Raw genomic sequence first — 144,179 nt, forward strand, 5'->3', positions numbered from 1 at the left:
TATCCTAGTTTATTGAGATGTAGATCTGTTAGGAGATAAACAGATTTCCCAATGATATCTAAAATCTAATCTAGTCCTAATTATTTTTGTTTGGTACAGAAGAATGACTAACAGTTGGATGTCTCACTGAAAATAAGAACAAAATTAAATGTGGCAAATTGGCCCTTACAGTACATCATGCATGCACATGCTTATTTTCTCTTATTTAATAAATCGTAAAATCAAGTCTTAAATCAACAAGACTGACTTATCAGTCTTGTTGATTTAAGACTTGATTTTACGATTTACATTACACAGATGGAGAGGGACATCTAGTGTAAAAAATAGGAGGCACATTCAAAGCAAAGCAGAAAAATGAGTACCAAGGCTTCTGTAGCTCACCTTGTTCTTCTTGTTTGCAAGGTTTATCTGCAGCTTGCCCATTCCTTGCAGAACAATCTTCATAGAGGTCAGAAGGTTATCCAACACTGCAGGCTTTGAAAACATTGTTCATTTAATGTATCTTTATTCTAATGTGCTGCTACAGAAACGACTAGTATAGAGTTGTAAGGTTAGGTATTGTTTTGAGTGTTTGCTACCTTGAAACTGAGGAGTTCCTGTTTGGAGAAGCCAAAGCTGTGTATTATCTTGATCTGTCTGATTATTGTGCTCTTTCCACTCTCTGCAACTCCTGCCATGCACACCGAATAGATAATTTCAGGACCAATAACAAGTATTTGAGAGCAACTAAAGGATGCAACATAAACACACCAAGCATGAGGATTTTGATTACATCCCTTTCAGCCCTGGCATGTTCACAAAGGTCCTGTTCGATTACACAGCTCTTTATTTTGGCTTTCTTACTCTCCTTTGATATATCCTTCTGGAAGCACATTCCCATGCAGATCTAAGGGAAACATCAACATTTCATTTAAGTAACTGATGTTTTAAGTAACCTAAAAATGGCATATTTGTGCATCAGTAGCAAAACAATTAAAAATAGTCTCCACAGAAATGTTGCCAATCAGTACTTCATTAGTGCTTAGCTGAATAGAAAAATACAAATTAAAAATGGCATTTTAAAACTGGTTTTTTTAAATAAAATACGTCTGTGAGTAACTACAAGTGGTTCAGCATGTAGGGAAGTGTTTGGGAAAGCTAAAATAATTTCCTGGTTTCAAACTTTAGACAAAACGTTCTGAAGTAATTTAATAAACACATTTTGCTGCGTACCTTCAGAGACAGACGGAGCCTTTTTAAACAGCAAAACATCTCCTTGTTGTTGCTCTTCGTTTCCTTGCAGATTTGTTGTTATTTTTGTGATACTGTTCTTGGAGTCAAGCAAGCAGAAAACCGAGGCGGTAATTTGCTAATTAAAAACACGCTCGCATCGCATTCTGTCAAAATAAAAGCCCATGACACCGGAAAAAGAGAGTCCCTACAAAATAATATTAAAACTTTGTTTTACCAGCTTATTACGTTCACGTGTCAGACGTTTAACGCAGCCATCATTATTTACTATGACAATTTACCATATTGAAAATTTTGCTTTTAACCTATAACTCCCCATCTATAAAAAGACACAAAAAACATCAATTTTCGTCACACATAAAAACATGAAAGGTGAGACTTGCTTTGTATTCAGCCATTAAGTCAATACATTGTACCACCGTCTTCACAGTTGCATGTCTAAAGACTGACAATTTTGCTCAGATTTCTTTCTGTTGTACGAAATTCTGTTCCCCCGAAATATTCTGTTCCCCCCTGTGTCGGGAGCGCGCACTGCAGCCAGAGAGGCGGATCCGACCGTCTTCACAGCTTTGCTGATCGATTGTCGGTAAAACGACGAAACGTATTCATGTCAATGTGTTTACTTATTTTTAATCAACAGCTCCTAGAAAAAGAAATTAATAAATACAAATTGAACCTGGTCTTGTGAGGTTTGTTTTTTTGCACCAGATTTCGTGGTTGTTCGCCGAAAGAATCCATGTCTTTTCCAACTTGTGTCATGTTCACTTTAACCTGACGGACATGAGTCAGCCACTCTGTTTCCCAACACATCGTGTTTATTTATACTTTTTTTATTACTGATATAAAACAATTAATGCTCGCTCTGTTGGCTTCCTGAATAGATGAGAGTGTAGCTTATTTTTCTGGTAAATTGCGTTCTAATGTAAAATATGACAAAATACTGGATTTGGATGGTCTGAGCAGAGTGATGTGCAGTGTCTGTTTTGTGGCGAACTGCAAGTGGGACTTATGGCTTTCTTTTTAAAAATGGCTTTCGTCTAACCACTTTCCCATAAAGGGAAATAAACATCTTGATCCCGGACCTGTCTGCTGTGTTCACTGGTTTTAATGTTTTCTAACAAACGTCGGAGGCCTTCACAGAAAGCTTGTTTTAATACAGAGATTTATTTACTTATTAGGTGACTTCTGAAGCTAATAATGTCTAAATCTAAATCTATCCAAATCTACATTACATATTAGTTCATACAAATATAATGCGGATTTAATTATACTATTATAATATATTATATATAATAATATAATATATATATATATAATATATTATATTATTAATAGGTTCAGTTCAAAAACCAGCTCGCATCTCCTCTCCTGCTCCACAGCCAAACAGACATTCCATCTTCCTTTGACCCACAGGACCCACAGCTGTCCAGTAACACCTCACATTTTTTATCTTCCACCTCAGCCCTAGACCCTTCTACATGTTTGCCAATCAACCATATCAGAAGATGCTGATGCTTCCTGCTTCCTTTGCTTCCCCCTTCCACCCGTGGTCTCAAGAAGTCAGGTGAAAGAGACAACTGGAGAGACTGAATAGGAATAAGGCTGCGGTCCAGGATCATGTCAGCCCTAGAGTCCTGAAGGCCTGTGCAGAGCAGCTCTGTGGATTCTGCTAGCACCTCTTCACCTTAGCCTGGCCCAGAAAGAAGGTTCCAGTGTTGTGGAAGACCTCCTGTCTTGTTTCCGGGTACCACAGAAAACTCACCCATCAGTCCTTCAATGACTATAGACTGTTGCCGACATCTCACATCATGAAGGTCCTAGAGAGACTCCTGTTGGCCCACCTGAGTAAGCAAACAGTAAACCATCAAGACCCCCTTCAGTTTGCTTATCGCTGTGGAGTTGGAGTTGAAGATGCCGTCATACACCTGCTTCAACAAACCCACTGTCATCTGACAAAGCCAGCAGCACTGTGAGGATCATGTTCTTTGATTTCTCCAGTGCATTTAATACAATCCAACCTGATTTGCTTTGTCAGAAACTCCAGAAGACTCAGGTGGAGGCCTCAACAATCTCCCGGATTAAAGACTACCTGACAACAGACCACAGTTTGTGAGACTGGAGGGTTGTGAGTCTAACCAGGTAGTCAGCAGCACAGGAGCACCACAGGGAACTGTACTCTCACCATTCCTTTTCACTCTGTACACCTCAGACGTCCAGTACAAGACAGACTCCTGTCATCTGCAGAGATACTCGGATGATTCTGCAGTCGTGGGGTGGATCAGAGATGGACAAGAAGCAGAGTACAGGAAGGTGGTGGACCGCTTTGTGGCATGGTGTGGAAACAATCATCTTATTTTGAACGTGACTAAAACAAAGGAGATGATTGTAGATTTTAAGAGAAACAGGAATAAGTCAAAAACTATTCTATCATGGGAGAGAAGTGGAGGAGTATAAATACCTCGGTGTTCACCTGGACAACCGACTAGAGTGGAGATGCAACTGTGAAGCCATCTACAAGAAGGGACAGAGCAGACTGTACTTCTTGAGGAAGCTTAGGTCCTTTGGTGTTTGCAGCAAGATGCTGCATATCTTCTATAAGTCTGTTGTGGATAGTGTGATCTCTTCTACCATCATCTGCTGGGGAAGCAGCATCAGAGCCAGGGACTTAAAAAAGCTCAACAAGCTGATAAAGAAGGCTGGCTCTGTTCTGGGGACTCCTCTGGAACCTCTGGAGATCATTGTGGAAAGACGGATTCTTCATAAAATGAAGAACATTATGAAGAACCCTGAGCATCTTCTTCATGAGACTGTCCTACAACAACAGAGTGTCTTCAGTCAGAGGCTTCTCAGATCTGCTGTAAGACGGAGCGCTACAGGAGATCATTTCCTGCCCACAGCCATCAGCAATCTACAACGGCTCTTTGAGGAAACCTTCATATATGAGCTACAACAACATTTAATTTCCCTTTGTGATTAATAAAGTATTTTGCAATTGAATTGAATTTGAATACTGATGAGAAAGGAAGCAAAATGTAAAACAGTCTTACAGAATGTATTTTTTATTAGCAATAATACACTCTAAATCCAGTCCATTTCTATATTATACAGTATGTCCTTTGGAAGTGGTCAATAACACAGATCATAGGCAACACTAAAATTTTAGCTTGACAAGAAGACACAGTATGCTTTAAAACATTACGCTACGATCTTTACAGCAGCTAATGGAGTGGAGTAAAACTATACTTCTACAAAAAATATATTATTTGATCTCATTTGATATCCTCAGATGTTAGACTTCTCGGGATTTAGGAGAAGTATAAAATCTTGTTGTGTTCAAGTCAACACTTTATCATTGATCTCCACTAAGGCAATGAAAACCAAAGTTAAAGCAGACAGTTCTATCTTTTCAGAAATTGCAGTGGTTTAGGTTTAAAAAAATTCCCCTCAAAAGGCAAGACTTTCAGGTCTCAATAGTGTGTTGAGTTTGTGATTAAAGAACAACAAAACTCAGTTATTAAAACAGAACAGGTCCGAAGATTTCTGAGCCGTCAGTGCAGAGTGGATAACGTGAGGTTCCAACTGTTTAAGCAGTTTAACTCAACAGGAACACAGGGGTGGGTGTCCCATGATTTCTGCTATAAATTAGAATCCCTACACACTTTATTACAATATATACACATTTTGATTAGTTATGGTTAGGAGTATTGCTGTGCAAAAAGCAGCAACAGCCAAGTGGTGACAATTCCAGTCACTTGTTAGATAAATAAATGTTTCATCCACATCTCCAACCTGCACTCCAAATGTGCCAAAATCCAAAAACAACTTCAACATTATTTTTCATTGTTAAAAGGCAAAATAATTACAAAAGTTTAAAATATCCAAAGGCATATATTCGACTTTTGGAGATACAGGTACAGTACATATTCATTGTTCTGGCTTATAATTTATCGTACTACACACAAACACCTAATGATCCCACCGCAGGTTTGATATCCTTCAAATGTAAAGACTGCTTATATTATCGAGGGTTGCTATAACACGTATGGAGAGTTAATTTTGCTTTACAGCAGTTTATATTAATGTAGCTTGTCACTGTTAAGTCAAAGCCACAGGTGGTGGTGCGTGTCTACAGCAGAGCTTGTGCTCTTCCTTTAGTCTTTTCCTCCTCTTGTCGCGTCATGGCCTGGATCACAGCGATCTCTTTAGCTTCTTTCTTCTTGTTCCTTGCCTCAAATAGCAACCTACTTAAACAAAGGGAAACACAAATAATAATGAAAAAAGAATAAATCTGTATGCTCCTTTCATGGATTTTTGATCAGTGATGCAATATTCAGTTCAACTCAATTCAATTCATTCATCTTTTATACCGCTATTCAATTCAAAGTACTCTATGCAGTGAATGAACACTGCACAACACCGTGAACATACACCTTGTGAACAATTGTGTTGGCAGCATTATGCTGTGGGGATGCTTTCAAGAGGGACATGGAGGCTGACCAGAGTTGATGGAAAGATGGATGGAGCTAAATACAGAGTAATAATGGAAGAAAGCCCATTAGAGGCTGCACCAGACTTGGGACAGGGGTGGAGGTCATCATCAAGCAGAACATGCAGCCCTAAACATACAGCCTGGCCTAAAATAAATTGGCTTAAATCAAGCCTGGTAAACTCCAGTTCCTAAAAATCAAGGTCCTTAATGTTCTACATGAGCCGTTCCCCAAACCAGCTGAAACAATGGCTTAATTATTTCCTCAGTATGTCATCAAGTTCTACTCAGGCGGGATAGTGAGCCTTTTTATTTGATTCAAACTTGTTGAACCGGGGAAACATCTAACACATGCAGGACACCAACACTTGAAGACAGGAGTTGACCACACTTGGTTTAGATCAAAGCATAATACTGGTGAAAGTGGCCCAGTCAAAGTCCAGACCTCAATTCAATTGAGGATCTGTGGCAACTCAATTCAGTTAAATTCAAAATACTTTATTAATCCCAAACGGAAATGAAATGTTGTTGTAGCTCATATTATACAGGTTTCTTCAAAGAGCTGTTGTAGATGCTGATGGTGTGGGAAGGAAGGATCTCCTGTAGTGGTCTGTCTTACAGCAAATCTGAAGAAGCCTCTCTTTAAGAGGAGGCTCAGGGTTCTCCATAATTTTTTTCCATTGTATGAAAAATCCTTCTTTGAACAATGTTCTCCCGAGGTTCCAGAGCTTTTTTATGTCCCTGGCTCTGATGCTGCTACCCCAGCAGATGATGGCAGAAGAGATCACAGTCTCCACAACAGACTTATAGAAGAGATGGAGCATATCGCTGCAAACACTAAATGACCTAAGCTTCCTCAAGAAGTACAGTCTCCTCTGTTCCTTCTTGTAGATGGCTTCACAGTTGCATCTCCAATCCAGTCTGTTGTCCAGGTGAACACCAACGTATTTAAACTCCTCCACCACCTCCACTTCTTCTCCCATAGTGGAAATAGTGTTTGACCTATTCCTGTTTCTCTTAAAATATACAATTATCATTATTTACATTCAAGATGAGTGGATTGTTTCCACACCATGCTACAAAGCGGTCCACCAGCTCCCTGTAGCTTCTTGTCCATCTCTGATCCACCCCACGACTGCAGAATCATCTGAGTATTTCTGTAGATGACTGGAGTCTTTCTTGTACTGGAAGTCTGAGGTGTACAGAGTGAAAATGAATGGTGAGAGTACAGTCCCCTGTGGTGCTCCTGTGCTGCTGACTACCTGTTTAGACACACAACCCTTCAGTCTGACAAACTGTGGTCTGTTTGTCAGGTAGTCTTTGATCCAGGAGATTGTTGAGGCCTCCACCTGAGTGTTCTAAGGCTTCTGACATAACAGATCAGGTTAAATTGTGTTAAATGCACTGGATAAATCAAATAACATGATCCTCACAGTGCTGCTGGCTTTGTCTAGATGACAGTGGTGTTGTTGAAGCAGGTGTATGATGGCATCTTCAACTCCAACTCCACAGCAATAAGCAAACTGAAGGGGGTCCTGATTGTATTGTTTTATTGTTTGTTTATTTATTGTTGGCAAAGGGAGCAACAGCATCTTCTGAATTGGTTGAAGACAAACATGTAGAAGCACAAGGGTCCATGGCTGAGGTGGAAGAAAACATTTCAGGTGTGACAGGAAAGCTGTGGTTCAAAGGAAGGTAGAATGTCTGTTTGGCTGTGAGCAGGAGAGGAGGATGCTGAGCTTGTCTCTGAACTGAACCTATTGAAGAATGTATTTAATTCATAGGCTCTGTCCATACATACATTGATCCGATTGTCCTTCTGCTTGGGATTTTCTTCATCCCTGACCACACATCTCTGATATTGTTTTGCTGGATCTTGCTTCACAGCTTCTTCCTGTAGACCTCCTTGCTGTCTTTTATCTTGACTCCAAGTTGCTTCTGTATACTCTTCAATAATTCCCTGTCTCTCTCTCTGAAGGCTTTTTTTTCTTGTTAAGCAGGTCCTTCAGGTCACTGGTGATCCAGAGTTTGTTATTGGGGAAGCATCTCATCATTCTGGTGGGGATCGTGTTTATATAGACGGTTACACATTTAGTCATGGCATTGAGGTCCTCTTCAGTGGCTAGCACAGTCGTCCCAGTCTGTAGCCTCAAAACAACCTCGCAGGGCTTCTTCGGGTTCCTGTGACCTCCTTCTCACAGTTCTCTTTATTACAGATTGCCTCTGAACGAGGGGATTATATTTCAAGCAGAGAAAAACAAAATTGTGATATGATTTGCCTGGAGGATGTCTTGCTTTAGAGAGTCCTCAAAATTTGCATTAACAAAATCCAACGTTATGTTTTCTCTGGTAGAGCAGTTGACAAACTGTTCAAATGTTGGAAGTGAAGCAGAGCGTGAAACATGGTGAACAGTGGTGAACTCTCTGGGTGAATAATATGGACAAAAATTACTGCTAAATGTTTAATATCTGGACCACTGAGACGACACTTCACAGTAACATGTCATGATTGCACCATCTGTTGTTTACAAGTACTGCTAGTCCACCTCCTTTGCGTTTGCCGCTCCTCTTTAAATCTCTGTCTGCTCGTATGGTCAGAATGCCTGGCAGAGAGACGCTGGAGTCGGGGATATGATCCTGCAGCCATGTCTCAGTGAAACACATAATACTGCATTCCCAGTACTCTGGCTCTGTCCTTTGTAGGGCTTGGAGTTCATCCAACTTGTTTCCCAACAATCTCACGTTGCCCATCATAATCGATGGAAGAGATGGTTTGAACTTCCTCCTTCTCTCTCTTCTCTTTGCTCCTGCCCTGCAACCACGGCACCTCCTTTTCAACTCATCAGGGATTTGGGATTGTAGTTGAAGTATTATTTGAGCTTTTGAGATGTTAATCAGCTGGTGATGTTGTGAAAAACTCCTTTTTGCTATGGTTATGCATCATAACAAAATGTACAAAAGTAAAAATGTATCAGCAAAAATCCTTCCAGCTGCACTCCTAATGTGCCAAAATCCAAAAATAATCCAAAAAAAAAAAAACAGTACCAAAAATACATTATTGTTAAAGATGATCATTTAACTTTCAAGTGCTCTTCAGTCAGCAAACTACGATTAGGAAACTACTAATATAATATAAAAACTAAACAAATCACCACATTCTGTGCAAGGCGTGTTTATATAGATATTCAGCGTAATAATGTAAAATAAAATGAGATTTGGAATCCGAAAATGACAGAACATGAGACAATTGAACAGCAAAGAGGATGCATATATATTTTGTGTATTATGTCCAATCCTGACACCCTAACCTGTTATAGATAAACCTGGTCTGAGTCTTGCAGAATAACTCTATGAGACCAATTCATGCTTTTTTTTTCTTCTTTTCAGCTGTTTTAAGAGAGTGCATGGTATCACATTTAAGATTTGCCCAAATGTTCTAAATGTAAACATATTTACATTGTAAACAATCATTTCCTATTTCTTATAAACAAAGCCTCTAACAAAGTAACAAGAATTTGCATTTAATTAAAAGTGGCATTTACAAAATATAGCTTGGATAATAGATACTTTTTATGTAATAAAAATAAAAATATTGTAACCTATTTTTGATTATCCTTTGCACAATAGCATCTGTAGTAAGGCTATTCCCACTGTCCACAGTTCGTAGTATGCCTCTTTTTCTTGGCTCCTGTCAAGAAAGCAAAAATGATGAGAAGAACTATCACAAATCATTGCTGCAGACTAATGAAGTGTGGCATGTGCCTGAAACCGTACAGCATGAGGGTCAGATCCATCCTTGTCAGGGTAGATTTCCGTCTTACCATGGCAAACAAGATCAACCTGGAGACACAAAGGCACAAGGATTTCCAGAATACATTACCTAACAGCAAGAAATCTTTGCAATTTTTTGTACTTGCCTTGAAATGATCCAGCAGATCTTTTGTGACAGCAAAGGGAGCGCCAATCACCACTTCTGATACATACTGTAAAACCACATACAAATCAACAAATAAACTAATACAGAAACAGAATATGCATTTGATGCAGAGTAAATTGCTGATTGACAAAGGAAAATAACCTACTCTGCATGCCAGCACGCTGAGGGTTCTCTCATGGACATTCATGATGGGATAATTTTTCCCCTTGTAACGATTCACCTCCTGCAACACAAGAAAATGTGTCAGACATGCCATTTATCTTTAAATATAGTATCACTCACATAGATGTTCACCTGATCAAAGTGCAGCCCCACTATGATGTACGGCTTTTCAGCAAGCTTATGGACCGCTTCCAGGAAGTCAACATGGCCAATGTCTGACAGGAGTACCGTCAAGGATATTGCTGGTTTTCATAAAAGAAGCTAATGTCATCATCTAGGACTGTACTCACATATTGTTAAATATTATTACAACAAAGTTAATAATAATAATAATAACTACAAAAATGTAAAGCAGAAGCAAAGCATAAATCAAAGTTAACCAAGAAAGCAAAATAACTTTTTTGTATTTTCTCTTTCATTGCTGATTGCATTTTCTGACATGATCATTTATCTTCACTATTCTTTTTTAAATTTTTCCTGTTGCTCTTTCATGGAATTTTATCAAATTGAATTGTGTTTATCTCTGGTTTCATTATTTTATTAAGTATGTTTTAACACCATAAGAAGTTTTTTCCTGTTTCAGATGTCTTCTTGGTTTTTGCTGTGTAATTTAATACAACATTTAGAAATTACATGTATTTTAGAGACTGGAAAGAGTGAGCATGAAAAGATATATAAACAGTATCAAGTGCAGTTTATGAAAAGATACGAAAGAGGTCGAAGGCTCCTGCGACGTAGATAATTGTGTCTCCGGGTTGAGGCTCCTGGCCTGTAGCGAACTGAATTATCTTCTGAGATGTCTGCAGCAACTGAGACACTCCCGTCCATGGGCTGTGGCCCTTAAGACCATGTGACCAAACAATAAAGAAATTAAAACATACAAAATGAGTACTTGAATTAGGGAGCAGAATTAAAACAGGTAAACGTCCGAAATACAGTGATATTCAAAAAATTTGAAAAGCCGTTCTGATGAGGTTCATCGGTGAGATTAAAAGTACCTTCGGAAAACAACAACCTTAAAGCAGGCATTAAACATACTTTTCCTTAAGTCCAATATTACATCAAACCAATAAACCTTATTTTTATTGGTCTGATGTAATATTCTTATCTTAAATGCCTTAGTTTTCTTAGCTGTAGGCGGATAATCATCGTAACTCACAGAAATAAAGGCTTGAAGTCTGTGTGTAATTAATCTATATAATGTATTTCACTTAGTGACCTGAGTTACTGAAATGAATAAATGTCAGTCAGTCAGTCAGTTTTAATAATATTCCAATTCATTGAATATGACTGTGTATTTTCATACACTGAAAAAAGGCACATATGTTTTTTTTGTCACTGTCTGATATTAAGTATGACTAAACGTTATCCTGTTTTAGGTCATTTAGAATTACTAAAATTATTTTCCTTTGATAAATGCCAGAATAAAGACAGAGTGAACATTTCCTTATTTGCTTCAAAGTCAGAATATAACTTTGATTTTTAACCATTTGGAAAAAGCTCAGATGATGTATAAATATTAATATCCATTCTGTCCTTTGGAAAGGAGACTGGTTCTGTGTCCGAGAGGTGAACCTGTTTTGATGCCAATGTGTGCATCAACCCCAGCACAAAAGCAAAGATCTTGTCTAGATGCTGGCTGTAGCTGGTAAGAGTTTTATCATCCACAGTGAAATGCGTCCTGTACCAAGATGAGCAGAAATCCACACAGCAAGAAAGAAGCCATTACTGCAAAAGCAACATAAAAAGCCAGGAATGCACACAGGGACAAAGATCCTAGCCTTTGGAAACATGTTCTGAGGTCTGATGAAACTAAAATTGAAATGTTGGGGAATTATGATCATTGTTGCATTTGGAGGAAAAAGGAGGACGTTTGCAAGCCTGAGAACAACATCCCAACTATGAAGTATGTGAGTGGCAGCACACCTGTGAACATTATGTTCAAATATTGATGCAGCTTTGAATTTTGAGTTCTAAAAATTCCCTATCAAGTTTATCTCCCTTTACTCTGGCATTCAGCAAATATAAATACATATTGGAAGTCTAACTGGTCTAAAACAAACTAAAAAGTTTAGCACAATTTAATGCATCTGCTTTTCCAGAGCTGTCATAATCTTTGTGCAACATCACTGCCACCTAGTGGGTAGAGCAGTAAAGTAACCAGTAAAACGTCTGAAGGTAACAAACGAATTCAAAACTGGGCAACATTTCTAGAATAAATTTATTCAACACTTGCCAAATAAACAGCATTAGTCGTCCAGTCAAGAGATCCTTAACTGTTTGTGACTAAAAGCTTGTTGGTTTTTAGTTGCTCTGTCATCCAGCAACAGAAGTGCTTTTCACTGTTTGCTGGCAGGGCCTACTAAATGATTACTAAGTAGGTCTAAAACAAAGCCCTTTGTTTAATATCAGCTGACAACTGGCCCAAACAGCTACTACTTTCTACCTAAATGACAAAAAAGAAGAAAATGTGCAAGGAACATCATTACCTTTCCAAAGTTATCTGTGTGCTGCTGATAGTCTGAGCTGTCCTGAAAAGACAAAAAAAAACAAAACTGAATATTTGGCTAAATCGCTCAGGTTAGGACCTTAAACTAGAATTTGGTAAAACCCACAATGTTGCTGTGATGTGCTTTGGTCATCAGAAGCATCCTGCCAACAAGGTCTGTAGTGGAAACTCCCTGCGTCCTCTTACACTCTCTGCAGCAACGCAACATGTCATGTAAGTTAATAAAACACACATAAAAGCCAACCCTGACTCTACATCTTTTGCGTGTTTGATAGGAAAAAGCTCACCTATAGCGTCCTGACTTCTTCACCTCTTCATAGGTATCTTTCCCATCCACAGTTAGAGTTATGTCATCTGAAACAACATGACACAGTCAGGATTATAACACTGTTACTCATAGCTTTGATTGCCTTTGTGTGTTTGAACAGGGTGTTTAGTACCTCCGTGCACACAGAAGTCGCTGTTGTACTTGTCGAGAGTCCCGAGGGTTGTGACGTAAGGGGCTCCTTCCACCACTTCGTCCACCCACTTTATGGCCCGCACCATCTTGTACCTTTCGTCCTGAGTGAAGACCGGCGGACCCTTGTGCTTTGAAATCTCACCTTCAAACGATAAAGTGAGAAAATAAAACAGAAAACCAGCAAATAGAACTTGGCTAAATGAACATAGAAACAGAAATCTCAGTTTCAAGTTGCTAACTCAGTTCACTAAGTGAAACACATATAAATTAATTGCACAGAGACTGATGTTTTCAAGCCTTCATTTGTGTCTTTTTATTTAGATTTTCTGCTTACAGCTAATAAAAACACAACTCATTTATGATTAGAAAATAACAACAGACCAATCGAAAAAATATCTTGGCGAGGTGCTGATGGTGTAGGGGTTAAGCACGCAGCCATATGCAGGGGCTGCAGCCCTCAATGCAGCTGTCCCGGGTTCGGGTCCCGGACCCGGCGGCATTTACCGAGTGTATCTTTAAAACAGAACTGTGGGCTCAATGAAAAGTATGCTTAGTACCTGCTTAAGGGTGTTTTACAGTATATGTAAACAATATGAAAGAATTCATAGTATATGGTATTTTCACAAAGGTTTAAAACAAATTGTGCAACATGATCTGATAGCTTTATTGAACAATGAAACGCATGAGTCATTCCTACTCCTGCTTAAAAAATATAGCATATTGATAATTATACTTAGAATATTGCTAAATCTAACAGTTTTAAATGCACATTGTGCAGAATATTAGACGCACGAGTGTCTAAGCGTTACTCGTCAAGCTGAAGGTCGCTGGTTATTTCACTAGTTGACCTACATGGGTAAGCTCTTGGTCAGTTGGCTCCTTCAGTAATTTGTAACCACATGGTCCCCTCACATTGCAGTTTGATTTCCACCCACTCCCATTTCACTAACCCATGTGATGGGTTGATAAAATAGATTGCACTTCTGTTTTTTTTTTTTTTTTTGGCCTCTTGACTCTTATAAATATGTAAGCATGAGATAAGCTTTGATCAAACTAAAATAACCCTCACTGATAGTCATTATTTACTGGATTCATAAAACCAGATAAACTATTATTGTAGATCATTATAGTAGTAGATTATATAATATCAGTTGTTGTCAAAGTACAAAACATCCCCAAGGTGGGTATCAACTCATGGATTGTCGGTAACAGAATTTTGTACCAGAAATATTAAGGTAAAAAGAAATTGCTAAAAGGCAAAAAAGAGGAAAAATGACTACCACCCACTAAGGTAGCCGGCCTGTAATCTGCAACTCAACTCACACCAATTACTTGCTAAATGCACTTTAAAATACCATTACCTTAATATGATTGATAAGTTGACCTTCATAAGTTTTTACACCACATCGTCCTGGATTTTTCACCACCAAAAATATTTCCAAAGAGCTAAATTGGTCTTTCTTGTAAGCAAGGGAAAGTGTAATAGCCTTCTTCCGGCCAGAGAAAACTTTCTCAATCAAACAGTATATCACAAACTAATTATGTGGTCACTGTTTTTTTTATTGATAAGATTAAGTTAATCATTTGAAGGAAATACTACCAGGATGTCCAGGACTAGTCATAAAGAGCTGGCGTCCTGCATGTTTTAGATGTGTCTCTACTCCAACAAAGCTGAATTGCTAATTAACCTATCATTTGATTCAGATCTGCTGAAACAATGGAACATTTAAAACATGCAGGACATCGGCTCTTAAAGCTTAGAGCTGTCCAAACCTGCAATAGTTGATTAAAATGGACCCAAGTTGTGCTCTGCATTGAGTTTCTACTTTTCTAGTTAAACGGCAACTTGGGTCAACTTGGGTCATACATCTCTTCCTGTGTTTAAACAGGCGGATGAAAGGACCTTTACAGCTCATCAAGAAAATTGACTTACTTTATCCTCCTTGTTCTAGTAAAGGCCATGACCCAGAGGATGAAAGCTTAAAACAAAGGTTAAAAAACTGTCAAAGGGAGGCAAATTTTGCAAATACCATGATGGGAATTATTGAAAACTTTGGGAAACTATTCTGCTTATTTCTTGGATATTGAGTTCGACATCCAGTAAACTGATCAAATACTGAATTATCCTGAACTATTCCTTTAATTGCTTTCTTTGTCGTAAATCTGAGGTTTCAGAAAAAACAACACCAAATTGTACCCTGAGTTCATCACTAATTTTGTGTCATTTGATGACATAATTTTTTTTTGTGAGAGGAACTGGTTGTTATATTTTGGACCAACATGCATGGCCAATTGCCACAACTCAGAACACACAAAAGTAGGGGCCTTGTGCTTAAGCAGTATATCAATGTAGCTTCATTCAAATTTAAGTATCCGTTTAAGCCTTACTGTTTGTGTGCACTCCAACGATGAGGTAATCTCCCATAGCTTTGGCCTGTCGCAGCTGGTTCGAGTGGCCATAATGCATCATGTCGTAGCTATGGTGCAAAAAAACAAGAATAAAGGACTTATTTTAGTGAGTCATATAGTAGGATTGTAATTAAAATTGTTCACAGAATCACAGAAAAAACGGAGTTTCTACTGAATTTGTATTATTTGTGAAAATAAATTAAGTCACAGCAGCTAGCATGCATACAACTTATTTGCTCTTTTCTACTCCTTAAGTAAAACTTTTTTTTACCTTTGACTGGACTTAAATATATGCATCAGACCAAAACACAGTTTATAAATATGTTTGCAGTTATATCTCAAAAGCTTGGTTTATTTCAGTAATTTGATTTAGATAGTGATATACATACATATATATATACAGTGTATATATATATATATATATATATATTTAGTACAAAGTGGTATATTCAAGCTATTTATTTCTGTTAATTGTGATCATTATGGCTTGCAGAGAAGGAAAACCCAAATTATTTATTTCTCAAAAAAAAGAATGTTAAAATATTTTAATGTCAAAGTCAGCCTACTGAAAAGAATGTCAATTTACTGTACAGTATTTACACCCAACAGCTGGTTAGGAATAATTTTGCATAATATTGGGGCGACAGTAGTGATGATGGTAGGGGTTCGTCTTCTAACCGGTGAGTTGCCGGTTCAAAACCCCACTCTGTCTGTCTCAGTCGTTGTGTCCTTGGGCATGACACTTCACCTGCTTTGCTTGCTGATGATGGTTAGAGGGTCAGGTGGCATCAATTGTATGAGAGCCTCACTTCTGTCAGCCCCAAGGCAGCTGTGGCTACAATATATCCTACCACTGTCAGTGTATGAAAGGGTGAATGACTGATTGTAGTGTAAAGCTCTTTGGGGTTCTCGGACTCGATAAAGCTCTATACAAGTACAGGCCATTTACCATTTTTACCATGTATACAGACAGCATCAGTGCAGGATAACATTGGTGTAATCAGCTTGTGGCTCTACTAAGTTGCTAACTAAGCCAAGGTAACTTTAACTGTGGTATTACATTGTCTCTGATTTGGGAGTGGCTTAAAACAAGGAACTGGATAGTTGCAGCCCATGTCCTGGATATATCCGTATGGCTGCTCTTGAAGCACTGACTCCAGCTGCAGTCCACACCTTGTGAATCTCCTTTAAAACTTGAATGGGCCTTTCTTCACAATCCTCTCAAAGCCAAGGCCATCCGTGCTGCTTGAGCCCTTTCCACCACACATCTTCTTTCCACTCAACCTCTGAGAGGTTGAGTGGAAAGAAGATGCTGCATCCAATGCTGCATCCAAGCATTTTACTGGAAAGTTGAGTGGAAGAACAGCTCTGACAGAAAAGAAAATACATAGTCTTCCTCAGGACTGTGTAGACCATAACATCATCCTAACATTACATTTATGTGTTTAAAAATATCATTTGTATTGCTCTTATTTAACAATTTTGCTTTATGGGAATTGAATTTAAGCTTCAGTAGCTGAAACCCATAACCATACAAATGAACAGAAATACATGCTTAAAATATGTCACTGTGTAGTCATGATTATATATCATATGTGACCTTTGGGGTTTGACTCAAACTACTAAAATAAATTAGTTTTTTACTGATATTATAATTTATTGAGATGCATCTGTCTCTACAGTGTTTTGTTATTAACCCATCAATATTATGTCCACACTTTGCCAGAGTAGGAAAACTGCAAAATTGATGTGTCTAAACATGCAAGTGAATGATGAAGAGTTTTTCTTCCATCCTGCTTGTCTACCCTCAGCTTTAATAATGTCTGTAGTTGATTAGATTAGCACAGATAAGAGACACAGGGTGTAGCACAGTAATCTCACAAAGAAACAGAACAGATGGGTGTTAGCCTCCCATCTGAAGCTCTATAATGCTTGCTGCCAACATGACACTGATATTTACTTTGTCTCTTCTCTTTAGATTCGGATCCGTGTAGTGGGAAAAAACAGCTAGATAATTGCACATATCCCATTCCTCTATATTTATTTCAGTATGCTATAAATAGCACACTCATAAAAATCAGTAAGAAAACAACACTATTATTATTAGATTACAAACATGGCACAGACAGTTAGAGAGCCTAGTGCTGCAGTCCTGCTGCAAACAGACTCAACTTTGCACCAGAGCTTTAAAATAGCAATAACTACACTTGGAATGCAGTTATAAATCGTAACTTTTGGAGAAAATCGACTTGTTACCCAGAGTAACCATGATGAGTAATGCGCCATGTGTTGTCAAACCATTGAAACGACATTCAGGAGCTCTAAGGTGACTGAGCAAGCCAAGAGGAATGTAATGAGCAGTGTTCGGAGGTGACTGAATGAAAGACCCTGAGTTGCATAAGATCTTTCTGTTTGTGGGATTTCAAGTGGCCTTATTCCTCCTGTATTTTTTAGCAGGGAAGCATCATGAGCGTATCACTGTGGGAATGATGAAATTTTAATTAGAGAAGCCTGTTAACAGACACCCAAGTGGCGCCTAAGCTTCTCGAGGGCAATGGCTTTGCAGATATGTGTGCACATGGTGAGGGACTGTTTGGGCATGTGTAGGAAACAGCAGACGGCAGAATTTTATTCGATTAGCTCTAATGTCTCTGATGATCAAAGATAATAAGCTATGAATCAATAAGCAAAACGCATCTCATTGGCTGAGTCTTTACAGTCTTGTGTGTGTAGAGCACCACAGCGGATTATAAATTTGGACTTTGGTTGATGATGCCTCTCTGACAACAGACCTTTAACCCCACCACTCTCCTGACTAATAGAAACAGAATCAAAACTACTACTTCCTTGGAAATTTCCATTCAAACCACAGACAAAGAGATGAGGGATACCAGTAAGAGTGATCCAGAAAGGGGAAAATGTGCTTGAAGTCCTTCGCAGGTGTTCGCCAGAGGGGTTGGAGGGGAAAATGACATGAGCTCTGTTGACATTGGCTTTCTTTGCATGCTCACCCCACCGGTTAATATTCCGGCATCCCAAATATTCCGCTGCATGCCGTCAAAGCATAGATACACAGCCACAGAAACGGCAGGAATTCTGCGAGAGAAAGCCACCATAATCCTGGTCTTCATACGTACACTCCAAAACATCTGTTCAGTCGCTGCAGGGAGTGTCCATCATGGATTGGGTCATTTAAGTTATTAGTTAATTTGCAGATTAGAAAATCAGGTGATTTTTTTTCTTTTAACACCTATAAATAGTTTATGCTGGAATACAGTATTTATCTGGTTTGCTTTATTTAAATAGCTTTTGTTTCCTCAGAAGCCATTGTAAAGGCAGAAGAACTGGGTTGATACCGGAACAAACAGGATAACTAGTCTAGCAGCTTAATATTAAAGCAAGCGTAAAAGAAAGCAAGTGACTTGAATCAAACGGGAGTATCAATTTGCACAAAAACAAAAATGTGGAGTACAAATTAAACCAGGTCAGATCAAAATGTAATAAACCTGTTCATTAAAAATAGTCTTGACCTGTACAGCAATGTGATAATGGGTGTTTTCTGACCAGTTAAAACATGAGCTACAAATAGACTCCAATATTTATACTAAACTGCTGAGTTGATTTAATGCAGCAGTCTGTTGTGGCGTATGTGAGGTTAAACCAGCCAAAACACACCACAATCTTTCCGTTAAGAAAAATGGGTGAGTGTATGTTCAGTTATTAAGCCATGGTTTTGACCATATCATTATTTTAATACATTTTCCAAGCTGTATAAACTGGAATGCTTTTTGGATTTAAGGAAATCAGGTGATGTAGATTTGTGTAACGAGACAGGGCGTGGCCTAAAGGAAGCAACACCCTATAGTTGGAACCAAGTTTCTGCATTCACTTAGCCATTTTGTCCCTCACTGTCTGCATTAAATGAGACCAGAATTTTCCTGTTTTAGGTCAGTTAGGATTACAATTTTTTTTCTATTTGCTAAATGGTTAAATAAGCAGAAATCTTTTTAAATGTTTACATTTATGTCCTTAGTATTTGGCATATTCCTCCTGATAGAATTGGCGTTATTATATCAGGTTTGTAGGCCACAAATTTTTAATATCAAAATTTTCCGTGGGACGCATGCTGCGTTCCATTAACCTCAGAAGTCGGAACTGGGAAGTTGGAGTTTACGTCATCTCCAAGTTGTAGCATTCCAGTTTCGCTCTTGCTCTTGCTTTTGTTTGTACTGCTAGCAACTGTAACAGCAGTCTTACAAAAATAAAAATGACAATAAACATTGTTCTAAGCTTTATTTCGGGCATATAAACAACGTTGAAACATCTCATCTTATAAACACTGAAAAGTAGTATGCATATTACAGACTACATGTTACATAAATAAGGAACTGCAAAAACAATAAGTATGAACGTTTTACTACTATTGATGAAAGCAGCAACCATCTTGAATGCGGAAGTCTGGTATGATCATGTTGGCCCAACTTTCCAACTTGTAATTCCGACTTTCGAGGGCATATTCCAGTTGACCTTTAACTCAGAGATTGGAAGTTCCGACTTCAAATGGAACCCCCTATGAGATCAGGGTTGTGTTGCATAAATTTTTTTGTCCTTAAACCATTTTGTAACTAATTTGGCAGTACGATGGACAATGACCCATCATTGTCCATTTGGAGGACCCATTTGTACCCAAGCCTCAACTTTCTGGCTGGTGTCTTGAGATGTTGCTTCAATATTTCCACAAAATGTTCTTTCCTCATGACGACATCTCATTTGAAAACTGCACCAGTACAGCAAAAAATCCCACAATATGACGCTGCCACAATTGCACTTTAAAGTTGGAATAGTGATCTCAGGCTTGGGTGTTTCTCACTTTTCCCTCCAAATGTAATGACGCTCATTATGACCAAGCAGGTTGATTTTAGTTTCATCACACAACAGGACATGTGTCCATAAATTCAAATTCTTGTGTGCATTTGCAAACTGTAATCTGGCTTTTTGTGTTGCTTTGTATTAATGGCTTCTTCCTGTTCAGTGGCCTTTCAGTCTATGATGGTAGAGGACTTGTTTCACTCTGAATAAATCTCATTTACCAGCTTCAGCCAACATCTTCACAAGATGTTTAATTTGTGTTCTGGGCCAAATTTCACACCAAACACCCCTGGGACACAGACCAATTCCCTTTCTTGTACGGCATGATGGCTGGACATTCACATGCTGTTAATACTTTCACATAACTGTGGCCAACAAAATCTTTCATAGTCTGGCCCAGCTGGAGATCACAAAATATATGCTATATAAATATATAACATTATCTGGTGTATAGAAAGACAGCGTTGGAGAGTTTTGCACTTAAAAGATCATGGTATGCCTTTAAAACGCAAAGCAGATATGCAATAATATGACAGAGTTATGATATTAAAGAACACTTCTGTGATTGTTTGTTATCCTGTTTTGTTATGCTGGAAGAAGATATTTAGTGTGGTGGATGTGTGTTTGCAGTTACGCCCATTTCCCTCAACACTATCTATTTTAAGATAAGCCATGTCAAAGTTAATGTTGCAATCTCATTACTATTTACAGGTTGTCTGTGATGTACGTTAAAAAACGCAGATTTCAAAAGAGAGAGTAATTTAAGAAATCTGATTAAACAATTGCTTGTACAGATGTAGATACAGACACTGGGCAGCATGTCCATAAAAAGTCAAGGGAAATAGAACAATCATCGTCCTAATTACCTCCTGTCCAATCAAAAAATGACCAGATGTAACTGATGACTAGTGTGAGTTTTTGAATATCAGATGCTTATTTCTACAGCTGTTTGCAAGAACATCTGTTTAATTTGGTCAAATGACCATTTTCCTTTGTATTTGTGTCTGGTTCTGCTTTTTTGAGTAGACTATAACTGCACCTTTTTCCCCAGCTGGACTAACTGAGAATTTTTAAGCCACATTCATACATACAGGTTATCCAAACTAAATCTAAATAATATGTCTTTTGTCTTTCTTGATAGAGACGTAAAAAGGGAAGTAAGCATTTGATGCAAGCTGGGAAATTACAAAGAAATTTTAGACTTATCTCCATTTTATAAGTACTGTGTTAACAGAGAACTAAATAAATAACTACATTCTGCTTCCTATATGCATTATGTCAAAAGCTATAGCATGAATCATCATTCAGATGTGATTTCTGTTTTATTCTTGAATGCTGATTTGTGTGTTGTATCAGTCTAGAAAGGTCTTAGCAGATGAAATGCAGAAACTCTGATGGTTTTCACTTTTAAAACCTATGTAACAGGCAAATAATAAACACCTAAAAAGGGGAGTTTGTATATTTACAAGAGGTTTCATGTGAAGCTTTTTAAAAAAATTCTACAGAAGTAAAGCAGGTCCAGTTGATGGTGCTATTATGGCATAATACTTTATCAATTCAACACAACACTCAGTTATGAACAATAAATTGATACTACCGATATGTTATTATATAAAAGCATGTTTACTAAAAACGAAACGCCAGACGAATAATTGTAAGGCAAAGTAAAAAACGGGTGAAATGTCAATTGATTTGCATTATAACACACTGGTTCTGCATAAGGCGATTATCCCACTCATAATAGGCTATCTGCTGCTGAATGTTGCATTCAAAGTTTTGCCTGAGCTGAACTGATAAGGTGTCAAGCAACCTCCTGCAGCCTGCATGGAGCAGGCCTGTCCTGATGAGACAACTTCATTCAAACACGAAGGGCTGGGGGACATCTCTGTGGGATGTTCATCACACCAATCCAATCAGCAACTCACCAGCCGTCGCACCACACACTGATCCTTCGCCTCCTCTTCTCCGGACTGCGCGCTGCAGGGGCGTGGGTCGTCACTGCGTCTTTCCCCGCAGCTGCGCTCACTTGGTGGCGCTGGTGGTGACCGTTCTTGATCATTCTGAGGCTGCTCTGTTTTTTTTGTTGTTTTTTTTCCCCTTTTTTTGGGGGGGGGGGGGGGGGGGGGTTGGGGGGGGGTCCTCTGTAAAACCTTACTGCCGAGGGTCTGTTTATTTTACAACAGCCTGGCAGGTGTGAGCCCCCCTCTCTGTACAGGACGGCCGGTTTTAAGAGCAAGCAGCAGCAGCAGCATCAGAAGCAGGAGAAGCGGCAGTGGGGCGATGCGCCAACGCCTCTTCCACCGGCCACGCAAAGACGCACGGTGCGTCAAGCTGATGGAGCAACGCAGAGGACACATAGAGGAAGCGCACAAGGGGCTAAAAACGACACCCTTCACAATGTTGATCGAGGATTTTATTTTGAAAAATATGAGACGTGCCTCCCTGTTTTTACTTGATGGAACTTAAAGAGCAAAGTTGTTGCGTAAGACGTTTTCCTCCGTCAGGTGACCATATCTATTAAGCTTCAGCTCTGTTAAATGCCAGAATATTGAGGGGAAATTACTTTTAGGTATTTTTTAAACTCTGTAATACACGAGTTTGCATGCATTTCCTCAGTATTTGGTATATTTACCTTTTAAATTCTGCGATGGACTGGCGACCTGTCCAGGGTGTACCCTGCCTCTTGCCCATAGACTGCTGGAGATAGACACCAGCTCCCCCGCGACCCACTATGGAATAAGCGGTAGAAAATGACTGACAGACTGACTTTTTAAATTGTAAGACTCCAGTCAAATGTTTTGGGTGTTTAGTGAAGTGCACCAGATACATACACATAAATGATGCTGCCAGGGCTGCACGCCAACAGTTGGGAAGGGGGTGTCTGGCTCGGAAACTTCCCATTTTTACCTTCCAATGTAATGAGGCTCATACCGAGAAAATTCCTTTTTAGTTTCATCAGGACATGTCTTAAAAAACAAAAACAAAAAACAAAAAAAACACAAGTCTTTGTTCATGAGCAACTTTGCAAACCACAATCTGCCTGTATGTTGCTTTTGGATTATTGGCTCTTGCAAAAGACCAGGCATTAAAGTGATCTTTCCTCATGTAAAAACGAAAACATGTTATTTTATGTGTATTTGTTAGTATTGGGATGAAAACAGCCAATATTAGCTATCTTATAATACCAATAAGACCTGTCTGGGCAGTTAAATATTGTTTAACTCTGATGAAACTCTATTCTGGCTGATTACTTTTCTTATTGACACATTTTTTCCAAACATCTTGTAGGAAAAAATTAAAAATTAAAAATTGCATGTTTTTCATTCTTTTTGGAAAAATTGATTCAAAATGGATACAAAACCAATCTGTCTTCTGTTGTACCTTGCCTGACCTTTTTGACATATTGAATTTGTTTGAGGGATGTAGGCTACTCTTTTAATTTCATTATACTTTCAGTTAAATTGAGACCCAGCTGTTTGTTGGCCATGTCATTGAGCTGATCTACATTTGCAGAAGGAAAGTGTCATAGTCCATTTAATAGTTTTGACCCACATGCAGAGAGGCAGGAGAAAAGTAAATTTTTTTTAATAGTTAATGGAACCGGGGCTTGAGACTCCAAACTGTACGAGAGAAATGAAAGGGGTAAATAACTTTGAAGTGCGGTTGGGAAGCAATTGAAAATGACTAAGTTCTTGCTTACTGGAGATGAAGATGAGTTTAGATGAGGGAGAATGATGTGGAGCCTAGTAGAACGGTAATGCAGTTGCTGAGTCTGCGAGTCAGTCCAAGGAGGTGGTGAGTTCAAGGGAAAGTTCAGCTGAGGTCTTGACAGTTTGATTTTTATGTGTGTTACCTGGTGAGGTTTTCAGAAGCTGCATGTGAAGGTAATAGTTGGAGGGTGAGCAGGGTTTGCTTATTGAAGGAGGTAGGCTTGAGCTGTCAGGTAGTACTTGAGGCAGGTAAGTTTCTTGAAGGATTTGAAGCTCTGATTGAGGCAGGATTCAAATCTGAGACTTTGAGCCAAGGCCGAAGGTTGCAGGAGCTTTGAGGCTTGGATTTGGAAGTCACCTAGAAAGGAGCACACAAAGAGGTAAACAACTATGAACTTTGGCATGAACACAGAACTTCGAGCTTGGCCAGATGACGTTACCACAAAGGCTAACACTCAGGCACTGGAGTGCTGACAGCTCCACCTTCTTGTACTCCTCCAGATGGATGAAGATGAGGAACACCTGCTACTCTCCACACCGGAGGATCCTGGCGGCATCTAGTGGTGAGTAAGTGTAAGCAGCAGGCAACAACAAAAAAAAAAACACAAGACAAAAACTCCCAGACTCCAAAAAAAAAAAAAATATCTACAAATACATTGTCACAGTTCCTACTGAGATTTAGGAAATGAGAAAAGTGGGTAAAATTTTAATATCCATTTCTGTGACAACCAACTGTACTGGAGTCTGACAAGCATCAGAATTCATAATTAAATGCAAATTAGGGTAGAGATATAGATTTTATAAACACTAAAAGTATTAAAATAATGCAGCATCAAAATAATGAAAAAAATCAGCCTTAAGCACATTAAAAAATAAGCTTTATTTATTATTATTTTTTATAGCAACCAAGGGAGTGTGCCATTTTGAATTCTGCAGGAATTCAAATCGCTGCAAATTCAAAGTCCCCTCATAGTTTAGACAGATCTGAGAACAACAAAAGGTTTTATTAAGACAATCTTAGGAGTCTGGAAGGCGTAGGAGCCCTACTGATATTTTACAAATAGAGTTTGTGTACTTATTTTTGGCTTCAGAAACTGAAGTAAAGGCATAAGAGCTTGACTTTTATAAAACCAAACAGGGTATGCAGTCTAGCTACTGAATGTTGAAGTAACTGTAAGTGGAAAACAGAGACTTGGATTTAAGAGAGTTGTAGACTTGCACTAATTTGCATATGAAGATACAAAATGTATAGTATAGTTCTTAACTGCTGAACAGGGCATAGTGGGTGGTATATACCACATTTTAAAAATTATTGATGTGTTTTCAATTTCTGCCGGAATTGTATTAATGCATTAAAAAGTAAAACAGTTTTGCCCTGCAGAGCAATGTAATAATGGGTGCTATCTGACCTGTGAGGCAGATGCCACCCCACAGCATCACACAGCCTCCTCCAAAAGCTGTTTGGCAATGGCCGAGAGGATTTGGCAATTTTGGCTCGAACCACAAAAGCATTTTCCAAACAAATCTGGCACCATTTAAAGGGAAATAAACAAGCTTTCCAAAGACAAATGTTCTTACTTTTGAAGCTTAGTTGTTTTGTTTTTTTTCCAGCAGAGGGAAACCTAAACCTACGCAAACCCGAAGCCTCTTCCTACCAATCAGTGAAACTGAATATCCTGATCTCTTTTGTCTTGTCTTTTTGTTTTGCATCCTTTTATTAGTACAGGGACACAGATTGTGGAGCACAAACTCTTTCAACAAATCATATTTATAGGAATATCCCTTAATGATTTAAAGCCAGATTTAAGTAAACTATAACTGCGGGAGTTGACAGAAACCTTAAATCAGAAGTTAAATAAACCTTTTATTACTTTCACTAACAATCATAGGCATATTCTGCAATCAGCAGCATGCCGAAGTTCAGCAGGGCATGTGTAGTAAGTGTTTACTCCTGCTGATGGAGATGGCAACATTAATTGTACGGCAGGTTGTGGTCTGAGAACTGGGGCAGGCACCTGCTGCAGAAGTGGGTGAAGATGAAGAATGCTGTCCTACATAGCCCAACGGCTCACCTTAACCCAACCTGTCAAGTTAATCAACTCTTCAGAGGCCGTGTGCTCGTCTGGGGCAGCCGTCCAAGGGGAGAAGCAGAGCCCGTTTTAAGACACAGGTCACACAGATGTGTAGAAGCATTTAGGAGAAGTGAATGGTAAATGGTAAATGGACTGAACTTATATAGCGCTTTTCCAGTCATACAGACCGCTCAAAGCGCTTTACACTAGCGCCACATTCACTCAATCGCACTCACTAACACTCACACATTCATACACCGATACGCAGATCGGTAGGCAACTTGAGGTTAAGTGCCTTGCCCAGGGGCACATTGACATATGGCAGGAGGAAGCTGGAATCAAACCCACAACCTTCTGATTGCAAGACGACTACTCTTCCTACTGAGCCACAGTCGCCTCAAGAACAATATTGCTCTAAAATTACGCCTGGCGTAGCTGGGGTTTGGAGTTGCCCTCAAGGATGAAGCAGTACGATGTAGCCTGTCTGAAGCCATCTGTCTCTTTGTCTGAGCAACTTTTCCCATGAGATGTGTTTTGGTTGAAACACTGCTGAGGAGCTTGATGTTTGATGAGGAGGGGGGAGGTTGGTTCAGGAGCTCCACAGAGAGCTGAGATGACTAACTCACAACTCCTCCTAATCTAGGACAAGCACACCTAGACATCCTTCATGACTCTAATGTTTTACTCGTGTCGGGCCAAAAATACGCCCGCTGAGGTTAGCCAAAGTGGGTCGCCCAACAGCTTTTTTTGGATTGCAGAAAAAAAAAAAAGAAAAAAAAAAGAAATGTGCCATCTAAATGATCGCTGTCTTCTGAAACCCACCCTGGACAGCAAAAAGCCTTCCCAGCCAGTTTATTTTTATGAGCATCAAACTGGGTCAATGACGCCACAGAATATTGCAAAACCTAATTTCAAGAAATTCAAATGACAGCAACGACGGATGAAGTCCTTTTCCAAAACATTTTATTGGTCTTATAGAAAATAAAGTAAGCTGTATCAACAAACATACAATATATACATCAATAACTTAGACACCTCAGAGAATCACATTTAAATCCACAGTTGTTACTGTTTATGAATACATAGTACTTATCTACAGATTGCAAAAATTACAATAATTTAATTTATAAATAGTTACAATTAACTATCATCTGTTTTCATACAAAGTACTGCAATATTTTATTACAACCCATACAGAAAAATAACAAAACAGAATACTAACTTTGTATTATTCCACTTATATTCCCTTTGAAGCACAAACCCACTCCACAGAGCAAGAGAAAAAAAACCTGCACAGTCAACCGTTTACAAATTCCACTTTTTAAAAAAATCCAGACGTCTTGAGAGCTACTAAGTTCAACTGGCACACAAATGTTGTTATTATCCTCTCTAACACATTGCTTACAAAGAAGAAGAAAAAAACAATGAACAATTATAAAATTACATCAGCAGAATAAATTACAGTGTTGGGATCAATTAGAAATACGCCACATAATGAGAGCAGAAAATGCTGTGGAGGATGGGACAGAAAACGAGGAGCATTAACGACTGGTGTAGCAGCAGAGGTGGACGGACACACACACGCATACACACACACACACTCACAAATACAACAATAAAACAAAACAAATAGACTTCGCATGAGGCCCTTGGGACAGAGCTATAGTTGCATCCACATTACAAACATTTGTAACTCTTGTGTGTCTTTAAATCAGTCAGTGTTGAATTTGGGAATCTGCAAACTCAATAAGGCTGGATATTTTATGGATTCCAGGGTTGCCACACATTTTCCATTTTAGAATTCCAGAAAAATTTTTTAAATAAAAACTAAACTTGGACGTTGGTTGAATTTTATCTTCCTGAAATGTGAGCTGTGCCCATGAAAAACTTGCCAAGTCTTTTCTGCTAATGCCAAAGAGCTTTCGGTGGAGGCAGTATGATAGTGTGGGGTGGCAGATTCCTCATTGGAAGAACAAATATTCTATAGAAGTTACTGCTCGGCCCCACGACCTTGGGTTGTCAGAGGTACTTCCAGAATTCCCGTGCCGTTTGTGCCAGCATGAAAAACAAAACAAAAATGTTTGGCTTTGATAAATCCCAGTTGAAGAGTGGACCACCGTCCTAATCCCACATCAGTGTGTGCTGTTCTCCAACACACCAATAAGGCCCCTCTTCTTCCAACTTCAATCATCCAGTTTAATAAATGACACCAAACAAGAGTCAATAGCAGAGTAAGCAGTTTGGCACTGAGAGCGAAGAGCTGGCAAGTTTTTCATGGGTGCGGACCACAAACTCAATCCTTTTTCTGCTACGTTTATTTGGATTTTTATTGGTTATTTCTACAAATCATGAAACCTGACGCTGGGTTTAACTTCTGAGTCGGCAATGTGGTAAAGGTTGTTGTTTTTTTTTAAATCTGCTCAACTTTGAATTCTACAACAGGTTTGACAAATCTGGACAGAAATATCCTACAATAAATACAGCTTCTTTAAAGCACAGTTTGTAGATTTTTTTATACATTTAACTAACTTGATTACGTTAAAAACGTAGGACTTTCAATGACTTGTTTAAACCAGAACCAGTTTTAGATTATTATTCATTTCATTTTGGCTTGTTTTTCTGAGGGGTTTCACTAAAACCAAACCAAAAAATTTATTAAAAGTTGTGATGCGGCAAATCGAAGACAAAGTATGTAAGTTAAATATAAATCAATTTAAGAATCACTTATTTTTTTAGAATCTTGTGCATAACAGAATAGGAAATAAAAACTGAAAACTTAAACAATTTTCCACACTCAGTCCCCCCCCCCACACTTAGCATATCTGGAAAGTGCTAAAAGTTAATTCCAAGACAGCGCAGGAACCCTGGGATCCTTTAGGTAACAAAGGGCCAAATGCTTTCATACTTCTGGATGCAAAACCTCAGGAAAGCACAAACTCTGCAACAACAAAAAAAATGTATCCCAAAACTAAGCAGCAAGAACATTTAAACAACAGACTAACTCTGACAATATTAAATAACCTTACACATCTCTCTCACATCTTTCCACTGAGTTGCATATTAAGGGTCACTTTTTTTACAACGATCATCAGTACCTACTGCAGCTACATACTATACACCAGTATGCGTGATGAAGACTCGTCGCCTTCCAGAGATTCAAAGACTGCTCAATAGTGCCACTTGAACACCTTTTAAAGACACTTGACACGAAAAAAAAAACTCCACAAGACGGCCACGGCAATAAGGACGCCAACATCAATACTGGGCTATGTCAAGAGTCACAAGTATATTTTCCCATAGTTAACCTGTCACCGCAGAGAGCTAAGCATGTTGACAAAGAGAGAATAGGATGACGCACACGCAGACAGTTTAACCACCACCTAGATCTCTGACGTAGAGTTTTGCTGAGGTTTGTGTTTTGAGAGCGACGGTAGATTAACACCTCAGTGAGAGCGACCCCTGGATGAAGTGCTTTCTGTTAATGTCGTTACACAACTGGGTTCACCTTGAGGTGTACAGCTGCTTAGGCGGTACGACACTTGGCAGGGGAGGAGGGGGGGTAGCTGCTCTTGATTGCAACTCTACATGTTCGTGCCCTGTCTCTTTCTACGTGTGAATTGAAGCCCTTTATGAGAACTAAAGAGTAGAAAGGGGGAGAAAATCAGAGCTGCTATCCCTACTCATCCAGAGCTGTTTTATTTTTAGTGGCCTGTTTTGGTGTGAGCAAAACAAGCAGGAGCTTAGTGCATTCGTACAAACCCTCAGCGGAACCCTGCCACTTTTAATCTCAAGACTATCGGATAAAATTACGGAAGAGATGGCGTTGTATTTGGTGGATAATCCAGATACAGGCTTAGGAAACTGCATATTTTAAGTACAATTCATTCATTACTGCCATCGACAGTTCGACTTATACATTTGCTTGAAGGACAATAATGGCATATCAATTCTGAGCTTTAAATGGTGTATCTAAACAATCTTATTCCAGGGTAATTATGCAGCACAAATAAGAATCAGGTGCTAAAATCTGAATTTATTGTGAATTTTTTAATCCACACACGGAACACCTGTGTTACTGTCCACATTGAAACAAGTTTAACATCATCAGGGATTAAGATTACTGAGACAAAATTGAGCTATTTGGCCACAATAACGAGGTGAAGGAGTCGAGGTGAGGCTTTCAAACCCAAGAACTTTGTATCAACTGTCAAACATAGTGGTGGCAGTATCATGCTGTGGGGCTGTTTTGATTCTGTTAGTACTGGTCCAAAGGGGGAGTAATGAAGATGAAATATTGCCTACCTTCAAAATCAAACCTATCAAATCAGCAGCTTAGCTGAAACTTTGCACAATGAGGTCTTCCAACAGGATTATGACCTTGAAAACGAAAGAAAATAGTTCCCAAACAATTTACTGACTATGCTTAAGATGCTTTTTAGATTAACTCCATGATTTCTACAGAGAATAGTTCCAAAATATCCAGCCAGAATGATGCTAGCAGGCTGCGAAGGGACATCTGAACAAATAGAACCCTGTGGTGTGTGTGTGTATGTGTGTGTATATTTGGCCAGTAAATAGAATCTTGATCCGGTGGTCATTACCGAAAATACTACCGGTAAATAAATTCAGCTAAGGAATTATTGAAGTTGTATGCTGTACTGTCAGTCCACCCTGGGGAAAGATTAATATTATTATTACTTCATATAATAAGGAAAAGCCTCAAATTAATATGGCCATCCTGTCAAAGATGAGTTTTTATAAACGTAGTCAGAATTAAATCTTCCCAATACTGAGGTTCTTTAATTTCAGGACACAGAGGCTGCATTTTGAAGGTATCCAACATCACCTGCAGCATATTTGTTGTTTCAGTTTAAGCTAAATTTAAGTTCACCGTCTATTTCACTGATATCTGCCTTACAATGCTCGCTGATGTAAACTGTTAAGGACGATATGATTTGTAACTAACACCGAGAAAGCGGAGGATATCACAGATGCCAATACGCACACAGACAACCGACCTTGTTCACGCCACCTAGTTTAGCTCTACAGATTAGGTGTTTTTTTGTTTTTTGTTTTTAATAGCACAGCGTTGACATCTATACAGTGAACAACACCGCCAACTTGCCACTTACACGTCACGTTACGCGCTACCCCACTGTACGCGCCTAGTCACTAGAAAAAAGCTATCAGACTTCAATAATAAGCCACTTTCGGTACAATTGCAAAAGAGAAGTCACAGGATTTATTTTTTTTTAATGAGTTTTCTTTTTCTGTATTTCTATAAACAATGGAGTTTAATCTACCAAGTAATAAAAACCCAAGAACTCTGTGATAGACAAAGTTTCCTACACTTTAAACGAGTCAAACAGTAAAGCTTGTGTAAAGACTTTCTTTTGGAAATATCTGACGTGTTAAGAAGTAAATACAATGTAATACATATATATATATATATATATATATATATATATATATATAAGCTTTTTTAAAGAAAATGACATATTTTGACAATGACCAAAACGAGTGTGCTTACAAATCGTGAGGGTATTTCTGTACTAACATTCAGGTTTACGGATGTTGTAGTGGAATCCTGTCATAATGGAATGGCACTCGGCTCTGGAACGATATCGCTAAGATAAATACGCAAGATCTCTTTGTTTCCATGTGTGTTTTCAGTGCATACATATATTATTGCATCTACCAGTCATGTCGATAATGACAACTTCACTGAAGCCTTTCATGGATGCATAAACGGAAATGAAAGCTAGGTTTGTCAGCATTGTTTTATGTCCATATCACTGAGAGACACCTAACACCAAAACAAAACAAACAGAAATACCATGATTTGGACTTAAATTGCTTGTTTTGGGTTAGTTAAGTTGTTTTGAAGACTTCTGTAGCATTAAGACCAAGAGTGTGACCTTTTATTATTGATCCCCATTCAAGTCAGTGCAGAGTAACAAGCAATAGGTCCTTAAATTATAAGATTGGACTGATATAAAATTAGAGAGAAATAAAGATGATGGTTTCATTTTACAGGCAGGGACCACCTGCGAGACTTTCTCTGACTTAAAGAAAGGAGAAGACTGCTGAGTTGCATTGCTAAGAGTGATTTAGGAAGCATTTTATGAGAGTTAAAATACAACTAAAAACACAGGAGACCCTGCACTATGTTAAAATGCACTGACTAGTTTAGAAGTGAAAATCTTCTCTCTGCCTGTTCTGCTACTACGACCTGGCCTCCGTTTTGGATTTGACGATGGTGATGACGCTGGTGGCAGCTACTTTACCAGGGATGAGGGGCCCTATCACAGAGGCCATGGGCCCCCTTCCTGTAGTGACGGGGCTGCGGGCCACAGTCCTGGCAAAGCTCTGGAGGGCTTCATACTTTGAGCGCAGAGCGTCCAGCTCCATCTTCATGCTGGCATTCTCCGTCACCAGCTTGTCTACTTCCTGTTGCAGCTGGGCCTTTTGCTTTTCCAGCTCCTCCTTCTGGGTGACTCGCTTCACCCGGCAGCTAGCAGCATAGCCACGGTTCTTCAGGGTGCGCCGCCGCTGCTTTAGCTGCAGGATCTCCTCTTTAGAGAGCCCCCGTAAATGCTGGTTCAGTTCACGCACTGACATGGTGACCAGCTCATCGTCCGTTAGACTGGTGCCATTTTCCCCCGGCTCCCGTTTCACCTGCAGAGGTAAATCAATTAGAAATGGTTTGATATCTAAATTGGTTTATTAACGTCTTCATAAGAACTAGGGGTGGGCTATGTAACAATAATAGATCGTGGAGGGTGGGCAATTATTTGTAGTCGTCAACGTCCGGATCATTAGCTGAATACAACTTTTCCAAGTATATATTTAGGAATAAACAGAAAATAAACATTTTATTATTATCTCCTGGGAACAGTAGACATTGCAACTGAACAATAAAATGTGACCCACCATCCTGAGAACTGAAACGTTATACTTGTAACCCTTGGGAGTCCCTTCATTTTGTGCTCCACCTGTGTCCGTTGGACACAAAAAATACTCTTTTAAAGTTTGACATAGAAATGTTTAACAGTGAGCATGTATCAACATATTTTTGCCATTTAAAAATTTTTTTTTTATTTAATTCAGTCTTCATTATGTATAAGATATATTTATCAGTTTTCTAAAATTGTAATCTTTTTCCAGGTTTAGGCATCCTTTGCAATTCTCATTTTAGAAAAAATAAAAAATACTAAAATTTGATTTTTTTTCCCATCGAATATATACAAACTGTAATTTTGGAGGGGAGTGTAATCCAATCCTGGCAATTTTAAAAATGGCAGCAACCTTGAGTCTCACCATTTTAAAGTTTTTGTGCCAAGTCAATAAAAAGATGTAAAAAAAATTAGTAAAATTGTATACTATCCCATATATAAATCGATGGATTTCCAGTACATGAAAAAATACTCATCAAAAAATAACAAAACATGAAATTTTAAACATCAGGGAATTAGTAAAAAGAAATTAGAAATCAGATTGCAGAGCTGGGGTATTAAAAATGCATTTTGTCAATGGCACAAAAGTCTGAAGGATTTGAAATCTGACAAGGATTTAGTTAAAAAGGCATGGGATATGAAGTAAAAGCAATATGGAAAATTAAAATTAAACACCCCCACCAAAAAAGAAAAAAATAAATTATTTATTTCTGCCATAATGGACAATCCTAATAAAAACTATTTGTATCAGTTTTTACCTTTAAGGCCTTGTTTCCTTTGTTTATGGTATTCATGCCACAGGAGCAGCGTCCACCTCTACTGCTGGTTGTTCTGTGAAAGTCAATCATAAAAATAATTAGCTGTCAAAAGAAAGGATTCATTTCAATTCAAAATATTATATATCTGGCAAATAGGCTGCAGCATGAGTTTGACCCAAAAATATAAAGTAGGTCAAGGACTTCTCGGTGGTCGCAACAGTGTTGAATGAGTTCACTCCTTCTGCTTCGGTCGGAGCAAACAAATCATTTGATGGCATTTCTGCCTCCAGCATAGGTCAGGTTGAATTTAAACGGGACATGCAACTTAGAAGATGGTACATGAAGCTTCCTTCTCTCGGGTACACAGGGCAGCAAGCTACCCGGTCTAGACAGTCGCACCTGTCACGGAATCAGCTAGGCTATAATCCCACAAATCAATAAAGAGATGTAACTGGTGCGGAGCCCAGAATAACCAGGCTGCAATGCAGTTTAATTCTGTTGTGTCAGGACAGAGGGAACATCCAGGGAAGCTGTGTGAATGAGAAATTTAACCAAGGTGTGTGAAGACAGAGGGTCAAATGCCGTCCATCAGGTGAGCGCCATCACAGGACAAGACAAAAAACGCACAGAGTTTTGCGCTGAATGCAATAAATGCTGTGTCAGCGACACCCACGGCATCCGCCCACCCAGCACATTGCCTCTGTAAGCTGATTTACACAGCTGGCAGTGTGTTACTACAGAGTACATAAACAAACACATGCTGGATATCATTTCTTTTTTTACAGACAGCATCATACCAAACAAAGAATTGTACAAAGAGCTACAGCTACTGTGTGCATGTGTGTGTATGTTTATGGCCTCTAAGCACATTAAGCCAGTCACGTATGATGTGTGGAGAAAGCTCGGTGAGGTAAGACAAGGAAAAAACAGATGAGTCGCAGCTCTGGAGTGCACTAGAAGACTGCCAGGATATTACCATGGCAACAAAAGGGGAGCTACAGGTGGACCGGTCACCTGAGCCAAACAGGGAGAGACAGATGCTTGTTAAAAATGACCTAAATACGACACGATTGCACAGGCTGGGGACATAACACGGGGTCAGATTGTGACTGGAATTTTTTGACGCTTTTCACTCCAAAGAAAGAGTCCTCTGGCTCCTCATAAAAACAGCAGGGTTACACTGTGATGTGGGTGTAGATTTAAAAAGCATGCCTCCCCACCCTGCCTTCAGTGGACTTTTTAAATGTGGCGTTTTTATCCCTGATGGGCTGGCTATTAATAGTCATCTGATAGTAACACCTAGTTATTATTTTTTTTTTTTTTACAGGCCTTTGTGGTGACTCATTTCCAGTAAGCATTTGGACCACAGATGCAAAACATAATGGGATAATGGTCTGCCTCATGATGCACAGATAATGGACAAATAGACAGGAGAGCACAGGGCTAATAGCTATTGGAATAAAAGCGAGAAAAAAGAGCTGCAGATGCACTGATCAGGCTTTTCCCGACTGATCCCGATTTCCTTTTTGTTTGCCGATTTCAACTTTGACCAATTCCATTTATGCATCAGAGTACATGTCCCAACCACTTACCGGATTTTTAATCAACAAAAAAAAAGGGCAGCAAAATACATGGTGTAGGTTGATTCATTTATAGACTAAAAATTGTAGAAGATCTTACAGCATGTATGTATAATAGCTAAATGCAAGGTAATTAATAAATAGCAAAATCACCAATCAGAGTCAATCAAGGGAAATTTGGCTGCTTGCAAGGTCTGGCAGCTAGGTTTCAACACCGCTAAGATTTTCCATCATAACTTTCCTACAATTGAAAGTCATTTTAAAGAGAGGCCAGAGAAAGTGCTGGAACGAAGAGAACTTTCTTCAGCCATTCGAGTAACACTGCACTGCCCCTCCCCTACCTGTTGCCTCACACTGCCAGTCAAGACTTTTCCCGCACTTAAAAATAAAGAGAAATGTTTGTTTGAAAAGATCTTTGGTCACAATAAACACCTACAGTCATGATGTGAAAACTAAAGAAGTGCCACCCATCACTCTTACTAAAGTTGCATTGTTTAAAACTATAGTTAGCACGTAGGGCCCTGTGTAATCCATTTACAAAACAACAAAATGGATTTCTGGATTTCACAGAGTAATACACAGCGAGACATCTCAATTCAAAGACTGATTGCTGGTTGGCTACTTGAGCGGATAAATTTAACAAGCAAACATCAGCTTGTTCAGCTTCCAGCAATATGCATTTAAAAACCATCATTTAAGCTGCAAGTATGAAGAGATTTTAAAACAGTTATAACATTACTATAACTGTTTTAATCAATATTTTATACGTTTGTAGTGACAGCGAGTGCACAAGTTACCAGAGTTGTCTGATAAACAACATTATAATAAACAACATTGTTGAAGTTATAATAATCAACATGTTATTTTAGCAGAACAAATAAATATAACTTTCTGTGTTACAGAAAAACAACTGGATTATGTGAAACATTTTCTTTTTTAATTTTGATCAAAATACTGTGATAGTCAAATCTTGGTATTTTTACCCAGGTTATCACAAACTGGGGGATTTCATATTGGGCCATGCCTATTAAAGATACACGTTCTGTCACACAGCTGTGTGAAGACATTGCTTGGCATTCTGATAGCTCACCATATGACACCGAGGAAAGATTGCGCCCAGGCTGCAAGCCTCCAGCACAGGCTGCTGCCAACAGACGGCTAGCAATGACAGGGCATGGCAGAACAACACAGACAAGGTCCAATGCACAGCTGCTCCCTTCCACGTCATTCCTCACAGAGACAAAGAGGCATCCACACAAATAGATAGGCCGGGGAGAGGAAAACGCACCTACAATTTTCTGCAGAAATGACAAGATGTCAGAGGTGTTCCAGTGAGTTATTTGATTGTGACAGGATGACTTTAGGTTCAATAACTCAAACAAAAACAAAAGGTCCTGCAGCAAATTGCCTTGCCTTAATAATTCCAGGCCTTTAGCGAGCGTCTAGCCATAGGTGAGATCTGTAGCTCAGAGCGCAGGGGGCACTGCAGATAGGGGTGCAGACGCCTTTTGTGGATGCTTGCTGAATTTTTATGAATTGCCTGGAAGAACGCTGACAAATCACGGCTGATTGCTTGTGGAGGAGAGACATCCCACCCACAGGAAATAGAAAAATGCTGAGTGTGGTCACCCACAGAAAAGGAATGGTGAGAGAGAGACAGAGAGGGAGAGAGAGAGAGGAAAAGAGAAGACGAGATGAAAAGAAAGACGAAAAAGCCTTGTGTAAAATGTGTGGTCGGCACATTTAGAGGTGCCTGAGCAGCGCAGGTTGAGTTAAAAAAAACAAAACACTGATCTCAGCAAGGACCAAAAACCAAGGTGCCAATTAGAAGTTGTAAAGTTGAGCCAACACAATAAGAGCAGGCCAGTCAACCATCAGCAGCTGTCTTTGTTCATCCAAATCTACAAAGGTAAGCTAAGGTTCATACTCCAGAATGATAATATAAAATTAAATAAGAAAATCTGCTCTTTTAATGGCTGATGTTACATGATGTGTTTGGCCTTCAGCCAGCGGCCTGCCTTAAAGATCTCGTCCCCTTCATAGGATCTCTCCGGGGGGATGCCAAGGATGAACACCATTGGCTGGGGGACTTTTTGTTGATGAGGATCTGGAGCTGAGGCTCCCGTGGTCCCGTCCCTATGATGAATATTTATCACTGTCGATTACAGCCGAAGGGAGGGGGGGTGTGGGGGTACCGGGGCTTTGGTAGCTAAATAGAGATACTCAGGGAGGTGATTCTTCAAGGATACATCCAAGGCTCTTTTATCAACGACTGTCTCAAAATGGTGGCAGGCTGTTGGGGGCAGGGCGGAGGTTATATTTCTCGGGACTAGAGGTGGCATGCATGGTGGTTCAGCCGTCTCCACTTGACAGCAGCGTAACGAGATTATCAGGTCCATAAGAGCGAACCAAAACCCCAGAAAGATGCCTCAGAATCCAGATTATGACAGCACCTGCTGCCTGAATACTAAGCAGGTTGCTGAGCCAAGGTAGTGGATTTCACATCAGCTAAAACAAACATATTTAGAGACAGATGACTAAAACCACACAGGTGCAAATAAAATGCTTCGACCAACTCTTGCAAAGCAGCTTCCAGACACTTGGTTCTGGAAGCCTAGTAATAAAATAAATAAAACTAGACCATCGGAGATGTATTATGATAAAAGACTTGTCCCTGGTTCATCTATTCATTCCCACGTATTGCTATTACCTAAGCCAACCAGTTTGTTTCTCTTGGCAATTAAGTATTGTGGTAAATTAATGAGATAAATATATAAAAATGCTCAAACTTCACATATAATTTAATTGCATACCATTAACTCCTTCTGGTAAGTATAATTTATGCTTTACTGATAGCGACAGAATTTACAACAGATAACGAGTAGATATGACAAATTACATTGTTTGTCAAAGCAGGTACAAAACGTCCCAACATATAAATCGATGTATGGTGGGTACGAAAAAGTCGGAAAGAAAACAACCAAATCTCCAAAACTATGACGCGGAAAACAGACCAAATGACCAACGTTTAAAAGGCTGTAAAACACTTTTCAACATCCAAATTTTAAATGGACTGAACTTCTATCGTGCTTTTCTAGCCATACTCAGCACTCAAGCTCTTTTACACTAGAGCCACATTGACCAAGCGGCACGAACGGCGAAACATTCATCCATCGATAAGCAGATCAATAGACAACCTGGGATAAGGTGCCTTGCCCAAAGGCACAATGTAATATGTTGGATGAGTAAACTTGAATTGAACCCACAATTTTACAATTGCTGGACAACTACCTTTATGGGATGGTTACCAGTATCACGTTATACCAAAGAGTTCAAATAAACACGAACCATTAAGTTAATTAGTTTGTTTTAATAAATTAAAAGCGAGCAGCTTAAGTCTGGTCATTTTCAATTACCAATTCTCTGAGAATTTTCATAACTTTTTTTGCCTGTTGAATCAGCCTAACGTAAGTGAATTAATATTTTCAACAAACAGCTTTTGAGCATGATTTAAGCTTTTCACTTGTCATTGACGAAAAAGCCTAATGTTGATTACAAAAATCATAAAACATACAAAGAAAGTGAAATAGCTATATTAGCCATTTCTCGTCATGAGTCAAATTTTTATCTCTACTTAATTTGCAGTCTTATAAGATTGTTCTTATAGAGTTGAGATGATTGAATGTAATCAGCCAACATTTGAAGGCCGTATGCGATGAGGACCCCACCTCAAGAAATCATTGCGCCTGAACAGACGCCCTAGTTTCAGCACCTCCCTTCTAATTCAGATTCAAAAAGATCACCCAGAAACTCAGATCTAATCATTTCTCCTGTCAGCTGAGCTAAGTCAATTATCAAGCAAGCTGCATGTGTCGGGAAGCATTTAACCTCAAATTAAAAATCAGACTCCTGTTCTCGCTCTGGAGGAGAGATATGAGCTGAGTGGTGCAAACTTGTGGATGGAGAAAACTGTGTGAATGCATCTGAGTAACAGTAAGGTACGATGGGAAGAGAGGTGGGAAGCCATTAACTACTAAGTATTCAGAGAGTGAAATAAGACTGACAAAAGGAGCGAGGGGAGGAATTATTAAGCAGCTTTCAGAGTGGAAATGTGATCTGCTTGTAGTAGAAGGGAAATACTCATCTGTGTTCTTTTGACCAGTGGAGGTTCTAAAAATAAAACTAATCAAACTTGTACGCAATCTTTGTTGTTGACATAACTCCCAAAACAGGGGACAGTTAGTAAAAACCTGTTAGCAGCAAAAAATATTTAAGAAATTATTTGTCAGTCTCTGTTCAATTTTATGCCGCTGCTGCAGCCTTATGATGTATAATATTTCAACAACAAAACATCCCACCATCAACAATTGGTCCAAATGACAATAATATGACTGTGTAATTATTGTGACAGGCCTTAGAAAGGGTGCCAGTTTAGATCCACTGAAAACAGCAGCGATGGGAACTACAGCAGAGAAAGGAAAGTCAGCCGACGTCTCTTAAGAGGTTTTCTGTCCCCACATCCTACAGATACAGAAGTACAGAGAATCGCAGTTTCACCTGTTACCTTTGCCTTAATGCTGCAAAAACATGGGCCGTTAGCTTGGACAGCTTTCTTTTTATCAAGACGAACTGATAAGAGCTCCTCCAAAATAAAAATAAAAACTATAGAAAATTGAGCCTTATGTCTACAACAAAAAAAAATTTATCAGTCAGTCAGTCATTTTCTACTGCTTATTCCATAGTGGGTCACGGGGGAGCTGGTGCCTATCTCCAGCAGTCTATGGGCGAGAGGCAGGGATAAAAAGCTAATTAAAATGTGTTTTAAAAACTTAAGCCATTCAGACCTGATGATTTACTTCAACGCTTAGAACTTCTTTTGTTTAGCAAGTTAATTTAAACATGCAGTTTTAGTAGATTTGTTTGGGTTTAATAATCGTGTTGAAATAAATTCACAGACATGAATGGGTTAAAAGCAGTAAAATATTAAAACTTTTCAAACAAGGATATGATTAATCTTTCAAGATACACATTTTCTCCAAATTGTTTCTTCGCTTGTGAATACAGCTGTTTTCTCAGATTATTTTTTTAAACTGATTCCAAAAGTATGAACATTTTTCAAAACAACTCAGCTAAATAAATTATTTTAACCGGGTAGATATCAGATACAAGCTCAGGTTGACCGCTTCTGACACAAAGTCAGAGGAGCAAGGCTGAGATGGCTTGGACATGTGTGGAGGCAGGTTGGTGGACATATTGGTGAAAAGATGTTGAATATGAAGCCGCAATGGAGAAGGAAAAGAGGAGAACCGCATATAAAGGTGCATGGATGCAGTGAAGGAGGATATTGCCACGGATGGGTTGAGATGGAAGTGTAGGATTTGCTGTGGCGACCACTCAAGAGTGCAACTAAAAGAATAGCAAGAATTCACCAGACTTGCTCCTATTTTGTTTTTTCTTTGCTAAAATAAGGTTATATGTGTCGACTACAAACTACAACGGAGGATCCCCAGAAAAATCCCCCAAAAACAAACAAACATAGAAGCCACTGCCATGCATAGAATAAAATAAAAAAGCCCAACTTCTGCATCCAGTTCATGTTGCTTTAAAATGAAAACATGAATCACTGCCCTCAGGGGCTTTTTTGTGTTTTTCAAAGTTGCTGATAAAATCAGGCTTATTTAAAAGGACTAGTTTGTACTGTCCGATGTTTTCTAGTCTTACAGAATCTATTTCCAGGCTTGGCCGCCGCTATTTACTCACCGAGCTGCTCTGTCAGCACAAGCAGCAGGCCGGGAGAAGAGACTCTGGACCTTCAACTGTATCTGCCTGGAGGACTTGCTTAAACAGGAAGAGAATAGCTTGTGATACTCTGGCAGAGGAAGTAAAGGTTAAAGGCAACCAACACTGGCAAAAACAAAAACCTTGCTGCTTACTTCAGGACTGGCATTTTTGAAAATATATTGTATCAACACAACCTTTTGCAGCACACATGCTAAACAGAGCAGTTTTACTAGTAGATCAGTTAAAACGTTAATGAAAGCATTGAAGCTTCACCAAATATGAAAACAAGTTATTTTCTCCCGTTGTTGCATTTTTTTGGAATTGATTCAATGAGCCAAGTTTCTCCATAAAAAAATGCAAGAGATTAATAATGTCTGCCTTCAGGTTACAACTTGTGTGATTGCTGAAAAATTAAACCTGATATTAGTAAACATTTATTTCTAAAAATGTCTAATCTTTTACTTCAGGACAAATAAAAAAAAATATGTAAAAGCTTTATTTAATCGAACATAATGCACAAAATTTCCCAGTCTCAAGTAATTAACGCATACCCCAAAAGAGTTCTGCGTGTTTTTAACCTGCCCAAAATCAGTACAGAGAAAGTAGAAATAAAAGGTTTTCATTTAAGAATTTGGATTCATGAAGATATCATTCACAGAAGTATCATGTTATTCATTTACAGATGCCAGAGTTCGAAAGCAGGTCATAAAAAATCATTTTATTTTCCTTTTCATTGAATGCATCTAACCTAACGACTCCAACAATTTTCAGTCTATCACAGGAAACCATCAGCAAGTGATTTTATTTGAGAATAACCTAGAAATTCATTAATTACTGTTGGAGATTAAAAAAAAAAATGCCACTGGTACAAAATGACACCCCACTCAAAGAGTTTTGCACGTAAGTTCAAAGGACATGAATAAATAAATGTTTTCTATTTAATAATTCAGTTATATGAAGATCTCTACTATCATTAACAGAATTACCAGTCAAAACATCAGAAATGACCCAATTAATCTGCTCTGATCTGCGATCAATGGGTAATTTTTATTTTAAACAGTGTTTTTTTTTTTTTTCCTATTTAAATCACTAAATGCATTTTCAATCTATATACAGATCAACTTAAACTTAATAATTCCTCCATTTTCAGTTTGATTCTAAACTACAGCCTCTCTCAAAGAATCCGTGGCACATTTTTGTATTTTATGTATTCCAGTCCTTAGAATAAAAGAGAAAAGTAATCAGTCAAATTTGCAATTGGTAGGTCAGCCCTTGAAGAAACATGGTAATTAGTACCGGCCAGAAAAAGTGTGTCAAGTGTTACTTTAAATCCAATAAGTACTAACAGTTAGCAGTACTCAACACCCTCCAATGTGCCTTCATGATGGGGTTGCTTTAAAACAACATCCCAACATTCTTAACCTTCTTAGAAAACGTGAAACATATCCAGCAAGGCATCTACTAGAAATAGTAGTAGTTGTGTCTCTTTAAGCACCTGAAAAAAAATCCAACCCTGAGCCATTCACTAGTTTTATCTTGACTTTGTTTCTAACAGCATTACTGGGATTTTTTTTAATCACTTGCTTCCCCATGAGAGTTTAACTCGGATCTTTTCTGCACAGACAGAGTCAAGATAAAGAATAAAAGGTTAGCCGTGAAAAAGACACACGCTTATGCTCATCACGTTTGCTCCACTAAATTTTGAGTAAACAGAGAGCACTAATGATCACGACATGTCCAAGTCAAGCTCCAAGAAATCCATCAAACACCCTTTTTTGACGTATCTGGATGAAAGTATTACTTTAAGGAGTGAAAGGGGGCATATCGCAATGTTTAGCAACCCTAATCCGCACCACACTTGCAAAAGGTTTCATCACCACCAGTCCCTCCTTATTTCAAAAAGGGAGGGCTGAAAAAAAATATTGATCTTTTCCTTTCCTTCCTCCCAGGCATTTCTATTTTCCTGTGCAGCTTAAGCAGCACTTTTGTGTACAAATTCTGCCTTTGTGTTCCTTTCTGGAGGCTAATAATTGTCCTGAATAGGCGTAACTCCCAAAGCGCAGCTGAGTTGGCTGTACAGTGGTGCTGGTGGCCAGTCCATACCTCTGTGCAGAGCCAAGTCTTGCTTCGTGTTTCATCAACCTCACATATCCGCTTCCACCCTCCACCGAATGCCCACTACAAGCAACGCCACTGGTTGTGAGTTGTGCACTCAGTTCACCACTACAATACTCTCATTTTATCCTCACCACCTCAATGAAAGAGGAGATAAATCTAAGAGCTGATCTGCGCCACTATCTGCCTCTATCAGACGCTTATATGGACCATCATCTTTTCTTGTTACCTGCGGAGAGAGGCAGGGCAAGGGGCATTACGCTTTATTGCAAAGCCGGGCTTCTGATGTACGGTTGCCCTGCCTGCTAAACACACTTCAATGCGCTCCCCCTCTCTTGCATGAACAGAGATGATGAAATAAGTTGGATATCCGAGTAAGAATGGGCAACTTCTATGTGTTTTAGCCCCGGCTATGTGTGCTCAACAGTTTCCAAGGTGACTTTTCAAATTGCACAGAGACTATCCATGGATAATTCATTACCTGCAACCCTCTATAAGCTCTAATAGGCAGCAAATTTCATCATGTCACACTCAGGGAAACAAGAGCAGTTGTCATCCCAAAATTAGAATAATTAACAGTTGCTTAAATAAATCATAAGGAAGGTAAATCTGAAAAGATTCATATCATGCCTCATTCGTTATGAAAAATACATAATATGTGCAAATTTCCAGGTGCTGCTTTTGTATTTTTTTTTAATACTATTAACACTTAGACCTGACCCAATTTAACGCAGTTTTTGATTAAAATATTACAACACATAATATTTGCTCATTGTGCAATTTTAAAATGGTTTTGACATCGCGGCTGACACCTAAGCACTTAGTCTAAATGCGTTTGTTGATGTACATCATGGATGTCGATGAGGTATTGATATTGATTAATTGCATAATGGGTCACCACTCGATGCTGATGGCAGATGAGAGATCAGCAACCAGATCTCCATCCTTTTCCTACTAAGAACGACGGGCTCGTTGATAAACATCGACCCTCATCTGGCGAGGAGACCTTTGTCCGATGGTGCCATATTTCGGGGTGGATTCTGACTGAGAGAGCGTCTAAATACATCATTGTGATGATTCAGCATGATAAAAATATCACTCCTTGCTAGTTGGGATTTTAAAATGAAACAATAATGATGGGAGATGCAGAACCGATTGGTTTGGTTTCGGCGTTGCTGCAGATTTTAAATAGTGGTTAAATTTGATGGTCAGTCCAGGTGAAGCGATTTCCTGAATGATCAAATTCATACATGTACAAAAGCTGCACAAAAGCGACAACATCAAGCTCTGTTTCAAATAATCGCGTGCGTTTTGTGTTATTTTTTTTTTTGTTTACCAAAATGTCACAAAAGGACACTGCAACCAACCTGATCTGGCCGCACCGCTGGCTGGCTCGGCTGGCGCTCGCTCCTTCGCACAACGAGGTGATGAAGCAGCAGGTTTGACCAGCGAGAAGCGCATGAGTTGACAAACCCCAACGAGAGGCGCTCAGACACGGTAGGAAAGCGAAGCAAACCAGGCGTAATAACACACAGTAAACTAATTACGGTAAAGGGGAACCTGCACAGGTTACACGCTGGTTACACGCTCCTGACATTCCGCAACTCAACCTCTCGGCGCCCCGCATGCGAGAAAGTGGCAAACAACTCCCCGCCTACAGAAACAAGCAATGCAATGCAATGCAATCAAGCAAGCGAGGAAATCCCCGCGCCTCTGCCTGCACATTACAACTGTGGCACCGAGCCATTCCTCACAGGGTTGAAATTAGATGCCGGATGTGAGACGGCTTGGCAAATCCCGCTCCATTAAAACCAAAATCTGTTTCTGTTTTATGTGTTCGCATTTTATGAGTGCACAAAAGATTAGCCCACAATAGTAAGACCAAAGCCTCGTTCGCCAAAAAAAAAACCCAAAAAAACTGAGACCTTTGAGGGTTGAAGCTTTCAAAATAAACCTCCTAGCAAGATAAACACGTGTTTTAAGCGCTTGAGTAAGCGGACACTTTAGTTTGAAATCCGTTTGTGGGAGCTAACGGAATTAGCTTGACGAGCTAGCTGTGCTAATACATCTCTGCACACTCAGCACAACAACGGCGAGTCGCTTCGCTTTCCAGACCCACCTGAATCAAAAAAACAAAAAAACAATGTCGTTTCCTGAAGTCAGAGCTGCCAAACTCCTCTTCTCAAACCCCGGAGAGGCGGACCGAGCATTACAGATAAATACAGGTTTGGTTTTCGCGACAGAAAAAAAAGAAGCAATTTCCAGATATCAGCTCGTGCGCTCCTTGTTGATTGCTTTCTTGTATCGAAGCCAGACGTCATCGTGTTTGGTCACGTGCCTTCATTCATGAAAGGTCTACTTTGCTCAAAACAAAAGCACACATCTGCATAAAAAAACACTTAACGCGTATTGTTATGTTGTCTAGGTCAGTTCCCATTAAGCGACATGAACACTGCTGACATTTACTGTGTCTAAGTTAGCAGAGACTGAATCTGAATGCCTTAAGAATCCAACCAGCAACCATTATTTGATAGAACTATGACTATGACTATGATTTTTTTTCTACTTTTAAGTTATAACAGAAGTTTTCTTTTACTTTCATCTGAAGATAACCTACAAATAGTTTTGTTACTTAATGTTAACTCAGTCAAAATTGAATGTACATCAACAGTTTGTCATCAACCATTAAACTAAAGAGAAAGTTGAGAAAATTGTTACATGACCACCTTCCCGTTTTGTCATGTTACAACCACCAACTTCAGTTTATGTAATTGGGATTTTATGTGATAGACCAACACAAGGTAATTGATTACTGTGAAGTGGAAGAAAAAGGATACATGGTTTTTAATATTTTTGTCCAAATAAAACTCTGCAAAGGGTGGCATACCATTTCGCATTCAGGTGAAACATTTCAAGTTTGATCTCATCTTACAATTTGGGGTAAAAATGAAAAAGCATTGTGACCATAGAAATGTTTTTTATTATTTGCGAGCATGTTTTAAATATTTTATCAAGTGATAAAGAGAGACTGTGCACAACTTTGAATTTTTACAATTACAGTAATCTTTAGGTATCTGATAAAATTAATACATTAATATAGGTAAAATAAACCTTCCTCGTTTTATAAAAACAGCACTTTTATCTTAGTAAAGCAAAAAGTGTCATTTTAAACACAGTAAAATGTATAAAAATATCAAAGCCCAAGAGACAAGTCAGATTTCTCCACAAAATGTTAAATTGAGTCAACTTTATTTGATCAATTCAGGGAAAAAAAATCTCCACAATTTTATTTTGGTGTGGCATTAACCTAAATAAATCTGATTTAATCCCCCTGAAGTGAGAACTGTACAGTTTTCTGGGTTTATGTTTTCAAACAGTGGTTTCTAGACAGTGTATACAGTGCAGCAAAATTACTCAGTTCTTCTTGATCTTGGGGTTATTGCTGTTAAAAATGCTGAGTCCACGGGTTCTGACACCGACGGTGTCTGCAGTAACTCCTGGCTGCTGAAGAACTTTATCCAGAGTGGTTTTCTTGATGGCAGCTGGGGAGATCTTCTCTTGGTCAGCCAAACATTGAAGTTCCCTTTTAAAAGATACATGTACATCATAAAAAAATGCAAAATATAAAGCATTCGTTATAGTATGAAATCAAGTCATTTAAAACCCAGAAAACATTAAGCATTCTCTAAATTACTTCTGCATACAGCTCCATCTGCTGTCCGAAGTTCATATTTAGTTTTGAATTGGTTTACATCAGAAATAGCTAATAATTGCATTTTTGGTACGTGTCTGTAATGGCAAAAACTTAACTTATTTTTTTTAATCCATGCGTCTGATCAACCTACTTTGTTCTTACACAGGAGGCCTCTACAGCATTTATGAGGAGGCTTCGGAAACCACCACTCTCCATGACATGTAGGGCGTGGATGGTGGCGCCCCCTGGTGAGCAAACGTTGTCTTTCAGCTGCCCAGGGTGTTGCTCCGAGTCCAACAACATTCGAGCGGCACCCTTTAAAATAGCACGAAGGAGAATATGATGCACAGCAGAACATGTTCCTGTAGTTCTATTCAAAATCCAAGCATCCAGATTCTGTGTGCTGTCAGCCAAAACAGGCTGAATTAATCTACACTGGAATGAAAAAGTGCCTGAGTAAGTGCCAAGACTGGCTAATGCCTGCAATTCCTAGACAGAAGGCGAGGAGTTCTAAAACTGTAATTTCTTAAATAACATAAGGAAGCAAAACAAGAAAGATTACATTTAAATTCAAAAACACACCAGTGATAGAGTTAGTTGAAGGCTAAATAAACGAATTCATAAATAAATAATACACAAACATGTACAGCAGAGACAAAGTTACATAAAGTACAGCCAGGGTAAAAGTAAGAATATCATGTTATAGTTAGGAAAATCATAATGAAAAAAAAAAAAGTTCCCACGATATGTTAACCTAAGATGAATGTATGCTCAGACAAAAAACTGCAACACATTTCATCGTGTTATCAGTTTTACTAACACAAAACAAAACATAAGAAGGAGCAGTAAGTACAACTTCACTCTGTAAAATAGAAGTAGTGGCCCACAATGTCTTGCAAACTATTCCTAACCTTTACACATAAATATTCTTTAATTTAATCAATCCATCGTATCTCTGGCTGTATGTTCAGGGTTGTTGTTGTGCCACATTCTCAAGTCTTTTGCATCCTTTAATAGGCTTTCTTCAGGACAATCTGTATTTAGTGTCATCCATTGTCCCATTAAATTTGAATAGCTTCCCTGTCCGTGCTGGAAAAACACATCCCCTCAGAATGATGCTGCCACCACCATGCTTCACCATGGGGATGGTCTCTTTGGAGTGATGATTTTATTTGGGGCATCAAAGTAAAAGAGGCTGAATACACATGGACACCACATATTTCAGATTTGTATTTGTGAAATAAATAAATTCAAAACCATGTTTTCAGCCATTTTACAAATATACATTACTTTGTGTTATGAATTTTGTGGTAGTAGCATGACAAAATGTAAAAAAAAAAAAAAAAATGACTGCTATGTAAACAAAGCAAAAATTAAATTAGTGATGGGCAGGTGTACTTTTTTTTTATAACTGTACAAGTTGTTGATTTTAGCATCAGATATGAAGGTCTTACCAGCAGTGCTTGTGCTCCGAGGCGTACAGCCAGCCTCCTGGGCAGGCCCATCTTCACACCACCATCAGCAAGAGCGTCCACAGCTAGGAATGCCTGCAAGACCACAATCGTACAATTCCAATGATAGAAAAGGCTCAACTATCCAGAGAGCCTGATTTTAACAAGAGGTAAGGCAGTATGTTCGAATGCACTGAAGGCCAAAAAGCAGAGCGAGCTCACATAAGCAGGTCCACTGCCGCTCAGGCCTGTGACGGCATCAATAAGGTCCTCCTCCACCTCAGTGCAGTAGCCAACGCTCGCCATCAGCTGTTCCAGAAGTTTCCCGTCCTCCACCTCTGCATGTGTACCTGTGGCGTAGACAGTGGCCCCTTCCCGTGCCACTACTGGAGTGTTGGTCATGCAGCGCATCACCTTTGGAGAAGTTCGGTACTGCTGCAGCTTCTGTGAAGCAGTAACAAAATCTTCAAGAACTACTTATTTAATCACATAACGAATAAAAAAAAAAATTGGCAGAACTATGACTTTCCTTCTCTATGGAGCTTATAGTAACACCTGCAGCACAGGACACAATGAGGTGACGGTCTTCGATATCTGGCCCAATCTCATCAAGAACAAAAGGGATGATGTGGGGCTTTACGGCCAGGAAAAGGACATCACTTCTGTTCACTGTCTCCTTGTTGCTGGTGGTGAAGTTCACACCCATCTTCTATATGTATCAAAAACACAAACACGAACACATTTCTAAATTCAGAAGTGTAAAACTAATTTGTTAAATTCAAATGAAGAAATGGAAGATTCTGGTCAGAACTTCACATACACTCATTAACTTAGGGCTTGCCCTGGGTCTTTAACCAGATATTAGCAGAGTTGCATGTATGCATTTGATCCTGTATGTGTAATTTGGACCCTAATCTCTAACCCATTAATTATTTATTCTAAACTAATTAAAGATAAATGTCTCATAATAAACACCATGCAAAAGAACAATTCAAATGCATCATTAAAAGTCCCAGATTAATATGCAATGCCATTCATGGCCATGGTGGACGTATGGAGCTGTGTACCCACCCGCAGCTGCTGCACTGTGGGGAGTTCTGTGTCTGGAGAGCTCGCTGTGATTCTGTGGGTGGCAATCACGCCTTAGATGGGACACATGTCCAGAAACAACGTCAGTGTATGACTGCAATCTTTACATGTCAAAAATACCAGTCAAAACCTATTAAAGCACATATTTTAAAGTCTAAAGTTACCTGCAACTGAGAAGCCTCTCACCAGGGCCTGCGCCAACTGGCCTGCTCCTATGAATCCAACACTCATTATGTCTGAAAATAGAATAAATTAGTTCGTAAATCACAGTGAGTTTTTTGTTTCGCCAGCTTTCCAAATGAAGATGGGCTTCCTGAATAGTAAACAAACTCGTACTTCCTTGTTATCCGAAGGAATGACGTAACATGGCGTTTAAAATCATATCTTTACCGAACGCATCTTTAAAGCGAAAAACACACTTACAAAAAAAGAGAAGATCCTTCAAATTGACTGAGTAGCTGCCAGATGTTATGACTCCACAATCAGCGTGTTCCAGCTTCCTGTCTACGCTTCCTCTCGGCAGTTACCTGTGACAAGACGACTGACTGGCAGCCATGGTCAACCAATGAGCTTCATCTGTGGGCAATACGTACGTGCCTAACCAATCACTAGCCTGAATGGGCGGGGTTTGGAAAGCTGAAGAGCCAGTTGTGTCGGCTTTTATCCACAGGTTACCAGATCCCGTGACCCAGATATTGAAGTACATTTTATGCTAAAACTGTAAAGATGTAAGTTTAAAGTGTTTGCTATGATTGCTTATGTGTAACCAAATATACATGTGGATTTCAAATGTCACATTTTTTAAAAGTGATAGCACAAAGACTTTACATTATAAACATATATTGTTACATTAGTGAACACGTTTCTCCTACCAGTATATTGAAAGGGCAATATCTCCAAGAACTTCCCACTGTCTTATAACACACACATCTCTGTCTCTCTCTCTCTCTCTCTCTAGATAGATAGATAGATAGATAGATAGATAGATAGATAGATAGATAGATAGATAGATAGATAGATAGATAGATAGATAGATAGATAGATAGATAGATAGATAGATAGATAGATAGATAGATAGATAGATAGATAGATAGATAGATAGATAGATAGATACTTGGACAAAATTGTTGGTACCCCTCGGTTAATGAAAGAAAAACCCACAATGGTCAAAACTTCAGTCTGGCTAAAGTAATCTTAATTTATTTTAAATGACAAAGTTTTCAAATCTATTCATTGCAAGGGAGACATTAATTGCTAGTAAAAATTCAACAGAAGGTCATTTGAAAAATCTTGAACATCAATCTCATTTATATAATTTATTTTTCGGTTTAATAATGTATCATTCAATGTATCATTGAAATAATTGATTTCAGTCAGGCCAATCACAATTTTTTTGTTTTGCAGAGATAAGGATGTATGATGTTTGAAAGATACAATGTAATTGTATGTTCCATTTTTACTCAGGAATGGACATTTGCTAGTTTGAATTTGAAAAAAACAATTAGCTGAAGTGTCTCTAGAAGTCCGAATTTTAACTGGGAAATTTGGAATTGTACAGGAACCCCAACCTCAAAATCAAATATGGCTGCATTGCATACAAAGCTCTGTGATGTTAATTGTAAAACAAAAATGAAACTTCTTTTGTAACCAGGTTGCTACAGTGTTGGAAAGTACAAAGTGCACAGGAACACATTCTTATTAGCTTGTGTTGTTTATAGGCATTAATAGACATCCCACTGGTTTTCAAGCTTGGAAGGAGAAGACTGCAGTTGGGTTTGATGTCATTTCCAGATCCAGATTTATGTGTCAGCGGTAAGTGGAACACAACAAAAGTTGCCACCTGCATTGTTTCTGGTTCAGTCATCAACTACAGTTACTGGAAGTCCTTAACATTTTCTCCACAGAACTCTTTTAAGAGGTTTCTGGTGAAGCAAAGACCAATGTGCTTGGATAAAACATATTTTCGAGTGTTTAAGTTGTAAGCTCTACATCACAGTTAATGTCTTTGGGTTAACTTTGCAAATATGTTTAACCAACATTTCTTCTCAGTACAATTAAATCAACCCACGTCCCACTTCTGGAGCCATGGGTTTACCTTGTTTTTGTAGCACTTTTGTCAAACTAATAACTGTTGACTTAAATAGGTAACCAGTAAAGTTAATTAAGTTGTTTTATGTTAAAAAAAAAAAAAAACTGGTTATATGTTAACAAACAACTCTGTCAGTTTTTTGGCAATATTATTGGCATTTTCTGACTTTAAGGTGCGGCTACCAATTTTTTTTTTCTTACTCTTTACAAATGTTAAATAAACAAAAACATACAGTTATGCATATGATGAACCAATGCTGATTTAGCATGTTTAGACATAAACATAATTGATAGCAATAAATAAATATCTTCTTTTAGAGATCATGTTAGCCTGAGACATTTTAGACCTGCTTCAGATAAAGAAACAGATGCAAAACTAAACATGGCCTGCATTTGGGCATTTTATTTAACACGAGAAACATTAAAAACATATGGCAATTAAGAATGCTAGACTTATTCAGTGCTCAAAAGGTAGCGTAACAGGACAGCAATTAAATAAACTGATATTTAAGTCAATAAGGAATTTTTGAAGAGAAAAAACATATAGAAAGAAAATTCGTGAACACTTAAACCAAAAATCTAGACTTGGTGCGTACAGTAGCTTTTACATATTAGACACATCTCTAAGGTATATTTTACTTGTAGTTGAAGGCTTAAAAACAATAAATGCAGTGCTCAGTCTTTGTAAGATAGGCTATACATTTACAGGACCAACCAGGTGCAATTGGAGAGAGCAACATGCTTAATACTGCCTAAGACATGTAAGAGGTTTATAATACATGTAATACTATTAAGTTATGGGTCAAAGGTCCTTCACAACAACTGGAATAAAAGTTTTTCTTTTTTTTTTTTTTCTTCAGACAGCAGAGCTGGAGACAAAGCGAATCCTCTGGGAGTAAACAAGATCAGCAAAATATAACACCAGGTTGACACAGGTGAAGACTGCCACAACCAGCTTACTATCCCAGGGACATTCTCCCCGTGGGCAGGCTTCAGGACGATCAGTGCTGCCGTACTTTTTATCAAAGTTGAAGATGGGCCAGATCAGTGTAGTACTGAGGTAGAGGATCACAGCAAAGAACGTGTAGACGACCACAAAGTGATCAAACGGGAATCTCAGTGCGGCTGTTCTTCCAGACACTGTCAGTATGATGACGATTACTGTGACAGAGAAACAGAGGCTGTACACCACCACGCAGTACTGGGTGGCAATGTACTGGTTGTACTCACTATCATTAGCAAGGGCTCCAAATATTATGCAAGCCACAAACCCCTGGACCACCTTGAGCAGTCCAGACACAGTGGCCATGTAGCCCACCACAGCTCCTGGTTTTGCTCTTGTCAGGAATACTTCCACTCCGTAAGGGAAGCAGCAAACACTGGAACAGACCGTTACGGAAATGCGGTAGATTTGGACTTCGTAGTCCTTGTCGAAGTAATCTGTTTGCAGAAAGTAAACGGTGTAGACCACAGAGGCAGTAATGTACATGAGTGTTGCTAACATGGCAAAGGCCACAGTGAAATTGTCCCAGGAAATTGGCATGCAGCTGTGGAGGCGTGTGATGTCCAAGGTAAACACGACCAGTGTGACAGTGAAGCAGAAGCACCAAACAAACATGCAGAAGATCCCATAGTTTGCACTGTAACCCGCACTATGGGACACCAGGGCAATAATGGTGCAGCCAAGTACCAGCTGGCATATTCGGGCTGCACCCAAAGGTGACAGCACTGCGTCCTTGTTAAGGTAGTGTCCCCCATGAGAATCCATAACACTGCTAAGCCGTTGAGATTTAGATGTCTTCCTTTGGGATATTTTTGTTGTCAGTGTTGGTGTTCTTACAGCCTACAGTCCTCTTTCACACAGACCTCACCCTTTTCTTGGTTTGCTCTTAAAGATGACCACTAATTACAAATGTCTGAACTTGCTTGGCAATTGGAGCCACATGCATGAGATCAGGTTACATTTAGAGACGTAGGTGCAGAATTTTCTCTAGAAGATTTCAACAATCAGATTTTAAAAGGACAAAAAAGTGGAATTTGTTTCTTCTTTGCCACACAAATCCTTAACTTGCATTTATATCTAGTGCTGAAAACTCATTGAATAAAGCAATGAAGGCGCCATATTTTTTTCTTTGTTACTTGTACAGTAGATGTCCAATGAAGTCTCAGTTTTGTCCTGCTTGCTCTCTTTCCTTTGTGTTGTCCGGTGTAAAAAAAGTTTCCAGTCTCACAGCATTCCTTTAAGAGTTGTATACAGACATCAGTCTTTAACAATAGCTCGTCCCGATGACAGGTGGACAAGTTCAATGTCCTACCAGCCAAGTCTGGTAGGCCTTTAATTACCCATCAGATTCAGTCTTTCTCTTCGGCTTGCTCTTGCAGTCTCCTTTAGCCTCTCTGAAATTTGGTTATTTTCTACCTGAGCCGGCACATCCTGTTCCTTCCTGTCCGTGTGTCACTGTGCATTTGGTGGACTGCTACAGGTGACTTTAAATGAAAAGTTTGTGAAGAGCCAGAGCTTACCAGACCTTTGCTAGCACTATAAATAGGGGGTCTATATTCCACAGAGGGGCGGGAGGTTACATGTGGCTGGCAGCATGGGAGTCGTATTTCTGGAAAGGCTGACTCAGAGCTCCTTTCGGTATAAGAGGCTGGCATTTGGATGCGGTGTAATGACAGGGAGGGAGGTTAAAAACTTACATTAAAGACATAAATTACACGAGTTGAGAGAGATGATTATACACGAGTGATAGCAAATTTAGCTTCAACACGTGAGAGGGAGGCACTTCCAGCACAAAGCTTCAACATGTAAGATTAGTGTCCTGTTATTTTTGATTTATGAACCAAAGGATGTTTTTTACTGGAACAACCACCCCAAAATCTTTTAAAATGTAAAGTTTATTAATCTTAATCCAATACAAGATGATTTTGTACATCCACAATATTAACTGATGATCGTTAAGAAAGACCAAATATTGGGACATAGTGCCACACCCATAATGTCATACAGGAAAAAATTAAATGGAAAAGAAACCCGCTGTGGCTCTGGGTGGATTTGCCCAAAACTGAGAAGAATTACCTGGCAAAATGTTTTTTAGGGTTTTCTACACAGTCTGGAAAATCTGGAATATCATGGCATTTTATTTAGGGTTAATTATAAGATTTTTTTATTTGTTTTTAAATCTTTAAATGGTCTTGCCCCGCCCAACCTCTCTGAGGTTTTACAATTACATTGCCCCTCTTGTTCACTCAGGTCAGTGGACCAGCTTCTCCTGGATGTGCCAAGGATGCAGCAGAAGCTCAGGGGGGACAGAACCTTTTCTGTGGCAGCTTCGGGACTTTGGAAATTGGTCCCAGTGCACATCAGGCAGGCTCATCTTTGTTATTGTGTTTTAACACAATAACAAATTTGTTGCTTTTAAAAAAAATTGTGTCTCCTTGTATTTGTGTTTTAATGCTTATAAGTGCTATCTGACCAGCACTTTGGTCAATTGTGCTGTTTAAAATTGCTTAAAAATAAAGTTGGCTTGGCTTTGCTTGGTTAGACCATTTCCAGGTGTGTAGAAATATGGTAAAATTAAAGTGTATGGAAAAATATCAATATTTCCAGACTTTACCTGTCCATCCATTTTGCTTATTATCCATCCATCCATCCATCCATCTATCCATCCATCCATCCATCCATCCATCCATCCATCCATCCATCCATCCATCCTCTGAGTCATTCAGGACAGCTGAAAAAATCCCAGGTGAGAAATATAAGCAATAATCCCTCTTTTGATTTGCTTTGCAATTTAGCTTGTTGACAAAGTTGAGCAATATGGTAGTGGAGGCCTAAGTCTAAAAAAAGGCAGCGAATTATAGTAAAAAATAAATAAACTAAAAGAAAGCTTCACAATGCAAGATGAAACCATTCATGGCACTGGATTCGTTTAGTTTAAATGGAAGGACAATGATGCAGTTGTCATTAATGTTTCTCTTCTATTTTTATGCTTTTATATGGGTTAGTCTCCAACTCTGTACCCACTTAATCTGTTTTTCTTACTTAGGTCACATATTCTTTAAATTCAAGCTACAATAATATCATGAGGTATCCTTGACTACCTTATCCTCCCCACAAGACAGCATAGCCTGTTCAATCTCCTCTACTCATATTACCAGTGACAATCATAACAGTAAAGAAAAACAAGACTGCTTATGTTTATCGTATAGATATGTAATGTCTTTCTTTTAGAGTTTGATACAAAGACATGCAATCAGCACAAAACAAAGAACAGCAATGTATTTACAATTTACAAAGAATCACTTCTCTGTGAAAATAACACTTATAAATATGATTTGCATAACAAAATAAATATGTAAAAATTACCATTGTAGCTTGAGTTACGTCTTTTGTTAAAAAATATGTTACAGAATAAAATTACAAGTAGTAATACTTCTCTTTTTTCTGGTGTGATGTGAAATAGAGGTCCTTTACAAAAATCATTTATAAAGTCATCATTACATACAAGCATTGTCATTATATTAAAACATGATCTCTATGATGAAATATAAGAAGGGTGTTACAATGGTGAACAATTCCAAAGAATCTATACAAATTCTCATAAAATATACAATACACAACATTTGTCTCCCTTTAAATGTTCATTGTGCATTGAGTTTGAGGACTGTTTAGCTATATGGAGGTGACCTGAGGTCAATCAGATTTGAACTCCCCTGTGATGATGACGCAGTCCGTAAGAAGGAGGTATGGATGTGATGGCACTATAACATGCATGTGTAGCTGTTTGTGACGTGTTTCCAGGTTCACCTTAGCACCAGATCAGAATATATTTAGAACTACTATTGTTAAATGTTTAATTGCAAACAGCAAAAAGTTGCAAATTTGATTCCAAATAGGCATGGACCTGTTACAGGTGTCAATGTATATTGAGGTTTTATAAAGTTACCGTTTCAAATTCTCCAAAATGTTTCATCACACAGTTCCTGCAAATTAAGGTTTTTTTAATAAGATGCCAGGGATGGTGACTGAAGTTTTCTCCGACTGTATGGGAAATAAAAAAGACAGATTTGGTGTTGGGGAAGTGCTTCTGCTTGCAAAGATCATAAACATGTTGTGGAAATGAAAACAGGCATCACCCATCAATTTAAGGTTTCACGGTTTAAAACTTGACCCTGCAAGTCAAGAGCAGCATAACTGTTAAGCAACTGACTGCAGGCTAACTACCTGAGCAGATGTTTTAGGTTATCATGTTTGTATTTCTCTATAAAGAGATTGGTAAAAATCTATTATATTCTGTACAACCACTGTAGTGAAACACCAGAACTGGCCTTTCACACACAACTGCTTTACCTGCTTTCATTAATGCCTTTCAAAATATATATGACAGACCCCTTAGATTAGCAACCACAACCTCTTATCCCATGCCAATGGTGTTATTTTATTTGTGATAAAGATTGCTTGAAATCAGATCTAAATTTAGTGAGTGCTTATTCTGTATTTTTGCTGAAGTCAGTGTATTAAAATTAAAATAACTTGTATAAACAGATGTTACAGATAAAATTATTAAAATTGTAATACTGACAATGTTTGGTTCTTTTAGCAGCATTTTGAATAATCGCTGCTTTCTGTTTTAAATGAAAGCAGTTTTTAAGCTTAAAGGTATTACAATTAAACTGTAGTGTTTTTACTCAAGCTTATCATGTTGTAAAAAATCTCAAGCTGGCCCATGCCTTATTTATCACAATATGAAGTGTGAATGCGATCTGACAACTTATTTTCATTTGGGTGATTTTAATACTAAGTAAAGTCAACTATTGCTTCTTTTTTTGTTTTACAGATTCCCTGATTGTGTGCTTTTCTTATCATTTGAGCCTGCTCCTGCCAAACACATGACCTGATGTGTTTTTCTATTAGAGACTAGACATCTATAGAAATAAATCTCTAATACACTAGAGGTAATAGGAATTCTTTCAGTTATCAACTCTGACTACCTAAAATATAAAACAGCATTTTTGTGTACCATTATTGTGATGACCAAATCTATTCTGTACAAAAGGATGACAGCAGTGAAGAAATAGGTGTCAGTTAGCATCTTTAAAACTGGATTACATTCATGATATTTGTTCTTTTTGTTTTTCTTTTAAAAAATAAAACAATTTATTGTTGCATTTGTGGTAGCAAAGAGTGGTGCCTTGTCATGGTGGAGCCTGGTGTGTTAAACCTGACCTTAGGATCAAATCAAAGCACCTGGTATGACAGGAGGTCAGAAAGCAACAGAATGGGATTTAAAGTGGGGAGGGTGTAAAGAGGTGTCAGTTAAGGGAGACAGACCAGAGAAATTGTCTAGTCCTGCTTAGTTCTAGCCTAAAATAGGGCAGTGTGTGTCCCTTTTAGCTGCCACTGCTGAGCATGCCTAGTAGTTTGCTCGGGTCCATGCCCTGCTGCTGGGCCATCTTCTGCACGTCGAAGCCCATGTGCATGAGGAACTGCACAACGTTCATCTCCTGCCCTGTGAATTGGTCCCGGATAGTCGGGCAGGTGGGGTTGCAGTGAGGCCAGGGGCAGTTGTCAATCAGATGCACAGGGCAGGCTTTGGGCGGCGCCTTGTTGTTCCTGCTGTCATGGAGGCTGCGGTCCCAACAGTGCAGGGCTCGGGGCAGAGAGGTCCCTTTGACCTGCACGTCGATCCAGTAGCTAAATCACAACACAAGAGGGCACTGTTAGCTCATGGTTGAGAAAACATACATGTGAAGTCTCTTGACCTAGTACATTTGACTCACTTTCTGGTAATAACTTCATGTGATAGGCATGCTGGTGCAAACATAGCCCTGAAGTAAGGAAGACATGAAAATTAAAACAGATTAAAACATGTATATTTTTGAAATTCTCCTTATAAATTGAAGCAATTCATCTTACGGGACATCTTTCAGTGTGTTTCTCAGCTCAGTGCCTAGATTCTGGATGTAGCGCCATTGGCCTTCCTGCACAGGCTGTCCTGTTAACTGGATGTTGTCCACTGTCAACTGGGCCTCATCAAACAGCCACTGCACCACAAACACAGGGCCTGCACAGGGAGCAAAGAACAAAATAATGTAAAATATTGTTACCATAGCCATAAATGTGGACACAAACAATTTAGCATAATATAATGATGCAAAGAGCAATGGCCCAAGTTTTTTCCAGCTTTTTTGGCCTCTTTTTTAGCAATACTTTTTACTTTTACATTTATTTAGCATTTTACGTATTTTTGTATTCTGTTTTTCTGCAGAGTCAGGCAGGAGGAGCTAAGTTTAATGTTGCATTCACAAAAATCATGGAAAAGTGTCCATAATTGGTTATTTTGTCCCTTCGCTATTTTGTTCCTTTGCAGTTTTGGTAGAAATTGAGCCCTAGGCCACAGGGTGTTTTGTACTGAATCATTTTATACTGATGAGTTAAAGTAACTTCCTATTTTCTGGTTATTGTGGTTATATTGCTCCAATAAATAATATCAAACACCCAGTGGTCATTCAGAGTTAGTTTGGTTTGATTCTGGGCCCATATTCTGTCATATTTTATAAAAGTGAACTGGGCAAAGCAAGGTCAGTCCCAAAATAAATGGATATATGTTTTGGATATAATGTAATTCATGATTAAATGTGGGATTTTAACATTTTATGTTTATTTATCTCCACAATTAATTAGCAAAAACATAACTACCAAGAGGATTAAACTGATGCTCAATTTGTTAAGTGTATGGGTGGGAAATGGCTTGTTTGTGGGTATGCAAAGAAGCAGGAAAATACCAAATGACACACAAACTGAAGAAATGTACTAAAAAGGTTATTACTAATTGATGTATTTACAATCAGAAATCTTCTGTTAGCTCAGACACAAGTTGCAGCAATTGTCAATATAGCTTTGAATTATGACTACTGAGAAGAACTGAACTGAAGCTACAAAGATTTTCTTAGTATGTGTAAAACTGGTGCCTTTATCAACATGTCCTGTGTTACTTCCAGTTGTTTTGGCCTCACAATGCCAGTAGGGGGTCCCACATGATAAACTCACTTTTAATTGATGGGAAGACTCTGTATCCAAAGAAACAATTCCACTCCTCTCCTTCATGGCTTTGCCTGCACCTCTCGGGGACCACACTTCCCCAGTACCTTATAGGTGAGGCAACAAAACAACATAAGCAAACATGCTCTCAGTTGCAAAGCAATCAGCTCTGTGCCAACTTTTTTATTTTATATTTATCTCCTTACTTGATTCCTCTCTTGATAGTCTCAGTGGGTGTGCAGCTGATGGTGTCCACACAGTCCGTGCAGTGGTACTGCTTGTTGTCCAGGAACCAGCCAGAGTCAGACAGGCCTCGCACCTGTATCCCAGCGTACCCCATGCCTTTCAGGAGCTCAGCTACGCGATCCACATTCAGAAGAACTCCAGTGCCACCAGCACTACAGAAAGAAATGATTCTTGTTCTCATCAGCAAGTACACAACAAAGCTACATTGGTTTATAAGATTTTAAAATGAAATACCTGCTTCCTGCTAACAGAAAGACCCTCGCATTGTTCAGACCTTTGTTCAAAAGACTCTTTATAACCTCCTGGATAATCAGGGAGCCCAGGAAGGCATATCCACCTGAACACAACAGAAAGAAGAGCTGTAGAATAGCCGTTCTTTAAGGACAAAGAGACTGTCCTTATTGAGAGAACCTCATTACTTCTCTCTTACTCTGATCTGTCTTGGCCGTGGCACCGCTCCACACGTCGCTGGAGCAATAGGGAATGAACCTGCACAAATGACAGAAAGTTTAAGTTGCCGGTAGGGATTTCAGTCAAGCCATCGATGAGCATAGAAACAGGAGTCAACTTACACCATGTTTGCGTTCCACCAGTGAGGGTTTTCCTCCGGCAGTGGAGACAGGATCCCCGTGCCTACAGAGACAGATGTATCATTAGCCATCCTGGCTCCCCACCAATCCCCAGACACATCCTCCTCTTACTCATCATCATTACCAAATGGATTACAGTCATTATACTGCAATGACAGAGAGAAGAATCTATGCTTTCTTAGCAGTGGGCGCCAGGTAACTATTCTACAGCAACTTGATGCAAGATCTTAATAACACTGTAAATTTGTGCACGTCATGCCCAATCTCTTTTCATTGCAAAGACGTCAAAACAGCTTCTGCTTTCCACTCTTTAGTACAAACAAGCTGACCTCTTTTACTTTGGGGCCACTTGGAAGAGCTCATAAATCGTCTCATGGTCTCGTATCGGCTGTCACAGTTCTCCTTGTTGAAGCAGTACCAGCCACCTGGAAAATTATAGGGAACCAAAGAACTGATCATGAATCAGCTCTCTCAACTAATTCCTAATTTAATTTAGAGGTGCCATTAGAAGTGTCTTGAGGTTTGATAAGTGCACACCTTCAAGGAATATCAACCAGCGTCTGCTGCCTCGGGACTCTTTCAGGTAGTACCTGCAGGAAAATAAAACAAAGTTAGTCTTTATCGCATTGATTGCAGGTCGGTATAAATTGCTTGCAAATATGTACAAAATTAATCCATGTAAAGGCTAATTTTTCTTAATAATAATTTAAACAATGCAATTTAGAGTGAAAACTGTAAGGTAAAACTCTTGACTAAATAGCATAAAATAGAACGAATGTGACTTCATTGCTTTAACATAAACATAAGGTCCTTTTACTTCATTGATTTTTATCTATAAAAACTGACAGAAAACAGCAACAGTGGAGAACAATAAGCTTATGTGCATATTCTGCATTGATGTGATTCATGAACAGAAGATAAACATCATACCGAACCCCTATCCCAGGCTGTACCATCATTTCCTGACCTAGAGCTCATCGTTCTTTGTCTTTTCCACAACATGGATAAAAATCAAGAAACAATTGAAGAGAAATCATGCATTTCCGATATTTGTGCACACTATGAAGCATGGAAAAGAGAATCAGAGACAGTATTTGCTACAAAGAAGGACTAGAGAACAACTTCATCAATGCTATAAAATTGAAGCATGCTTTTTGCGTTCAGTCCATAAGAGGGCATTGCTTTAATAATTCTATGCTTTTTGGATGCACTTGTGACAAAATGTGACATTATATCATTCAAGCTGAGTGAAGGACCAGCTTCTAACTGGGAATTTAATTTTTCTATCCTCTCAACTTTACCAATGACCCAACTCAAGAGACTGCCAAAAGACATTTCAGCGAGTTTAAAGAGAGCAGACTTTGCTTCACCCTTCCAACTGCTTGTTCAGACCGCTGAATCACACTTTTTGGCTCTAGATCATGTTTTATGCTACTATTGCCAGCTAGAGTCAACAATGGAGGATGAGAGCCTTAAGTTTCTGAACAACAAAACATTTACTGAAGCATTCTTAGGAAGGTTAACAAGCAACCATGGAAAAGTGCACCGTTGACCCACTCACGCTAGTGCAACTATGGGAGCTGAATCACAACATCGCTCCTGTCCGGTGAACTTGAAGGTTTAATCTTTAGAGGTGTGTTACTGGGATTAATAGGTTTCAGGAACATGCTGTTTATATGGATTACCATCCTAACTGTGAATGAAAGGCCGTCTGCCAATATAATGTTGGGTCTCTGAAGAGCTAAGAGCTTTCCAGTGAAAGCAGCCTGCTCTTACCACATGGCACTTTGGGTTTTAACAGGAATTAGACTGGATTCTAAATCCATAAAGAGACATGAAATTCAGTCAAGGTGATCCTTGACTAAACCCCTCTGGTGGGTTGATGTTTTTTTTTGCACAAATCAAACTGGTGCAAAAACCAGTTGAGTTAGCATAAATGATGAGAGTACTTGAAAATAATGTATTTTAAATTACAACTGATACTTATATGCCTGAGGGAACAGAAGAAAGATTTTGTTTATTATTTATTGGTCTTTTATTTTCCTTTTTTAACTTTTAGTTGTCTTTTTTTTCCTTACTTTGCTGTTGTGGATTCATATCCAACTATTACCTGACTACGATGCCATCTAGTACGGTATGTTTCCTACTGATCATGCCTGAATTCATTGGACTAGTAGGACTTTTCAAATCTGCTTTTAAAGCCATTGATTTAATATATATATATATATATATATATATATATATATATATATATATATATATTTTATTCTACTGTGAGTAAAAAATGATTAAATGACTCAAATGAATAATATCTAATTAGACGTCATATTGTGCTGGACCAATAGGGGATGTTTTTAATGAGCCTTTGTCGTTAAATAAGAATTTTTATAACTATCTTTAAATTTCATTGAAAAAATACTCACTGAAAAGAAAAGTGATTACACAATGATTTATTTCTGGTACGGAAGTTATAAAGGAAGAAATGTCAATCCATGGGTACAAAATGAGAAATGGTTTACCGGGAGAGACTTCCCTTGTTTCACCTGTCCACTCTGTTGCTTGAGTTGGATGCGGTCATTTCATGAAGTTTATAAAGCCAATAAGTATCTTGTTACCCCAGGACACACATAAAAGTTATTTATGTAACAAAGAATGCTGCAAATAATAGCTATACATGTTTACAGTATAATTCGGAGATGCTTTCCAAAACATTTATGTTATTTTTTGGAACTAAAGTGCTGCCACAAGCACATAACAGCACCTTTGTAGAGATACTTTTTATGACTATGATTTTTTTTTTTTTTTACCTAGATATATATTCAAATTGTAGAACAATTACCAGTTAAATCTGAACGTTTGCATCTCATTTTCCAAACAAATACTTAGTTAAAGGATCAAACAGCAGAACATATAAACTCCTGAAACATCCCAACTCCACAGTTTGTTCCCTCCTCAAACATAATCGGTCAGAAAGTTGGCATTCATTGGGCAGGGGTCTGGAAACTTACACCGAAGCTTTCTGCAGAGCAAATCCTGCATTCTAATTTGAAGCAAAGGAAATGAACCATAGACCATGTGGCTCTCCGCAAATTTCACGCTCCGCTGACGCAAAGCAGCTGTCCAGCTCATACCTTCTCCTGACTGAGCTTCTGCCTTTTGAACTTTTGCAACATTTACACACCATTTACCTATGTTTTTCAACAAAAGCTCCAAACACCGCGACGTTCACGGATACCTTCAGTGTCGTTATTTAAGGTTGGCCAGTCAAGAAAAAAGGTTGAAATATGGACTTTTTTAGTCCATAGGTCCTGTTCAAATTTAGCTTAAAGAAAGACTTGATTGGTATTTGTCTGGCTTGGTTAGCCCCTGAAACCCACCTCAAACACCTAAACCTCATGTAGACTGGACGTCTTTTTATGGTTCACTTTTATCCATAACGTTATCTTCTTTGGACAGTTTTCTAAGTATATTCATACAAAACATAAAAATAAGACATCCATTGTAAATATTAATGTTGGAAACAAACTTGATCAAGTTCTGAAAGTTGTTTTAGAAAGAGGAGCGCTTTCTTTCTGAGAAAGTTGCGACTGACTGCAAGCATCCAGGTAACCAAGAGGGAAGCGAGGGCTCCTGGAGCAGAACATCAGCTGCTCAGGTGACCCTGAAACTACATTTGACCACATCGCTGTCTACTATCTATTGTGAAATGCTACATACCCGGCGGGACTCCCGTCATTGCAGGTGACTGACGTGTTCACCAGAAAGTTCAACTTCATGTCGTGGTCAAGCTTCTGCGCTGAGCACGGATACAGGGACTGCGCCAGGTTCTTCACCTGCGTCATGAAGTTATCCATGTTCTCCTCCACTGCGGTGAAGTCCAGAGGAAAGCTCTCCGTGGTGTCTCCACGGTCAGCCCGGTGCGTGGGAGGAGGCGGCGAGCGGCGCGGCTGCGGGTTGCGGCCGCCCCGGAACCTCCGCGCGCAGAGGGCGCCGGACTGCATCAGCACCAGCAGAAACAGCACCAGCAGCAGTGATGGAACCATTCTGACGGCTTTCATCTCAGATGTCTCCACAAATACAAGAAAGACGAAGCGATGCGCGCAACTTTCCTGAGTGAACAAACGGCTATAGGGGTTGAAGGAGCGTGTGAAACTCCGAAAAAGTCAAATCTAAAGTAACCTAAGATCAGATAATCCTATTCGACCAATGAGTCATCTACTAAACTTTCTGAACCTAATTCAAATTCATGAAGACAGCTGTCAAACCTCAGTTTTGCAAGACGGATCGCAGTGCCTCTGGATCAAGCGCACAAGCTTGAACAACAACACTTGTGCCATGTTCTTGTATTTTATTCAAACTTTCCCCCCATGTGCGTTTACCCAGCCAATCGCTGGTGCGGGGGCAGGACTCAGAGAACGATCAAGCGTGGCAGACTACCCCCATTTTTTTATTTATACAGGGAAAAATGTCGATGCGTCGGTTCTTTAGATCCACAATGTTTTATTTGATGTGGTAGCTTTTACTGGGCTTGAAATGCCCATTTCCCATCCTACCGCAAATTTATGAAGTGAGAATACACAATGATACAGAAAAATAAACGAAAAAAAATCTACAAATATTTATGTAAGAAAACCCTATTTTACAAGTAATATTATTATTATAGAATGTGTACTTGTTATTTATCTACTGTATTTGTTTATCTTATTTTATTCATTTAATTTCTGAGCTGCTCACGCTTCTTAAAGAAATGGGAACTTCTGTTTTTTCATCCAGACTGGGTCTCTAAAGATCAAAGCAGCCATCATTTTTTCTTCCCCTGTTTGCGTCCTTCCTCCCAGTGCAGTCCTTCCCAAACTTTCCTGCTCTACCGTATATTTTAAGTGGAGCAAAGCATCCTGATGAGAAGCCAGCTTTTTAACACAGGAATGCCTGGTTACGGTTGAGGTGAGCTTCCCAGTAACAGCTTCCCTTTTGTCAAGGACACATTCAAGTCAGAGTGTATAACTTAAAGGGCATATATCCTCATTTTATAAAAACATTTTCTACAAAATAAAAAGGCATAAAAGAACAAAAGCAAGCACATGGCATCTAAGTACATATCTAATAGTTTTCGCAAGACTGATGCTATGTTTTGAATGTTGAACTCTGGCATCAGTGCATAAACCAAGTCCCAAAAGTGAAGGTTTTTAGTATTATTATTATTTCCTCCAGGGAGGAAGAAATAATGAGAAATATCATCTGAGCTCAGTAGTTTGGAGACCTAACAAACCGACACGCTTCCCAGCAATTTAAATGTGCTTGACCGCTTGTAACAAAACCATAATTAAAGAAATAAATATTCTGGCAGCATTCATCATTAATAGAAGAGAACAAGAATAATCCTATGTTTCTCTTTAGTACAGTTGCTAAACTTACACAGTGTCATAGCTCTGTTGAGCCATCCATTCCCTTAGCTCTCAGCAGTCATGACTTTATGGGATTCTTCCAAAATAAAATTGATTCTATTAAAAAGAAAATCTTTGACATACTCCCGAAGATGATTACTTCATCCTCAGCAAGTGAGACAACATTGGGAGTAACTGCAGAACCTGATCTGTGTTTGGACTGTTTTGATCCTGTGAAGCTTCCTGAGTTGTCAGAAATATTAGCTTCATCTAAACCTTCAACTTGTATGTTAGACCCAATCCCAACCAAATTATTTAAGGAAGTGTTCCCTCTGATTACCAGCCCCATTTTAGATATGATTAATCTATCTTTAGTAAATGGATATGTACCACAAGCTTTTAAGGTAGCTGTAATTAAAACTTTACTTAAGAAACCTTCGCTTGATCGAGATAACTTGAAAAATTATAGACCTATATCCAATCTTCCATTCTTATCTAAAATTCTTGAGAAAATAGTTGCTAATCAAATGTGTGAGCATCTACACAGCAATGACCTGTTTGAAGAGTTTCAGTCAGGCTTCAGACCTCATCATAGCACTGAAACAGCTCTGCTGAAAGTCACTAATGATATTCTTATGGCCTCAGATAATGGACTTGTGTCTGTACTGGTTCTGTTAGATCTCAGTGCTGCATTTGATACAGTCGATCACAATATTCTCTTAGAAAGGCTGGAATATGCTGTAGGGATCAGGGGAACAGCGCTAGGCTGGTTTAAATCCTATTTGTCTGACAGATTCCAGTTTGTTCATGTAAATGATAAATCATCTTTAAACTCCAGGGTTAATTGTCGAGTACCACAGGGTTCAGTACTTGGGCCAATTCTCTTTACTATATATATGCTTCCAATAGGTCAAATTATCAGGCAGCATGGGATACATTTTCACTGTTACGCTGATGATACTGAGCTTTACTTATCCATAAATCTTGATGAACCCAACCAGTAAGATAGACTACAAGCATGTCTTGAAGACATAAAAACTTGGATGACTTTAAATTTTCTGCTCCTAAATTCAGACAAGACAGAAGTTGTCGTCTTTGGACCGGAGTCTTTAAAAAAGAAACTGCTTAGTCAATCACTTAACCTGGATGGTATTAAATTGACCTCCAATAATAAAGTTAAAAACCTTGGTGTTATTTTTGACCAGGACATGTCATTTAAATCCCATATTAAACAGGTTTCTAGGATTTCCTTCTTTCATCTCTGGAATGTTGCCAAAATTAGAAATATCCTGTCCAGGAGTGACGGTGAAAAACTAGTCCATGCATTTGTTACTTCAAGGCTGGACTATTGTAATTCTTTACTATCAGGATGTCCACAAAATGCAGTTAAAAGCCTTCAGCTGATTCAAAATGCTGCAGCAAGAGTTCTGATGAAAATTAAAAAGAGAGATCATATTTCTCCTACTTTAACTTCCCTTCATTGGCTCCCTGTTAAATCCAGAATAGAATTTAAAATTTTCCTCCTCACATATAAAGCCCTTAATGATCTAGCTCCATCATACATCAGAGATCTGATTGTTCCATACCTTCTTAACAGAGCACTTCGTTCTCAGACTGCAGGTTTACTGGTGGTTCCTAGAGTCTCTAGAAGTAGAATGGGAGGCAGAACCTTTAGTTATCAGCTCCTCTCCTGTGGAACCAGCTCCCAGTTTTAGTCCGTGAGGCAGACACCCTGTCTACTTTTAAGGCTAGGCTTTAAAACTTTCCTTTTTGATAAAGCTTATAGTTAGAGTGGCTTAGGTTATCCTGAGCTATCTTCCTTATTTAATACCTCCGCCTTCCTCCCTCCCTGTTGGATGGAGTAAAGGGGAGACAGGTTTAGCCTAAACCGGCTCAGTTATGGCTGAGGTGCAAACACACCCTCCATTTCTGCTACCTGTATGACCCCCTCTCTTTTCCAATGGTTATGGTCAATCTGACAGAGAGAGGTATCCCAATCGTTGTGGTTTTTAGTATAACAATGGCCATCAGTGGGCTCTAGATGGACAAACTGTCTACTTTTAAGGCTAGGCTTAAAACTTTCCTTTTTGATAAAGGTTATAGTTAGAGTGGCTTAGGTTATCCTGAGCTATCTCTGTAGTTATGCTGCTATAGGCTTAGGCTGCTGGAGGACATAATGACCACTTTCACCCTCTTCGCTACATTCTCACACTACTCTCTAATTTTGCATTATTTGCTGTTATTTCAGTTTTGAACTTTATGTTCTCCCTCTTTTCTCTTCCTCGAAGCTACACCTGGCCTGATTCTGTGTCTACCTGTGACACCTTTCTGGAGAGGGGCATCGTCCAAGCTTCTGCTGGCAACAACTTAATACTCACCCTCTACCGATGATCCACATGGCCCTGTCTTTCAGTGTTTAACCCTTTCTCTCTCCTAGACATGGTTACTGACTGAGCTTTTACTGTGACTAACTCTATGTGCTTTCTTTCAGACTCTAACCTTGAAAACTGGCTCAGAGTTGATCTGTTCTTTCTTTCTAGGTGAAACAACTAAAGGAGCTACATCCATTAACATTTACTTTTCCTTCCCATAGAAAGGACTCCTGGATCAGTGCTTCTTTGTTCTCTTTGTGTCTCTGCTCTGTTCTCTCAAACCCCCAGTCGGTCGTGGCAGATGGCCACTCACAGTGAGCCTGGTTCTGCTGGAAGTTTCTTCCTGTTAAAAGGGAGTTTTTCCTCTCCACTGTCGCTACATGCATGCTCAGTATGAGGGATTGCTGCAAAGTCAACGCCAGGGACTGTCCACTGTTGCTACATGCTCATCCAGGAGGAGTGAATGCTACAAATCTCTGACTAAGTCTATCCAATTTGAATAAATAACGAATCTGACTGCACTGTTCAATTGTTAGGATTAATTGGAATGTATGTACTTGACTTTTGTGAAGTGCCTTGAGACGACATGTGTTGTGAATTGGCGCTATATAAATAAACTAAATTGTATTGAATTCAGGTAGATGTTGTACTTATGCCCCTTTTCCACTAGTCCCTATTCAGCACTGTTCAGGTACAGCTCTACTATAAGTGCAATCTTTACTATTTTTAGTAACTGCTTGCTTGCAGTTCCAAAGTTGTGCTGAAAATCACAACATCAGTAAACTGTTGATTACTGAATTGGTAGCGGGCGGTGTCACTAGTCGCATCATATTTTATAACTAATATCTCTGACTCTTCTTTCACTCTGTGTCTAACGAAAGCTATAGACCAAGCAGCAGGTGGAGATGCAGATATCTGAAATCACATTATCTGGATGAATCCCCATTCTTGATAAAATTGTGGAGATTTGGAATTAGCTCTGTAAGCTTACTTATCTTTAACAAAGTAAGACCATGGTGAAACATGAAGTTCCAATGATAAGCTGCAAGCAATCTTGAATGGCCCTTGCACTTTGGCAAAACTCTGGCCAGTGTCCTGACCCAATGTCACGGTTCTGTCACGGTTTACTTGGAAGTGGACCCAGAATGCAGACGAGCAGGCAGCATGATGGTAAGTGAAAAAGATTTAATAACGAAAACTCACTCACTACAGGAGGCAGGAACAAAACAAACAGGCAGGCAAGACAGGCATGATCAAAAAATAAGACTTGAGCATCAAACTTGACATGAGCATGAGAGTGAAAGGTGTTTTCGCGAAGACAAACAGAGCAGGTGTGAATATATCGAGTGAAAACCAGGTGGAGCAAGGGGACAGATTAACTTGGACAGGTGAGCCGAATAAACTTAATTGACAGACAGAACAAAACGTGGCTGCGGCAAAAACAGAGACTCTAATAAACAAACTAGAAAAACATGAAGCTAAAGCATAACTAGATCCGAAAACCAAACTTGACAAAACATGAACAAGACGACAAAACTAAAGCATGATCAGGAAAATAACAGAAGCATGATTCAAAATCTAAGAAGAATAATAACAAAAGAACGAGTCAAAACCTTAACTGTGAAAAACATAAGAAGAAACCCGAAACCAAAAACCAAACAACCCTACATCATGACAGAACCCACCCCTTAAGGGCGGATACCAGACGCCCACAACAGTCCAAACAAAAAGAAAACAACCCAACCAGGGCGGGCGGTGGGGGTCTAGGTAGGAGGGCCAAAAACAAAAACAGAGTTCAGGCGGGCGACCAGGAGGTCGTCCCGAGCAGGCACAGAGTTCAGGCGGGCCACCAGGAGGTCGTCCCGAGCAGGCACAGAGTTCAGGCGGGCGAACAGACCTGCACCACAGAGTTCCGGGCAGTCGGCGGCGAAGCCGTGGCAGCCTGCGATGGGAACCTGAAGGTAGGTCAGGAGGCCGACAGAGGAGAGTAGAGGCCCCCCAAAAAACTCTGTGGAACCCCAGAGGCGTGGAGCCTGGCGAACCCTCAGAGGCTGAAGCAGAGCCTGGCGAACCCTCAGCTCTGGGTTCAAAAGCCAGAACGAGGACAAAACGTTCCTTAAACTCCTGCAGACTAGGAACAGGAGCTGAGGCGTCGGCCGGACCCTCAGTGAAGTGAGCAGGAGCTGAGGCGTCGGCCGGACCCTCGGTGACGTGAGCAGGAGCTGAGGCGTCGGCCGGACCCTCGGTGACGTGAGCAGGAGCTGAGGCGTCGCCGAGACCCTCAGTGATGTGAGCAGGAGCTGAGGCGTCGGCCGGACCCTCAGTGACGTGAGCAGGAGCTGAGGCGTCGGCCGGACCCTCAGTGGCATGAGCAGAGGCGTCGCCGGGGCCCCCTATGACTTGAGCCGGGGCGTCCCTCTTACGACGTCTTCTGCGCCGTTTGGAGGGGGTTGAGGCTGACTTAGTCTCAGGCTGTGGTGTGTCATGCTGTGGACCTGGCGTGGGCTGCTCTGCAGCAGCAGCAGCAGCAGCTCCCTGGAGTCCTGGCGTGGGCTGCTCTGCAGCAGCTCTGCAGCAGCGCCCTGGAGACTTGACGTGGGCTGCTCTGCAGCAGCGCCCTGGAGACTTGACGTGGGCTGCTCTGCAGCAGCGCCCTGGAGACTTGACGTGGGCTGCTCTGCAGCAGCGCCCTGGAGACTTGACGTGGGCTGCTCTGCAGCAGCGCCCTGGAGACTTGACATGGGCTGCTCTGCAGCAGCTCCCTGGAGGCTTGACGTGGATGATGGAGGATGGCAGTAAAACAGCCTTACTGCCGCTTCATACTCAATCTGCTTTATCCTCTCCATCAGCTCAGGAGAGGAATACAGGAGACCTGTCGTCCTGAGGATCTTGATTTGGCTTGCAGTGAACCTCAAGCACTGCTCCAGCTCGGCAGGTGTTGCCCCAGAACACCGGGCTGGAGCGAGCGCAGACGGCATGGGCGGAGGTGCAGCGAGCCTGGGAGACAGTGCTATGGCAGACGAAGATGCGGGCTTACTTGCTGCAGCCCTCACGTCAGCTGGCAGGGAAACCACCTCCTCGCCAGGCGACTGGCTGGGAATCCCTGCATGATGGTGATTCTTGCGGCGGGAGGAAGATGATGGCTTTGTTGCCGGTATGGAAGCATGTGGGGAACGTCGGAGCTTAGGCGGAGGGACAGAACAGCCCTCCCAAACTCTCTGGCGCTGGGCCGCCTCACGCTCCATCCGTTCCAGCAGCAGAGGAGACGGCAGAACCACCAAATCAGTCGGCATAAGTCTCATCGCCTCATTCATCTGCTGCTTAACCCAGCGATCCCTGGCGCTCTCCTGCCTACTGTCCGCAAGGTCCATGTTTGGCGGAAACATTCTGTCATGGTTTACTTGGAATTGGACCCAGAATGCAGACGAGCAGGCAGCTTGATGGTAAGTGAAAAAGATTTAATAACAAAAACTCACTCACTACAGGAGGCAGGAACAAAACAAATGGGCAGGCAAGACAGGCATGATCAAAAAATAAGACTTGAGCATCAAACTTGACATGAGCATGAGAGTGAAAGGTGTTTCCGCGAAGACAAACAGAGCAGGTGTGAATATATCGAGTGAAAACCAGGTGGAGCAAGGGGACAGATTAACTTGGACAGGTGAGCCGAATAAACTTAATTGACAGACAGAACAAAACGTGGCTGTGGCAAAAACAGAGACTCTAATAAACAAACTAGAAAAACATGAAGCTAAAGCATAACCAGATCCGAAAACCAAACTTGACAAAACATGAACAAGACGACAAAACTAAAGCATGACCAGGAAAATAACAGAAGCATGATTCAAAATCTAAGAAGAATAATAACAAAAGAACGAGTCAAAACCTTAACTGTGAAAAACATAAGAAGAAACCCGAAACCAAAAACTAAACAACCCTACATCATGACACCCAAGGGCTTTACACTGCCCCTCAGTAGGATAAATCCCAGCTTTGCCATAGGTGCACTTAACCAGTAGTTGGTTCTCTTTGCAAACTTAAATATTACATTTAGTCGGATTCATTATTGTCCACTATGAAGCAGCAAAAAGTTTGATAAAATCATGCATTGTCTCTTTAAATTAAACCAACTTCTTTTTTAGTGTTGAAGGATTGGTGTCTACTTCCTTTTGGGGTTAAATTATGCTTTCATCAGAAAAGGTATGAATCTGATATGATCATCAAGCAAAGAGGATCATTTAATTGAACACTTCACTTACTTTTCTCAGTGAGCAGAACTAAAGTCAAATGCTAGTAAATCGCTATACAAACGTGTTGAGAATTTGCCTGTTTGGCAGATGGAAATTTTGTGGTGTCCAGGTCTTGCATACGGGAGATGCAGCAATTTGAAACATTCTAGGGCTCTTTAAATCAGGGTTTGACAGATATTTGTCATATTCAGTTTGGTTTGGTGTCACTCAGATCTTGCACGTTGAAATTATACCATTTTTATTTAAATTTTAAGTTTGAAGCTGATACATCGTAATCCTGCAGGAAGGGTACTTAAAATACAACCTCTGTTAAAGCAAACAATGGTGGCTTTGATTCAAAATGGCCAACCTCCTGTTTAGTTATAGGCATACCTCCAGGAGACTTATCTGCCCTGCAAAGTTTTATTACTGTGCCCATTTTTACAGTTCTATGTGAAACGGTTTTGAGGGGTAATAGTATATGAGGTGTTTCGGAGCTATTGAGGTAATATATTATTTTCATAAACCCGTGGAGATTTATGATTGCACTGTAAATAAATGTTTGTTCAAATGTTTGATTTTTTTTATATAACATAAGTCAAAGTATTGTTCAAAACAACCTTATTATCAAACAGCTTAATATACCCTCACTGAGTCTTAGTCTAAAAAAGGTGAAGCTGCTGTGAGCCTGGTAAGTTGAATCTGATGGTGCTCAATGGGAACTTCAAACACATGCTTGGATAGATTAAAACATGTGCTAGGGCCCAGAAGCAGAGGCTCTGTCACAGACTGAGTCTATAGTCACTTTGACCTATACCTCCCTGTTTTATCACGTGTCATCTTCAAAAATGAAACCCTTAAATCATTCGCAGATGGACGCTGGTCTCTGACACTCACTGCCCTGGTGGTGAAACATTCTCCAATCAAAGTAGACTAAGTTGCACATGGTTGCATCTTAAGTGCTCTGCAATAGGAAAGCTAACAGACTCAAGAAAAAGAAAAAAACATGGGAAAGACTTGCTACTGTTATGTCAATGGTGAGGGTGGTTTTCTGCACACCTTATTTGAACTCGTAGCATTAAGCCTCTCTGACTTTTACCAATGATTCTCCTTCTCTCCTTTTTTGTCCTTTCTGTGTAACATAGACTCAAATTTACCCATGCAAGTCTGAATGGATTAATACAAGAATTAGGTCATCTGAAAATGACCCAGCTGTTCTGATGGCAGTCCCTCAGAAGTGCCCCTTATAGAACCCCTCCCACCCCCCACCCCAACTGCAGGCCTCCTGTGAAAGTCAAAGCTTGTCTTTCATCTCCGATCAGTTGCATGTGCCCTCACAGATTCACAGGTTTTACTGCTTAAGTCTGGGCTGGCAGCACTGATCATGTGACTGCTGGCTGGTTGGCTTTCAGACACTTCATAGCTTCATGAGACCCCTTTCCATCTTTGTGCCCTACCAGTTCTATATGAACATCCCCATCTCCCATCTTCCCTTTGGCTGTTAGTTCTGATTTGTGCAGGCTTGCTGCTGAGGGTCTGTCCGTGATCGTCAAATCCTGCTAGTTGGAACTGTTAGGTCAGGTTACATCAAAGAGATCAGGAGGGATCAGCCGCTTGAAAGGGACAGGCTCTGGCTCATATCATCAGAAACAGGTGGAGGTCCTCATTGGGAGAACAAAGAAGGGATCACCATCTATAAAACTTTTATAATTTATAGAAGAGTTTCTTTGGATTTCCTTAAATCACCATTCTATTTCCCACACAGTATGCAGTAGCCTCAAAGTAGGAGCATAAAACATATGATGGCACAATGGCAAGTTGAGGATTGTGGGATTCAAGTAGAATGCTAAATCCCACAAAGGTCACAATAACAAAGACCTCTACTATATTATACCACTAAAGGATTTATTTTGAAGTGACTAAGTACTTTAGATGTTTTAGTACACAGCAGGAAAAATGAGTTAAAACATATCAATTAAACATATCAATATTTATCCCAAATATATTTCTAATGGAGCTGTTGACATGAAATTCACACAAGATGTTGGCAACAAATCAAGTAACCCACGTATAGAAATAAATAAATACAAATCAATCAGTAAGTTCAATTATGTGTAAAAAATACGTACTAAAAGAATGTTTGAGACCTTTGTGACCTTATTGTTGCAACATATTCTGATGACATTGGTTACAGACATATTTTTAAACATCGGTATGTTACAGTGAGAAGCTTTGATGCCATAATCTGGAAGTGAAAAGAACATCAATTCATCATAATCCAAGGCATGACCAGGTGCCCCTCACAAGATATCTGACCGAGGATTAAAACCGTAATCTAAAGAATTCTCCGAGATCCAGAAAGACCATGAATTAGAACAAACAGTTAGTATGTAAAAACAATAAATAATGCTCTCAGATGCAATGGTTGTCAGGACCTGAGTGCTGTGTCTGTTTTCTGTTGCTGTTCACTGTTCTTAGCCTCTAGGTGGCACTGGAGACCGTGAGGAGAGGTGACAGGTGTTCCCTATTTCCTTAATCATCCTTGGAGGGTATTTAAGACGAAGGCTGCCAGCAATTCATGGCCAGAGTGTTGCCCTCAGTGGTGTAAGCTCAAGCCACAAGTAATTCTTGCTTTGTTCTTTGCCCTATGTAACTTTGTATGTGCTCCTTCGCAGGCTGTATACCTGAACCTGACTTCGCGTTCAGCATTGTTTGCTGTTTTGGATTTTTAACTTCTGGAGAAAGATCTCCAACCTTGTTGATTAAGAGCAAGGCTTCCTGCTCACTTCGTCTACCAACAACTGGCTGGCAGCTTCCTGTCTGGATCAACCACGGACCTCCTCAAGCGAACCCTGTCCACCCTCCATCACTGCAGAACCACCACCAGAACCTCAGTCCCCAACAACTTGTGTGAAGTACCCACCAGCTCGAGTCTCATCTGTGTGAAGCTTCGTTGTCGCTCCCCCCTCCTGGCGGATCACTCCTCATCCCTAATAAGACAGATTTGTTATTTAGTAAAAGATAGACTCTAAGATTCACTTTAACTTACCAGCTCTACTTACCTTGCAGTTGGTTTCCTGGTTCCAGTTCCTCCCGTACCACCCCGTTCCTTGTAAATAAAATCTTTGTTAAAACCATATCTGTCTCCTGAATGCTTACTGCATGTGGGTCAAATCTGTCTGTAAAACTATGACAGAACACTCTGGCCAACCTGACCCAGCAGAGGCATTCAGGAGAACCCTTTCTGAACAATCCCATCAAATTCAAGCTCATGACTCTACTCTCCAGTCCCTTGCCGAGCAGCAAAGACAGACTAACCTACAGATCGAGCAGTTAGCCTCTATGCTACAACACACACTAAGCAGTGTTACCACTCCAGTCACAGAGGGCGCTACAGCCCCACCGGTCTCTCAGCAACTTCCGCACTCTCGTGATGTCACTTCCCCTAACCCAAAGAAATATTCCGGGGAGACGGGAGATTGCAAGGGTTTTCTTTTGCAATGTACACTTGTTTTCAACCGATCCCTGGAGTCTTTCCCACATGATCATGTCAGGATTTCCTATGTTTTGGGGCTACTAACAGGTAACGTGTTAAGATGCGCAGAAGCACGCTTTGCTGACTGCAGGATTTCGGTTGCACTTTTTCAGAGTTTGAGAAGAAATTTAGGCAGGTTTTCTATAGTGAAATTTACCAGACTGCTACAGCCTGTAAATTATGGTCTTTAAGACAAAGGAACCAGTCAGTTTCTGACTTTTCAATTGATTTCCGAACCCTAGCAACAGCCCCTGGGTGGGACGATTGTGCCCTTAAAACGGCATTTTTTTTAGGCTTTAAATGAGCCCCTCAAAGACGAATTAGCTTTAATAGATGAACCCAAGACTCTTAATGAGCTAATCAACTTAGCAACTCGACTTGATAATCGTATCAGAGAGAGAAAGAGGTCCCGACTAGATCATAGCATTGGTAAGACTCAACACCCCAGCCAGGTCTCCTTAGCTATACATTCCTCTTCTTCAGCACAGACCTCTGAGGCTGAACCTATGAAGGTTGGGCGTACTCATCTCTCTTCTGAAGAGAGACAGAGACACCGTCAGACCAATCTGTGTTTTTACTGTAGCTCTCCCGAGCATTTCCTAGCCAACTGCCCTATTTGCCCCACAGGACCAAAAGATCAGGTCCGTCAGTAGTAGAGGGGGAACTAGCAGACCGTTTAAATTACCCTTTTGCCCCAGACTTAGTTTGCCTGCCTCTTTAATATTCAACCGTCATATGCAGAACCTCTCCGCTCTGATCGATTCTGGGAGTGAACAAAACCTTATATACCAGAGATTGGTAAATGAGGCCCAGATTGAGACTGGGGATCTTCCCACACCACAGTTAGTTTCAGCCTTGGATGGGCAGAAATTACAATGCATAACCCATCAAACCAAACCTCTAACTTTAGTATTGTCTGGAAATCATAGGGAGGAGAGATCTTTTTTTGTGTTTTCTATTGCTCGGAACTCCATAGTTTTAGGCTTCCCTTGGCTACAGAAACACAACCCCCATATTAACTGGTCTGATAGCCGAGTCGAGTCATGGTCCACTAGTTGCCTTTCCTCATGCCTTCAGTCAGCTGTTGCCCCACTTCCTGCTGACATTGTTCCTGCTGAGAGTGAAGTTACTGATCTTTCGCTCATCCCCACTGATTACCATGACCTAAAGCTAGTCTTCAGTAAAGTTAAGGCTTTAACTTTGCCCACAGACCTTATGACTGCGCCATTGATTTACTTCCTGGCGTTCCCCTGCCAACCAGTACGCTGTATAACATATCCGGACTCGAAGGAAAAGCTATGGAGAACTATATTAATGAGTCTTTAGTTGCCGGCATTATTCGCCCTTCATCATCTCCACTCGGAGCCGGATTTTTCTTTGTCGGTAAAAAGGATGCATCCCTTCGCCCATGTATTGACTACAGGGGCCTTAATCAAATTACAGTTAAGAATAAATACCAGCTCCCACTCCTTACCTCGGCTTTTGTGCCGGTTCACGGTGCTACAATCTTTTCTAAATTAGATCTTAGAAATGCCTACCATTTAGTCAGGATCCGCCAGGGGGACGAGTGGAAGACTGCATTTAAAATTCCTCTGGGACATTTTAAATACTCGGTGATGCCCTTTGGCCTCTGTAATGCACCAGCAGTGTTTCAGTCGCTCGTCAATGGTGTCCTCAGAGATTTTTTGAATGTTTTTGTTTTTGTATATCTTGATGATATTCTGATTTATTCTAAGGACATTGAGGAGCACCGCCGTCACATTTGCTTAGTCCTTCAAAGACTGTTGGAGAACCGGTTGTTTGTGAAGGCTGAAAAATATGACTTTCATAAGAAATCAGTCACATTTTTGGGATTCATTCTTGAGGGTGGACAGGTTCACTCAGACCCAGAGAAGATCAAGGCAGTCCTCGAGTGGCCTGTCCCAGACTCCCGCAAGCAGCTCCAACATTTTTTAGGTTTTGCAAACGTCTATCGCAGATTCATTAAGAACTTTAGTCAGACGGCTGCCCCGCTCACTGCATTGACCTCCACGAACACCTTGTTCTCCTGGACACCTGAGGCTGACAAAGCTTTTTCTGCTCTGAAAGAAAGGTTCAAGACTCCCATCTTGATTCACCCAGATTCCTCCCAGCAGTTAATTGTGGAGGTAGACGCCTCTGAAACAGGCGTAGGAGCCGTCCTTTCTCAGAGTGCCCCATGGATGGAACACTTCATCCATGCGCCTTTTTTTCTCGACGGCTCAGCAACACTGAACAGAACTATGATGTGGGGGACAGGGAGTTGTTAGCTATTAAACTGGCCCTGGAGGAATGACAGCATTGGCTTGAGGGTGCTAAACACCCTGTGTTAATATGGACTGACCACAAAAATTTGGCCTATTTACAGTCAGCTAAGAGACTGAACCCACGCCAATCACACTGGTTACTTTTTTTTCCCCCGTTTCGATCTTTCCATTTCCTATAGGCCAGGTTCTAAGAATATTAAGCCTGATGCTCTGTCCCAACTGTACTCCCCAGATAACACTGTGAAAGAGGCTGTGCCAAACGTTCCTTCTCATTGGACCTTTGGGGCTTTGGTTTGGGAGATTGAGGACCTAGTTAATCAGGCCAAGCGGCTCGAACCTGACCCTGGCATGGGTCCCCCAAATAGGGTTTTTGTTTCAACGTCTGTCAGGTTCCGGGTAATCCATTGGTTTCACACTGCCAGATTTTCTGGGCACCCAGGGGTCAGCCGGACAAGTTCTCTTATTTCTAGGAGATTTTGGTGGCCATTTTTTCATAAAGACGTCAGGGAATATGTACAAGCATGCTCAGTCCGCGCTAGGCAGAAGCCAGGCCACCAGCCACCTTTTGGTTTACTCCAACCACTTAGCATTACTGAGCGCCCAGGGTCACACATTGCCCTTGACTTTGTTACCGGTTTGCCCATCTCTAAAGGGATGATGACCACTTTCACTGTTGTAGACCGCTTTTCTAAAGCCTGTCTTCTCATCCCCTTATAGAAGCTCCCGTCAGCTTTTCAGACAGCCCAGCAGCTAGTACAGCATATTTTTCGCCTTCATGGCATTCCTCAGGAAATATTGTCGGATCGAGGGCCTCAGTTTACATCTCGTGTATGGAAACGGTTTTGTTTGGCTCTTGGGGCCAAGACCTCCCTGACCTCTGGATACCAACCCCAATGGATGAACCAGCAGATGGAATCCATTCTCAGGTGCTTGTCAGTCACAAATCCTCTGGACTGGGGCATTTACCTAAATTGGGTTGAATATGCCATAAATTCACACTTTTCGTCAGCTACGGGCCATTTGAGGCCCCTATCGGCTATCAGCCACCTTTGTTTTCTGCGGACGAGAAGGACATTGCAGTTACTTCCATTCACCACCATGTTCGCCGTTGTAAACTGGTCTGGTGCACGGCCTCCCAGGCTCTCCTCCGCACCGCAGACCAAAATAAGAAATGCCGACCGCAGAAGGTGCCCGACCCTTGTGTACCAACCTGGCCAGAAGGTTTAGTTGTCCTCTCGGGACATGCCTCTAAAGGCAGTCTCTAAGAAACTGTCCCCCCGCTTTATTGGTCCCTATGTCATTGAGTCTGTCATCAGTCCTTCTGCCCTTCGTCTTCGTTTGCCTTCTAGTCTGCATGTTCACCCCATATTTCATGTTTCCCAGGTAAAGCCCTTCTTTTCCAGTGCGTCTCCACTGCTGATGAAAAGCATGCTGAAGATCATTCTCAGTTTACTGCTAAACGTTTGGTCAAGCAACCAAATACTGGGAGAATACAATGAGGTCAGATGAGATGAAAATTTCCCTCATTGAAATTTCATTGTATATATATATTTTGAAAGGAGAAATGGTTCTGCACATGACCCCTAAAATACCATAGAGACAGTGCAGTTTGGAGGGAAGAATATCATGGTGTGAGACTGCTTTTCAGCATATTATACTGGCAGACTTTAAATAGTTAAAGTGAGGATGAATCAAGTAATTTACTAAGATGCTCTTGATCTGTAATTGAAACATGGTACAAGACATGGTACAAGACAATAATCAAAATTTTTTGAGAAACGAAACAAAGCCGCAAGGATGAACCTATTGACCAACCAACTTAAATCCAACTGAAAATATTTGGAAAGAACTGAAAGGTCCATTTGAAAACTGTTTCTGTTGAAGTATGGGTCAAAATCACACTTGAGCAATGTATGAGACTAGTTTCTCCATACAGGAGTCATTTTGAACCTGTGATTAACAAAAAAGACCTTTCTACTAAGTACTAGATACATTTCAATACACATAATTTGTGGATTTATTTGTGTTAACTTATTTTCTTGAATGGATTACTTGGATTTTTCACTGACATCTGGTGTGAACTTCATGTCAGCAGGCCTATTAGAAACATATTTACAATAAAAAACATTGATATGTACTTGTCATTACTATACATAGTACTCACACTTCTCTAATCTTTCTTTTTATCCACTACATTTTTATATTTCCTGTTATTGAGGAGTTTCATTAACAAATTGGCCAGGTTATGATGTCCCTGTGGAAGCAATTCTAACCACAGCTACTGTTCTGCATCACCTTGGGTCAACCGTCCGAAAGCAGGAGGCTCCCCTTTATTTTATAGAGCCTTTGTTTGAAACTCAAAGCAACAACATGTACTGATGCTTTTGGGTGTTAACGCATAGCGGAGATCCTTTCATGTGCACTAACCACATGTTCCTGATATTTCCCAGATAATCAGTAAACACCCTTGATCCTGACTGAAGCCAAGAGGTGCTATCTAAGATGTGCATGTAAACTGGGGGGTTTAAGAGAGGCAGGAGACATCTGTCGAGCAGGATCTCATTTCGTAAGAGGAGAACATCTATTGATTGCAGATGATGCAGTATTTGATAAAGAAATGATCTCTTAAGATAGCATTAGGGATCTCTTTGACACTGAATACCGATCAAGCTGAAGATTTTACAGCCCAGCTGTTTGTTGTTGGCTGTGACAAACTTACTCTTGCTGCCTGTAAACATTTTTGTCACGTCATTTACGCCGAGCTAGATGGATGTGCAGGTCTGTCAGGGTGCATGTTTTGCCTGCATGTGAGCAGGAATGTGTCAGTGCGCTGCAGGATGACTGGGGGTGGACCAGGCTGTAATGGAGATACTGGCGCATGAGAGGGCGTGCAGTCATCCTCCAGGAGTTTTCCATTCATGCTTGGTGCCTGAATCACCCTTTAAAATGCCCTCTGCCAGGTAGCTGGGAGAAAAGGAGACGACAGAGACCAATTACCTTTTAAAATGTGCTATTATTATCCCTGGAGAGGCGGCAGCCCTCCTGCCACTGTGTCTATTCTCATCCACAGTGAAACAGAGGGAGAATCCGGCTCCTTCGTCTTTGAAATGTTTATTTATGCCACACATATGCCATAGGACATGGAAAAGCCCTTCTTACAGGTCATCACAGGAAAGCCACAACACATTACTCACTTGCTGTCCTTTAACCTGCCATGCTCTATGAGGAAGCTCTTTTGAAATCCACACCCTGCCATAAAACATGCCCATTATTCAATTATGAGAGCTGCATTTGAGGCTGTTTTTAGGGTCAAAATACACAATATTTGCCATTATTTTTTATGATTGTTTTGTTTTGGTCTCGTTGACATGCAATGTACATTTAGAAAAAGTCAAAAAACACTAGATGGATAAACAGATTAAGACTACTGACCAAGGATAAAGGTAAAAGTGAGATAAGTGACACATTATACTCTCCGCTTATTTTACCACTCTAATGCCATCAGCTCATGGTAAGGTCTCCATTAGTTTTGACACTCTTAACACCAAGCAGCCATTTGCCTTTATCCCCACTCAAGGATGATGAGGCTATTGTAACTACAGAAAATAATGATCAGTGCCAGCATCTTGGCCTGGCCTCATACCTGCTTTGATGTCACATTTTGGTGCGTAGTGGGCTGTGGTCGATGCCAAAGAGCGCCCATAGTCGCCAGCTGTCTGACAAGCCGTCTTTCATCAGAATGGCATTGCCTTGCCACTTGATTACCTTCCACGGGCTCTTCCCAGCCTGGGAAATGTTTGCCAAAAACATGAAATCATCATTTTAGCTTTTACAACCTTCATAGAAAAAAAAGACACATCTAAGACATTAGTCTGTGTGGCATCCAAGTGGTTTCTTTTGGAAAAACCCGAAGGAACTTCTGGACTTTTGTAACCACTTTCTTGCATCCCTGCTCAGGATCATCTTCACAGGACTGGGATCTTTCACCTGTGGGTCTGTCTGCTTCCTTTTGACCGTCTTGAGACTAGAAACTACAGCCTTCAGACTATTTTTGAAGTGCAAAGACAGTATGTTTTTACATTTACAATGTTTAGTCTTTTCAATTTCTTCCCAATCTTCTTGTCTGAGTGGTCAAACAGAGTCCATGTCTGAAAAACATGGTTTTGCTAAATTGGCAACATAACTGTGATGAAACAGAAGATAGAGAACCACGAACAAGGGCTATTGACCACTTGTGTTATGTTCCATGTACCAATGAAGTTGGAACTTCTTTCCCAGTTCCAACATTAAAAATAAGTAGTATTTGCTAATGGTAATGTTCGGTGTCCAGCCACTGACAGTGAAACAATGCAAGCTAATAACATTGTATTTCTCTGCATTTTGTACTTTCAAACACTGTAGCAACACATTGCTGACAGATGGAGGTTGTACAATTCTGTTTCTGAAAGTTATACTGAGATACAAAATGTCAAAAGTGCAGATAGCACTGTTTTTACTGTTTTATTTTCATAAATTAACACAAACCGAAACAACAGACTTCCAACATATCAAAGAGAGGGTAAATACGTAAAATGATACAACAGAGCAGCTTTGCTGTAGCACATTCAGCCTTCCTGCCTTCCAGCTTTCCTATCTGCTGAAGGTTAACTCACTGAATGTACATTTCAGGGGATATATTCATTGTAGCCTATTTTAACAAAACATTTCTAAGGAGTACAAAAAAGGATGTTTGTTGTCAGAAGACTTCTTTTAGTAAATTGGAGTGAAATGGCACAGAAGCAAAATAACGAACACCACAGCCTAAATGAACAGCCAACATTGTTCTTCTTCTGACATAATTTCTAAACATGCTATTGATACACTTTGAGTGTTCTTTCAGTAACATTCCAAACTAATGAAAGTTACCTTTTGCCCAACATTAAAGTTATATTGATATTGCTGACTGGACAATTTTTGAGTTTCCAATCAGCTGGTGACTGATCAGAGCCTCCCAAGAATAAAATTTAGCAATGGTGAGAACCAACCGGTTTCTTGATGCATTTTATGACAACCGTAGCCAACATAGTCTTTGATGTGTTCATATGAGATTATCCTCTTGCAAATGCAGGTAGGTATTGTGGGATTTCAAAAGAAAAACAAACAGATATAGTGAAACCACTTCCTTCAAACCCACATGTTCCATTTAAACCCATGTGTCATCACCACAAATATTCTGTTGTTGGTTTGGCGTCACCTATAGGTATGTTTATTCAAAGCAAGTTAGCCTATCTGTTTGGGAATGCACAGCACCCACCTTTTTTTCTCCTGTGTCCGGAGGAAGGTGGTCATTTGTGGTGCGAGAGAAAGTGTTACTCAAGCCTAACTCACAGAGGGAAGAGCAAACCATGAGAGGGACAGATCCTCGTGTTTTTCTTATGACTAATGGGCTGACAGCCACCGGCATCTTCTGCTATGTCTATGAAGTTATGATTATCACATTACTGGACTCTTCAGTTAACTTCATAAAAAATGGTCAAAAGAACTATATAAATATGTTTTATAATAGTACACTCTGTTTTGGTTGTTGTTTTTCTACTTAGATAATAAAAACAGTAATATACAGTTGGTAAATCCCTACCGTGATATAGGAATGTTCCATTTTAATAAGGTGGACACTGTGCATTCCCAAACAAGACAAAACATCAGGAGAACAACTTGAATTCACATCTGGTGTACAGGTGTAGCAGGGTGCGTCTTGTATCAGAAATGTATCTTTTAAATACTTTTTGGGGATTTTCTTGGAGTAAGATTGAAGGGGCTACATACTATCAGGAGACCGAGTGGAAAGCTTGTTTCCTTTAAGAGAACGTTGGACAGCCAGGTTACCGGTGGGAAAGGACAACTGTAACGTGTCTGAAGCGTGACCTGTTCTCCAGCTTTACCTTTGAAACAAGATGAAGATCAGCTGTGGCCCTGAAGTTATTGCACCTTCAAAGGTAATTAACACATGGCTTTTGTTTGGGTCCGATGAACCCCAGATTATGTAGGTACAGATGGTCCACTGGGCCAACAACAGACTCTGGGAGCAAGGTGTGCTCCGATGTTCTTTCATGTCAGCAGGAAGTGCTTGACCCCCAACCCCTCTTGGCCTCAAATAGAGACTGTCAACACCACTTCCTTGAGAGGCCTGTAAAATTTAACATGTGGACAAAGACAGAAGGTTTGAGGAGCAAGTGGACCCAGCTGGCATCTCTGCTTTGCAGTCTTCTTTGCCAGTTATGGAAATGCAGAGTTATGTAAGATCAAAGACTTGTTTTATCAGTCGTGTGAGTGAAACTACAACATCAGTCTATAAGCATGAGAACAGAGATAAGAAAAACATTTTCAGTTTTATCCAGAACAATGTTTTTGTGTGTCCTATTTTGTTTTGAGTTTGTGCCTCATATTTTGACCCCCTGAGATTTATTTTCCTGCTGTATCAAAGCGACAGGTCCTGCTTTCAACTTGAAAGTTCACAAACTTACATTTGGAGACCGTTAAGATGAGGCACCTTTCGCTTCATCTCCTCTGATCTCTTGTTCAGTGCGAAAAACCCACAGGAATGTTGATCATGTTCAGAAAGGTATTTTGAGTCATCCATTACCAGCATCATATGTGATCAATTCTGTTTCACTGACTGCATTTGATGGAAAGACTTTGATTTGAAGTTATCCGTTTATTCACCTTCTTTCCAATATTAGCCTAATAAAATAATTCTCTTTCAGACAGAATATTCAGTTAATTCTAACTTAAAGTAGCTGATATACTGAAAATATGGAGAATATCAATGTAGATACCCAATAATACAAAATGTATGTGGTGGATGGATTATTATTTTCATTTGAGAGTCAGTCTTGCAAAATTTCTGAGCTGCAAATACTTTATACCAACTTGAAAAAAGTATATCAGATGAAGATGAAAAATCCAAAAAGCAAAGCTTTTTCTTCCTACACATTGTTTTTACTGTTGTTAACAATTTCAAATTCTGAATATGTATAAAGAGGTTCCATTTTATGAACCAGTGTAGTTCTTAGGGGAAGTTATTCTTCCACCTGCATTTGCACCTCAGTAACCCGGGCCAAATCACTACAAAACATGTAGCCCCTGTAGGAAAGTGGGACTATTTATATTGACCCTGAACTAAAAGTGGAGCTTCATGGTGGAAGGGTGCTAAACCTTTCACACTGGTTGTATTTCTTCAGAATTTTATTTACATTTTATCTACAGGACATATTTTCTTCTAACTTAATATCACACTACAGGAGTCTTGCAATTTAATTTGCAAACATTCAATCCGAGCCACCCATGCCAGATATCACAGTATTTTACAGAGTTTGCATTTAAATACATTGATAAAATTCAACAACCTCAGTGGAAATATTAAATTAAAAGAAGAGCAGACCTCCGCTTTCAGCATCTTCCCAGAGGCAAAGAGAAAAAAATTAATGCTCTCACAGAGGCTTGTTTTAACCTGTTAAGCCTGACAAAGGTGTGTGTGATGTGCTTATTTATTTTTTGTTTGATCACGCTTAGATCAGACATAGTGACAGTTGCAATAGTGCTTCCACTCGAAAAACATTCTTTTATGTCTTACCTTTACACATTTTGCATGTAGACCTTAGAAGGCTCAGTAGAAAGAGTAGTCGTCTTGCAATCAGGAGGTTGTGGGTTCGGTTCCAGCTTCCTCCTGCCATATGTTGATGTGCCCCTGCGCACATCAACATATGGCCTACTGATCTGTGTATCAGTGTATGAATGTGTGAGCGTTAGTGAATGTGATTGGGTAAATGTGGCTCTAGTGTAAAGTGCTTTGAGTGGACTATATGACTGGAAAAGTGCTATATAATTTCAGTACTTGATTTAGTTCAAGTATGTAATTTCAGGCAGAAATTGTTTCTAAAACCCTTAGGGCTTAACAGGTTAAGAGACTGAGATGAACATTAAAGCAATCACAACTGTCCAGCATTGTTGTTGATTCATCAACATTAAATTTTAATGGAGCAGAAACATTATTTGATGGTCCAATTCGGATGTTTGGGACATATTTCTAATCTAAGAGGCAATTTTTGTATGGGAAATGTGAGAAGGTTACTGAGAGTCTATTTACATCAGCGTCTGTTCAGGACAAGAGAAGCAAGTGCCAGTTCGGTCCAGCATGGGCTGTGATGACATTTGCTCACAGGATCGGTGGTATTTCTACCTTCTCGACCATCTATTTTTCTCAGATACTCATCTTGGATGCAAAGGTTCTTCATTTTTGATGCAGAACATGGCTCATATTAAAGAAGTTACTAAGTGAAGTGCATCACAAAAGGAGTGACAAATACAACTTCTTGCAGAGCTTTACTGTTTCTTTGTGACATCAGGGAGCTTCATAGATGTGCAACTTAGAAAATTATTTTCCATTAAAACAATGTTGTTTTGTACGTTCAAATTTTTTTTTTATGAATAAATTTTCTACTGAATAAAAGCAGAACTATGGCACTATAAAAGTACCCAATACTTAGTATTTAACCTTATGGTGACTAATTATGGACCATTTTAATTGAAATGATATGGTTAACCTTCATACTCTTGTATTTTGTCCAATAGGAAAGTCCAGTACAGCTGCAAATGGCTTCATACATTCAGAACAAAAAAACTGTTTAGAACTTCAGAACATCATATTTGTTACATTCTTATGAAACTACCTTAATAGTTTGAGAAAGATGTTTTATTTTTCTTAAAGGTTCATTTTATTTAACCAATAAAATATGGCAGACTATTTGAAATCAGCAAGAACACCAGATTTTTTGGTGGTGAAGTCCAAACGTCAATTCAAAGTAATTCACAAATGACTAATTTTAGTTTGGGTAGAGGTTTGATATACTAACTTGTGAGTACTCGTTAATCTATCTGGGTAGTATACAGTTCTAATTTAGATACTTATACTGCTGTGTATTCAATTACCTTTCAAGCACAGTGGCTTATCTTTGAAAGCCCCCTTTACTTGACTTTTTGATCATACACATCAGGTTTTTTGTAACTTGTCCATATTGTTCCTTTCTCCTTAAACTTTGTCCAAAGGTCTAAAGTGTGCTTAAAAATAAGTAAGGACCTTAATCTCCATATACCACAATTTAATGTTGTTGTTTCTTGTTTCCAGAAACCATTTATAATATATATTTCACATGTTGCTTCTCAATGTGTCTCAAGACGTTTTTGACAATGGGCAGGTAATCTAGATAGACTCAGACCTTTCATTCTAAAAGGCATTTACCTTATATTTATATATGCTGGTGAAATGTTCGGGTGAAACCCCTCTGTGGTTTCTAGAAACATTGAATGCAGTGATTTTCCCTGGTGGCTATACAACGACCTGTAATCGCTTGAATACTTGTAGGACTTCCTGGATGTTTGCTGGAATATTTTATTTCTTGGGTCACTTAGCTTTTGATCTTGCTTACCAAAGATCTAAAACTTTCAGGAGAATCTGAAGAATTTAAATAATGCTACGCTCATGGCAGAAAAATCACTAAGAGAAACGCACTGATTTTATACAGAGGCATATTTTCCACTCATGGTAGAAAATATGTCAGCGAGGGGCTGAATTGAGGCAGCAGTTGTAAACTCAGTTGCATGTGTTCCCGGTTAGGACCATCAGAATGCACCAGAACGACTCTATGTGTGCTTCTGTTAGCTAACTCAACCTAGAGATCCCCAGAGTTTAATATGAAATACTTCAAGCAGACACATAGATATGTGGTTCAGCAGCTTGTCTCAGGATAGTGTTTGATGATGGCATTTTATTGTTCCAGAAGGTCAAGATCTTCAAAGCTCTCCTCCTGTCCTCCACAGGGCACCTGGGCAGCAGCTGTTGAATTACGCTTGGCTTTGTGTTTTTATGCGAGAGAAGAGGTAGGTCAAGCCCACTGTCACAGAAATGTTTTTACTGGTGGGGTAGGCTCTGAGTGGACACCATAATATTGTTGTTCTGCCCCTTTGTGCTGAGGAGCGGGAAGCCTGTGAATCCTGTCGGATGGGACGTCACCGCTGCCGGTTCTGACGCTAATTGAATATCTTTTTGGCATGATTCAGCAGTATGTGAACTGTTACAAACCAAACAGATCACCAATTGGGCTTTAGATCAAATGCATCTTATTTTATGCTTCAGTGAAACACTCTCTTAGAGACCAGCGCCAAACCAAAGACTTGCACAACTGCTTTTTGATGGGTTAGCATATAATCTGACCTGACTTCCTGCTTGTGTTAGACAAACATGAATCTTGCCCAGTCATCTATGCAGGATTGATAAACTATGTTGAACTATGGTACTGCATGATAATCTATAAAAAATAAGACAAATTTAATCAACAGACCACTTGCCAGAGTACAATTATTTAAAGAGCATTCAGGGTGCAGTGATTCAAACTTATTAAGAACCTAAAAGTTAAAAGAATATCAATCAGAAGCCAACAGAAAACTTTTTGTTTCATAAGTTTGGGTTTCAGCCTCAGTATTGAAGAGTAAAAAAGAGGAAGATCAATAAAAGGGAAGATCACAATTTTAGAGCCACTAGGATGATCCATCAGCTCGTCACACCACAAACACCAGAGGTAGTACTGGAAAGAATGCCTTACTGGTTAAATGGGCTGTTTATTTTCTCAGGATCAGCCTACCTTTCTGCTCTGAGGTTCCTCCACCTCTATGTCTCTCAACTTGAGAGACAGAGGTGTTGCAAAGTCTATCTTTCAGTTCAGACTTTTAGGAATTTCCTTCCTTACATCTCTAGACATTTCTTTTGATTTTCCAATGATTTCACAAAAGGATGCAGTTTCTCTGATTTTTTTCACTGGGGTTCCCCACCTCTCTTTCAACTTGAGCTTTTCATGTCCAAAAGCTTTTCTGGTTGCCAAAGGAGAATCTTAGACAGCAAGAAGTACTGGTCTGTCCTGACAATGGCTTTTTGGATGCCTTTACATTTCTGCACTTTAGGTCACATAGGAATTGGTTGCAAATGCAAAGAGGAAATACTTGGAAAAGGTTGCTGAATGCTAAAATACACCCCTAGGACGTCAAAAAACAAAAAGGGGGTATTGGTGAGCTTCACTCATAAACAGACAACTTAGAGTAGCATTCGATGTAACACAATCCACAAAGACTGATCATGCCATGTGACAAGGTCAGCTCTTGGTTCTTTGATAGACACAAGTTTCCTGAGAGTTTGATTTGTGTGTCTATTTAAATGTGGCATAGCTTATGAACTACCCAGGTTAACAGGAGGGGTAAAACTTTATTTTACCAAATATGGGCATCCTTTACAGCATCTTAGAAACAGAGGTTGTGCAGATGTTCCAACACTGACTTTAGTATTGGTGTTTTTTTTTTATATAAACAACAGTTGTAGGCTAAAAGAACATTGATTTAGAAAGAAACGGAACCTACAATTCAGACAGGAGAAAGAGCTGAAATTGTATTATTGTACTTTATATATGTCACAAGCACTGATAGCCCCCTGCCTGTTAGAAAACCCAAATTCAACACGGATGTGGAGATAAGAACTGGATTATGTGGCCAACAAGGTTCCTTTGACCTCCTTCACTTTCCAGCTGACCACCCTGAAATGCTGACTTCCTTTAAACTGTGCTGTGATGTCGCTACACCCTTGCCCTTCTCCCATGACAGGATGTCCATGAAAAACTCCCTCTACCTGTTTTTACATCCAGTAAAGCTGAAGAGGCTCCTTTTCAGACTGCATTTGAAGTTCCCTAATGCTGCTGAACATGAAGTCTTGAGATGGTCTGTGGTTTGTGTCTGGAATGCTGTTTTGGACTTTCATACACAGGTCAAAACACTCCATCACCATGCCCCAAACCTATTTATTTTCCAGCTTTACAGCAATGTAGAATAAGAGAGACTTTGTGCAGAAACCTGCAACAGTCAATACAATTTGATCTTTTTACCGAAAGTACTACTGAAGACAACAGTGAGAAATTGTAACATGTTTTTCCTTTGGAGCCATTTGTATGACTCGTTTTGTATAATTTCCATGTGTAGTCTTTTTTGTGTTTTTGCAGTGTCGACAAAACACAATGTGCAGTAACATCCATCCAGTCTATCAGCCTTTGATGCAGCAGTGTAAAATACAAAACACAGCAAACCCATATCATTTCCTCTGTTGCAAGGTCACTTGCTAAGGACTGGGACATGGTAGCAGAGACAGCTTAGCGCTTAAACAAAATGCTGCCACTTTGATCATTTCTTTCTGGCCTTTCATCATGGTACTCTTGAAAGGGCCAGTAATGATGTTTAATTGATTACATAGCATAAACAAGGTTGGTTTGCTCTCATATCATTCATTACTCCCCCCCCCACCGCTTTCGTGTGTTCTCTCCAAAAGAAGATCGCTGGCATGCCATTTCGGGCCTCTCTTTTTCTTCTTCTAAAATAAATAAAGACATCAAACATCAAAGCTGTCCTTGGTTAATAAAAGATGACCTCAAATATTTTCCATTGTGATTGACATGGTTTTGGGTTTCACCAAGCAAAGACACAACAACGGCACAAAATAAAGTGCAACCTTTTTGCTGTGCTCCATTTCTGTGTTAAAGAGGTTAAGCAGACCAAACTCAAGCCTGTTCTTTGATCTTGCTGCCTTTAATTATTCAAAGTTACTCTTTCTCTGCTCTACTTCTCAGAGACATAAGTCCCTCCACACACTCCTTTTCTCTTTTTTGTAACTGTCCCTTTCCAACCTGATTATGATAGCCAGAGTTCCTGGCGAAAACAACAGCCTGTCAGAGGATCCCTTTCCTTTGAAGTTCCACGTCAGTCAGTCGAGTTTCTGCCCGGGCCATGAGCTCTGACCCCTGACCTGCAGTGATTACTTCCGTGGCGCAACCAAGCAGAGATAACTGTAAATGGAGCCCTTTGATAATCACTTGAGAACAGTAGGCCTTGCCTGGAGTTAAAAACAATGATGCTCAGGCAACTTGTTTGTGCAGATACTTGCACAGATACACAGACAAGGGAACCATGTGGTGGAAAACAGAGAGCCAGCAAGGAAAGTCTGATCAAAGTTGTCCCAAAATGATCTTTAAATGTCTCTATGTCTAAACAAAAGATGCACTGAAGCCCCTAAAAGCAAAGACACTGAGCAACATACAGTTGAATAATGTACAAGAAAAAACATTTCCAGAAATGAAACATTGTTTCAAAATGTACTGAAAATTAAACATGAACTTCATGCTGGCTTTTGACTTTACCAACAGTAAGCCTAGCTTAGAGAAAAACTTGGTAGAGAAAATAAAATGTGCAGTTTAAAAAGCCAAATAGTATGTAATTGTATGTAATGGGCATAAATACAGGTCCTTCTCAAAATATTAGCATATTGTGATAAAGTTCATTATTTTCCATAATGTCATGATGAAAATTTAACATTCATATATTTTAGATTCATTGCACACTAACTGAAATATTTCAGGTCTTTTATTGTCTTAATATGGATGATTGTGGCATACAGCTCATGAAAACCCAAAATTCCTATCTCACAAAATTAGCATATTTCATCCAACCAATAAAAGAAAAATGTTTTTAATACAAAAAACGTCAACCTTCAAATAATCATGTACAGTTATGCACTCAATACTTGGTCGGGAATCCTTTGGCAGAAATGACTGCTTCATTGCGGCGTGGCATGGAGGCAATCAGCCTGTGGCACTGCTGAGGTCTTATGGAGGCCCAGGATGCTTCGATAGCGGCCTTTAGCTCATCCAGAGTGTTGGGTCTTGAGTCTCTCAACGTTCTCTTCACAATATTCCACAGATTCTCTATGGGGTTCAGGTCAGGAGAGTTGGCAGGCCAATTGAGCACAGTGATACCATGGTCAGTAAACCATTTACCAGTGGTTTTGGCACTGTGAGCAGGTGCCAGGTCGTGCTGAAAAATGAAATCTTCATCTCCATAAAGCTTTTCAGCAGATGGAAGCATGAAGTGCTCCAAAATCTCCTGATAGCTAGCTGCATTGACCCTGCCGTTGATAAAACACAGTGGACCAACACCAGCAGCTGACACGGCACCCCAGACCATCACTGACTGTGGGTACTTGACACTGGACTTCTGGCATTTTGGCATTTCCTTCTCCCCAGTCTTCCTCCAGACTCTGGCACCTTGATTTCTGAATGACATGCAGAATTTGCTTTCATCCGAAAAAAGTACTTTGGACCACTGAGCAACAGTCCAGTGCTGCTTCTCTGTAGCCCAGGTCTGGGGAATGCGGCACCTGTAGCCCATTTCCTGCACACGCCTGTGCACGGTGGCTCTGGATGTTTCTACTCCAGACTCAGTCCACTGCTTCCGCAGGTCCCCCAAGGTCTGGAATCGGCCCTTCTCCACAATCTTCCTCAGGGTCCGGTCACCTCTTCTCATTGTGCAGCGTTTACTGCCACACTTTTTCCTTCCCACAGACTTCCCACTGAGGTGCCTTGATACAGCCCTCTGGGAACAGCCTATTCGTTCAGAAATTTCTTTCTGTGTCTTACCCTCCTGCTTGAGGGTGTCAATAGTGGCCTTCTGGACAGCAGTCAGGTCAGCAGTCTTACCCATGATTGGGGTTTTGAGTGATGAACCAGGCTGGGAGTTTTAAAGGCCTCAGGAATCTTTTGCAGGTGTTTAGAGTTAACTCGTTGATTCAGATGATTAGTTTCATAGCTCGTTTAGAGACCCTTTTAATAATATGCTAATTTTGTGAGATAGGAATTTTGGGTTTTCATGAGCTGTATGCCAAAATCATCCGTATTAAGACAATAAAAGACCTGAAATATTTCAGTTAGTGTGCAATGAATCTAAAATATATGAATGTTAAATTTTCATCATGACATTATGGAAAATAATGAACTTTATCACAATATGCTAATATTTTGAGAAGGACCAGTATATTCATTATAATAATAAATATTATTATATTATTTATATATAAATAAATATTAAAACTATCCCAAATAAGCCTTTTAATTAATTTTTAAAGCAGATAAGTAATCATAAAAGCACGTTTTGACAACAAAAAAGCAACAACACTCTTAAAAATGGGAGGTGAGTACCATATATGGACGACGATGTGTCATCTGGATCCACAGTGTCTGATGGACTATTGTTGTACAGTTCATACCAATAAAAGACGTAGGTTTAAATTAATGTTGGATTTTACCAACATGTTTCTTCTGACTGAAAGTAATGTTAATGTTTTGGAGTGGCCTAGCAAGGGTCCAGACTTGAATCAGATAGAAAATCCGTAGAGGAAGCTAAAGATTAGGGTGATGGCAAGAAGGCTTTCCAACCTCAAAGACTTGGAGCTCAACGCCAAAGACGAAAGATCGAAGTACCAGTGGAAACATGCAAAAAAACTGGTCAGCAATCAGAAGAGGAGATTGCTGTAATGTCAATAAAATGTTTTTCATTAATTATTAAGAAAGGTATAAATAATTATTGACACACTGTTTTTAGTGAACTACAAATAAAAACAGAGAATGAGTTTTTTTTTTTTTTACTGAAACTCCATTTGTGTGTTTTATTATCTGTTGACAGATGCACCTGTTTCCCTTTCTTTGTTCATCTGTACAGACACAGACTGTTTCCTAATTTTAAAAAAATAAATTTTTAACAAACATCGACTCAATTAATGTGTTTGCTTTGAAACATGAATCGATATAGTTAGCATCCATACTTTCATAGCTGTGCCTGAAAAGTGGCAAAGATTCATCAAACCAAATGAAGAGGATTTTTTATCTTATCTTACCTCCCTGCAACAAGATTCTGCAATAAGTCCCGTGAAGATTCTTAGATTGAAGTGAAAGAACCATTTAAGACTAAGAGTTGATGCACACATTTCTCACAAGAACATGTTCATCTTTGGGATTCAGAACTCGTCTCTTTTTTTAGTGGTATGATGGCAAGACATTCCAGTTGTTTATTTTTTCATATAACTTGTTGAACTGATGAACGTGGTACCTTCAGGCTACTATGAAACGATACACAAGGTTAATTCAGACTTTTGTTCTCTTCTTGATATCTCTAGTATTTCCTTTTGGTTTTCTAATGATATCACAAAAAGATGCAGTGTGTTTAATGTGTGTTCATATGCTTACAAATAACTGAATGACATCATCAACATCTCTGCTTCCCTAAATTGTTCAAAGGCACAGTAATCTTAGCACATGTATATTTCTGAATATAACAAATTAAATGGCAGAGGATTCTGGGATGGTAGAATATTAGGTGTCCATGCTGCTGCCTCACAAAAAAACATTTGGCATAACTTACATAGGACAAATCGCCAAATAGACAAATAGAGACTATATTATCATAGCTTATCAACCATAGTTGGGTGTGTTTCAAGCTTGACATCTTTATTCTTCGGCAACAATCAGCTGCTTACTCAAATAATTTATTCCTTTTATTTTTTACTTTCAATATTTTTTTCAACATCAGACAGAGAAACCAATATGACTATTGGTTGCAGGCCCAACCACAACTGAAAAGGAAATTATGCTAACATAATCCTATATATTGTACATGTATATTCAATTTACTTAAATCAATTTAATACAATTTATATAGCACCAAGGTGTCATCTCAAGGCATAAGACACACAAATGCAATTTACAATTTACACAAATATATAGTCAGTTAAATCCAAGCAGACAAATACAGATTTAAAAACGATCCTAATTATAATACAATACAGTCAAATTCAGTTAATTAAATTCCAGTTATATCTATGTAAGGAAACCAAGCCAATTTCATTGAGTCACCAACTTTGCTGCAATCCCTACTTCAGAACGATTAACTTTGCACCAATTCTTCACACTGTGCAAGCATGAAGTGACAGTAGAAAGGTAAGACAATGTTTTAACAGGAAGGAACCTCCAATAGGCCCAGGCTGTTTATGTCATGTTTGTTTTAGGATTGACTCTCCAGTCAGCAATAATTATGGACACAGCACAAAGGTTTAACAGATTTATTGAAAATGAAATACAGGGAAATGGTTCTTCTGAGTTCCCAGCAAGGTTCTGGATGGACACTAGGAGAGGTAAGTGGTTATTTTCTGGGTTGTGACTTCATGGGTAATGAATTAGTTGGGGCAGATGAATTCTTATTGTTAGTGGTGAATGAGGAAGACCAGGTGGTGGTAAATGATGGCTCGGTAAGACTGTGCCTCTGTTTCTTTCTCTCCTGGAAACGGCAATCGTTGAAGGTTGGACAGGCTTGTCAACATGTGGTAAGTAGCTGAGCAGCGTGAACAGCTGGTACCAGTAGGACAGTTTGAGGAGCAGTGACAAAATTACTGGAGGTTATGTCAAAGGGATTTCTCCAATGATCCAAGGAGCAAGGGAGCAGAACACTGAAACATGGGAACTTGTGAATGGGCATGGACCTTGTTCCTGAAAAAGGGAGGACAACTCAAATTAGAGTCAGAAAAAGAAGAACAAAGTTATGTAGTGAAGGCTGGTTGATTACCACGCTTGGTAAGCAAACAATCTGGCATCTGTCTCATGGAATCTGCTCCTACTGATTAGTCCTGATGAGCTGCAGTTGCTGAGCTGCACCTACCAGCCACACTCTGCAAGGAAGAGGTGAGGAGAGACACACAAACACACACCAACCTGCACACAGCTCTGTCGATATGACAGTTTAAACACCACCAACATATATTACATATATGTTAAGCCTGAGTGTTTTTATGCACAAAAAAACTTGACTTTTATTTCATATTTTGCTTCCACTTCTTTTCGACATAGCTAAACTGTCCTTATCTTAGCTAACCACTCAGCTACTGGTTAGCTAAGCAAATGTCTGGGAGCGGTTTTAGATAGTTACCCCTCCTAAAATGATCATTTATGGTATTTTACAAAGTATTTGTTGTAACTGATTGAGTTCAAAGTTGTTTTTTTTCTGAGTTCTTCTGAAGTCAGAGCCACAAAATCGGTTAAAATCTGAACATAAATACTGTTGTTAATTATTCCTGTTTCTCTAATAGCTCATTTGTTCCTGATCAGTTTTTTTAAATATATGTATGTTTTTGCATGCTCTTGTGTTTTTGAGATTAGTACAAACTCATCTGGACACATTTTCAACTGTGTCCTGATGGCAGGCTCAAATCACATCTGCAGAGGGGCATGGATAATATTCTTCCTCAGAAAGTTCAATGATTGCACATTTTTAAACTACATTCTGCTATAGTGAACATCATAGCTGATTACAGTTTCGTAATTGTTGAAATTCCTCACAATTAGGATTTGTTTCAACCAACTTGAAGGAGAGGATCTAAACCTTCAGAGAAAGCTGGTCTTTGCCAATGCTCTGAACCAGACACATGCAGTCATTACTGGCATGACTGTTGATGTGTTCATCTAAACAAGATCAGAGCTGACCACACTCTCATGTGAAGGACGAAATGAAGATGAGCAAATGAGAGTAACTGAAGGCGACTCACTCGCCTGCTTCATCCTCCACAATAATTATGGCTTTTCTTTTCTTCAGTCTGTGCCTCCAGTGAACTGTGGTATTTTCTTCTCTTTCCTCCGTTTCAAAAAAGAGAAAAACAAAAATACCAGAAGACTAGCATGCTGCTGAACTGAATGTCATGTTCAAGCTCAGAATAGTAAACACAAAGCCTAGTAATTTACATAATGGTTTTGTAATGTTTACCTCAAATGTTTTTTGTTTTATTATTTTTTTATCAAAAAAGGGAGTCGGTTGAACCTGCTTGATGTGTCAGGATTAATGACTATATTTAATTTTTGTACACATTTTCCTTTTCAGCTGCTTGGCTTCTTTGCTTTTGGCTTTTTGCTCATGATATAATTCATTTACATGTCTGAAGTCGGAATATATAAAAAAAAAGGGGGTTAACAAAAAGTCTGTCAACAAACAATCAGGTCTGCACACAGAATCATCAAGGCTGACGTTCACTCTATCCAGGTCTTATACAGGTCTGGGGTCAGGAAAAGGGCAGCTAAAATTTCTGCACACCCCACATACCCTGCACACAAACTGTCTGCACTGCAGGCTTTTGCCTTCAGGTCGGTGCTACAAAGTACTGTCTGCTAAAACCAGCTGCCACAGAGATAGTTTCGTCCCTCAGCCTGTTTCTCCAATGAACACTTGACAGTCAGAGTTCCAGAACAACACTTCACATTATATTCTATTGTAAAGTCAATTTTATATTTATATGTACATTTAAAAATACTTCCTATTTCCACTATTGTGTGTGTATGTGTATATATATATATATATATATATATATATATTAAAAACAATCGTCGCTGAGAGCAAAGTGTACTGGAGTCAAATTCCTTGTTTGTCTGTACAAATTTGACAATGAAGCTGATTCTGATTCTGAAACCACCATGTTTCATGGTGGGGATGGTATGGTCATTGCAGTGTACAGAGTTAGTTTTCCACTATGCAAAGCTTTTTGCATAAAGGCCAAAAATTCAGTGTTTTGTGTTGCTTTTGACAGAACAGCTCTATTTAAAAGGAGATCAGAGCACACACAGGTGAAATCTATTTACTAATTAGGTGACTTCTAACAGCAAATGTTTGCACTGGATTTTGTTTTGGGTATCACTCTGAAGAAGGCTGAATACATATGCATATCTCACATTTTAGCTTTCTATTTGTAAAAAAGCCTTTTGAAATATTTTCCTTCTACTTCATAGTGATAGATCTGAATAAAATACACTGAAGTTATTGGTTGTAATGTGACAGAATTTGAAAAACCTTTTGCAAAGCGCTGCATAACTTTGTTACTCACTTGTTCAAGAGCATACCTTTTAAGTCTTGCTTGTCTCTGACTTGAATCTTGTCTGTATGTGTGTGAAGGAAATTATTTTTTATAATTATCTACACAGATAGGCTGTCTCACTCTGCCATTTCCTAAGGCAACATCATCACTTCACATTGTAACAAAGATCCCATTTTATAAAGGCTTGTCTCAAAAGGCTCTCCTTGTGCCAGAAGTGAATATAGGTCAATTGGGGTTTATTTTTGCTTTTAGAGCCACTTTCTCATTTAATTCTTTATGAAATATGAATATTTACAATGTATATAGAAAAATTGTAAAAGAACTTTATTATGTTATATTTTAGACTCCTTAAAGTATCCACCCTTTGCTGTGATGACTGAAATATTAACCTTTGGCCATCACTTAATGAACCTCTGGCAAGTTCTTTCAAGACTCTTTGGAAAACTATTTCAGGTGACAACCCCATGAAGCTCATGGAGAGAATACCAAGAGAGTGAAGCGGTGATAAAAGCAAAGGGTGGCTATTTTGAAAACAAAATCAAAAATATAAAAATATTAAGTGTTATTTCACACTTTTTGTTTACTATGCAATTCTATAAGTGTTCATTCATAGTTGATGCCTTTGGTGAGAATCTACAGTCATGGAAATAAAGAGACCCATAAAGGGAGAAAGTGTATCTAAAACTTTTGACTGGTATTATAGATCTATGAAAAGTAAACCAAATATAATACATTTTCTTAAAAGTAGCATTTTTACAGATAATATAATACTTTGGATACTCAACATTGCATTCTTGCCTTCAGTTGTTCCATACAAGTATTTAAATTGGTGTATAGTAGACATTTCACTTGTAATCAAATATGAAACCAAACCAACCCATTGTCATCTTAATTTATAGTAAATACATCTGCAGCCCTTTTGACCAACATTTTTCATCATTTTTAAATTTGGTTTAGGTTTTCTAAACTAATATAATGTGTACCATGAACTTATGCTGTTTCAAACCTCTACCTCAGGAGGGAGCTGCAACTGCTCAGGAGTCTCAGTTGTGTACAGAAGACCATGTTACCTGTCACCATCTGTACACACTTTTTTTAATGTCATTTTTTTTCCACACTTCTTTTTGGTAAATTTGATGAAGATCGGAGGGCTTTATCTTAGCATTTTATTTCTTTTGTCCCTCATCTAGCCTAACAGCACACTTCCTCTGTTTGTCCCCTGCTTCCTTTGATGAAAAGAGGGTAAGAAGATGAGAACTTGTTGGATGCCTTGGCCCAGGTGACATTAGGTGATGTTAATATGTGAGAAGAATGTTTTTTTTTTTTTAAATTCTTCGTTAGTATTTTTTTTACGTTTACCCTGAGAGTGTGCAAAGACTTGATTTATTGTCTTTGTTTTACTGGCAGAGCATTGCACCCCTTTCATGTCCCTTCTGTAATTACTTCAATTAGTCATGCGGGAGAGGAGCATTTCAGCTGCTGTCTCTGAGATTATAATTTACTCCCACACCAAGATAAACTCTGCAGTGTCCGTGGCATATTTATCATTTTAATTTCGCCCATTTCTGTTCACGGGTAGCAGGATGAAAGACACCTAAGTGGTCCATCCCTCATTCAAATAAATTATATCAGCTTTTAGTTGTGATTTATTTGTTTTAAATTAAGACCCTGCTTTTTTCTTCCTTTCTCAAACAGTGGCATGTTGTCCACTGTCTTTGAAATGTAAATAATTTGACCACTCCCTGGTTACGCCTCCCCTGTAAACAGCCTCAGCTCTGCCAGCCCTCCACTGATGCAAACTTTGCTTCAAACTTTGTGCAGAATCGGGTCAGCGAGTAGGGGGGACCACTTGAAGAGATCCAGCTCTGAAGACCTCTTTCATGTTGTGGAAAAGTGATGAACTTCGGTCGTAGTTTATTGCTGGTGTGATTTTTAAAAGCACCCCCCTCCTGGCTCTTTGAAGTGAGAATGGCTCAGTTTTCCACCGTGCCACTGCCCGTTTCTTTCTGGAATGTGATTGGATTAGATGAAAATCCTTTTTCAAAGACCAGATTGTCAGGTTCTAATGTAATACTCTAAAATTAATTGGTTTTATTTATTTTTTGCAACTTCTCAGTATGGATTTTGACAAAGAAATGTCAGAAAATATAAAGATTTTTCATTTCGTGAGTTAGAAAGATAGTTGTTTCAAAACAACAGGGCCCTGTTACTACACGTTTGATGAATCTAATTGTTTATTGTTAGGGGTGTAACGATATATCCAGACACAATACCACTTCATGAAAACAAGCTCAGGCTCTAGCAATGTTTTTTGCTAAAACTAAGAATCTCCTCATTTCATTCGCAAACATAGAGGTTGTACAAAACACAAACTATGTTGGAAAGAATCTGTAATCTGTATAGTTTTGAACGCTTGTCTAATTTTGAGGTGGTCCTAATACCAAAAAAAAGTAGTGGTAATGCTCCCTTTTGTGTTTTCACAAATATCATAAATGTTTTAATGAATCTATGTTCAGTGTAAAATCATAGTCCAAGTTTGACCACTCAAAGTGATTTTGAAATAGAGAGGTTTAAACGCAGACTTGTCTCAATAAAAACTGCAAAAAGTCACTAACATGAAGTTAATTAATTAACAACAATCTGGTTTTAGAGGGTAAACTCACTGTCTTTTAAATTCAGATTTATTCTGTCAGTTCCCACTAATCAACATTTAAACATTGGAAATGGATGAAGGAAAACAATTAAAGATATCCTAACAAAAATAAATAAACAAAAAATATTTTGAATAACTGGGGTGCCAACTTATATGAAGGAAGAGAAAGAAACTGATTTATTTTGCAGAACTTTAACTTAACTTAAACAGATATCATAGGAGTCTTCTTGAAACATATTCACAAAGTTTATGATTTACATTTTCTGGAGTTTTTTTAAATATCAATCAGCTGGTCTAAATCTACAGCCTCATTGGTACCAAACCACAAACCACAAATTATTTATTAAGCAAAACTTAAACTAAACCAGAAACATTTTTGAAAAAGACCTCCAGAACACTTTTCCAGTCAGAATCTTTTTTATCATAATTATACCATACATTCATTGTCTTCCACTTATCCAAGATGGTCCAGAAGGGAAGCTCAGACATCTTTCTTCCCAGCGACACTAACTCATTCTGGCTGACCCCAAGGTGTTGTCAGACCAGAAGAGAAATATAGTCCCTTCAGCAAGTCCAGAGGCTTCCTCCAGTAGAGCATACCTGGAAAGGGAGGTGTCTAAAAGTTATCCTGACCAGATTCCCAAACAAGCTTAGCTGATACCTTTCAACGTAGAGGAGCAGTAACTCCACTCCGAGCACAGCCACCACCACAACCCTCTCCCTCGCCCACACACCCTGGCCCATTGTTCTTTGTAAAACAGCTCAAGATCAGTCAGATTGGATGGAGAGTCTCTGTGAACATAAACTTCCAAGGCTTGCCATATTTTCTCAACTGGATTTGGGGTTTGACTTTGACTAGACATTTCTACCACATGCATACTTGATCTAAACCATTCCATTGTAGCTCTGGCTATATTGTCTTGTTAGACGAAGAACTTCCACCACAGTCTCAAGCTGACTGCTGCCTGTATCAGGTTTTCTTCTAGTATCAATTGTTTCATCAACTCTTTCATCAACTGACCAGTTTTCTTGTTCCAGCTGAATAAAAATGTCCCCATAGTTTCACTGTGGGGATTATGTGTTCAGAGTCATGTGGGGTGTTAATTTTCTGCCACACACAATGTCTCTGGTCATAGTGGCCAAAAAGTTAAATTTTGGTTTAATTTTACCTGTGCGCCTTCTTCCATTTGTTTGCTGAATCCTTACAAGACTTGTAGAAAATTACATATCCGACTTTATATGGCTTGCTTTTACAAGTGGTTTTCTTCTTGCCGCCATATCATGAAGTCAAGATTTTTAGAGACCAGAGCTAATAATTTTGTCTGCCAGTTACCACCTGAGCTGTTCATCTTTGCAGCTCCCTCCAACTTATCATGGTGTCCTTGGCTGCGTTTGTGATTCAGGCTTGCCTCCATCACCACAGCTTTATCCCTGATATTTCTTGCGTTTTTCTTGGTTTTTGTGATGGTGTTTGTTCCCTTTAACAACAGTCTCGAGCCTTCATGGAACAGCTCAATTTGTACTCAGATTGAATTCTACACAAGTGGACTCTCCTATTAGTTGGTCGACATCTGAAAGTACTGTGTTGCACGGAGGTTTATGCAGGGGTATTAGAGTAAAGAGAGTTGAATGAAAATGCACACCATGTTTCAGGTTTATATTTGTCAGAAAAGTTTAAATGCATGTATCATTTTTCTTTCATGTTTCTTTTCTTTGTGTTGGTCTATCACATAAAATCCTAATAAAATACACTCAAGTCAACAGAGAATGAAGTTCGTCTATTATTTGAGCTAAACTGAACTAAGCTATGCTGGCTGTTGGCTTTAGATGCAAATCTGTAAATTGGTAACATTAGAGGAACATTTTGTTCACATCTGTCTCTAAATGTTTGATTAAATTATATAATGCTTCATGGGTACAACCCCAGGCTTTAGTAAAAGAAAGGACCATTGGATTGATGTCAGTTCTCAAACTTTGGCCAACTAGAACATGATTATAGTATTTCTCCTCACTTTTTACAAAATGTGCCATGATGTTGCTGAGGCTAAAGCTTTGTTATGTTTTTATAGCATAACCCGGTCAAACTTGCACTGTGGTCGCACATGTCAAAGTCTTCTCCTGACAGCTGTCTGTAATTTTATAATAGCTACTTGGAACAGATGAAGGTTTTTATTTTCCCCCTGCACATTATTTTTTACTGATTCATGTGTCTTTTTATGATGTTATTTCAACTCTAAGCAGAGTTTAAAAATAGCCACAAAGTGCTATTCTCAAACATTTGTACCCGAAGCTTATAAACATCTTTATTGCTAAAATGTAATTTTGTGGACACGAATGAGAAGGGAAGACAAAAGAACTCCCATTTTTTGATTTCCTCCAAATGGCAACATTACTGTCTCATGTGGGTTTTGGATATGTGTTGTTCACACTCTGTGGTATGAGAGGCCCAGGCCCTGTTAATTTTTCAGAGCTTTGTTTGTATAATGAAATGGTAATCTGTCTACATAGAGAATCTCCTTTAAATATTCGGCTATGTGGAGCACCTGTATTTATATTCCTCTCGTGAAGTTTGCAAATATATAGTTATTTTACACCTACTTTTTAAAAGTGTTTAAGCAAATATAGTTATCTGCTCTCTGTACTGTAAGCCTACTACCTCTGGGGCTCAGATGTTTGTATATTTGATCTGTCGCTGATATTGGATCCTGGTGGGTTTGTTGATATACTGATGGTCAAATGCCAATAGTCTCATAAAGAGACAGCTGGCAGGAAAGTCCACACCAGTCAGAGGATGTTGTCTTCAGTCTGACTGTGGTTTCCTTTTTAAGTAATTTCTCAGGTTGCTGCCGACTGTTCAGCTGTGGGACTGCAGGACCATCAGAAAAAAACAACATTCAAGTTGCAGAGGTGGGTGAAAGGGGGGGGACTGAAAAACATGATCCACTCCACAGTGTGTTTGAAATGTTAACTAAAGAAAACAAGCTGGCTAATGGTTTTGTATTTATATATTTTCTTTGGTTACTTTGAAGTCTGTGCTCACATTGCCTGTCAGCCCCAGGCAACCCTGAAGAGTAGCCCAACTGTGAATATAAAGATACCAAAACATGCTCGAGTTCCACTCTGACTTTCCTCTGGTCCCTTGTCTTGCTTCTAAGTAGCATAGACAAACATAACAATATTTGATAATTTGAGTTTCAGTCAAATAGTGCTGTTACTGCTCTTATTGCTGCCCGATTTCATTTAAAAACACACATCTTTCAATGCAACTTCTGCAACATCTAATGTTAGAGAAAATGAAGAAGCTACTTCTCCATAAGAATGAAAATAGAAAACACTGTATTAAAATAAAGTTGGTAAAATCAGAGTGGATTCTGAAAAGACATTATTGCACATATGTTTTCAGGTCAAATAAATGAATGAAGCTGTACCCTTAAAACAGAACTTCATCAAAAACAAAAAAAACTTGTTTCTGATGGGTGTTGGTCATTTTGGCCCTTAAATGTGTTATACTTCTGCCAGATCATGTCTGATCTTTATTTTTTTTCCAGTCCTACCAAGCATATATATCTAGTCTTCCATTTGTATAATATGCTCAAAGTCTGATGTGAGGAAATGTGATTATTTGACTCTAATAAATAATATCCAGCAGGTCATTCAGAGTTTTTCAAGAATCAATGAAACATTGTGTAGTATAAAATCTTTCCAAAATAATGTGAAATTAAATAAATGTTTACAAGAGAAAGCTGTGCCAGAAGGTTGCAAAAAGTGCCCTATTATAATATCTTTGTCTAGATCTCTAAGACATCTCATTTTTGTTCCGCTCCACTGTTTATTTTTAAAATCTGATGCACTTTAGCTAACAGGGTTTATAAAATGATATTGCCTTCTTTAATAAGGCAGACAGTTTTTTTTTCACACCCAATCCCAGTTAAAGATACATTTTGCTACTTTGAAATGAATTTCAGCAACAGACAACCGACAAAACAGTGTGAAACAAATTTGACTGATTATCTGATTTTACCAGGTTTGCATATGTTGTTGAATTTTTTAGCAAACTAAAATTTACATATTCTGTCCTGATGTGGGTAAATAACTCACCACCACAGACTTTACCTAAAGTCATGAACAGAAAGAGTTGTATTTATTGCTCTGAAGAAGATTCATTTTCTCCTATTGATCTCTGGTGATTGTTTGCGTGTTTCTAATGTGTGTGTGCGGGGCTCAGTGTTCTGGGGGGAGGACAATTCCTGCCCCTCCTTGGTTGCGGCACAGCCCTGTCTGTTCTGTGGGACATCTGTGGGTTGCGTGATGGGCTTTGTGGAACGGCTTCTCTGTTGGTGGAGTTAAACAGGCCCAGTCACGAGCTCTACCAGACGCTATGGGCACAAGTGGTCTTGTCTCTTTGAGACTTGATGTACACACACTTTTGGAAACATCCTGCAGTGGAGAAAGAAAACGAGAAAGCATTTCTACACACACATAAAGCATGTTTCAGTTGTAAACCACTGGTAAATATCCATGTGGATTTCTAGAAAAACTTTATCTGGAGAAAAAAGGCTCACTGAAAAACTTGTTACATAGACATGTTCTCAATCCTGCCAAGCCAACCAAGCAGTGATTGAGTTTTTGTGCAGCTGCCAGTGTGTTTAGTTTTTTTTGGCCTAAAAGAACATGTTTGATACACCCTGACCATAACAGCTCCCAACATTAATGTCTTGGTGATGCGTGCATCTCTTACTGTTCCTGAAAGACTTTACGCAGCAGGCAAAATCATAGTTTTTGCTCCCGGCGTGTAGCTATCCAGCACTTTAACTGCTCCTTTTTCATGTTTTTGGTTTTATCCTTTTTTAGGATGGAGTGGGTGACTGGTTGTGTTTTATCTTCATCTTAAAAAGCCAGCTATAAACCTCTCTGAAGACCAGATCATCTATTACATCTATGTACAAAGCTACACAGGATTCCACATTAGACAGTTGGAGATGACACTGACAGATAAATGTTTGTATTGGTTTAGCTACAATAAAGGTCTCATTTATGTTGTAACTAAAAGTTGTGTGCCCCCTTCTCATGTAGGAGCTGATTGATTTAAAATGATTTTGAAGGCAACACAAGATAATGTAAACCAGAATGTTAACAGGCTAAAGCAATGCGAAAAAGAGAGCAAAAAACTTGGGGAGATCAAACAATGACCCTTTTGAGGTTTGTCTGTTTCGTTATATGTTGCTGTTGTTCCAAACATTTTATTAGTCTTGCATGGAGTCGTTTCAAGTCTTCCTGCTACCTATTTCTCAAACGCAAACTTTGTATTTTAGTGGCAGAGTGTGCCTGATTCCCCATTTTGTAAAACTTTGTTTTTGCAAGATCTCCAATTTAATTGATTTTGCTGTCATCTATTTACCAGTTACAGTGGAAATTACATTTAAAAAATGTCCATAGGCTTCTTGCAACTAAAGCTTATATCAGTAAAGGGTAAAACATGTTAATAGCTTATGACACACATAAAAAAATATCTCTCTTGTATCTTCAGCTATAACAATTTATGAATGTTACTCTATGGTGTAGCACTAAGTGATCTTTCTCGCCACTGTTCTATTTTAAAGCATCACTTCTTATAGGGAAATAAAGAAAAACTACATATTACTGAGACCCAATGGCCTGTGTTGTGCCATCACACCTAATGAGCAATGCTTCCCTTGTGTCTTAATGGTGGACATTGATACACACACAGGGGTTGGACAATGAAACTGAATCACCTGGTTTTAGACCACAATAATTTATTAGTATGGTGTAGGGCCTCCTTTTGCGGCCAATACAGCATCAATTCGTCTTGGGAATGACATATACAAGTCCTGCACAGTGGTCAGAGGGATTTTAAGCCATTCTTCTTGCAGGATAGTGGCCAGGTCACTACGTGATACTGGTGGAGGAAAACGTTTCCTGACTCGCTCCTCCAAAACACCCCAAAGTGGCTCAATAATATTTAGATCTGGTGACTGTGCAGACCATGGGAGATGTTCAACTTCACTTTCATGTTCATCAAACCAATCTTTCACCAGTCTTGCTGTGTGTATTGGTGCATTGTCATCCTGATACACGGCACCACCTTCAGGATACAATGTTTGAACCATTGGATGCACATGGTCCTCAAGAATGGTTCGGTAGTCCTTGGCAGTGACGCGCCCATCTAGCACAAGTATTGGGCCAAGGGAATGCCATGATATGGTAGCCCAAACCATCACTGATCCACCCCCATGCTTCACTCTGGGCATGCAACAGTCTGGGTGGTCTGCTTCTTTGGGGCTTCTCCACACCGTAACTCTCCCGGATGTGGGGTAAACAGTAAAGGTGGACTCATCAGAGAACAATACATGTTTCACATTGTCCACAGCCTAAGATTTGTGCTCCTTGCACCATTGAAACCAACGTTTGGCACTGGCATGAGTGACCAAAGGTTTGGCTATAGCAGCCCGGCCGTGTATATTGACCCTGTGGAGCTCCCGACGGACATTTCTGGTGGAAACAGGAAAGCTGAGGTGCACATTTAATTCTGCCGTGATTTGGGCAGCCGTGGTTTTATGTTTTTTGGATACAATCCGGGTTAGCACCCGAACATCCCTTTCAGACAGCTTCCTCTTGCGTCCACAATTAATCCTGTTGGATGTGGTTCGTCCTTCTTGGTGGTATGCTGACATTACCCTGGATACCGTGGCTCTTGATACATCACAAAGACTTGCTGTCTTGGTCACAGATGCGCCAGCAAGACGTGCACCAACAATTTGTCCTCTTTTGAACTCTGGTATGTCACCCATAATGTTGTGTGCATTTCAATATTTTGGGCAAAACTGTGCTCTTACCCTGCTAATTGAACCTTCACACTCTGCTCTTACTGGTGCAATGTGCAATCAATGAAGACTGGCTACCAGGTTGGTCCAATTTAGCCATGAAACCTCCCACACTAAAATGACAGGTGTTTCAGTTTCATTGTCCAACCCTTGTATATACGCTTATATTGTATGTTTAAAAGAATTATTCTGTCAGTCTTTCATTTTTAGGTTTACCCTAGTCATCAAACTGTTGTGCATACCCTGTAGCTGAATAAGAAATATTTTGCAATAAAATAAAATATATAGGGAGATAACAAGATAAGTAAAGTGTCATCATTTTTTATTATGTATGTACTTTATGCAATTAATAAAAATAAAAAAACAACTGTCAAAAGTTACAAATATTAGACAAACAAATATTCAAACAAGGATTTTGAAAGAAAAAAAATTCACAGAACAACCTTAGTCAACAAAAGTCAACAGAAGTATCATGACAGGATCTGTCGCTTGACACTTAAGTAAGCTTTTAAATAGCAGTCAGCAGAACTGTAGTGCCATGGGAGGCCCAGGTTTCCTGGAAAGCAAATTGTGTTTATCACAGGGTTCAGCCTTTTATGTGATTAGATAAAAGCGTGGGAAATTGTTAGGACTAGTGCAGCGTAGGACCCCAGAATGCAGACGAGCAGGCAGCATGATGGTAAGTGAAAAAGGCTTTAATTAACAAAAAACTCACTCATAAGAAGAGGCAGGAACAAAACAATAAACGGGCAGGAAAGACAGGCTTGGCATGATCCGAAAAACAAGACGTGAGCATGATCCAGAAAATGTTTCCGTGACAAGTGACAGAACAGGTGTGTATTTATGGAGCGTGAACCAGGTGAAGCAAGAAGACAGATTAGCTAGGTGCAGGTGAACCAAATAAAGTTGATTGACAGGACAAAAACTGGCTTGAGCAGAACGGAAATCCAAGGATACAAACTAATACAAATACAACTAGAAAAACATGAAACTAAAGCATAACCAGGAAAATAATAAACAGAAGAACAATTCAAAACCTTAACTGTGAAACAGACCAACAAAACCCAAAAACACCCACAAATCATAACAGAAATGGAAAAGAGTTTTGATCACTGTAGAGCAGGCTGCTTTACTGGTGAACCCAACACCTCAGCACTAATGCAGCCTTAAGCTGGTACAGCATCCTACAGTGGTTTGGGAGAAAATTGAGAATGATATGTAGGCTTCACCATATCTCTCACCCTCTAAAATTACTACCAGGTAGTAGGTAAAAGTCTAAAGCCAAACGTTTTGGTCCAGTCCAACAAGACCTATCTTTTTTTGCTGTGAGAAACTGCTGCACTAATACAGAAAATATATTATCCCTTTATGAGCCTTCTAGCACACAATTAACTAATTCCTTTGCAAACTAATTCAGCACATTTGTATTTTTGGGTCTGTATGTCATGATATTATACTCCACCTTTAAAGCAGTTTTACCTGAGAATGGTTGAAAAGTTGGTGCTTTAATGATGGTTATTTAAGCTGGCAGTTGGCAACCTAAACCTGGCTTTTTTTTTAGGTATAACATGTCACAACCGATCAACGAGTCTCAAAAATTTAATGGACGGTCTGCTAAAAGCAGTCCAACTGTTGTTGCCCAATCTTCAAATGGTCTTTCCTAATTCTTACATAATGAGAACTTGCTGAGAAACAACCATCAAAGACCAAGACCACAAAGAAAAACAACCAAAATGCGTTGCCAATGTAGTAAGAAGAGATTTATGTACCTGTTTAACAGGAAATGTTGTGCTGCAAAAGCAACACCTATTATTGTTTTGTATAAAAGTCTTATTTTCAAGTCCTGAAGCAGCTAAAAATTAACAGATTACATTTAATTTAACATTTTCTGCCCTCCTCTGTGTGTCCGATAGATAGGCCTTTCATGAGTGAATGCCGTTCCAAGTTGGAAAAAAAAAGACTGGGACCCACTGGTAACCACAGCAGTCAATGGCATGCTTTAAAAAAGACAAAATATTTAACAAAGGGCAGAATAGCATTAAGGACGTACTTGCTTCAAAGGTCTTACTGTAAGTGTAATTTTCAAAAGGGTTGGGTTGCCCTAGTTCTGTAATTAACTTCTTCTCATTGGGTTTGTCTGGAATTAAAAGGACTATGCCACTTTTTCAGCACGGATGTTTTTATGTGTCTATGTTTGTCTGTGGTGAAGGATGAAAGAGAGATGCCTTCCCCTGTCTCCTAAAAAGTCTTCAGCAGAGTGGAAAGTAGACAAGGAAGAGTCTCTGCTTTGTTTGAACTGTCCTTTCCGAGTCTTTGACCAGTCAACATTGGTGGTTTAATTTTTACTGTGTGCTTGACACTGAGATGTTTTAGTTTTCTCACTATAAACTCTGCCTGGATTACTCTTGATGACAGTAAAGCCAATGTCAACAGTGTTCGCCTGTCCAGAGATCGTAATGTCTCTACTTCATGCTTCAACCTTTCTTGTGGTAAGTTAATGTATTTGCCAGGTTCCAAGCATTATAATACGCTGTGTCGGATTTATTGTGCAAACTTATCATCTATCTAATATATTACAAAGCAAGTCTTTAGTTTGACATTAGTGTAATGCCCTTTGGTATGAAGAAACCCAGAATGGCAATCTATTTCAAGTATCTTACAAAATGAAACTCTGATGACAGTACTTGAGACCAGTGGACTGTAAAGCATTATCTGTGGTTCTGTGGTTTCTTCCTCAAAGTACAGCTTTGGGGCAAATCCCAGACTTCAATCACAACCCCTGCTCTGCTTCCAGAAACTTTTGAAATGACAATGATGCACTCAGATGATGTCAGACTCAGTGTTTTGCTACAAAAAAAGGAGACAGAGAAATATTAATGTTATAATAGGACAGGACTTGATGATTTTCCTGGAAGCGATGATTTATTGGAGTCAATGAGGTGAAGCTTTGCTTTCTTATGTTTTTTTTTCTTTTTGTACAAGACGTTATGTCTTCCTGCTGAAAGATGGTCTGCAGCATTCTTCAAAGGCACTTAAGATGTATAATTAATAACAGAAATCAGTCATTTGAAATTACAGAAGAGGACATTCAGGTCTCTTTGAACCCGTCAAAAATCAGATGACTTGTGGTCCTGTAATTAGCCAAGACTAAAGAAACTGGGTTGGGTTGGTCAACCATCCTAAGCAAGACTCTCCTCCCAGCAGATGAGGAGATGAACATGAAATTTAGAGTTTTTCTGGAAGACGCTACTTCAGACAACTTCTCTATTTTGACAAATATGTCCTTCATCAAACAGCTGTACTGGCAGCCATGATGGGTGCTGATAGAGTCTGCCTTCTGTTTGTTATGGAACTTTTTTATTCACCATCCAGACCTATGAGGATCAGCTTGACAGCCTGATGGTATCTGAGTCTTTCATGTGGTGTTGGAGTACCCCCTTCCCTGACACAAATAAATTGTAATGCCATTGCACTAATTGAGGAGAGCATGTAGCTGACATAACATATTTCTCTGAGCCCACCCAGCTTTGTTTATTTCTCCTTTCCAGCTACAACATTTCCAGGTCTTTCAGAAAACTAGGAGCTAAATTTAACCAAGGCCTATCATTTTCAGGATTATTTGAAAGTAAGGCTTCTGCTTGCTTTGACCTTCATTGTCCCATAATTTGATAAGGCTTCAAGTTGAATACTGTGCAAGTATTGTGTAATATGTTTCAACACAGTATTATGAAGTTGGACCATTGAACAGAATTACTTTACTTTATGCTTTCCAATTTAGGACAACAGTACTCATTGCAAGAAGACAGCAACCTTCTGGAAGATTATGACCAAAGCCATCTGTCCTTTTTGGTTTTTGTCTATGATGATCATGCCATTAAAAGCAGACATCTTTTGCTTTACTCTCTGTTGGTGGTCTTTTGGGGGACTTGTCTGATTATGCTGGATTAATCCTCTGATTATAGTTCAACCTGGGCATCCAGAAAGACCTTGTGTGCATGAAATCAGAACCTTTTAATGTCCAAACCAACAATAAAAAGATAATATATTTTTGCTATATGTAGCTCAATGTTTATGCCTGCAGTGTATAAGCGTGTTAGGGGGGAATATTTTACTTAGAGGAGATGACAAAGAGGCTTTGGGAAAAGCAAAACCCTCTTACGCAAATGCTCGATCATGGTGACGCAATTATCTACAAGGGAAATCCAGAAGAAAGTGTAGGGTTGCTAATTCATCATTCATGTAGATGTGCAGCAGCCAAGTTGTTACACCCATGATCATCAGCTAAAATGAGTTTTACAGCTTGGAGTGTGGCCCTTTGTGTTCCCTCCAAGACCTTAGGGTTCATTGGCTGATGCTCTCATAGAACGTACTGTGGCAGACAGATGCATGTATTTTCACCTTAAGGGTGAAATTTGTTAATATTGAGAAGTACATTCACTGGCCACATTTACAGTACAGACCAAAGGTTTGGACACACCTTCTCATTCAAAGAGTTTTCTTTATTTTCATGACTATGAATATTGTAGCTTCACACTGAAGGCATCAAAACTATGAATTAACACATGTGAAATTATATACTGAACAAAAAAGTGTGAAACAACTGAAAATATGTATTATATTCTAGGTTCTTCAAAGTAGCCACCTTTTGCTTTGATTACTGCTCTGCACACTCTTGGCATTCTGTTGATGAGCTTCAAGAGGTAGTCACCTGAAATGGTTTTCCAACAGTCTTGAAGGAGTTCCCAGAGATGCTTAGCACTTGTTGGCCCTTTTGACTTCACTCTGCGGCCCAGCTCACGCCAAACCATCTCGATTGGGTTCAGGTCCGGTAACCGTGGAGGCCAGGTCATCTGGCGCAGCACCCCATCACTCTCCTTCTTGGTCAAATAGCCCTTACACAGCCTGGAGGTGTGTTTGGGGTCATTGTCCTGTTGAAAAATAAATGATGGTCCAACTAAACGCAAACCGGATGGAATAGCATGCCGCTGCAAGATGCTGTGGTAGCCATGCTGGTTCAGTATCCCTTCAATTTTGAATAAATCCCCAACAGTGTCACAAGTAAAGCACCCCGACACCATCACACCTCCTCCTCCATGCTTCACGGTGGGAACCAGGCATGTAGAGTCCATCCATTCACCTCTTCTGCGCCACACAAAGACACGATGGTTGGAACCAAAGATCTCAAACTTGGACTCATCAGACCAAAGCACAGATTTCCACTGGTCTAATGTCCATTTCTTGTGTTCTTTAGCCCAAACAGGTCTTTTCTGCTTGTTGCCTGTCCTCAGCAGTGGTTTCCTAGCAGCTATTTTACCATGAAGGCCTGATTCACACAGTCTCCTCTTAACAGTTGTTCTAGAGATGTGTCTGCTGCTAGAACTCTGTGTGGCATTGACCTGTTCTCTAATATGAGCTGCTGTTAGCCTGCGATTTCTGAGGCTGGTGACTCGGATGAACTTATCATCCGCAGCAGAGGTGACTCTTGGTCTTCCTTTCCTGGGGCGGTCCTCATGTGAGCCAGTTTCTTTGTAGCGCTTGATGGTTTTTGCGACTGCACTTGGGGACACTTTCAAAGTTTTCCCAATTGTTCGGACTGACTGACCTTCATTTCTTAAAGTCATGATGGCCACTCGTTTTTCTTTACTTAGCTGCTTTTTTCTTGCCATAATACAAATTCTAACAGTCTATTCAGTAGGACTATTAGCTGTGTACTGTATCCACCTCCTGCACAACACAACTGATGGTCCCAACCCCATTTATAAGGCTTGAAATCCCACTTATTAAACCTGACAGGGCACACCTGTGAAGTGAAAACCATTTCAGGTGACTACCTCTTGAAGCTCATCAACAGAATGCCAAGAGTGTACAGAGCAGAAATCAAAGCAAAAGGTGGCTACTTTGAAGAACCTAGAATATAAGACATATTTTCAGTTGTTTCACACTTTTTTGTTCAGTATATAATTTCACGTGTGTTAATTCATAGTTTTGATGCCTTCAGTGTGAAGCTACAATATTCATAGTCATGGAAATAAAGAAAACTCTTTGAATGAGAAGGTGTGTCCAAACCTTTGGTCTGTACTGTACATATGTTCAACTGCTTGTTAACATAAATACCAACTCAGCCAAATACATGGCAGCACTCCAATGCATCTAAATGTGAAAATGACTTGCTCAAGTTCAAGTGAAGCATCAGAATGGGCACGGAAGGGGATTTAAACAACTTGGAACGTAGATGTGGGTGCCATCCAGGCTGGTGTGAGTATAACAAAAACTACTAAACTACTGGGATTAAATGGATAATTATATCTTGGATTTACAGAGAATAATCCTAATGCAACAAAGTATCCAGTGATTAGAAGTTGTGTGATGAAAAAAGCCTTATTGATGTCAGACATCAAAGAAGAATGGCCAAACTGGTGTGAGATAAAAGACTGGCAACAGTAACTTAAACAACCAGTCATTACAATCAGGGTATGTAAAGACTGAATGGACAACACAATAAACATTGGAGCAGAGGCCAACAGCAGCTAACGACCAACTTGGCTGTCACTCCTGCCAGCTTACAAGAAACAAGAGGCTACAGTTCACATCAAAATAGAAAAAAAGCACTTTCTTGTCCGATACGTCTTAATTTCAGATGTGGCATTCAGATAGTATCACAACTTTAGAATTTGGCAAAACAAAACATAAAAGCATACATCTATCCTGCCTTGTAGTAATGATTGAAGCTTCTGGTCTTGGTATCATGGTGTAGGGGATATTTTCTTGCCACACTTTGTGCCACTTAGTACCAACTGAGCATTATTTTAAAACCACAGCCTCCCTGAGTATTGTTGTCATTTCTTTATGACCACAATGTAGACAGCTCCTGATGATTACTTCTAACAGGAGAATTAACAATGTAACAAAGACCAAATTACCTCAGACTGTTCTCTTGAATTTGACAATAAAATCACACCCTCAATGGCCTTCACAGTCACAGTATCTTTGTCCAATAAAGCTTTGGTTGTGGTGGAATGGGAGCTTCACATCAGGGATGTGAAGCCGACAAATGTGGATCACCTGCGTGATGCTATCATGACTATGAACTAAAATCTCTTAGGAACACATTTTTGCAACAATGCCACAAACACTTAAGGCAATTCTGAATGGCAAAAGTTGATCCAACCTTGTATTAGATAAAGTGGTCAGTGAGTGTATATTCCTGTTTGAAACAGCAACATTCTTTTGTGCAGCCTCTTCACTGCTCTCTCTGCAGCAACAATGGCTCAACGTCCTCCTTTTTTATGTGACGCCAGCTGTGTTTGATTTTTGCCTACTTGAAAATGGCCATGGGGTTAACACAGTCCTTTGATCAGTCCTGCCAGGAATTGGAATTGTTTATCTTCTTTATCTGATGATGGCCCCTTAATAGGGGGGCACACAATTGGCAGGGGCATGCCTGGATGTGGGCCTTGATAGCTACAAGACACGGAGGGAAGAACGAACCAGGACCCAGTAATGGTTGGAGGTGAAAGAGAGACGATTACAGATGTGACTCGAGGCCATCTGAACCTCATCTCTCTCACCCCCTTTCCTGTTCCAACACTTATTTGACCCCAGACAGAAGGCCCCTCCATCATTATCAAAAGCCACCAAAACTACAATATATTTTCTCTCTTCCGTTTAAACCTAGACAGCTCCTTTTTGTAGCTCTTTGAGAATTACAGTTATTAATCCACATGATGATGGCCTTTACAGTTTGTAAGTGCAGGACTAAATGAGGATCTCAAATGAAATCTTACCCTGAATATGGGAATATTCATTGACTTGGTGACGGAGACGTTGGGAAACTGCACGGGTAGACAGTTCTTTCCAGGCCCGACCTCAGGCCCCTGAAATGAAAGCTTTTCTCTCCTGTGCTGCAGCTGGAGTCCAGAGAGCTTGCAGAGGACCTGTTAATTTGTGCAACAATGTAATCAGAGGGTCTGACATTACACGACCTAACCTTTGCACCTTCCTTCTCTACGTTCCCTACACTATTCCCATCAACCCCTGTCCACTTCTTTTAGCATCTACCTTTTACCGCCCCTATTGAATTTTTTTTTACTTTGAGGTTCATCATTATCCAGATCCTTTTGATGACCCCAGTTGACCTTAGGACTTGTTTGATGTGGTACTGGTATGATGAGAAAAGTTGAAAGTTTATTGTTGAAAGGAAAGATTTCCATGATTATAGTTTTAGAAATAAACTCTCCATGTCTTTACTTAAGAGATTGGGGAATTTGGTGTGTGTGAGACATTAGGCGTCTCAAGTCTTCCTGCATAATCAACCAGGATGCTCGCTGGTGTTGCTGGACACGTGTGAACCTTCTCCAATTCCAGTCAGGCAAAAACAGCATGTTTTGCCGTAATATGCTAATAATTTAGTCTGCAATGTTATTAGTGAAATCATGAAATTCCTGTAGTTATAAGTCATGCACAAGTAAACGGGCTCACACATGTGGCCACAGTATTATGGTTTATCTGTCCAGAATCTGCATTCCTCATAGGTTTATGATAAGATTTTTGCTAAATACAAAGAAAAATCCTTAATATCAATTTACATTTTTTTATTATATTCTAATAATATATGTTGTAACATTCTTTCTTTTGTTTTAGCTTAGTGTTTTCATACCATGCCTTGCATATGTATTCATACCCCTTACACTTGAATTATGAAAAGTGAGGTGTACATTTGTAATTATAACCCCTTTCTCTGATACCCCTGAATAAAATTCAGTGCAGCCAATGCCTGCAGACGTCAACTAATAAGTAAAAAATGTTCACCCATGTGTAATTTAATCTCAGTAAAAATCCAACTGTTCTGTGAAGCCCTTTGAGGTTTGTTAGTGTTGGGATTATGAATCTGAGAATATAATTTAATATTTAATATTAATATTTTAATATTTTATCAAATAATATTTCGGTTTGTTATGGGTTGTCCTGTGAATACCAGCCCAGTAAGGCGATGGTATTAGGACAAAATAGAAAGGTGTGAGACAAGCTCTGACATTATTGAACAGCATAAACTCTGCACACATGGAATGAATTCACACAATTTCTTAAAATACAAGAATTTATTAACAAAAATAAGTCAACTCAAAGTCAAACATATTTCAATCAACAAACTCTTTATCATGCTAAAACAATCCAACTAAACTACCAAGCAGAATTAAAGAAAAAGGAAGACTAATGGGCTATGTACAATATAAACAAGTTGATTAAAGATGATTGAGAATCATGACCAAAAGAGTGATGCAACATTACCATGCAATGTTATTTATGTTTGAGAACCAAGGATTATCTTGAAGAATCTGGAAATGAAGTTAAGTTAGTCATGGAACCAACTTAGGCAATAATCAGCAAACGTTTAGACAACCATTCACAATGCAAGATCAGATAAAATATTATTTTAATAAAATAATGTTTTAAATAATGATCTGCTGAATAAAACCAACCTTCTGGATGACTAATTCTCAACGGTGTCTAATTGACTGCCTTTGTTTATTAAAATAATATTTAAAGAAATATTTAAAGAAAAGAGTATTTTGGAAAAGAGCCAAATCTTTCTGGAGACATGGGGCTTAATGGTGTTTACTTAGTTATTAAATCTAGTAAGTGATGTTTAGGGACTATTATTCACTAGCTTGAAAACTAACAACCTTTCTGTTAAATATTCTTTAGCACCAGAATCAAACACACACCTTTAAAATACCAGGGTTAATAAAAGGGTTAAAATACATAAGCGCGGACAGCACATTATGATCAACCTTCTGTTTAAAATCACCCTTTAAATAAAGTTTGTCTTAACTTTAAAAACACACAAACAAAGAACACAACCTGAACATGTGTGCTGCAGATATTCTGCTGGCACCAAGATAGCTGAGTTCAACACAAACAAAACCAAATTTCATAAAATGAAAAACATTTAGATCATTTCAATCTAAATCATTTCTACAGGTCCTTCTCAAAAAATTAGCATATTGTGATAAAGTTCATTATTTTCTATAATGTAATGATGAAAATTTAACATTCATATATTTTAGATTCAATGCACACTAACTGAAATATTTCAGGTCTTTTATTGTCTTAATACAGATGATTTTGGCATACAGCTCATGAAAACCCAAAATTCCTATCTCACAAAATTAGCATATTTCATCCGACCAATAAAAGAAAAGTGTTTTTAATACAAAAAACGTCAACCTTCAAATAATCATGTACAGTTATGCACTCAATACTTGGTCGGGAATCCTTTTGCAGAAATGACTGCTTATATGCGGCGTGGCATGGAGGCAATCAGCCTGTGGCACTGCTGAGGTCTTATGGAGGCCCAGGATGCTTCGATAGCGGCCTTTAGCTCATCCAGAGTGTTGGGTCTTGAGTCTCTCAACGTTCTCTTCACAATATCCCACAGATTCTGTATGGGGTTCAGGTCAGGAGAGTTGGCAGGCCAATTGAGCACAGTGATACCATGGTCAGTAAACCATTTACCAGTGGTTTTGGCACTGTGAGCAGGTGCCAGGTCATGCTGAAAAATGAAATCTTCATCTCCATAAAGCTTTTCAGCAGATGGAAGCATGAAGTGCTCCAAAATCTCCTGATAGCTAGCTGCATTGACCCTGCCCTTGATAAAACACAGTGGACCAACACCAGCAGCTGACACGGCACCCCAGACCATCACTGACTGTGGGTACTTGACACTGGACTTCTGGCATTTTGGCATTTCCTTCTCCCCAGTCTTCCTCCAGACTCTGGCACCTTGATTTCCGAATGACATGCAGAATTTGCTTTCATCCAAAAAAAGTACTTTGGACCACTGAGCAACAGTCCAGTGCTGCTTCTCTGTAGCCCAGGACTGGGGAATGCGGCACCTGTAGCCCATTTCCTGCACACGCCTGTGCACGGTGGCTCTGGATGTTTCTACTCCAGACTCAGTCCACTGCTTCCGCAGGTCCCCCAAGGTCTGGAATCGGCCCTTCTCCACAATCTTCCTCAGGGTCCGGTCACCTCTTCTCGTTGTGCAGCGTTTTCTGCCACACTTTTTCCTTCCCACAGACTTCCCACTTAGGTGCCTTGATACAGCACTCTGGGAACATCCTATTCGTTCAGAAATTTCTTTCTGTGTCTTACCCTCTTGCTTGAGGGTGTCAATAGTGGCCTTCTGGACAGCAGTCAGGTCAGCAGTCTTACCCATGATTGGGGTTTTGAGTGATGAACCAGGCTGGGAGTTTTAAAGGCCTCAGGAATCTTTTGCAGGTGTTTAGAGTTAACTCGTTGATTCAGATGATTAGGTTCATAGCTCGTTTAGAGACCCTTTTAAGGATATGCTAATTTTGTGAGATAGGAATTTTGGGTTTTCATGAGCTGTATGCCAAAATCATCCGTATTAAGACAATAAAAGACCTGAAATATTTCAGTTAGTGTGCAATGAATCTAAAATATATGAATGTTAAATTTTCATCATGACATTATGGAAAATAATGAACTTTATCACAATATGCTAATTTTTTGAGAAGGACCTGTATATTATTCTGCCCAAACACTTAACCTCATGAACTGTGGTGAGGAACGTTGTCCAAGGCAGCGAAGTTTGAAGGAACATCACAGTCAACAAATTGTTCGTTTTCAGCTAACCTCCGTAGCTGGGGGGGGGGGGTTGAAGGTGTGGCCGCTGTGTGAACAAAAGGGGTTACCTTCCAGCTACCGGCTACCTTCCGCTTGTGTCCGCCAACCACACTGCACGTTAACACGGTGATGCGGTCTCTGCTGTCTTCCTTCCAGACTGGGAGACCGCGTCTCTGCAGGGGCTTCTCTGGGACACCGTTTGCTTCTACAGGCCTCAGAGAGAAAATCAGGCAATGCTTATACCTTAATTTCCCCTTTTTATGAATAAATACTGGGTACACAAACAGTTTTTCACTCGTACTTAACTGGTGCATATGATCGTGTGATCTTATGACACTCTTGGATCCAGTTGAAGAGTTATGTCTTTTTGCCAGCAAAGAGACATTAGCGCGCTTGTCTCTCCGGCCAGCCTCTCAGCGGAGTCCCGGGTGGAAGAGGTTGGCTTGTTGGAAAGGGGATGCTTTAATTTGGCCAGTGATGTCACAGGAAGTCCGCAGTTACCCCGTGTCCTGGCTGTGCCGGAAGTAGGTTAATGCAATCTATTTTGAAAGTTCCAGGAAAGTTTGTACTGGCCTTTCACGTTGTAACTCATGGCTGTGGTCCCAATATTAGAAAACATTAGTGAACAAACAGCATCATGAAGATCAAGGAACACAGCAGACAGGTCAGGAGATAAGCTGTGGAGAAGCTTAAAGCAGAAGTTCAAACATGACAGGCTTTGAACTTCTCACAGAGCACTACAAAGGAAAAGAGCCAGGCACAACTGTAAACCAACCAAGACATGGCCACCCACCCAAAGTAACAATCAGGCAAGAAGAGTATTTAAAGCACAGAAGCAGCCCAAGGGGCCCATGGTAATTCTGGAATAGCTGCAAAGATTTGCAGCTCGGGTAGAAAAATCTGATTATCTGGACAACTATAAGACACCGATAATACAAATCTGTTCTTTTTGGAAGAGCCATAAGAGCTTCTGTTAGCCACAAGTCATGTATGGAACATAGCAAGTATGTAAAAGAATGTAAAGTTGCATCAAGAAGGAGAGATGCTTCTCTTCAGCTAGGATACAGAAGCTGATCAGATTATAGAAAGATGATGATGGACCTCAATAATGGACTATCCTGTAGTCTAGTGTTTAGCATTTAGTTAGCCTGTCACAGGTTCACCTTTGGGCAATAATACCACCGTAAAAATAAGCCATACACAAAAGAATAGTTGGAGCCCAAGCATATTCTGGTGTTAAAAGGGGCTACTCAAAATCCAGACCTGAATCCAATTGAGTATCTGTAGCAAGAGTTGAAAAACTTTATCTGACTGATGTGTAGATAATTCCACATTCAGACATTAAACTCTGGTAGAAAGTGAACTCAAAAAGATGGTGGTTTTACACACTATCGACTCAGGTGTGCCAAATACACTCTCCAAACTCCAATCTTTTTCAAAAAAAATTGAAAGGCATGTGCCTTTTTGTTGCCACTTCTCAATTACATGCTCCTTTCTGTTTCTGCAAAATCCCAGTAAAAGCCATGCAAGTTGGTGGTTGTAATGTGACCAAATAAAAAACTTCAAGGTGAATACTTTTGCAAAGCATTGTACATTAAAATATTTTTTCAACAACACAAACATGTGAAAACAAGTCTTTTTTTGAGTAAATTCAGAAGTTTACTTACACTGATTTACAACAAAAGTTGTATGCACCAAGGTGCATAAGAATGAATGTTCTAGTTATAATTTGAATGTCTGAAGCCAATCATGCACTTTCATTGAGAAGGAGTTCCAAGCACTTTTTCCAATCTCTGCTGTGTTTTATTTGAGAGACAGACAGGCGGGTTAGCTTTGGGCTGGGCTGCCTTCTGAACAACAGCATCACCACTCGGCTTTGCACTGAAGAAGCATCTTGTTTTTCAACTGGCGGTTTTCTAAAACCACAGTGTTTGATGTGGGTTTCCCTTAATCACACAACATGCTCTCTAAACATGAACTACATTCATCTTCGCTCCATGACTCCTGGTCTCCCTCCCGGTTTGTCACTGCATTTTAGTGAGTTATTGTGCAACAGCATTTGGACAAGAGAAATACAATGGTCTTGATCTTGCAACAGAGCAATTTTGATCCTCCAATCCGGCTATTAAGCCACTAAAAGAGAAGTGAGCCTCTATAAGCTTTGATTGGACATATGTTCTTTGTAGTCCTAATGTGTGTCTGTTTTACTTATGTCCACATCTGATGGGACACAGAGTTAGTATTAAACGGATGCCTAAGATGGAAGCCTAACATTAAGATGGAGATGCTTTGCTCTTTGAGGCTGAGGACTTTTAATTATAAGCCAAGGGCATGATGTAGTTGTGTTTCCTTCATCTTGCTGAATAGAGGGTTTGCTTGGCGCTGACTGGCGACCCGGTGCCAAGCTCTGGAGTCAGTGTGTCACTGGCGGGCACTTTGCGGGTATGAGACGAGGCATGCTGCTGTGCCTCTCACGACTCTGCAGGACTCTCACAAGGGGGGCAGTGATGAAAGGCTTTTGTCTCTCTTTACCCCCATCCTCCCTCTCTCCCAGCTTCCCTTCCCCGTGGCGTTTTGACTGACAGGGCAGTACGTGGAGAATGGAAGCAGAATAAGCGGAGAGGTTGTTAACATATCAGCCATTGACAAACTTTAAAGGGCGCCCCATGAGATCAAAGCAAAGCATTCACGCCAAAAGTATGACATTGTCTTATACAACAATCCTGCAGTCTGCCAATTCAGCTGTCACCGAGTGAGGAAGTGGTCACGAACAGCAATGGAAGGCCTTTCAGCGTGTCCTAATGGGCTTTGATGATCTAGCACAAAGAAAGTGTCATGTTATGGTCTTATGTAGAGTCTGACATCTTTTTTCATTAGATCATTGTTGATAATGAATACCAGGAAATCCAAGTAATTTCTTTTCTTCTCTTCTCTTTTTTTTCTACTATAAAGAAGCTCGTTTTCCTCCACTCTCCAGGGTGCTGTGGTGAATACCTCCTGTCCTCTCCAGGACTTCTTTATTTTTTAGTTTTGTTTTTCAGGCACTCTGCATTTACACCAACCGGCTCTTTGATGTTGTTGCCTGGGTGCCGGTGGACAAAAGAGCCTCCATCAGCTGGACTCAGGGATGGGGCAGCGGGGGTTAGCAGAGGGGACTGGTGAATAAAGAATCAAAGTAACTGGAATGGGGCCTGAAGGCGGAGGACTCGATGTGAGACTGAACCATGTACCCCTCACAGTCACAGTCTCACAGACCTGGCGTTCATAGTTGTCATTGCGTGTCTGTTTGGCTCTGTTCTGCTTTGAGTTACACCTCATCGTCAATGGGTCTGCCTGTACTCATTCTTGTTTGTGTCTGTGTTGGCACTCTGTGTTTTAATGTTATATTTATTGCACACATGTGATGTGAAAGACCTCAAGCTGTTGTTAAATCAAGAAAAACGTACTTCTCTGAAAGTGCTGACTACACCTGTTTGACTTTTTCACTGTTACAATGCCAACATACTTTACTCTTTCACACTGAAAAGTAACCTAATCCATTATTGGATTTCTGTCTGCTAAGCCTTGCTCACCTAGGGTTACAGATGCCCCTACAGCCCTTCACACCCCCATAGTGGGGCAGAGACACTCTGTGCTCTTTCAGCCCATCAAATCCTTGCAGGACTACACTAGTCTATTGCAGGCAAATTCAGCCAGCTGCCTTTGGTGGTGCTGACCCACAGCCCTCTTTCACCAAAGACCTTATTAAACGTGAAAACATTTGTTTTTTAGCCAGCTTAAAGCTAAATTGCAATTAAAGCCATCACCAAGGTGCAGCTATTAATACACTTAAGGACAAAAAAGGCTTCTAAATTGGATGAAAGAGCCTAATGGTAATTACATTTTTACAAATCCAGTGAATAAACGATACCTCTAAGCTAAAGTTAAATATTTTTTCCTCTACACTTTAAGGATAGTTCCAGCTAATTAACATTAACAGTTTTATAATATATTATTAATTTCTAAGCTTTGCTAAAGAGCTGTAAGTAAAGTGTTTGGTTTTAGCACAACCTCAGTTAAGATTTCAAGCAAGTTAACTTAGTGCACCTAGTGCCTTGTGCCTCTGGCGGTCAACAGGCAAGAGACAGGGTACATGTTGGACAGTTCACCAGTCCAATGCAGGGTAAGCACGGAGAAATAGGGCAATGTAGACTAAGATGCATATTTTTGGTCTGTGGAAGGAAACTGGAGTGCCCAGATAAAACAAAGGACACAGTATCCTTCAACTGAACATCCATTGTATGCCATTATTATTATTTCACATACTGGATACACTGTACATTCTTAATCCAGAAATACTATTAGGCTATATGTCCAACAAAATGTGCTACCTTTATCGTTTTTAATGGATTCAAATAAGGAAATGGAAATGCATTGTGTCTTGTGACAGGCTGCTTTAAGAAAGTGCTTAAAAGTCTAGCTGTATAATAAGTTGACACAGACACTAAATCAAAGACACATTCAAGAAAAAACTAGATATTTTTAAGTTCTCTGAACTTTAAGGATATTTGCAGCTAATTTACCTCACTGTTGTTCTCTAATTTTAAAGCTTTTCTTAAAATGCAAGTTAACTTGACAACCTAGTGCCCCTTGATGAACTCCAGCAGCCAATGGGCAAGAGGCTGGTTACACAATGGACAAGTCTTTCACTGGGTCAACACAAAGACATTGGGTATTTTAAATCGTTAGCTTAACCTAACATCCATGGTTTTGGACTGTGGGGAAAATGTCAATACCCAAACAAAAACCAGCCCCATACAGAAAGGCCCTGGCCTGGCCTAGGTTTTAAACTGCCAAACACCGCCAACAGTGCACTGCCCAGAATATCTAGTATCTCTTAAAAAAAGTTTTTAATCACACACACACTTCTTTCACTTTGGTTTTACAGAGCCAGACCTTATTTTAATCTTTAAAATGGGTCTTGATCAAGATTTCTTAAAATTTCTGAAGGGCCTAAAAGTTTGTCTTTGTACTGGCTTTTCTTCAAAGTTACAAAGTACAAACAACAAGTATCTAAAAATTTGGGCTCTCCTTTCTAAATGTGGCATATGCATAAAACGAGTCCTGAAACTGGCTTACGTCACTTTCCATGTGAAGGTCGTGACCTGCAAAAAACAAACTTGACAAGAGAATGTACGGTCCCTCACGCAAACTCTGACCCATACGTACGCTCATTTTGGAGACAGGGGAAACGGGCGATCCAGATGGTGAGGTGCAGAACTGAAACCACACTGCGTTATGATTCCTCTCAGACATTCAATTTCACACAATATCGAAGTCTAATCATAGATCGATGTCATCATAAGCATTCAAAACCGCAGTGTTATTTATGATTATGCTGGTGAGCCATAACTATGCTTATGCTAGTGAGCCATAATTATACATATGGACCTTTCACAAAAAAACTGAAATCTTAAATCAAAGTGCGCAAAACATTTCATCAAAGTTTTCTCACCGTCACACTCCTCTCCACGATGATCACCAGGGTCATGTGTACCACAAATTAATACATTAATTTTGATAAGGTTTGAGGCAGTAACACTGATTGCTGTACACATTTAAATACCATGGAGAAACCCGTGCACAATGCTGTGCGATAGATGCATTGGCACTTGCTGGGAGACCTTTAAATGTGAGAATTAAGAGGGATCAGGTTTTCAGGGATCACCAAGATTTTTTGGCCCTTAATGACGACTGACTAATATGCTGATTTAGACTCCCTACAGCATTTATCTTGGATCTATGTGCTGAACTGGATCCAGTATTGGAGAGGCTTGGGTTCCTGACAACTGGCTGTGCGAATTAGCTGACAGGTGTTTGTTTAAAATAATCAACAATTAATTAACTCTGCCTGAAGCCACTTTTAGGAACAACATAATTATGTGAAATTGTCCATACATCTGGTATATCGCAGCCAGCACTAAGTGCAATAATACCTACTGTCCTGGATGACATGGGTAATATGACCAGTTGATACATCAGATTTCCCAACACTGTGGGAGAACAGGCCAAGATTAAACTGCATTTTGCATCAACATCCAGTTTTCCAAATGTAATTGGGGCAATTGCTATTGCTACAAGGGCTGATAATGAATTTGTGTATGTAAAGAGAAAGCATGTGCATTCTATTAATGTGCAAGTCATTTGTGATGCCAACATATACCTGACCAATTTACTTGCACGATGGCCTGGATCAAATTTTATTTTGGAAATTCTAACCATTTGGACCTGATGTTGATGCAGTCTTCTGCAATAACCTGCATGGGACAGTGGCATCCCCTGAGGCGCTGGCTCTACACCCCCTTTCCACAGCCCCAGAGTGCATAACAGGCGTCCTTTAATACTGCTCACACCCGTGCACGGTTGGCATGCAGTGGTGCTGGGGAAAGCCGGACCCTCGGCGCCCATTAAAACTTTGTCTGGACTCTCCTCACTCGGACCCTCCTCTCCACCTGCCGACTCACGAAGACCTAAGGACACGGAGACAACATATTAGCCCACTGTGCTTTTCACAGTTCAATTCAATTCCATTCATTTTTATTTATCTCGTACTCGTCGTTTTCCGCTTATCCGGGACCGGGTCGTGGAACACCACTCGGATTCTGATCGGGGAGGCCATTCCTCCCGATCTCGCCTCTCCAGGTGTCACTGTCGTTTCCCACGTGGGCGTTGAAGTCCCCCAGCAGAATAATGGAGTCCCCGGGAGGGGCACTATCCAACACCCCCGACAGGGACACCAAGAAGGCCGGGTACTCCACACTACCGCTCGGCCCGTAGGCCGAGACGACAATCAGAGACCTGTCCCCAACCCGAGGGCACAGGGATACGACCCTCTCATCCACTGGGGTAAACCCCAACACAAGACGGCTGAGCTGGGGGGCAACAAGCAAACCCACACCAGCCCGCCGCCTCTCCCAGTGAGGCCATCCCCCAGTGGGCCCACCACCTGCAGGGGGAACCGTGAGGGACCGGTGCAAAGAGGATTGGGTGGCGGACGAAGGTGGAGACCTCAGCGGCCCGATCCCCGGATGCTTAGGTTAGCTCTAGGGACGTGGAATGTCACCTCGCGTGGGGGGAAGGAGCCTGAGCTTGTGCGGGAGGTCGAGAGATATCGACTAGAAATTGACTAGATTTTTATTTATATAGCGCCAATTCACCACACATATCCTCTCAAGGCACTTTACAAGATGAATTTAATCAAATCCTACAGTTTTCAGGTCGGGTACATTCATTAAACTACTCCTAACTATCAAACTGTCACATTCTGGTTTAGAGTCTGACCAAAGTGCAGACAAGAGCTTGGCAGCAGCATGTTTAAAGGATGGCTTTGTCTTTATTCCAAAGGTAATTCCAAAGCGTAGCAAAACACTGCAGGTATAAACAAAGACGAAATCCACAACTTACTAAGTTGGCTCTGCAGGAACATGGTAAATACAGCGCATAGACGTGGATAGTGAACGGAGCAAACAGAAGAAACCAGCGAAGAACAAACAAAACCAGAGAGCTTATGAACAGAGGGAAGTGGAGTATGGACCAATGAGAATGAGAGGTAGGAAATCAGGGGAAATAGAAATCCGGTGTGGACCAGGCTGTAGAGAACTGAGGGAATGTGAATAGATGCTACGGTGACCAAACTAGAAAAAGGGAACAAGAGAGGAGCTAGACAATAACATAACCAAAGGGAACCTGACTACAAAAACAAAACTATAAGTCAGGGACTGAATAACAAAACTCAGGGAAGATCTAAGCAAAACTATGGACAAAGATAAATAACCAAAAGAAACATAAGAACCTAGAATAATCATTAACTAAAGTGAACTGAGAAACTAGAGGGAATAGAAGAAACACCACAGGCTAAATATTAACAAAGAACCCATAAAGAAAACCTGACTGTAAACACAATATAGATATTAAATGAGAAACTAAACTAAAGAATCCAAGGAGAACAAAGAACCATAATAATAACAATAATAATAATAATAATTAACAATAATAAGGAAACCAAACAAAGTAATAAGAAAGCAACCATTAAGAAAAACTAAGAACAAAAAGGAGAGAAAACGACAAAACACTAGGAGGCAGTAGAGGGAGCAAAAGAACTAAACAATCAAGATTACAAAACCCAAAATAGAAACATCTAAGCAAAAGGTAAACAAACACAAAGCCACAAACAAAGTCCAAAAATGTCGCAACCCGATACAAACAGTGCAGACAGATTCAGTTTATTTTTCAAATTGGTTAAAAAGTTTTCTATCTAAGGAAAGGAGATTTACCCATTTAATACAAATTAAATTAAGCTTTACCTGGCTCGTCGACATTGTATTCAGTTGAATACAAACAATGTATTGGACTGAATCACTGCTTCGAGGTGAAGCTATCCATATCTTATTGGATTTTGCAGCTCCATGTATCTTTAGTGTATTGGATTGTTGAAGTATATCAAGATATGGATCAGATCCCTAACAGAGATACCAGGCCATAGTGTAGACCCCACACAGGGCATTCCTTCTGCCTTCTTATACCTTAATGATTCATAGCTCAGAGTTCAGTGGCTTACCTTTCAAACAAACAAAAAAAAACTAACAAAAAGACTTTTTTAAATATCTTCTGCCGTGCAGAAAAATATGATGAAATATTGATCAAGACAACTACCAAAGATTACAGGAAGGTTTTTCTTTGTGGAAGCAACATGCAAAAAAATAAAGAACAACTCAGCCAAATTATTTTCATGTTGCTTTTGAAATCAATCAAGTGTTAAAATTAAGCATATTACTTTTTCGGATGGTACAAATGCTTCAAATAAAACAGGAACTAGAACATATTTTCACCTGTTTGACCTCAACAACCCCATCTTGAGAATTTCTGTGGTGTGCAAAGTGGAAAACTCATGTAATGCACTCAGTTTCATTGCATCCGTTTCAATTTTAGGTTGTTTCCTACTGTAAATATTAGATCAAAGCATATTGTTCTGTGTCACTTGTTTACCTCACCCCACGTATATACAGTCATCAGAGTCTGTTTAGTTCCCACTGCCACAAGGCCTGCTCCTCCATGGATTACCATTGAGCTTATATATTCACTTTTTATTTATTTCCTCGTGTGCAGTCACGAAACAAGCAGAGGGTAAAAGAGCATGGGATCCACATGCTGGAAGGGCCTGGCTCTGTAAACCACCACGGCTGGCGGACGACTGCAACTGGAAATGGTCATAGCACAGATGAATGAGAAGTGTGTAAACAGTCTGTGAACCATCACTACATAGTTAAACGAGTAGAGGGTTGCAGCTTTAACATCTGTCCCGCCAGCTAAACTGGAGAGTAATTAGGCCATATTTGTAGACTGGGCAGTAAACAGATCTACAGCTTATCTTGTTGTGGTCAGGCTTGAAACAGCTGGTTTCAGACGACAACAGGAGATCTTAGAGGTTTGGGTTGATAGTGTTGCGGCATTTAATGGCTATTTACCCTCCTGAGTGTCTTATCTGGCACATTTGGTTTTCATTCAGAAGAAGTGCAGAAGCTGAAGACAGTTCGCTGAGAGCTCACTCTCTCACGACTTCAAACACACTGTGAAATAATAAAAGGAAGTCTGGTAACCAAACGCCGCTACGTTTTTGTCCATCTCTGTCGTTACCGCATTGGGTTTTTTGTTTCAGAATCATGTTTGTAGCCATATAAGACAGACTTAAGTAGTTTACTCAGCTGTGGATGAACAAGGTCCACTTCCCTTCTCAGTGTCACAGATGCTGAACAGAATAAAATTGTTCTGGTGGCTGTTTTTAAACGTTGTTGCTAACCATCTGACCTTCCTTTTCACACTGAGACAATATTTCTTCAGTTAAGAAAGATAAAGGAAGGAGACCGAGGGGCTGTCAACAAATGCAACGTTTCATAACCTCAGAAGTGCAGTAAATGTCAGATTTAGTCCTGTCTGTGTTTTCAACACCTCGGTCAGAAGTTCCACATCCCTGTTTTCCAAGGGTGTGATAACTCCGACATGATGCCAAACCTGTCGTTTTGGGAAGAAGAATTAGCATTGTATTGAATTTATTATTGTTTATTCTGTAAACAGTAACGCTTTAGAAATTTAGCGTTTCATTCGCATTGAAGAAATCTTCACTAACATAGAACAACTTAAACAATAACCTTTTTGACCAGGTGTGGATTTTTATTATGGGAAATATGGCTCACTACCCAGTGTGGCAGGGGCTGGAGTGGAGTGGTGTGAACACTCAACAAAAACAACAAGAAATGCACAGCTTAACATACACAATGTGACACCATTGACACTGAAGTTAATATCTGATTCACAGTTTTTAATTTGGTGTCTAATGAAAGGACGTTTTGCAGTTTTAAGGAGTGAGAACAGTATTTAACCATTTTAGTGAAAATAACAGGTTTGCTACACTGGTCAAATGGTTTCTTTGTATGTTTGTCTTCTCTGTTTTGCAACCATTAAATAGTGTAAAATCTGAAATAATAAAATCTGAAAAGTGTAGATATGTATTTACCCTCCTACCTCTACCATAATTAATAGCTTGTGGAATATTGCTGTATGTTTGGGGTTGCTCTGATTCAGTCTCAGGTTTTTTGCAGCCTTTCTTCCAGGATTGCCCTGTATTGAGCCACATCCATCTTCCCATCAACTTTGGTTAGCTTAAATATTCCTGCTGAAGAAAAGCATCCCCTTAGCACAATACTTCCACCACCGTGCTTTATCGACTTGTCTGTTGAGCTCTTCACAATTATGTGTTTTATGTTGGTCTGACACATAAAATTCCAATATAATACACTAAGGTTTGTAATTTTAAACTTAAGTGAAATGAATACTTTTGCAAGACACTGTAGTGGGTGGACAATTCTCTGTGGTCCCCCATCTTTTAATATATTTATTTTATTTAATGCACAGTTGGTTACATTGCAGCTTCACACTCGGTGAATAAACTCTATGTCTTGACATTTCTGTCACCATATTTCATGTATAAAATTCTCTCTTCAAAACTCTCTGTGGTCTGGAACAAATCTCGCTACCCTTATGTCCAAACAATTCTTTGATAAATATATCCAGAGTACATTTTTCTATAAAGGCCTTATCTTTGCCCACCCGTATGCTAGCAAAGTGGTTTGCTCAACTGTTGAATTTGGATATCTTCCATCAAGGTAAATTTAGCAAATCTCTTTTTCTTTTAAGTTACACACAGTACATCTTGACATCTACAGCTGTAGGAGTCATGTTTTTGCATCAAATGAATTCCCGCATCAATTAGTGGAAAAACTGGCAGTTGAATGATATCTTCCTATGATATGTTCACTGTTTAATTATTATTTTTTAAAATATATCTTTTTTGTAAGACTCACAGATATCTAAAGCATCGTTAATAAAATCATCTGCAAGGGGAATGAGGGGAAAGAGTAGGTTAAAAGATAAATTGAAAGGAAATTCCTCTCTCCTTCTATGTAACATAAGGGTTATTCAACATGCCAAGCCAAAATGTATTGATTAGTCTTTCTGCATTGGTCTGAGAATCAAGGATCCCCAATTCTGTCAGAACTGCACGTATGAAAGGTTAAAGAAGCATCAATTATGGATAAACAATTATCAGAAATCCCCATGAATAATGCCACTCATCAGAAGCACTGCCAGATAATATGTTTGAATGTGAGTATTTTGGGTAACAACATTTATTGCCTTATATGAATTTGAAGCAAAAAAAGAAAAACCATTGGGAATTACCTCAGATTGCATGGAGGTTGGTAATTCTGAGGTTGGAAATTAAGACAACTTCCCCAAAAGCAGGTCAACGCATATAGAAACCGTAGTGAGCTGCAAGTAAAACCAGCTAATTTCTATTTCTGATAATTGTGTCCCAGATGATTAGACACAGTGGTATTGTATCATCTTTATTTGTGAACATGATGTGTTTGAATGCAAGAAATGGAAAGACACATATTATTGCATTATATGCATTGCTAATCTGATCCAAAACTAAAGCTTTATTTTGTGTGAATGATTTTAACCGTTATTATTTTTCTATGTAATGATTTTTAGCCCATATCTGTTTGGTCTCACTACTTCAGGTGTAACAATATGTTGTGTTTGCTGACCATTTTTATGTTTTATGACTGCTGCTTTTCTCCCCACAGAAGGATAAATTAAAATGATTCTGTTCTATTGTGCTTTTATTTTCATTTCAATGGTTTTGTTTGTGTTTGAAGCATGACACAACAATGTGGAGAAACATGTCTCTGTTGAATTCTTTTTAAAGGTTTTTAAAGCCAAGAAAAACAGAGAAACAGCGAGGATTTCACATCAAAAACCTTAAGCACAAACACTTTTCAAATGAAATGAGCACTGATTTACATTAATACCTACATGTCAAATGACTTTGAATAGGTGATTGTGGTCAAATTCATCAGTGATGGTAAATGCCTTGCAGCCTGTTGTAGCTTGAAAGGGCAACAATAAATCAAATGTTTTCTGTTTTGATGTAATTTCTTCATCTAAGCAGCAGTTAACTAAGTTTTCATTTCCATGCAGCTTCTCAGCTCAGTGATCCAGGATCCTGTGTAAGAGGTGGCAGATCTCTGTTGCCAATAGTGAGTAAGATCAGCGTTGAATTGGGGGGCACAGCAAGGAGACCAGAGGACACCTGGTCTTTTCTCTTTGAGCACTCAGATGTGTCATGGCTGTGCCGCCTGACAGAAGCAGGATGCAGGATATTACACTTCCACTGAAGGGCGTCCTGAAGCTTCTTAGTCTATGTAATGAATCAGTCCAAATTCCAACAGTTTCAGCTAGATATCTGGTTGCGAAAGCCTGGTTAGTTTTTAATAGAAGTACGACTGTCACAATATATTTTCACTTTACAAACATGTCAGAAAAAGAGAAGTGGTGAGAAGTTTACCTCCACTCATCATGGGCATGAATATCATAGTGAAAAAGGCTCCTGTTGTTTGATTTAAAACATTCATTCTCCAGCTTGGAATTATCATATAAAAAGTACCTTGAATTAATTGTAAAAACAAGAATTGGATGCACAAGTTTGATGTTATAGTACATTTTCTCTAATCAAACATTCTTCAAGCTAAAATATATACTTACACCCCACTAATATTTGGTTAAATGTGCCTTAGCAAGTTGCAACCTTTACCATGCATATATTATATCCACTAACAGCGCTAATGCGTCTGAATTTTAATTATATGTCACAGACTGTTCCCCTTAGATGAAAGTATCGATTCAAATGATCACAGCCAGGGTGCTGACCCAAAAAGAAGCACCTGCTTCAAAATCGGCACCTCCAAGCTCGACTGAAATTTGAAGCTGCCCCACATGGCCAAGCTAAATGGTTTCTTAGGAAAAGTGTTATGGTTAGACAAGATAAAGTACAAACTATATGACCTACAGGGAAATAAATATGTTTGTAGTAGTAAAGGTGAGTCTTTTAAACTTAAAAACCTATTGCCAGCTGTAAACCATGGTGGTGGCAGCATGTTGCTGTGGAGCTGTTTTTCTACCAGTGGTACTGGTGCATTGCTCCAAATTTGGCCCTGCGCTGAACTAGAATGAACATTTGTGGATTATGTTTGAAGGCTGAGCCAGGAGACCAACTGATTAAACATTAACTACCAATCCTGCTAAGAAGAGTGGTCAGAAATCCAGCCAAAATAATGCTGAAGAATGTTGCTGAAGTACGACCCATTTTCTAACATGTATTAAAGATATAGCATATCTGGGTAACATTTGAGCAGCAATGAAAATATATGTAAGACTGTTGCATTAATTATGCAATAGCGGTGCATATATAAAATATATTATATGAATGGTGTTGTATCATCAGTCAGTCATGAAAAAAGAATAGTTAAAAAGCATAATTAAAAGCCGAGCATGAATATGACTATGGGGCCAAGATAAGTAAACGTAAACATCTGACACAGGATGTTCCCCCAATAAACAGTACGAGATACTTTGAGAGCTAAATGACTCTAAGACTCCAACCTGTATTGCTAAAAACATTGTATTTTTAGCTATTCTATTTCTTATTTTCTGCTTCAATCAGCAATAAATACACTGAACATTTTTATTTTTGATTCTTTGATGTGGATAAATCCGTGGAGAGAAATTACATTTCCAATGATCTGATGGTACATTTTGTCAGGGGTGTCCAAAGAGTGGCCTGCAGGCCATTTGTGGCCCCCAGAATGATTTTGTGCAGCCTGTGACCTCAACACAAGAGATGTACAAATCTGTCCTATCAGTAAAGGAGGCGAATCAAGATGGACACTTTTTAAAAATAATTTTAGGGTGACATTTTCATTGATGTGAGGCCTTTCAAACAAGATACAAACAAAATTAAATTGTTCTTAAAAAGTAATATGGTAGGTACAACACAGTGTTAGTCTTTTATTTACCATGTGTTTTGCTTTTATTTTATTTTAAGTAGGACATCCATACTAAAAAGTAGACACTCATGAAACGGATAAATACAGCAAGCAGTAGTTTTTGTAGACCAAGAATATAAAGTTAAGCCCAAAATTATTCAATAATCCTTCCCTTCTTATAATGGCTGACCAGGGTTTTGCATGTTTCCACTGGTATTTTGACTATGTTACGACTTGCGAGACATAGGACCCCAGAATGCAGACCGGCAGGCAGCATGACGGTAAGTGCAACAGATTTAATAACAAAAAAACTCACTCACTACAGGAGGCAGGAACAAAACAAACGGGCAGGCATGACAGGTATGGCATGATCAAAAAAACAAGACTTGAGCATGAGAATGAAAGTTTCCGCGACAACTAACTGAACAGCTGTGAATATATGGAGTGTGAACCAGGTGAAGCAAGACAGATTAACTAGGTGCAGGTGAACCGAATAAAGTTGATTAACAGAGAACACAACGTGACAGGAGCAAAACATGGCTTGAACAGAATGCAAATCCAAGGAAACAAACTAATAGAACTATAACTAGAAAAACATGAAACAAAAGCATAAACAGGAAAATAATAAACAGAAGCATGATTCAAAACTTGAACAGTGAAAAACAAAAGGAGAAAACCCGAAACCAAAAACCAAACAACCCCAAATCATAACAGACTATTTATCTTTGGTGAAGAGCTCCAAGTATTTGAGGTTGGAGGGCCTCCTTGCCATCACCCTAATCATTTGCTCCTTCCACAGATTCTTTATCTGATTCAATTCAGGACTCTGGTTGGGCCACTATAAAACATAAAAAACATATAAAGACATCTTGGTAAAATTAAAAGATTACTATAAACCTAAATCTGCCAGGGGTGTGAATAATTTTGGACATACCTGTAGAAAGCAATGGAACCAAAACAATTTAGGAAATGCATTTCTTTTTCAAAAAGCAAATGTGCAAGACCATTTTCATCATTTTCTACAAAAATCAGACTACTTTGTTTCATTACAACATTGCTTAGTTCATTGTTGAGCAGGTAAAAGTTATTTTAGCATTTTTAATTCAAAAATAATTCACATCTTTGTGACCTGCCAGTACTTTGAACTTAACCCGTTAAACAATTCTATTTCAGGGTTAGCAAAGTCCCGCTTACTTTCTCGACTGCGTTGAAATCCACAAGATGACGGATGATCAAAAGGATTTCTGTGCAATGTCATCAAAAAGCTGCGTGCAGAGGGACTCACTTAGATTTGGCAGAGCAAACCTCCTAAGCAGAAATGACAAAGCAGTTAACTCCACCGCTGCCAAATTATAAGATCACATTATCTTCCCCAAACCCAGATGGAGATTGTGGATCTAGGTCAAAAATCATGTGGCCTAATTATATGCATCCAAAGATTTGTTTGCAATAAGATGGTGTCATTATATAGAAACAGCAACAATATATAAATAGAGAAATGTTTGATGACTGCCAGCTGCATTTTTCCCCTATGGCTGGGCATGCATGCACCTAACACTGTGAGCAATAAACTTACTGATTAGCACTATGAGCAGACTGTACTGTTGAAATAAAAGGTCTAACTGACTGAACTGCTCCCACTCTGCTGAGGTGACGTTGTCAGGTTCACTTGAAGTACCTCGTTCGTCCGCTTTCATCTTTCGACATGATTTGACTCAGCAGTAACTGGCTTGTTGACATATTCCTGGTTCCTTTTATGTCGGTTGCACTAAATTATGACCATATTAAGGAGAAGATTAAGAAAGAGATTGTAAAAGACAAAAAAAAAAGATGATCAGTTTCTCTCAACAGTGAGACACCATAAAAGCCTCTGGACAGTAAGTCAAATTCAACAGGCTCTTGCAGCCTCTCAGTGTGCGGCTCAATGACTGTTTCTTCAAGGCCTGGGCAATTGAATGCTTTCTGAGAATGCCGGTGCTTTGTTTTTCACAAAGAGAAATGAGAGCACAGACGGCTCCTTTGAAGCCCTTTTCAATTTATTGTTGTTTTACCAGGAGATGCTTTTTAAAAAAGAAATTACAGTTAATTGGGAGTGGATCTGTTCCATTGCTGTTTTTGGCGAGAGCTCTCGTTTTATGTCTGGAGTACCCTCTTCGCTTTGATAGCTGAAGGTAAAGCAATTTCAGCAGAGAGTAGTGCAATGTACCGGCCTTCAAATGTTCCGCAAATTGTTTTGTTGGCATCAAAATTATTAGGAGATTATAATTAAAGAAAGAAGCAACTGATTTGCAGGCATTTCAGATTTATCTATCCCTTACAGTTGTAACAATGCATCATCAAGACCCGGTTGTGTGATGTGGGGTTTACAATGGCATACAAAAGAATTGATCACCCTTGAATTTTTCGCATTTTGTCACATGACAACTTCAGCATATTATAATGGGGATATATAGGATGGAATAAATCCAACTGATTTAATTTCAGTCTCATGGTGAATTGCTTTTAAAACAGAATAAGCCTATGAGGTTTTTTCCTTTCTTTTATAGCAAATTAAATGGACAATCTTTCTGTGCTCTGATTCTCATCAGGATCAGGTTTTGCAGAGCTGAAGCAGCCTGTCTGGCTTGCATTTATCTCAGTGTTGCCTCCCAACCAAGTGCAAGTGGATCGGAGACTTGTTCCTCTACTCTGCGGAAGGGTGCAGCAAACTTTATGCTTTGAAGTGCATCACAAGGGATTACAGCTCAGGTTTGCACAACATAGAGAGGAAGCTGTTAAAGACAAGGACCAACACTGTGTCCCGACCTCTAACCCTTACATCCTGACCTTTCTTGCAATGTGACATGAAGCCTCTCCTACATGAAAGCTGTCCTGTTGACTCACCAGGGCTGATTTAGAGTTCCGGTACCCCTGACCACTGTGAGGACAGACGGCCAACATGCTGGTCCTGGACCTGTGGAGGAAACTTTAGACAGACTCATTTGACCTTATTCAAACACTTGCTTACAGTAGCTTAGTAAAGGAAAAAAAACATATCAGTGATAACATTCCATTGGCCTCTAATTTCCATCCTGGTTTAAATTAGACAGAATTCATACACCAGCTTGTTTTTCCATCCTGGTGCTACTGCAGAAATTGCTACCCTGTAATTCAGGGTTTTGCAAGCCTGCCGATAAAGTCTTTTAACAAGTCTCACAAAGGCCAAATGTGCCACCAGCCAGCAGCTAAAGAGATTTCTGTCATTACTTTGGCTCCTTTTTTAACATCATCAAACATCTGCCCTTTCATCAGGCCTAGTGCATGACCTTCATGTTCACAGCTTCTTTAAGCATGATTGACAGATCTTGTGAGAATTTATTTTAATAACTGCTTTTGAAGAGTTCTAAAAATAGGAGTGCTCTGCTGACCTCCACCCCCCACGCATCTTTTGACGTCACTTTGTCTGAACTGGGCCTCTATTTTTAGATGCACAAAGAAATTAATTGACTGATCTTGTTTTGTTACATTTGTGCAGCGTTATGTAAGGGGATTACCCTGTTTTTATCGCTTATCCCCCTGACCATGCAGGTCACCACACAGAAGAGAGAAAAGGGGACTTGAGGTGAAAGGCGAGGGTAATGAAGTTGAGGTAGTAGTAGTACAGTGCTCCAGAAATAACCCAGATGCAGGCCTAATTGCACATCTCTCTAGCTCCATTTTTCCTCTTTCAGCTGCGTGCCAAGGTCGTCGACCTTATCATCCACCTCACTGGTTCCGGAAGAATCTTTTCCGCACCCTGTGGCTACCAAAGCTCCGGTCGATACACAGAGCACAGCAGCAGGCCATCCCCAGCCTCAGACTAACAGCCAAGCGCCACAACTGTTTAGAAGTGATCCCAACAGTGGCTCAAACTGCCAGGTATGTTCTAATCATCCCCAGCATGGGCCTCGTGGCTCCTTAACAAAGCTTAGCCCAAGGACTCCAGGCCCCTTATAGGGGCCCTGGGCCTCCCAGAAACCTACATGTATTGAGTAAATATACACATTCAGCAGAGATGTTGTGTATGCATTTGTATTTTCCTCACACGCAAGCTTCCTGTGAAAATCATGGACAGTAAACATCTGCAGCAGGGACTCTATATATTTATTTTCTTTACAATAAACATTAGCGTCTTGCATGGGGCATCTAAAAAGAAGGCACTAACTTCGCATCCCCTTTAGCATTCCTCCATGGTCAGACAGTTCCATGCTCACGAGGGGGCCATGGGGCCTCTTGTCTCCTGAGCACTAATGCATTGCAGCCCCACAGCGCGGTTTATTTAATGCAAACACTATCACTCAGAAGTTTGGGATCACCTAGAAATGTTTTTGTTTTCCTTGGAAACACACCAAAAATGATCATGAATAGAAAATATTGCACACGAACAGGACATTTAGACAATGCCAGAGTTAGAAATTAATATTTTAATGGAAATAATCAATTGGTTCAGAAAACTTTGCGCATTCTAGCTATCTTCAAGGTGCTCTAATGAGATTTCATCCAATGCTGCCTGAAGCATGTCCCACAAGACAGAGTGGCTCCATTGATGTTTCTTTGTACTGTGAGGTCAAGCTGCTCCTATATGGTCAACAGGGTTCAGATCGGGTTAAAAGCTGTTATCTGTCTGACTGCTTTTTTTTAAAGACTATATACATATTGTTGCAAAATCCAGTAATAACCTTCTTTTTTCAAAGTGCCTTCCATTTGTACAAATCAAATTTTACCACCTCCAAAGTACCCCCAGACCAGCTCACTGACTTCACCATGCTTGCTGATGGTACTGAGCACTGTTCTTCCATCTTATTTGTTCTGCGTCTCATAAATGTTCTTGCTTTTGTTTCAAATACCTGAAACTTTTGCTCATCTGTCCATTGCATTTTCCAATCTTCCAGTATGCTACACCAGTGCTTTTTGGCCCATCTCACCCTTTTCTTGGCATAGTCTGCCATGGAAGCCAGCATGCTGAAGTTACGTCCTTACTGTTAATGCCAACACTGCTGTTTGTGCAGCTGCCACTCCAGGACCTGTAAGCAATCTTTGTCTTAAATTTCACTCACAGAAATCCCTCTTGTCACGAAGTTATGCATTGGGGCCTCCCACTACTTTTTCTTTCCTTGTTGGAACCAAATTGTGCTACTCTCTGAAGGAAATTGCATGATAAGAGGTTTTCGCATTCCTAAATTTCTTTAATGGTAGTGAAAGTTTAAGCACAACAGCAGACCGACGGATCTCCAAAGGAAGCTCTTTCCTTCTGCTGATGTTTCAGGTAGTAAACTAAGAAATACCACACTCCCTTTTGCTCCCTTATTGGCACAGTGGTTATCTGCTGTGAGAGATTTCTAATAATAAACTATGTAAACTGGTTAACTTAAATTAGCAGCCACATAGGCACTGATAACAGTTGCTCATTATAGGCCTTGTGCAAAAATGTATCTCTCTAAAAAACCCGATTAAGTAGGTTTATTTTTATTAAAGCAAAGAAACTACTCATTGATGCACAACTTTTGAGTGATGTTGTATCCTTTAAGCAACAACTCATAGGCAATACAGTAAGTCTCATTTTCTTTCTGCTTTTGCAAAAAGCAAACTCCAGTAGTCACAGAAGTGGGTGTGCTATGTTGACTTGTCACAGATGGAGCTTTCGTTTTGGACCAGAGAAGAAAGTAGTTTGGAGGTGACAGAAAGTTGGAAAGCTGCGTCAGAAAGAGCAACCGCAGACTAGTGAGAGCAGAAGTACGGAGAGAAATCCGATATAATCCTGACGTATCCTCACCGGGACTCTGCAAAATAATCCACCCAACTCCATCTCAGAAAAACATTTCTGTAAATTATGATTCTTGATACCAACTTGTACATAATTCCTCATTAGTATTTATGTAAAAAGTTGGAAATTCCCAGGGCTTGATTGATTGTATGTGAAGCTAAATTTCCTTGAAAACAAATCTAACAGGATGGAAGTTATTTTGGCAGGGAAATTAGCCTAAAGTCAATGTTGATATTAATGACTACAATCAGATCAGAGTTTGCATGTTACATTTGAGGCTGCCCCCCCCTCCCAAAAAAACAGCTGGAAAGCTGGACACAGATTAGCCTCCATCTCCTGGGAAAGACTTCTAACTCCGGAGCTTCTCCAAAGCGCCTGGAACATCTGTCGAAGCTCCTTGCCATTAATTCAGGATGAAGAAAAGTTTTAACTTATTACTTTCAACGCCCTCCCCGTTCTTTGTCTTGACCGTTTTCAAATGTTTAATAAAACTGCCTTCAGATGTAATTTGTTTCATCAGGATGCATAAGGAGTCATACGGTAGTGCCGATACAGAATTCCCAGCAATAACTTGTGTTTCAGTGAAAGAAAGATGCCAAGGACAATAATGAGTTTATTTCAGGAAAAAAAAAATAACATTTGCAAACTGTGGAAGTTTGGATTTTGGGGTGGATTTCATAGGAATTATTACCACAATAAGTTAAAATGTTTTTTTACTATACAAAATTAGATCTCTTCCCTGATAAACCTGATTTTATTACTCTAAAACTTTACATCACTCAACCCAAGCACGATTCTTCAATCAAACCTGGGAATCACAAATCCAACCTGGGGCTTTCAAATTATAAAAGGTTGTGGATCAAACTCAAGGTGCCCTGCCCTTGAACACCAATCCAACCCTGGATTCTTGACTTTCACTCAAGTTGCTTCCAGCTGTATGCGAGCGTGGTGAGTCACCCCGAGAGGCACACAAATAAACAGAGTGAGGTGTTGTACAGCTATGCTGACTCACAGTAAAGACACTTTGGTCAAACACACAGCTAGTGGAAAAACATAAGAGCCACTTGGGTTTGTAAAAACCCCACATTAGCCTCTCTCCGGTAGGCCCAGCCCCCCTCTCTTCCTCTCTGCTGTGATGAAAGCAGAGAGAGCACCTTTACTACTCGCCTGTTTTGTTTATTTACCTTCAGAATTACACCCTGCTCCTCTTGGACCATGTTCCGATGTGTTTTGTTATGTTTCCTTTCAAACAGAATCTCTATGCGTGTGGTCTCTGGCCGTGTTTGGCTAACACATGCACACACACGCACCCACACACCCAAACACACACACTCCTATTCAACTTTCCTCCCTGTGCCAGAGGTCCCCTTTTGCCCTTCCCCCTACCTCTAAACCAAACATCGCAGGACAGCAAAAGGGAACTTCAAAGTGTCCGGAGGGGGTACTCCTTTTTTCCTGGCACTTGTCATCATCTAAGGGACTGGCTGCTCCCCTTATTACTCTAATTGCTTCCAACTGCTCCTGGAGGCTTTGATGAAGGGCGCCACGGAGCATGCTGGAAGCACCTGTTGTTCCACAGATGAGCACAGGTGGTGGAAGTGGGTTTATGTTTGGACAACACTGTGGGTTATTTAACTTTAAATCAGAAATAAATAAAATAAACACACGACAGGGATATTAATGTAGTCTCAGGTTAAATTAGGAAATTATATTTATACTGAAGAAAAATAAAACCTCAAAAACAAAACTTGTGAAAACATGTTAGCAGCACTCTGGCTCCATCTTGTGGTTACTCTAGAAATCCAGAAGCTGCAAAGGAGAAGATCAAAACCTGCAGGTCAATAAAGAAGCACTTCTTTTATTCTAAAGATACACATCTACAGTTAAAAACTGGATTTGTGGATTTAAGGGAAGTTGGGTGACTTTGTTTTAACGTAATTCAGTCTACATCCGTATAATATCACATAATAACCATTTTATTTTAGTTTAAGTTCAACCTAATGCACATAATTTTGCTATCTTTTCCATTATATTTACATATTTTTGTTCATCGCTCTGTTTATAATGAAAGCCTTTCCTATTTATAGGTTAAATAATTTAGCAAAGGCAACAATGGCTGTATGAATGCCTCAATAACAAAATATGGTGAGCCTGTTGAGCAACATACCAGCTGTGGCAGGATCTTTTTAAAATGCTCAATCTCTACTTGGTTGCAATCCTCAGATTCAGCTTGTTTCAGCGACCTCAAAGCAGCCTCTGGCAATGACAAAAATAAATCGTTTTATTGGTGTACATCTTGATTTGAGTGCAGTAGCTCATCATGTAATCTTGACACTGAAAACTCATTACCTTGCGCAAATACTCTCAGCATTTCTCGCATGAGCTGTGTAGCATCACCACTTACTGTAACACAAAGTTAGATGTATTTAGGTTAGTCATGTAATCTGAACTAAAACAAAAAGAGAACATCATTACTTAAACTTACATTTGGTTTTGTCCTCTTTAAAGGAACTGGACAGGAGTTTGCTCACAGTTTCCTGCAAGAGATAAAACAGCAAAAGACAACATTTTGAATGAGACTACAACTACATCTCACTAAATTAGAACATTAATGAAAACTTATTTATTTTAGTACGGTAATTGAATTCAACAGGTTTAACCATGTATTACACACATAATGATATATATCAAGTGTTTGAATCTGTTAATTTTGATGATTATGGCTTACAGCTAATTTAAAGCCAAAATAATGTTTTTTCAGAAAATTTGAAAATTCATCTAAAAAAGGATTTGCAATATAGAAATATTATTTTTCATGTTATCCATATCTTATAATACAATATAGAAACCCTTGTTACAAGAAGCGTACGCCACGACAGATCACTGCTTGAAAATTAGTGTTGTGTTCAAACCTATTAATAGAAAGTTGTGTGGAAGGAAAACGTTTGGTAGAGAAACATGCACAAGCAGAAGGGATAACAGAAGGCTTCGGAATTCTTTTAATCAAAACCTATTCAAGAGTTTTCCTGACATTCATAAGACGTGGACCAGAGTCAGTGCTTCAAGAACAGCCACACACAGGCTTATTGAGGATTTGGCTTTCAACTGTTGTCCTGAAGCAGACATAAGGCTAGAAGAGTCTTATGTGAGGTAAGGGGGGAAAAGGACTGGATTGTTTCTCAGTGGTCCAAAGGCTTTTTTTTTCAGAAACAAGTAAATATTGCATTTTGTTTGTCCGTTGTGTTTCATCAAGTCCAAAGTCAGGGCAGCCACCTACAAAAAAATTCACAGGCACTTCCTGCTCCCTTCTGCTGGCAAGCTTTGTAGAAATGGAGATTTAAATTTCCAGCAGGACTTGGCACCTGCCTACACTGCCAAAGGTAGCAATACATGTTTCAATGTTAATGCTATCACTGTGATGGACTGGCCAGCAAACTCACCTTACATAAACTCCACAGAATCTACATATTGTTGACAGGATGATGAGAAACACCACACATAACGCAGATGAGCATAAGGGCACTATATTAACGCAACATGGGCTTGACACCTCAGTGGAGGTAGTGCAGTAATTCCAGCAAAATTAGCCCTTACCAGATACTGAGTGCAGATACTGAACAGCACATACACTCGCTGGCCACTTTCTTAGGTGCACCTTACTAGTACCGGGTTGAACCCCCTTTTGCCTTCAGATCGGCCTTAATCCTTCGTGGCATAGATTCAACAAGGTACTGGAAACATTCCTCAGAGAGTTTGGTCCATATTGACATGATAGCATCACACAGATGCTGCAGATTTGTCGGCTGCACATCCATGATGTGAATCTCCCGTTCCTCCACATCCCAAAGGTGCTCTATTGGATTGAGATCTGGTGACTGTGGAGACCATTTGGGTCCAGTGAACTCATTGTCATGTTCAAGAAACCAGTCTGAGATGATTCGTGCTTTAAGACATGGCGCGTTATCCTTCTGGAAGTAACCATCAGAAGATGGGTACACTGTGGTCATAAAGGGATGGACATGGTCAGCAACAATACTCAGGTAGGCTGTGGCGTTGACACGAATCTCAACTGATACTAAGGGGCCCAAAGTATACCAAGAAAATATCCCCCACACCATTAGACCACCAGCCTGAACTGTTGATACAAGGCAGGATGGATTCATGCTTTCACATTGTTGACGCCAAATTCTGACCCTACCATCTAATTATTGCAGCAGAAATTGAGACTCATCAGACCAGGCAACGTTTTTCTAATCTTCTATTGTCCATTTTTGGTGAGCCTGTGCGAATTGTAGCCTCAGGTTCCTGTTCTTAGTTGACAGGAGTGGCACCCGGTGTGGTCTTCTGCTGCTGTAGCCCATCCGCCTCAAGGTTCAACGTGTTGTGCGTTCAGAGATGCTCTTCTGCATGCCTTGGTTGTAACGAGTGGTTATTTTAGTAACTGTTCACCTCTCTATCAGCTCAAACCATTGTGGCAGTTCTCCTCTGACCTCTGGCATCAACAAGGCATTTGCGCCCACAGAACTGCTGCTCACTGGATATTTTCTCTTTTTCGGACCATTCTCTGTAAACCCTAGAGATGGTAGTGCGTGAAAATCCCAGTAGATCAGCAGTTTCTGAAATACTCAGACCAGCCCGTCTGGCACCAACAACCATGCCACGTTCAAAGTCACTTAAATCACCTTTCTTCCCCATTCTGATGCTCGGTTTGAACTGCAGCAGATTGTCTTGACCATGTCTACATGCCTAAATGCATTGAGTTGCTGACATGTGATTGGCTGATTAGAAATTTGTGTTAAACAGTTGGACAGGTGTACCTAATAAAGTGGCCGGTGAGTATAGACCCTTTGTTAATTTCTTTACAGGTCTTACAGTTTTATCAAAATTAACATAAATAAACACGTGAAATATATCATTGTGTCTGATTAATCTATACATTTTGAGTTTCACTTTTTGATTTGAACTACTGAAATACATTGAGTGATTCTCTA

The 144,179-nt window shown here is 39.6% G+C and overlaps 7 protein-coding genes across 10 annotated transcripts in view; all 7 read right to left on the bottom strand.

Annotated features, from left to right (window-relative positions):
• Positions 1-1,299, bottom strand: part of LOC124864743 (guanine nucleotide-binding protein G(o) subunit alpha-like) — a 13,777-nt gene extending 12,478 nt beyond the window's left edge. For both annotated transcript variants that reach the window (XM_047359636.1, XM_047359637.1), the window contains exons 1-4: positions 1,213-1,299; positions 751-886; positions 579-670; positions 382-474 (exon numbers count right to left, since the gene is read on the bottom strand). In XM_047359636.1, the coding sequence (XP_047215592.1) occupies positions 382-474; positions 579-670; positions 751-886; positions 1,213-1,251 (360 nt within the window). In that variant the 5' untranslated portion in view covers positions 1,252-1,299. The remainder of the gene's footprint in view (positions 1-381; positions 475-578; positions 671-750; positions 887-1,212) is intronic.
• Positions 1,300-4,266: 2,967 nt separating this feature from the next.
• LOC124864066 (ethanolamine-phosphate cytidylyltransferase-like) lies at positions 4,267-22,164 on the bottom strand. Of its 2 annotated transcripts, none has more exons than XM_047358680.1 (13): positions 21,988-22,164; positions 15,173-15,261; positions 12,765-12,926; positions 12,612-12,678; positions 12,431-12,515; positions 12,305-12,346; positions 10,525-10,654; positions 9,948-10,030; positions 9,799-9,876; positions 9,634-9,699; positions 9,491-9,556; positions 9,316-9,404; positions 4,267-5,474 (listed from the first exon to the last, which is right to left on the bottom strand). In XM_047358680.1, exons 1-13 carry the CDS (start codon positions 22,119-22,121, stop codon positions 5,357-5,359), a joined length of 1,209 nt encoding a protein of 402 aa, XP_047214636.1. In that variant the 5' UTR covers positions 22,122-22,164; the 3' UTR covers positions 4,267-5,356. The 2 variants fall into 2 exon arrangements, with proteins under 2 accessions (XP_047214636.1, XP_047214637.1); XM_047358681.1 differs by having other exon boundaries at positions 4,267-5,471; positions 21,988-22,163.
• Positions 22,165-29,530: 7,366 nt separating this feature from the next.
• LOC124863752 (transcription factor MafG-like) lies at positions 29,531-45,097 on the bottom strand. The gene is given in 4 exon segments (XM_047358220.1): positions 29,531-32,522; positions 33,559-33,631; positions 44,402-44,430; positions 44,433-45,097. Coding segments are annotated over 4 exon segments (618 nt in total). The 5' UTR covers positions 44,496-45,097; the 3' UTR covers positions 29,531-32,069.
• An 897-nt stretch (positions 45,098-45,994) lies between these two features.
• On the bottom strand, positions 45,995-49,845 carry LOC124864515 (pyrroline-5-carboxylate reductase 1, mitochondrial-like). 2 transcript variants are annotated; one of them, XM_047359323.1, is made up of 8 exons: positions 49,692-49,845; positions 49,433-49,504; positions 49,251-49,321; positions 48,709-48,888; positions 48,402-48,623; positions 48,183-48,275; positions 46,880-47,043; positions 45,995-46,617 (listed from the first exon to the last, which is right to left on the bottom strand). In XM_047359323.1, exons 2-8 carry the CDS (start codon positions 49,497-49,499, stop codon positions 46,449-46,451), a joined length of 966 nt encoding a protein of 321 aa, XP_047215279.1. In that variant the 5' UTR covers positions 49,500-49,504; positions 49,692-49,845; the 3' UTR covers positions 45,995-46,448. The 2 variants fall into 2 exon arrangements, with proteins under 2 accessions (XP_047215279.1, XP_047215280.1); XM_047359324.1 differs by having other exon boundaries at positions 49,605-49,753.
• A 1,894-nt stretch (positions 49,846-51,739) lies between these two features.
• Positions 51,740-53,907, bottom strand: LOC124864710 (myeloid-associated differentiation marker-like protein 2). Its single transcript, XM_047359588.1, has one exon. It carries the CDS (start codon positions 53,122-53,124, stop codon positions 52,213-52,215), a length of 912 nt encoding a protein of 303 aa, XP_047215544.1. The 5' UTR covers positions 53,125-53,907; the 3' UTR covers positions 51,740-52,212.
• A 1,649-nt stretch (positions 53,908-55,556) lies between these two features.
• On the bottom strand, positions 55,557-64,520 carry LOC124864522 (palmitoleoyl-protein carboxylesterase notum1a-like). The gene is made up of 11 exons (XM_047359329.1): positions 63,954-64,520; positions 60,774-60,826; positions 60,566-60,661; positions 60,219-60,279; positions 60,077-60,135; positions 59,881-59,983; positions 59,607-59,798; positions 59,410-59,507; positions 58,276-58,423; positions 58,140-58,187; positions 55,557-58,053 (listed from the first exon to the last, which is right to left on the bottom strand). The coding sequence occupies exons 1-11, from the start codon at positions 64,292-64,294 to the stop codon at positions 57,750-57,752; spliced, it is 1,503 nt and encodes a 500-aa protein (XP_047215285.1). The 5' UTR covers positions 64,295-64,520; the 3' UTR covers positions 55,557-57,749.
• A 60,912-nt stretch (positions 64,521-125,432) lies between these two features.
• LOC124864152 (centromere protein X-like) overlaps positions 125,433-144,179 on the bottom strand; it is a 19,318-nt gene continuing 571 nt past the window's right edge. Inside the window, exons 2-5 of the mRNA XM_047358822.1 lie at positions 141,674-141,725; positions 141,538-141,591; positions 141,356-141,444; positions 125,433-125,495 (exon numbers count right to left, since the gene is read on the bottom strand). Of these exons, the coding sequence (XP_047214778.1) occupies positions 125,433-125,495; positions 141,356-141,444; positions 141,538-141,591; positions 141,674-141,725 (258 nt within the window). The remainder of the gene's footprint in view (positions 125,496-141,355; positions 141,445-141,537; positions 141,592-141,673; positions 141,726-144,179) is intronic.

This window comes from Girardinichthys multiradiatus, chromosome Y (assembly GCF_021462225.1).
Source record: "Girardinichthys multiradiatus isolate DD_20200921_A chromosome Y, DD_fGirMul_XY1, whole genome shotgun sequence".
NCBI classification, from domain to species: Eukaryota; Metazoa; Chordata; class Actinopteri; order Cyprinodontiformes; family Goodeidae; genus Girardinichthys; species Girardinichthys multiradiatus.

Excerpts from the sequence above, each read along its gene's own strand:
- LOC124864522 (XM_047359329.1), bottom strand. The coding sequence starts at position 64,294 with ATGAAAGCCGTCAGAATGGTTCCATCACTGCTGCTGGTGCTGTTTCTG. Across the intron at positions 60,136-60,218 it reads TGGTGGAACGCAAACATGGT|GTTCATTCCCTATTGCTCCA; the intron begins GTAAGTTGACTC and ends TCATTTGTGCAG. Across the intron at positions 58,424-59,409 it reads AGTCTTCCCATCAATTAAAA|GCCCTGTGTTTGTGGTGCAG; the intron begins GTGAGTTTATCA and ends CTCCCTGTGCAG.
- LOC124864066 (XM_047358680.1), bottom strand. The coding sequence starts at position 22,121 with ATGATCAAGAACGGTCACCACCAGCGCCACCAAGTGAGCGCAGCTGCG. Across the intron at positions 15,262-21,987 it reads AGTGTGTGGTGCGACGGCTG|CTACGACATGATGCATTATG; the intron begins GTGAGTTGCTGA and ends TTTGCACCATAG. Across the intron at positions 9,405-9,490 it reads ATGGATCTGACCCTCATGCT|GAGCCAAGAAAAAGAGGCAT; the intron begins GTACGGTTTCAG and ends CTTTCTTGACAG.
- LOC124864710 (XM_047359588.1), bottom strand. The coding sequence starts at position 53,124 with ATGGATTCTCATGGGGGACACTACCTTAACAAGGACGCAGTGCTGTCA.
- LOC124864515 (XM_047359323.1), bottom strand. The coding sequence starts at position 49,499 with ATGAGTGTTGGATTCATAGGAGCAGGCCAGTTGGCGCAGGCCCTGGTG. Across the intron at positions 48,624-48,708 it reads CTATAAGCTCCATAGAGAAG|AAGCTGCAGCAGTACCGAAC; the intron begins GAAAGTCATAGT and ends ACTGCTTCACAG. Across the intron at positions 46,618-46,879 it reads GCCTCCTGTGTAAGAACAAA|GGAACTTCAATGTTTGGCTG; the intron begins GTAGGTTGATCA and ends ATCTTTTAAAAG.